Raw genomic sequence first — 144,179 nt, forward strand, 5'->3', positions numbered from 1 at the left:
TGTGTCCTTGCCCCCACCCTGTTCTACCTCTACATTAATGATATCGTCCCCTCTTTACTCAGACTGGAGGCTGATGCACCATTGCTAGGCACACAGAAAATTCCAGTCTTGCTCTTTGGAGACGACACAGCCCTGATATCCAAGACCCCAAGTGGATTACGTAAATTCCTTGTGTGTTTTGAGGAATTTTGCTCCAAACGGGGACTTGAAATCAATGCTTCTAAAATGAAATTGATGATGCTTAATACACACAGATCCTTTAGAGGAAAGTTCATTCTCGAGGGAACCCAACTTGAAAAGGTTGGCACTTTTAGTTACCTGGGCATAATGTTAACTGAAAAAATGTCTTGGAAATCACATATTGCAAAGCAAGCACTAAAATTAAAGCAAACAACGGGGGTCTTAATAAAGGACTTTAACCTCTCACATCCTAAACCAATACGCCCTGTAATCCAGATATATGAAACCAAGGCAGTGAGCTCAGCCCTTTACGGGGCTGAACTTTGGGGCTATGCCAAAGCCTAAGAAATAAAGATTTCTGAAAATAATTTCTTAAGAAATCTAGTGTCCCTCCCGCCAAGTACTCCACTGTTACCCCTTTTTAAAGACCTAGGCATGAAACACATTGACCACAAAGCCCGCCTACTTCCCCTCTTGTATTGGCGGGCGTTTGGACCACCCTGGAGCTTGCCTCCTTTACTATAACCCTGCAGGTCATCTTAGAAGCTGACCATTCTCATAGTATCCCTGGTTTAGACACATCAAGGGGCTACTTTACTCGCTTAGGCTTAGAGAACTCCGGGATTCTCCAACCACTACCTCCTTCGCTTCAAAAAGTGACCTCAAAAAATTGTACTGGCACATGATAGACTCTGAAGACATGAGGGCTGCTCTTCACTCTACACTATCATGTGACTTTGTCAACCTACAAGAGACGTGCAAATATGAGGCTTTCTGGGACATAGTCACGGTGCAATGAGAAAGGAAGTTGTACTTCCAGTTCCGTATTGGCACCCTGCCATTAAGACTATTTACTAGTCGCTGGTCACATGATTAAACAACCATCTGCCCAGCTAGTAAAGCACCTATTGAAAACCTCCCTCACATGCTATTTGTCTGCCCTGCATACACTGCCTCACAAAAGAAATGGCTGGCCTCGGCTTGTAGACTGCTGGGAGTTCGCAGGTCCGACTCAGCCCTCCAAATTCTCAGATCAGACACTCTCCGATGCTAGTGATTGCTATTGCCAAATTCCTTGGGGCAAGTTGGATTGTCAGAGGGAAACTTCTATCTGTATAATGGTTTTAGCAAGAATGTATTAACTAATTCTGGGAGTGCATTTAATTTAATTTAATTTCATTATTTTATCGAAACACATGTACTGTATATATTTTATTTAATCCTGTGTAATTATTTATTGTTGCTGTGCTTTTGTGGCTCTTGCACCCAAAATAAAGTTCTTTTGACTGACTGACTGACTAATGATAAATCAGTTCAGTGCAAGTTATGTTTTGCAGTGTGCTATTTAATATAAAATGCCGGTATCTGAAGGGTGCATGTAAATTACATAATATAAATTAAACTAATGCAACAGTCAACTATAATCAATAAAGTGTGTGCTTAGTCCAGTACTTAGAAATGTCATTGAATAGGCTACCCAGACAGTATATTAAATGATAATGGTATGATGGTGTTAGGTTGATTTTTCAGGGTTTACATTTTCTCCATTAATAATGACAATTAAGATGACTTTTCATATTTGATTCTACATATGTAGGTGGAATTAACATGATTACAGCTGAAACTAATTTTATATGATGCATTTTGTGGATATATTATTTTCAGTGAACTTTCTTCAGTTCCCTATGGTATGGACGATTATTAACATCTCTTCCACTGCCTTCCTTTGTGCATACTAGGCCATTAATTTATTGAAAGTTCTGTTGTTTAAATGTTTCATATTGGTTAGATCTCCAGATGATGTTACCATACAGGGTGCTGAGATAGGATGGTGCTTATGAGTTGTGGTAATGATGTGTAATTTTGCTTCTTCTGTGTAACTCTGCATCTGAGATCCTTTATGGTATCATTTCTGTATTGCTTATTTTTTAATTTTATAAAAAAATCCTTTAACATTTTATTGATCTTGAACTCACTTATTGAGTGGGCCCATTACATATTTGAACTGTTTACTTTTCCAATCGAAGGTTAAGGAGTGCCTTAACTCACATTTCAACCTGTGGGAGAACCGGTTGAGGCACAACTGTGGGCTGTACAAAATTCAGGGTGTCCAAATTTTGAGGTACCACTTTCCTCCCCCAAATTTTGGTAGCAGAGGATGGCTACAAGTTAGAACGTATCTCCTTATGCAAAAAGACCCCTACCAGGTTTTCTTTTGGTCCTTTGCCCCTGTCCTGGAAGACAGAGGTTTTTCCAGTGAATTTCACACTGCCGAGACTTTGCTGAAATGTCTGACCTGCAGTGCTGTTCCTGAATAATTTGGAGTGCAAATATAAGTTGGCCAGTATGTTTTTGTGAGGTGAGAGCTTTGTGAGTTGATTGATATGGGTTTCTGAAGTTTGAGCTTGTGAAATGGATTGTTATGGTGTATGAAAAGTATTTGGGTATGCAATTTTGATTCTAAGTTCAGATGGTGGTCTGATCACTGTTGTGCTGATGTATTATAGCTACTTGTAAATTTTGCCTATAAAGAATATGTTTATTGTCAGTTGGTTTGGTTATCAGACTTGCCAAAATCTAAGCTCATGATGTTGTGTAGCCATTTTATTTATAGCTCCATGCACGTTATTTTAACACACTAGGCTGCTGTGCACTTTAACCTAGATATATTTTATTCAATTTTGTTTTAATATTGTTACAATAACCATTTTTACGATCTTGTTTTATTTTCCGTTTATCTAACTCTTTTTGCCTAGACTAGCACTCTGTTCTCAAACAAGACATTCTTGATCACTCTGTGCTTCTTCCAAGGCTAACGGTACATTGACGGTGAACGTGGTAGAAGTTTAGTCTCCAACATTCATAGAAAATACACATCCTTACGTAGGGCCATTTTCTCAGAATATCAGCTGTGTTGTTATAAAAACACTTCCTTGTCCCTTACACGTTAGAGGGAGATTCCAGCCAGGGAACCACAACTGTATGTTGATTGCTGAATGCTTTGCTACAGATGTTAATGCAGACCGCAGGCCTTTGCTCAGGTATGGGGATTGATGTCTTCCCAGGGGAACCTGAAGGGCATAATTAGACCTTAACATGCTTTGCTCTATCCTAGCCTAGGTAGGAACTAGTCCACTGACTATAGTGACAATATGATAGCATTATTCTTATGCTTCACTCTTCTAGTCACAATTTTAATACTGTCATGTTGTGTCGTCCTGGTTATTGCAGCTCATGCTTTGCTATCTAAGATGCAGTTGTTTTATTAAACCTATTATTGAAACATATACTGCCTCTGTTTGTCATTTATAAATGAGAGTGAATTGTAAATGAGAGAAACGGACGAGACCTGAGTGACCACGACTTCCCTGAGAAGCCAAGTATGTTATGCGCTCAGCTGCCCAGTCATCCCTACCCTTGGGTGGAGATGAGGCGCTGCTAGTTAGCCAGAGCAAAACCCGGATTAGAGCGACAGGTTTCACCCGCAGTGGGTTCAACTTAGTCTCCCACACCGCGGGCGATTCTGCCGCTCAAAATCCAGTAGTCTCATTAGAATAATGAGAGCTTATGCGACATGGCGCTGCCAACGTTTGATTAGGCTCTAATTTTTGGGTCCTCCGGAGTATCTCTGTCTCATTATATACAATGACATCTCAATACCTTATACGGAGATGTCTGTGGTACTGAGGATTTTCACCCCAGCTACGTAGGCTATCCTATCTGAAGCTGGAGGTTGTTCAAGCTTGAACTTTAAAAGGAAAACCCTTTTTGGTGTGCCTTCTCTGAACTTATAGTTTGTCTATAAAGGCGAATCCACAGCAGATACAAATACCAGTTAATATGAGACAACCTCTGACTGCACACTTATTGGCAAATGGCCTAACGCCCCAGAGGGGTCCAGTCACATTCGTGGTGGATGCCAATGCAGCTTATAGAACAGAACTTTTTTTATTCTTGGGTCACATTTCCAGCAGTTGATGGGAACACAAATACATTTTATCATTATACTTGCAAATGCACCTGGACAATACAGAGCATACGCATGTTTAGAAATACCATTATCTTATCAAGAACACAATAATTGGCTTGATGGCGCCCTACCCCACACAATTTTACCAGTAAGGTTAGGTCCTCTAAGTAACGATGGTCCTTCCTGGCCTTTATTGGCCACCTATACACCACATCCTGCAATTGCAAATTTAGCAGTAGCTGAGGTTCATTGGTTATATATAGAATTAACAGCAATATATAGACAATTAGTACAATTCGTAATGCAAACATTAAATACAAACCAAGCACATGCTGCTCCAGCACATCCACATGCAGTAACACCAGGAATAAACCCTGCAACTGTACATTCGATTATGGGTAAAGTACCCACCAAACGGGAGGGAACTCTGTTTTGGTTAGCACAAAAAATTAATCCACTGGAAGCAGTATTTCCCCATACAGGACCACAGGATAAACATAGAATATTAACGATGTTCTTGTATTTTGGGATGGTCACTACAGTTGATAACTGTAATACCTGGGGCACTGTATTTGCCACGCTCTATACAACCGCACACGGTACACCGACACTTGCCAATTTACCGGAGGAGCTGAAGTAAATGCAAGATGAATACGGGGCTGCCCAGGCCCTAGATTTGGGAATGCAATTGGTGGGCAATTTTGCCACAGTATCCTCAATCATTTTAAGTAACCTGAAAGGGGAAGCGGTCGCACTTGCAGTGCGCATGCGGCTCCGTGACGTTCCGCAACAGTATCATGAACGCGAGCTCCCTAAGATAATTGCAGAGACCTATTCTAGTTTAGGGGACAGACCATCTACACCACAATTTCAGGGCAAATTGAATAAAGATTTGCCCAAGAAAGCACCTGAGGGTAATAAGAAATGCTGGGATAAAAAACAACAGACTCCTAAGAAAGAGAGGGGAGAATCTCCGCGTGCGGAGACCCTGCAGAACAGATATGATCTCAGAAATCAAGACAATATAAAAACGCCTGATAGATATCAATATACTGATACACGCCAATCTCGTTCCTTTCAGGACTCATCAGAAAAAAGAAATGAGAGAAGTGGGCGGTCAGAGTACGTGAAACCGAGACAGGAATCACAACTTTCTTCAGAGGTTTCTATTAAAAAGGAAGAGAAACCCGCCCAACAAAAACCCCAATTCAAAAAGAAAAAAGTAGCAGCAGTTGCAGTCTGACATGCCACTCAGGAAGAGGGTGCTGTTGAAGAACAAGAAGTGGGCTCTAGCACTGCTAGACAGCGCGGCAGAGGTCACAATGAAAGCAACTGATGACTTTCTACAAGTAGAAACTGCGGACGTGCGTGTCTCCTCGCCTGATAGGGTGTGTAAAGTAAAGCTACAGTTAGAAGGAAACATTGAGTGCATAATAGACGCAATCTTTTGGGATCACGTGGTAAACATATATGATGTTTTATTGGCCGAACAAGATTGGCCACCTGAATTTGTCCGTACCTGCCCACATGGAGAAGACGTTATTAAGCCTTCCTTCTCGCCTCTTGTTCCAGAGGAACTCGCTGAATCCTATGCCATTGATTGGGCTTTGGCACAGGGACCTGCGTTATACTGAAATCACATAGGATGGGATAAAGAATCCCCCTACCATGTAATTCCAATTAAAAATGAACCTCAACATCAATATCCAATAAAACATGAAGCAAAAGCACCTGTGAGAGAAATACTCACACAATTAGTGTACCAGGGTGTAACTGAACCCTGTGTCTCCCCACTGAATAATCCATTATTCCCAGTGGCTAAACGAGACCATTCATATAGAATAGTCTTAGACTACAGACACTTAAACAGTCAGACACATACTTATTCTATACAAAATTCACATAGCACAGCACTAATGAACAGCATAGTGCGAAAAAAATACAAAACAACACAAGATATTTCCAGTGGTTTCTTCTGCCAGAATATAGCGCCTGAGAGTAGAGACTTAACAAGTTTCAGTGCACTAGGCTCCCAGAAAAAATTATGTTGTTTATCTCAGGGGTATAAGAGCAGCCCAGGACAGTTCGCAGCTCGTGTGACAGCAATTTTACAAGAGATAGATCCTGAAGCATTGTCCTATGTAGATGATATCTATCTTACAGATGATGAACTGCTAAAACATCTAAGACGGGGAATTTGGCTACAAATTAAACTTCAAAAAACAAAAATTGCCTTCCTCAGTGTCCTGTTTCTGGGATATGAGCTGTCAAGTGAACGGAAGAGCCTAGCACCACAATTCTTGGAAAAATGCGCACAGTTACAACCACCGAATATGATTTAAAAACTCCAATCTCTATTGGGTTTCCTAAATTTTGGCAGAATTTACATTCCAGATTATGCTACACACATAAAACCTTTACATGATCTGATACATCCTGATTATTCAAGTAAATTCTGGACAATTGAACATACACGCATTCTTCAAGTTTTGCAAACAGACATGCTTGCAGCACAACACTTACACATGAGAGAGAACAAAACACAGTTGGTCATCAGAGTAATAGCTGATGCCATTGGTTTCACCTATGTGACATTTAATGAAGGTGAGACAGTTCTGATTGCATATAAATCACATATATACTCAGCGGCAGAACAGCGCTTTGCTCCCACTGAGAACATTCTTACTTCTGTAAAGATGGCTGTCATTAAAGAACGACCTCTTGCCCAAGGAAAACGCATTATTGTTGTTTCTCCAATCCCAGCCCTTGAGGCTTTTACAAAAGCCAGCATTCCAAAGGCAAAAGCATTACATCCACGTTGAATACAATCGGTTACGTCTTTGACAGCCACTGATGTAGACTACATTTTTTACCCAAAGTTACAAACTCAAGAATTTTTGCAGTATGAAATAGAATACTCAGTTCCAGCAAATGCATTGCCTATTGAACAATACCATAGAGTCATGTAGACCAATGGCTCAGCACAACCTGCAATTGGCACAAAACACCAATATTCTGCTGCTTGCGCTGTCATGAGCGGCTACATGGAGGGCGATAAATCTTGTCCCCTACGTACATTTACGCAAACTCTGGGGATTGCACAGCACAGTTGGCAGAGCTAAAGGCTCTGGTGATGGCACTGGAACACACGGATCCTGCACAGCCTAGACTGATTGTTTGTGATTCATATTATTGTGTCCAGTCCTTCAATGAATATCTGCATTACTGGCACTAGAATGGGTTCAGAGATTCTAAAGGCAACACCATTAAACACAGACTACCAAACGTCCATGTTGTACACACACTTGGACACCAGTGCGTTGGAATACACGTTGCTGGAAATACATTGTCTGATGAAGCCGCAAAGTCAGCAGTGGCTGTGGCCACCGTAGCTGCTGTAACACGTTCAAGTATGAAACCGGACGCAGACATATGGGCTGCCATGAGAGCTACGGCTGATGGTACGCCCTATCCTGAGTGACCACGACTTCCCTGAGAAGCCAAGTGTGTCATGCGCTCGGCTGCCCAGTCATCCCTACCCTTGGGTGGAGATGAGGCGCTACTAGTTAGGCGGAGGAAAACCAGGTGTCACCCGCAGTGGGTTCGGCTTAGTCTCCCACGCCGCAGGCGATTCTGCCGTTCAAAATCCAGTAGTCTCATTAGAATAATGAGAGCCTATGCGACAATGAGATAGTGTGTTTTACCTGTCTGTATAACGTGATGTGCAGTGTGATGCTCGGCAGGCACACGGATAGAGGTTTCTGAATTAACAAACTTTCCATTTTAGTGTTTTAAGTGTAACCTGGGTTGGTGTGTCTTGCTACTTAGTGCACACAAGTGAGTGCATTAGCCAGGGTGAATGACTACTATGAGAGGCTATCTCATGTGAACTTTGTTTAAATCTGTACAGGAATGTGTAAATGTCATTATTTCTGCCTCTATCTGACTGTGAGAATTGTACTATTTTAATATTCTGAATTTCTGTATTAAGGTTGGGCAGACAAGAGTTTATTTTGTGTAAAATGATTTAGAAAAGGTTTTGCAATTGTTTTACTTGTTCATTGAGATGTTGCGCTGTGATTGGATGGTCAGCCAGTGAGCCACGCTGGAATTAGCAAGACATCACCATAAAGCTGCAGTGCTGCAGTGTCAATGGTTAGTTAATGACAGAGCTGTGATGTGTTGACCTTCGACAGAGCCACACTGGGATTGTACATTGCTTGCTAGTTGTTTTACATGATTTGTTAGATTGATTTGAAAGAAAACAATGAATCCTTTATTAAAAAAACACCTAACGTTTCCGTTGTACCTTTTACTGAGAGTCAGGAATTACCTGCTGAGGGAAAACCTACATATGAAATGATGTCAGGTATTGAGTTCCATATATCTACCTGGATTTCTGAATGGCATGATTACACTGTTTCCTATACAAAGTTACAGTTTACTTTGGGGGGTACCTTTAGTATTAGAAAGCTAGATTTCCTGAAGTGGACAACGAAAGAGAGAAAGCTGTTGCCAGATCCAAACAACTTGGTGAGTTAGATAAATGGTATTGAATGGACTGAGAAGGAAAGAAAGAAAATTCCAAAGCTAGTGAAGGGTACATTTAGACAATGGTTCAAGAGCAAGTCGGGTAGACAGGAGAGCTAAGGCTAAGGAGAAAACTACGAAGGAAAAGGAGCCGAGTCAGGATACCAATGAAGAGGATACTTTATTAATGATCTTTTGAATTATAGACCTCCTCCTTATACTGACAGTGCACAAGGAACTAGTGTTAGTCCTAGCAGGGTACCTGATATGGGTGTAGAGGGAGAAAGCACAGCTGTAGAGGGACAAAAACAGTCATAGATGTGACAGGTATTTCAATAGCAAGTTCCCCACTGGAAATTGCAATGACAACATTTCTGAGTACTAGTGGAGATACACCTGCTGTTTCTCAAACTCTGAGCAATTCACCTATTCCTTCAATAGTGATAGAAGGGAACCAATATAAGTGGACTTTTAAAAATTGAAATCATAGAAATTTTACAAGGGGACTATTGATTTGAATAGATTTTTGCCATACCTTTAGTGATTCAGAATATTGATCAGGAATGATTTTAGAGTTTTCATTGAGAGAGGTGCATGGGGGAAATCTAGCACATGTAGTTTGGATGACAGGAGATCTCTATGCCTTTACCACAAACCTTTCAAAACTGAGAGAGTAGCCAGAAAGGTGGTAGAAGTGGTACAAGGAAGTTCATAGGTTGACAACAATTTCACAGAAGCTAGGGACTGATTATCATTTCTATTTGAGGTAGCAGTTCCTAGTGATTTATTTAGTGAATGAAAAGCTGCATTTGTACTCAAGAAACACTGTCTTGTAGAAATGTCTTCACAGTGACAACTACCCAAGGGCATGCAGCATAAAATGTCTTTATCTGTAGAAATATCACATTGACCCTTATTACGAGTCTGGTGGTCCTAAGACCACCAGACTTGCGGTGGCGACCACTGCCAAAGCAGTGATCGGACCGCTTTGGCGTCAGTCAGACCGCCACATTATGACCGTGGCAGTTTGGCCATGGTCAGACCGCCAGCACTGCCAGTTTCACTCTACTGGAGGGACTGGCTGTGCTGGCGGTCCTAATCCACAAGAGCAGCACTGCATGCAACATTGCCCTGGGGATTATGACCCACCCTCTCCGCCAGCTTTTACATGGCGGTAACACCACTATGTAAAAGCTGGCGGAGACATGCACTCGGCATGACAGTGAAGAGCGGAACAGGTGCTGGTGTACCCTAAGCACCGCAACATTTCCGCCGGCTTGTAATGTGGGCTGTTTCCCGCTAGCCCAGCGGGAAACACGTAATAGGGGCCACAGGAAGCTCACCGCCTTTTTCGCCTGCCAAACTCATAATGAGGGCCATAATGTAAGGGGATATCGGCAATATTCAGCTTGCCATTTTTTAATGTTTTTCTTTTGCACTCGGATTTCATGTAAAGGCAAGGCATGTTAAGGTCTTGCTACTTTAGGAGATGTATAAGTAATGAGTTTGTATTAAATCAGATGGGTGTTTGCACAGTTAAACATAAAAAAGGCTTCCTTGAACGCTCCACTGTTCAACGGAGTTTGAACGAATTTCTTTATAAAGAAAAGAACAGAAACGTGAATTGAAATGATTCAAAACATTTTTTGAGCGATGTCCTGTAAAATGACTTGCTTTTAGCGATTCAATGTTTTTACAGTGTTGGCACAGTCCCAAATCTGTTATTGGCCGTTTATTTTTAATTTTCAAATTTCGGAGCTGCGTAAAGCAAATCAATTTACTGCATCGACTTCCTGATGCATATTTTATTGGAAAGTTGATTGACGCTGCAGTGTGCATCACTTTGGGACACGCTTAGGCCTGTGCAAAAACGCATTGTAAATCTGGGTCCTCCTTGTTATGCAAAAATACTCATTTTGACAGGAAAGATACACTATTGTCAAGAAAGCATCAATCAAGAGGGATTTAGTGTTCTTCTGTTCTGTTTGCAGCCCAGAATGAATTACAAGTGGTTTATTTTACTGCATAATCTAATTCAAAGAAAGGGGAAAAGAAGTGTCAGGCTGGCAAGCAGTACGTTTTCCACAATGTTAATTAACACACAAAGTCTTCGCTGATTTTCTCTTTTTACCAAAATCGCTTATAAATTTGGCCTTCCAATATAGGGTTTAACCTTAAATATACCATGTCCAAGCACATAAATCTATAATAACGGTAGATTTTCATGCTAAGAGTCATTGAAAGGGTGAGTTTTGTTTATACAGTGATACACATCTTTAAAAGGTTCACGTATTTCTTTCACATTTTGAGTTTTCTTTTGTTCTATGTGTTATTTATGCGGTTATGTTTTGAATCTCGTTTTTAGCCCTTGGGTAATTGGCCTTTGCAGTTCATGTTCATCTGTTAAGAAGAAACAGAGGATAAATGCCTTGATTCAAAGGAATATTATGTGTATGATTATTTTTCTCTGGAAGCACATTGAAGTCTTTAGCAGAGAAAGAAGAAGCGCTGTGCAAGTTAAACTTCAAGGTATGTTTCATTATTTTTAATGCATTTTCTATCATGATTTACAATCCATGGTTTTAAATGTTAGTATTGTGCATTAAGTATACTTCATTAGCGGGTGCTGCTTTCACAGAAGGAAGAGTCTGTGGTGCTCTACAGCCTAATGAAGCCGAATGATTTTTTCAGATGTATGTAAGTTGATTTGCTTGAATGAATCCCGAATAAAATATTCACAATATGCTTCTCTCATTTGTGTTGTTGACATCTACAATTTCAAACCAACAGGTTTAAATCAAATTTACTTTACTGTCATGTTCTTATGGTTTTCGTTATGTTGCTCTTGATGGCATTTCTGGTCCAATTAGGCCTTGAAATGAGGACATTATCTGAAAAACTCTGTGTTGAGAAAAAAGGTGGGTAAAATCGCAGAAATTAGTGCTTTCAAGTTCAAGAGCAGAGTGAGGAGATAGCAGCAATGCTTGGATTGTAGGCAAGGTCGTGCAGGTGCGATCTGGGCCATGTGCACACATCACATGCAGGTCTGAGTCGAAGGCCCTCCTCACATGCCCTGCAGGACTCTGATTTCCTTTTCAGATGAGCAGCAGGGGCATCTGTAACAGACTATTTTTCGACGCCTGGGAGCTCAGGCAACAGAAAGCTTTATGCCTAATGCGTTTATTTAAACATTTTTTTATTTTTTAATACCTCAAAAAATACAACGAAAAACCCCTGTCAGCACTTTCTATCATGCAGGATATCACAAAAGTATATGTGGTTTTGTAGTACAATCAAATAAAATAAGCATTAATTTCCACTTTCTGTATATGTAATGATCACACTGTGTTTTTGCACTTTTAATGTATTTGTTTAGATTAATTTTAAAATTATTTGAACATGGGAGAGGAAATCCTCTTTTTCTGTGTTGTCTCACCTTAGTTTTCTGAGTTTTCTGAACCTTATCTTTGCAGGTATTACGACTCCGACAGGGTTATCCAGTACCGCAGTGCATATTCTGTGCACCTACAATAATACTGGAAAAATTGGTTTCACCCAGTTGGTGTGTTTTACCCTCCAGTAAGGTCATTGTAAGTTGGAGCAGCAGTGATGTGGCAGTAAAATGTCATATGTAAAAACTGCAGTGTATATCTACATCATCCTCATCTGTTTTCGTGTAAATCTGTTTATTAACATTTTGCATTTTTTACAGTCATCTTGCATGGCAGTGTCATGAAAGCATCATTGTATTATAAAACAGATTTTTGACATGTATGACATTTTAAAGCAATAAACAATGAGTTGGCAACTATATATCTGTGAATAATAAGCCACATGTAGCGCAGAGCAAATGCATGATGAAGGTAACGTATGTCAGCATCTTGTGGATCAGTCAGCAGCAGCCGTTGGCTGGCCGAGTCCACAATGCGTATTCAGGCATGTTAAAATACAAATGCCCTCATTACAACATTGGTGGTAAAAGCCGCTTACCGCTGTGCAGAAGACCGCCTCCACCGTCACGCCAACAGAAATACGCCCACGCTATCACGACCCACGAATCCATGCGGCGGTCTTTCAACCACGGTATTCCATTGGCGGTACACACCGCCGCGCTCAAAATACACACACAGATACAAAACACAGCCACATTGGACAAATCGAAATACACACACCTGATACACATACACACACCACTCCCACACACCCAATACAATATCAAACACACACCCACAAACCCCTACGACAAAAAATTCAGAAAGAAGGCCAGAGAGAGACAGCACCAGCAAGAACAACAGCATCCACAGGCACTCAACACCATCACCCACACAACTTCCACGCACAAAACACCACACACCACTACATATCACCACACTTATCACCACACACACTACCCCACATATCACCCACACCACCCCTTGGCACGGCAAAGACACCCCAGGTTCTCGGAGGAGGAGCTCAGGGTCATGGTGGAGGAAATCGTATGGGTAGAGCCACAGCTATTTGGAGCACAGGTGCAGCACACCTCAATAGCAAGGAAGATGGAGCTATGGCGAAGAATAGTCGACAGGGTCAACGCAGTGGGACAGCACCCAAGAAATCGGGACGACATCAGGAAGAGGTGGAACGACCTACGGGGGAAGGTGCGTTCCGTGGTCTCCAGACACCACCTGGCGGTACAGCGGACTGGCGGCGGACCCCCACCTCCTCCCCCACAACTAACAACATGGGAGGAGCAGGTCTTGATGATTCTGCATCCGGAGGGCCTCGCAGGAGTCAGTGGAGGAATGGACTCTGGTAAGTCAAACCTTTAACTACCATATCCCCCACCCTACCTGCATGCTATCACAGACCCCCACCCTCGCCCCCTCCCCTATCACTCCAACTCCTCACTAATGTACTAATAACACAAACCACACATCTTAACACCAAGCCCTGCATGCAACAACAAAGCATGGACACCCATCACTAAAGCATGCCCACTGCACATACCCATAACACCCCCCTCAACCATCATCACACAAGCCCCCATTCAGGAATGCTAGGATTGGGGTACCCGCTCACCCACCCATTGCACACCATGACAAACACAGATGCAATAATCATGCTTTTACACCCCTGCAGGACCACTACCCAACGGCACCAGACAGAAGGGTCCAGACATCTCCACCCCACCCACAGAAGAGGCCCACAGTGATGACAGCAGCTCTGTCCAACTGGATCCAGATGACCAGCCCGGACCATCGTGGGCCTCGGGACAGTCGGTTCCCCTCACACAGGCACAGCCCACCACAGAGCTTCCACCCTCTGGTAACACCAGCACAGCACCCACCCAGCGGGCCCATACCTCCATCCCCAGGACACGTCAATTAGCTGTGTGTCCACAACTACAGGGAACCCAGGATAACCCACCACCCCAACAACAACAGGGACCTGGGGGCAGTGGCAGTGGGCACACGGTCCAGGGGACGGAGGCCCAGGAACACAGGGGAACTGGGAGGGCTGCCGTGCAACAGGGGGCGGACAGGCCAAGGGAACCCACTCTCCACGAGGCCCTCTCCTCCATCATGGGAGCATACCACCACTCCCAGGAGACGATGGCAACGGTCCTGGCCAAGTTTCAAGAGAGCCAGCGCAAGCAGGAGGAACAGTAATTGGGGTTCAGGGAGGAACTCTGAACCATCAGCTCTGCCCTGGGCACCATCGTAGGGGTGCTGAAGAAAACACTTAACACCAGGAGGGACACTGTGGCACTCCAAGGGGCCCCTGACACTAGCATGGACGATGAACTGCCCACCACCTCCGCCGGCGCTATTGGACAGGACACCCCGCCACAGGACCACCACACCAGCACCCCACCCCCTGCAGACGGAGAACCACCCGCAAACGGTCCCTGAGATCCAGGAACAAGACAGAGCACGATGCCAAGACCCCGCCAAAAAATGAGACCACCCTGATTGTCAAACCACTGTCCCACTTTGTAACCCTGTCCATATTGGAACTGCCCCAGCTCCACTTCCTATGCCCATATGGGCAATGCACCTGTGAGACTAATAGACTGGACTCTGCCATGGACATACCTCCACCATCCCCCCTCACCATTTTACAACCCCCTCCAATAATGAGCACTTCAATAAACACCCTTGAACCACAAAACAATCTGGAGTCAGTCTGTGATTTCGAATTTGTGTATTAGCAATTACAGTGGCAAAATGCTCGTTCAATTGTACTGTCAACATACCTATGTCACACAGCTCTAGTCCATGAGGAAACAAAGCAGATGTCACACTGTGGGACACACATCTGTGAAATCGTAAGGGAAAGTGACAACTCAGTGACCATACACTGGGTGAAAACGACAGACAGTAGAGAGGTAGTAGTGTTAAAGGACATGTAGTAGGCAGGTTTGTATTCTTACCTGTGTCTCACTGGAAATATTGCAGGATCACCGAGTTCCTGTTGTCCATGTCCTCTTCTTCTGCTTCCTCGTCTTCACTGTCCACAGGCTCCACAGCTGCAACAACACCGCCATCTGGACCATCCTCCTGCAGAAAAGGCACCTGTCGTCGCAAAGCTAAGTTGTGAAGCATACAGCAGGCCATGATGATCTGGCACACCTTCTTTGGTGAGTAGAATAGGGATCCACCTGTCATATGGAGGCACCTGAACCTGGCCTTCAGGAGGCCGAAGGTCCGCTCTAATATCTGCCGAGTTCACCCATGGGCCTCATTGTAGCGTTCCTCTGCCCTTGTCCTGGGATTCCTCACTGGGGTCAGTAGCCATGACAGGTTGGGGTAACCAGAGTCACTTGCAAATGGCGAGGGACAACTTTTAGACACACACTAACCTGTAGGGATATCCCCAGACCCAGACAACCATTCCCACTGACTTGCTTCCAGGTGCTCACCTATTACCCACACACGGTGCCTCTGGAGTTGACCCATCACATAAGGGATGCTGCTATTCCACAGGATGTAGGCGTCATGCACAGAGCCAGGGAACTTGGCATTCACATGGGAGATGTACTGGTCTGCCAAACACACCATCTGCACATTCATGGAATGATAACTGTTCCAGTTTCTGTACACCTGTTCACTCCTGCAGTGGGTACCAAAGTCACATGGGTCCCATCAATGGCACCTATGATGTTGGGATGTGTCCCAGGGCATAGAAGTCTCCTTTCACTGTAGGCAAATCCTCCACCTGAGGGAAAACGATGTAGCTCCGCATGTGTTTCAGCAGGGCAGACAACACTCTGGACAACACGTTGGAAAACATAGGCTGGGACATCCCTGATGCTATGGCCACTGTTGTTTGAAATGACCCACTTGCAAGGAAATGGAGTACTGACAGCACCTGCACTTGAGGGGGGATTCCTGTGGGATGGCGGGTTAGCTGACATCAGGTCTGGCTCCAGCTGGGCACACAGTTCCTGGATTGTGGCACGGTCAAGCCTGTAGATGATGATCACATGTCTTTCATCCATTGTCGACAGGTCCACCAGCGGTCTGTACACCGGAGAATGCTGCCATCTCCTCACATGTCCCAGCGGACAGTGCCTATGAAGGACAACAGCGAGCACAGAGTCAAACAACTCAGAGGTACGTACCCACAGCTTACACAGAACACGAATCATAATCCAAAAATTGGCCTGTATGTGTGTTGAGGCTAGGCCTAAGTATGTGTGACGCAGTTAAAAATTAAGCCATATGGGCCCCTGAAATGGCGGCTGCCTGACCTGTAAAGTGGGACAATGGGATGTGAGGTAACTGCGCTGGCGTTGTACACCGTCGCGGCAGGCGGTTGAAGACCGCGGCTCAACGCTGCATTGGTTAACATTGGACCCTATGGGTCCCAGGAGCCAATGACGATGTATGCCGGCAGTGACGGTGCCCCGCCGCGGACATGACCGCCATTTTCTATCTGTTCAATCACTCGATACCTGATCTTCGACAGGAGAGGACATACACTGCAAATGCTGCTTTGACCTCAGTCTGGAAGAGACAATGGCTTGTGCGTCTGGGGAAAGGGCCCCTGCCTTCACATCGGAGGAGTTGGAGAAACTCGTGGATGGGGTCCTCCCCCAGTACACGCTACTCTACAGTCCTCCAGACAAACAGGTAAATACACTGGGAGCATGCTATATGGGCTATGCCTGTGTGGAGTGGGGTGGATGAAAGATGGGAGGGGGAGATTGAGGCGTCCATGAAACGACGGTGAGTGCATGTGCATCATGGCAAGGGTAGGGATGGGGGCCAATGACTGTGATGGTGCATTTGGTAATAACTTTTCTTTTCCCCCTGTACAATTCTTGTAGGTCAGCGCCCACCAGAAAAAAGATATTTGGCGTGCCATCGCCAAGGACGTCCGGACCCTGGGGGTCTACCACAGACGGAGCACCCACTGCCTTAAGAGATGGGAGGACATTCGCCGCTGGAGGAAGAAGACGGCGGAGGCCCAGCTGGGGATGGCCTCCCAACGTGGGAGGGGTGCCCGTCGCACAATGACCCCCTGATGTTTAGGATCCTGGCGGTGGCGTACCTGGAGTTGGATGGGTGCTTGAGGGCAGCACAGCTGCAACAAGGGGGTGAGTACACTCTCATTCAGCTGATTCAGCGCGCATTGGAGGTGTCTGGGTGGCGGAGGTGGGCTGTGGGTATCCCTAGGCCAGGGTGAGTTTAATAGGCAAGGTCCCCTTGTTCTGGCAGACCCTGTGGCACCCCACCCCACCTGTGTACAGTGCCAAGTACACCTAGTCTGGCTCCTGTGTCATCCATGTGTGCAGATGTCGTCCATAGCCTTGTAAGTCATGTCCCAGGGATTGAACAGTGGAGCCCAAGTGCGCGGTGCTAGTGCAGGGGGCTTCTGTGTCTGTCGTGTCCGCCAACGGTAGCGGTAATGCATGCACTCAACATGTCTTTCTTCTGTCGTCCCCCCCCTTTTCGTGGTCTCCCTGTTCTTGTGTGCATTAGCATCATCAGGCGGAGGAGCAGTGGCACCGGAGCAGGAGGGAGCTGCACCCCACATGGCCCTGGAGGGCGAGACAACGGACTCGGAGTTCACCAGTGGGAAGGAGGGCGAGGGGAGCTCCACGGAGGGGGCAGGAGCTGACACCAGTGACACGGACTCGTCCTTTGATGGGAACTCCCTTGTGGTGGCGGCAACATCTGTGCCCCCGCATCTACAGGTATAGCCGCCACCCCCCCTACCAGCACCGCCCTCCCATCAGCCCCTCAGCCTATGCCCCATGCCCGCTCACCCAGGAGGGTGGGCATCACCTTCGCCCCAGGCACCTCAGCCCCTGCCCCAGTCACCCCTGCTGCCCTCAGTGAGGAGGCCATTGACCTCCTCAGGTCCCTCACTGTTGGGCAGTCTACCATTTTGAATGCCATCCAGGGTGTAGAAAGGCAGTTGCAACAAACAAATGCATTCCTGGAGGGCATTCATTCTGGTCAGGCGGCCCTTCAGCGAGCTTTTCATACTCTGGCCTCAGCACTGATGGCAGCCATTGTCCCTGTGTCTAGCCTCCCCCTTCCAACTTCCTCTACCCAGACCCAATCCCCGCTACCTTACCCTATCCCAAGCACACCTTCAGACCAGCATGAACACACGTCAACACACAAGGGAAGCTCAGGCAAACATAAGCACCACACATCCCACAGGCACTCACGCAAGCATCACACACATGCAGACACACCAACATCCACTGCCTCCACAGTGTCCCCCTCCGCCTCGTCTCCCTCCTCCCTTCCAGTCTCGTCTACAATCACACCTGCATGCACTACATCTACAGCCACTACTACCATCACCAGCACACACACCACCACACCCCGCTCACGTGCAGTCACCACCCCCACTGCCATTCACACGTCCCCTGTGTCCTCTCCCAGTGTGTCTGTGACGCCACCTCCCAAGATACACAAATGCAGGCACACACCCACCCAACAGCCATCCACCTCACGACAGCCTCCAGCGCATGCACCTTCACCCAAATTCACCAAACGAACACCTCCTACAACCACAACCTCTCCCTCCACTCCCAAACCCACCTCCAGCTACCCATCCCAGTGTTTCCCAAAAACATTTCCTGTCCAACCTTGACCTCTTTCCCACGCCTACCCCACCCCGTCCGTCTCCTAGGGCCCGACTCTCCAGGTCCCAACCTAGCACCTCAGCCTCAACATCTCCGGGACCAGTGGTGCCTGTAGTCACCGGAATCTGGAGTGCACCGGCCACCAGGGCAGCCAGTGTGGCACAGAGCCACAGCACGGACAGTCCCCCTCCTGTGAAGCATCAAAAGTTGGCCAGTGCCCGGCGGGAGAGGGGGAAGACTCCAGCCACCAAATCCACTCCCAGGGGTACAGGTGGGAGTGTGGAGTCATCTGCGACACCTTCCAAGGTGGGGAAGGGCCACAAGAAAGTCAGCAGGTCTGGGAAGAGCAACACGGCGGAGAAGACCGTCATCATCCCCGCTGCCCAGGATGCCACCGCCATTATCCCCACTGCCCAATAGGCCACCGCCATCATCCCTGCTGCCCAGCAGGCCACCGCTGGCACCTGCCCTGCTGCCCAAGAGGCCACCGCCATCATCCCCGCTGCCCAGGAGGCCACCGCCAGCACCTGCCCTGCTGCCCAAGAGGCCGCCGCCACCAGCCCCACTGCCCAGGAGGCCCCCCCATCATCCCCGCAGCCCAGGAGGCAACCGCCATCATCACTGCTACCCAGGAGGCCACCGCCAGCACCTGCCCTGCTGCCCAAGAGGCCAGCGCCACCAGCCCCGCTGCCCAGGAGGCCACAGCCATCATCCCCGCGGCCCAGGAGGCCACCACTGCACCTGCCCTGCTGCCCAAGAGGCCACCGCCACAAGCCCTGCTGCCCAGGACAGGACCACCAGCCCCGCTGGCCCAGACAGGACCGCCAGCACCAGCCCTGCTGTGCAAGACAGGACCGCCAGCACCAGCCCCGCTGGGCCAGACAGGACCGCCAGCACCAGCCCCGCTGGGCCATGAAGGACCGCCAGCACCAGCCCCGCTGGGCCATGAAGGACAACCAGCTGCTGACTCACTGCAAAGGACCCCGCCGCAACAAGCACCGCTGAACAGGGCACCGCCGCCACAAGCACCGCTGAACAGGGCACTGCCGCCACAAGCACCGCTGAACAGGGCACCGCCGCAACAAGCACCGCTGAACAGGGCACCGCCGCCACAAGCACGGCTGAACAGGGCACCGCCGCCACAAGCACGGCTGAACAGGGCACCGCCGCAACAAGCACCGCTGAACAGGGCACCGCCGCCACAAGCACGGCTGAACAGGGCACCGCCGCCACAAGCACGGCTGAACAGGGCACCGCCGCCACAAGCACGGCTGAACAGGGCACCGCCGCCACAAGCACGGCTGAACAGGGCACCGCCGCCACAAGCACCGCTGAACAGGGCACCGGCGCCACAAGCACCGCTGAACAGGGCACCGGCGCCACAAGCACCGCTGAACAGGGCACCGCCACCACATGCACCGCTGGCCCATGAGCGCCAAGGACACTGACGCTACTGAGTCCGTCGCGAGCAGGATGAAGCACTCTGGGCACCAAGCCCCCTCCAGAACCAGTGGAGAGATACATCCAGTACATCAGTCCTTGGCAGGATGAAGCACTCTGGGCACAAGGCCCCCTCCAGAACCAGTGGAGAGATACATCCACTACCTCAGTCCTTGGCAGGATGAAGCACTCTGGGCACCAAGCCCCCTCCAGAACCAGTGGAGTATCACATCCACTTCCTCAGTCCTTATCAGGATGAAGCACTCTAGTCACAAAGCCCCCTCCAGAACCAGTGGAGAGATACATCCACTACATCAGTCCTTGGCAGGATGAAGCACTCTGGGCACAAGGCCCCCTCCAGAACCAGTGGAGAGATACATCCACTACCTCAGTCCTTGGCAGGATGAAGCACTCTGGGCACCAAGCCCCCTCCAGAACCAGTGGAGTATCACATCCACTTCCTCAGTCCTTATCAGGATGAAGCACTCTAGTCACAAAGCCCCCTCCAGAACCAGTGGAGAGATACATCCACTACCTCAGTCCTTGGCAGGATGAAGAACTCTGGGCACAAGACCCCCTCCAGAACCAGTGGAGAGATACATCCAGTACATCAGTCCTTGGCAGGATGAAGCACTCTGGGCACAAGGCCCCCTCCAGAACCAGTGGAGAGATACATCCACTACCTCAGTCCTTGGCAGGATGAAGCACTCTGGGCACCAAGCCCCCTCCAGAACCAGTGGAGTATCACATCCACTTCCTCAGTCCTTATCAGGATGAAGCACTCTAGTCACAAAGCCCCCTCCAGAACCAGTGGAGAGATACATCCACTACATCAGTCCTTGGCAGGATGAAGCACTCTGGGCACAAGGCCCCCTCCAGAACCAGTGGAGAGATACATCCACTACCTCAGTCCTTGGCAGGATGAAGCACTCTGGGCACCAAGCCCCCTCCAGAACCAGTGGAGTATCACATCCACTTCCTCAGTCCTTATCAGGATGAAGCACTCTAGTCACAAAGCCCCCTCCAGAACCAGTGGAGAGATACATCCACTACCTCAGTCCTTGGCAGGATGAAGAACTCTGGGCACAAGACCCCCTCCAGAACCAGTGGAGAGATACATCCACTACCTCAGTCCTTGGCAGGATGAAGCACTCTGGGCACCAAGCCCCCTCCAGAAACAGTGGCGTATCACATGCACTTCCTCAGTCCTTAGCAGGATGAAGCACTCTGGGCACAAAGCCACATCCAGAACCAGTGGAGAGATCCATCCACTACCTCAGTCCTTAGCTGGATGAAGCACTCTGGGCACCAAGCCCCCTCCAGAACCACTGGAGAGATCCATCCACTACCTCAGTCCTTGGCAGGATGAAGCACTCTGGGCACCAAGCCCCCTCCAGAACCAGTGGAGTATCACATCCACTTCCTCAGTCCTTAGCAGGATGAACCACTCTGGGCACCAAGCCCCCTCCAGAACAGTGGAGACTGTCATCCACTTGAGAGACTGCGGCTTTGCACTCCCCAGGATTGAACAGTGGGCAAACCACCCACTGTAGAGACTTGAGAGACTGTGGCTTTGCACTCCCCAGGATTGAAGCAGTGGGCAAACCACCCACTGTAGAGACTTGTGAGACTGTGGCTTTGCACTCCCCAGGATTGAACAGTGGGCAAACCACCCACTGTAGAGACTTGGGAGACTGTGGCTTTGCACACCCCAGGATTGAACAGTGGGCAACCCACCCACTGTAGAGACTTGAGAGACTGTGGCTTTGCACTCCCCAGGATAAAGCAGTGGGCAAACCACCCACTGTAGAGACTTGACAGACTGTGGCTTTGCACTCCCCAGGATTGAACAGTGGGCATGTGGCCCCCTCGTGGATTTGGCGTCTTGCACTCAACCGGTTGAGGTGCCCCCCCTTTCCCTCCCCCTGAGGTGCCTTTTTTATTGCTATCTGATGCCCCCGCAGTGTTCTCTCTGTCATGGTCAGGGATCTGGTATGGGCCTCGCCCATACCGTGTGGGCCCAGTGTTCCACGGACTTCAATAGAGCACTACCTGGACTGCTATTCTTGGTGTATATTTTGTTAATAGTGTATATATGTATATTGTTGCGTACTGCATTTTAATATATTACAATGGTTACACTCATTTTCTTTGGTCTTTGCATTCTTCCGGGGGGTGTAACTATAATGTATCATGATGTATTAGTGTGTGTGTTGTCGTGGGTGAGGGTGGGGTGGGGGTGTTGCATGTGTGTGTCCCTGTTTTTTCCCTCCCCCTCCCCTGTGTCATAGGTGCAGTACTCACCATGGTCTTTGCCGCCGGCGTTCGTGCTCCTGGTAGAGGAGCAAGAAGATAAGGGCTGGCAGGATCTGCAGCTCTGGTTCCATGGCATCCTGGTTCCTCGTAAGGTGTTTAGAGGTGAGTGTTTTCCCTTTGAGGTCCTGTTCCCGCCGTGTTTTTGTCCGCGGTGAATCCACCCCGGAAAAGGTGGCGGATTGGTAGGTTGTGATACTGTGGGAGGTACTTTGTCCTCCGCCTGTCTGTTGGCAGTGACCGCCAAGCTGTTTGTTTGTACCGCCGTGGCGGTCGGAGTATTAAAGTGGCTGTCTTTGTTGGCGGTTTCCGCCACAGTCGTAATTCCAATTGTTTTACCGCCAGCCTGTTGCCGATCTACCGCCGTTTTAACACCGTCCGCCATGGTTGTCATGACCACCTTTGTGTCTGCGGGGATACCATTAGACGCGTGCACTATATATAGGTCAATATCTATATGAAGCTTCACAATGGTAACTCCGAATATGGCCATGTACCGTGTCTAAGATCATTGAATTGTCCCCCCCATGCAAAATCTGGTATTGGGGTGCCAATTCCATGTATCCCTGGGGCTCCACTATGCTACTACTGCCAAACCAGCTCTTTGGGGTTTTCTCTGCAGCTACCGCTGCTGCCACCCCACAGACAAGGTTCCGCCCTCCTGGGTTCTGGGCAGCTCAGTCCCAGGAAGGCAGAACAAAGAATTTCCTCTGAGAGAGGGTGTTACACCCTCTCCCTTTGGAAATAGGTGTAAAGGGCTGGGGAGGAGTAGCCTCCCCAGCCTCTGGAAATGCTTTGAAGGGCACAGATGGTGCCCTCCTTGCATAAGCCAGTCTACACCGGTTCAGGAAACCCCCAGCCCCTGCTCTGGCACGAAATTGGACAATGGAAAGGGGAGTAACCACTCCCCTGTCCATCACCACCCCAGGGGTGGTGCCCCGTGCTCCTCCAGTGTGTCCCAGACCTCTGCCATTTTGAATCCAGAGGTGTGACGGCACTCTGGAGACCTTTGAGTGGCCAGTGCCAGCAGGTGATGCCAGAGATCCCTCCTGATAGGTGTTTACCTGGCTAGGTGGCCAATCCTTGTCTGAGGGCTATTTAGGGTCTCTCCAGTAGGCTTTTCCTCAGGTAACGACTTGCAAGAATTCACCAGAGTTCCTCTGCACCTCTCTCTTCGACTTCTGCCAAGGATCGACTGCTGACTGCTCCAGAACACCTGCAAAACTGCAACAAAGTAGCAAGAAGACTACCAGCGACATTGTAGTGTCTAATCCTGCCGGCTTTCTTGACTGTTTCCTGGTGGTGCATGCTTTGGGGACTGCCTGCCTTCATCCTGCACTGAAAGCAATGAAGAAATCTCCTGTGGGTTGACAGAATCTTCCCCCTGCTCCACCAGGCACCAAACTTCAGCGTCACCGGTACTCTGGGACCCCTCTCACCCTGGCGAGCGTGGGCCCTGGAACACAGGTGGTGGACCCAAGTGACCCAGACTGTCCAGTGGTCCAACTGTCCAAAGTTGGAGGAGGTAAGTCCTTGCCTCCCCTCTCCAGACATTAATCCTGTGCACCACGTGAACTGTAGCTGCTAGGGCTTCTGTGCACATTTCCAAGGAATCCTTCGTGCACAGCCAAGCCCAGGTCCCTAGCACTCCATCCTGCATTGCTCAACTCCCTGATTTGACCTCCGGCTTCGTGGGATCCTCTTTTGTAGTGTTGAGACGACCGCTGTGCTCAGTCTTCTTGAACCCGTGTTCAAGGACTTCTGTGGGTGCTACCTTCTTGTGCAATGGGCTCTCTACATGGCTGAGGGCCCCCTCTGTCTCCTTTCCCAAGTGGCGACATCCTGGTCCTTCCTGGGCCCAGGCAGCACCCTTTTTTTCAACTGTGATTCTTGCAGTGAGCAAGGCTTGATTGCGGTCTTTTGCCAAAGAAACAACTCTGCATCCTCCATCACTCTGTGGGACATCTTCTGCATGAAGGAGAAGTTCGTAGCACCTTTCGTTGTTGCCGAATCTTCAGCTTCTTCCATCCAGAGACAGACATTTTACACCTTCATTCGAGGTTTAGTGGGCTCCTGCCCCCCCGGACAATTTCACGACTCTTGGACTTGGTCCCCTTCCTTTGCAGGTCCTCAGGTCCAGGAATCCGTCTTCAGTGCTTTGCAGTCTGTTGTGGTCTTTGCAAAATCCTCTATCATGAGTTTAGTGTGTTTCTGGGGAAATAGTAGTACTTTACCCCTACTTTCCAGGGTCTTGGGGAGGGGTATCTTGGACACCCTTAGTGTTTTCTTACACTCCCAGTGACCCTCTAAACACTACACTAGCCTAGGGGTCCATTTGTGGTTCGCATTCCACTTTCTTAGTATATGGTTTGTGTTGCCCCTAGGCCTATTGCTTCCTATTGTATTCTCCAGTGTTTGCACTACTTTCTGACTGTTTTACTTACCTGACGTTTGGTTTGTGTGTATATTTTGTGTATTTTACTTACCTCCTAAGGGAGTATATCCTCTGAGATACTTTTGGCACATTGTCACTAAAATAAAGTACCTTTATTTTTGGTAACTCTGAATTTTGTGTTTCTTATGATATAGTACCTATCTGATATAAGTGGTACAGTAGGAGCTTTGCATGTCTCCTAGTTAAGCCTAAGCTGCTCTGCTATAGCTACCTCTATCAGCCTAAGCTTCTAGAACACTACTAATCTACTAATAAGGGATAGCTGGACCTGGCAAAAGGTGTAAGTACCATCAGGTACCCACTATAAGCCAGGTCACCTCCTACAGCCCATTTCTCACATTCCCGTTTTTGCCCCTTCACATGTGCATGTAGAATGCTGGCTTTCTATGTAGTTTACCAATGTAGGGAGACACTATGCATATAGTCTGGGGCAACTCTTATTAGCTGATAGGGGTTAAAATAATAACCCTAAAAGCTCTCTTTTTTGGTAGTGTGGGTGAGCAGATAGTTTTATTAGCGGACAAGTATTAAGCATTTATTGCACACACAAAGCCAGTAAGTGAGACCTACATTCAATAAAGAAATCCGCCACCAAGTTATAAAAATAACACTTATTTTTATATGAAATTATATACAAAGATCATCAGAATCAGGTAAGTACTTTTCGTTAAATTATTTTTTGTATGCTTCAAAAGTTGACATTGCATTTTCTGGAGCGGTAATTTTATCCTATGGGAAAAAGACATACACTGCAGTCAAAAAATTGTCAACGACTGGACTTAAGGTGAGTATTGGGCAAAGTCCAAGGCAGCACAAACAGGTCACCCTAGGTGGCACTGGAGCATCTGGGTGCAGAGGTGCTTTTCAGGTCAAGTGCCCTAATGTTATCCTATGAGAAAGAAAACATATACTACATACCAGTACTTGGCCACAACTTACAGGACCGTTCTTCTGGACTTGAGGTGAGTATGGATCAAGGTCCAAGGCCACACCAACAGGTCACCTCAGGGGGCTCTGGGTCGTCCAATGCAGAGGTGTGTTAATGCAATGGGTGTCTCATTCACTTCAATGGAGGTCAGTCCGGTTAGAAAGCTGCTGCAAGCAGGTACTAGGGGCCGGTCCAAGGTAATCCACAGGGAGGCTCAACCCTTGAGATGCTTGGGCACATAAGTACATTGGTCCTCATCTCCTTGGGCTGGGGGCTCGGGTACAGTGGTGTCTTTTGGCATCAGGTTTGCACAGTGGACTCACTCGTGGTTACAAGAGGGCATGCAGAAAGAGGCTGCAGGTGGCAACTATAAGTCCAGTCTGGTCAGACCCAAGGATCGGCTCAGCTCTTGTGGGTCTTTGGACCCCGTGGACACTGTCATCTCTCTCAGAGTTGGGCTGTGAGGCCTCGGTCAAAAGTTTACCTTAGGACTTTGTCGTTTTTCTGAAGATTTTTTTCAGTGGGTCGAACCTGCCAGTCCAATCCGACCTCCTGGAACTCTTCCTCAGATACGCGTCGCTGGAGCCCTCTGTGGAGATTTTTACCTTTGGACTTAGTCGTTTTTTCGAGGTGAAAATCATTAGACCGGGGCAAACCTGAATCTTGATCCGTCATCCTTGGAGCCCTCCTCGGATACACTGGCTGGGAGGTCCCGGTCAACTTCCTACGTTTGGACTTAGTTTCTGGTTTCGCAAGGCAAGCCAGCTAGAGTTGCCGCAGTGGGTTGGTCCCTCTATGGAGCTTTTTTCAAAAAGTTCTCCAAAGTGCTCCAAACTTCTCGATCTTCTTCCAGATGTTCTTTTAAGGTTCTTTTGAGGTCCACAGTTCACCCCAAGGTTCCAGAAGCTCTGAGATGCTCCTTGGGGGTGTGGACTACAACTCCCAGAATGCACCTGATGCAAACTCCTTTTTGGCCACTGGACAGTGGTCAGCTGGTTGGTTTCTTCAGGAGTTGGTGCAGGGGACTCTGGTTAGCAAGTTTTCACCTGTAGCAAACAGGGAGACCCTCCTTCAACCAGTTGAAGCCTGGCAAAGTCCTTCTTGTGGTGAAGCCCAAGTGTGTAGCTGGTGCAGTCCTACAGAGTGCAGGGTGCAGGTGCAGGCCAGGGGTGTAGCAGGGCAGTCCATCTTCTCCTGTAGTTCTTCCTTGTTGGTATCTGATGGGGATCTGAGGTGTTGGTGCAGGTCTGCCAGTTGTATCCCTGCTCCTGGGTGAAAAACAGGGGGGTCCTGGTTCTCCAATCAAGGGCGGGGCCCTTCCTCCTGTGATGACCACTTCCTGGGCAGTGTGGCAAAAATCAATACCAGGGAACAACATTCCTCAAAAATCCATCATGGCTAAAAGTGAATTTTGGAGGTTACATCTGGCTGAGCCCACCCACTGGTGGCTATAAATCCTAAATAATAACGTAATACACTGTTCCTAAGTAAAGCCAGGGGACTAGAGGATCCTATAAATCAGGAGCACGAGTCCTCACACACCCAATTAGGTGTCATGCTTCATCATCGGACAGGCTCCTCGTCAGACTGGCGCTGCAATGTCTGACGGGCACCACCCAATGGGGGGCTCTTTGCCGGAGATCTTTTCGATGATGCCGCTCTTGCCCTCAGGTAGATAAAGGGGGAAGACAACGCGGAGGGTTGGGAAAAGGATATAAAATTGACTCTGGACCCGATCTCGTATTGGCTTTATTCTATTAATGACGGGTAAAGGTCAAGATTAAAAAACTCAACAAAAGAGTGAAACAGAGATAATGCTCAACCACTCTCTCGCTATATAAGCCATAGTGGTGGGTCAAGAAACTACAGGACCCCATCTCTGTATTGGGTCGACATGTTTCGCATCTCAGTGGTCCATATGGATCCGGTGACGCTTCCTCAGGACCTAGTATAAATGAAAACTCCTCCAACTATAAGCTAAATTTAGCTAATGAAACAGGACTGACAGTCAAGGCAGTAGATAACGTCAGTCACTTACAGTCATACTTTGTGGCCTTAGGTTCAGTTCCTATTCGTCGCCCTGGAAAACATCAATATATTAATTGCAAAATAAATGAAAGCTGAATGTGTGACAAACTGAGTGGCAAACGGTGATGGTGTGGTGATAACAAATCCATGCCAAAAGGTAAAGAAAAGAAATGAGACTGTGTATACATGCTTACCCTCCCATTGAGAGTAAGGGCTTCCTGGGATCACGCAGACCTACAACCAGATGCGTAGACCAAACTATTCGTTGCATAGGAAGCAATAAAACATGGGGGTGAGTCACATTGATTGAAATAAAAGCAATGTACATACCCCTATAACAGTAAAAAGCAAGTCACAATATTAACTTTCATATGCGAAACTTAATGAATATCAAGTTACACACTGGGGACTAAAGAGTTGCTTCAAAATAGTATTATAGAAGGGAAAATGCATTGGAAAGTCCCATAATCAATCTTAATTAATAGTTACAAGATCTATCACAGCGTGTGAAAAGTGTTGAGTAAAAACTGGTTGGAGTTGTTACAATCTGTTAACAAATAAACGATTACCAGCCACACTAAGATAGATGGGCTAGTCACCTGTACAACAAGAGGCTCAGATGCCACCAAACTCTGGTAATAACGATCACATGCGTCTACAAGCAAGCTGTGGCTCGAGCGTCACTATACTAACACTCGAGTCGGGTTGTTTGTCAGAAAACTGCTACCACACAGATGCATAGCGGCGGGCAACATAGGCTTACTTGAGGTGTCCTGGTTGCGGGTGGGGGCACCTACCCACGTCGCGCTCCCGCAGCTAACTGGGAGACGCGACCGGGGCTATGTTTTAAGTCCGCGTTCGAAAAGAAACGAGGCACCGGTGTGTGCGTTGCCGGGAGACGCAGACGCGTCCCTGGCAGCGCGGCCGATCACCGCCATAGAAAAAGGACTAACCGCCCACTGACTGATATTCCCCAAACCACTGTTTGCTTTTAAAAGGACGACCAATCTGAAAGATATACTTATCCGTACGCGACCTAAACCACAGACATCATCCAAGAAACAAGGGACATTATGGGATTTACCTCCAGTGACCGGACATTATCCGTGTGGCAATTGCAACGTCTGTACACTAACTAAGCGATTAGACAATCTTGTTTTAGCACCAATAGGCAACTGGCGACTGCTCAAACATACTAACTGTAACACTACGTTTTGCGTTTATTTGATTACTTGTCCCTGCGGTCTACAATATATAGGGATGACCACTAGAGCAGTTAAGATTAGAATTAACGAACACCGCAGCAACATTCGCTGCGGAAGGACCTCGACGAAACTGAGTATCCATTTCATAGAGGCACAACACAGTCCAGACGATATGTGGTGGGTGGTATTACAAACATGCCCCAAAAAAAACACTGACTCCCTCTTTGAACTAGAACAGCGCTGGGTGTATAAATTGGGGACACATCGAAAGGGATTAAATGATGACATCCCATGGACGAGCTTCTCTCGTTAAATTCCCTTTCTTCATTAATTTCAAGGGTACATGAGATATGTGAGATCCCTTATGACTAGATGATAGGCATATGAACCATGAGCCTCGTCTTTTCCCATATAAGATTAGGACTAGCCCACTTCTAACCCTAGAATGTGTTAGTGCTACATACTAGAGTGATATGCAGCTTTTTTCACATCTTGGATTAATATACCGATTGGGTATTTCCCATAGACTATCGTTTTTAGACCACCACATACAACTTGTATTACTATTGAGATGAGCAGCATCTCTATAGTTTGTTAAATCAGTTGACGTGGTGACTGCTTATCACTTTATCAACCTATTATCAACATATGGGCTATTCTCTTTGTAATGGCCGCCACTTTCGAGTTATTATGTCAGTGGGCGGTTAGTCCTTTTTCTATGGCGGTGATCGGCCGCGCTGCCGGGGACGCGTCTGCGTCTCCCGGCAACGCACACACCAGTGCCTCGTTTCTTTTCGAACGCGGACTTAAAACATAGCCCCGGTCGCATCTCCCAGTTAGCTGCGGGAGCGCGACGTGGGTAGGTGCCCCCACCCGCAACCAGGACACCTCAAGTAAGCCTATGTTGCCCGCCGCTATGCATCTGTGTGGTAGCAGTTTTCTGACAAACAACCCGACTCGAGTGTTAGTATAGTGACGCTCGAGCCACAGCTTGCTTGTAGACGCATGTGATCGTTATTACCAGAGTTTGGTGGCATCTGAGCCTCTTGTTGTACAGGTGACTAGCCCATCTATCTTAGTGTGGCTGGTAATCGTTTATTTGTTAACAGATTGTAACAACTCCAACCAGTTTTTACTCAACACTTTTCACACGCTGTGATAGATCTTGTAACTATTAATTAAGATTGATTATGGGACTTTCCAATGCATTTTCCCTTCTATAATACTATTTTGAAGCAACTCTTTAGTCCCCAGTGTGTAACTTGATATTCATTAAGTTTCGCATATGAAAGTTAATATTGTGACTTGCTTTTTACTGTTATAGGGGTATGTACATTGCTTTTATTTCAATCAATGTGACTCACCCCCATGTTTTATTGCTTCCTATGCAACGAATAGTTTGGTCTACGCATCTGGTTGTAGGTCTGCGTGATCCCAGGAAGCCCTTACTCTCAATGGGAGGGTAAGCATGTATACACAGTCTCATTTCTTTTCTTTACCTTTTGGCATGGATTTGTTATCACCAAACCATCACCGTTTGCCACTCAGTTTGTCACACATTCAGCTTTCATTTATTTTGCAATTAATATATTGATGTTTTCCAGGGCGACGAATAGGAACTGAACCTAAGGCCACAAAGTATGACTGTAAGTGACTGACGTTATCTACTGCCTTGACTGTCAGTCCTGTTTCATTAGCTAAATTTAGCTTATAGTTGGAGGAGTTTTCATTTATACTAGGTCCTGAGGAAGCGTCACCGGATCCATATGGACCACTGAGACGCGAAACATGTCGACCCAATACAGAGATGGGGTCCTGTAGTTTCTTGACCCACCACTATGGCTTATATAGCGAGAGAGTGGTTGAGCATTATCTCTGTTTCACTCTTTTGTTGAGTTTTTTAATCTTGACCTTTACCCGTCATTAATAGAATAAAGCCAATACGAGATCGGGTCCAGAGTCAATTTTATATCCTTTTCCCAACCCTCCGCGTTGTCTTCCCCCTTTATCTACCTGAGGGCAAGAGCGGCATCATCGAAAAGATCTCCGGCAAAGAGCCCCCCATTGGGTGGTGCCCGTCAGACATTGCAGCGCCAGTCTGACGAGGAGCCTGTCCGATGATGAAGCATGACACCTAATTGGGTGTGTGAGGACTCGTGCTCCTGATTTATAGGATCCTCTAGTCCCCTGGCTTTACTTAGGAACAGTGTATTACGTTATTATTTAGCTTAACTTGGAGGATATACACTGGACCTTTATTCCTCCCTATCCCCCCTCTTTTTCTTGACGTATTTAGTACAGCAGTTGTGCTGTGGGATTATTTGTGAGTCTTGTGCAGACTCCCCTAATGATGGATAATTTCCAAGGGTTAAGCTTTGACGACGACATCGTCTCAGCAATTTTACAGACCCCTTCCATTTTAACAAATGAGGGTGCTGGACCTTCGGGTCCTACGAAAGCTGAGTGGGATAAACTGTCTTCACTGAAGCGAGACTTGATCAAAACAGTACTCCACGGGACCATCATGACTGAGTACCTGAGAGCTAACATAGCCCCCAATGGATTAATTGTAACCAATATGCCACGGATCTTCCTACAAGACTTGGTCTTTAGGAAGGATTGGGCACAAATAGCCTGGAAATGCACCCGCGATTGGTTGGTACTTATTATCAACACCTCCAGGCGACTAGCAGAATCTATGGCTATACAGATCTCCTTTATGGAGAACACACTCAAAACTACAGTATCTATCACAGCCTTTAAGAGCCGGCTTGCAGAAATCAATGCCGAGTTGAATGAGTCAAAAGAATTTCTTACCCAGCAGAAAATCACTAAATTACAGAAAGATATTGGCAAGTTTTGCCGGGAAAAGGTCTACCCCTACACTAAGGAAGACTACTTAGTTGACACCCAATCCATCTCGTCAGATGAGTCTACATCGTCCCTAAGAAGACCCCGTAAATTCAGCCAGAGCTCCTCATCCGACGGTTGGAGTACGGATGACGAGCGACCCCAACCATATTTCCAATATCCTCAATACCATCCTGGACCGCCAATGGCTTGGCAACAACCCTTCCCTTTCTATCAACCCCGCCATATGTTACCTTACATGCCTTTTTTAGGCCAAGGCAGGGGCAGGGGAAGAGGCAGAAGACGAGGAAGAGGAAGGAGAGTACATTGGGCTCAAGAGGAACCTCAGATGGTCACTCGCAGCCAGGGCAAAGTGCAACAACCCCGGACTTAGTTGTCAACTTATCTGATAGATCCCTTTCTTCTGAGGAAACCAAGGTGTTGAATAAGGGTTTGGGGTTTGTTCCAACCCCCAAAGAAGATTTTTTCCGCCTTCAATGCGAAATGGCACAATTCTTCAGGAAAATCAGGCTCCAGACTTTTTTCAAAGACCAGCCGACCGATGGTGCCCCTGTGGATTCGGGCCTAAGAAAACCATCTAAATTTATTCCCCCTACTTCTGCAATACCTTGCGAGATTTTGGCATTTGAGAAGGCGGTCGATATTGACCTGAACAGATTACGACCCAAGCATCACTACTGTAACTTACCCAAAGATGAGAACGATGCTCTGAAGAGCCTGGCAGCCGATAGTAGCATTACCATCAAACCAGCAGATAAAGGCGGAGCTATAGTCATATTGAATTCTGTTGACTATAGACAGGAATGTCTTCGACTTCTTAGTGACTCTACTTATTATGCACAGCTTACCAATGATCCAACCACTAGAATTCAAACAGAAATTCGAGGTATGATAAATGAGGCTGTCAGTAATGCATGGATCACGCAAAAGGAAGCTGATTTTCTAGACACACCATGTCCGAGAATTCCTTACTTCTACTGCCTCCCTAAAATCCACAAAGGGACAATGCCTCCTCCCGGTCGTCCTATAGTCTCAGGTATAGGCTCAATTCTTGAACCCCTTTCGACACTCTGCGATCATTTTTTGCAACCTCTTGTACAGCAATCTTCCACTTATCTGAAAGACACTAAAGATGTTCTCAAACTGATTGAATCTATTAATACCACAGATACTGTTCAAGCACTGATTACTTTAGATGTCGAAGCGTTGTATACTAACATTCCACAACAAGATACTCTGTCAGTAGTTGAAACAACTCTGTTCACCGCTACCTTACAGTCTGCGACTCCTGTACATTTTATCATGCATTGTGCCTCCCTAGCCATGACTGGGAACTTCTTCCAGTTTGAAGATCTTCTGTTTCATCAAATACGAGGGACCTCGATGGGCAGCACTTTCGCTCCAAGCTTAGCATGCCTGTATATGTATGACTTTGAGAAACGATTCATACTTCCTGAATCTAATCCCTTCTACGACAATATCAAGTTATGGCGCCGATACATTGACGACATTTTAGTCATCTGGCAGGGTCACATTGACGAAGTGACTACCTTTACTACCTGGATTAACAATTTGAATCCCTTTTTACGTTTTACCTCCTCGGTTTCAACCACTACGATCCCTTTTTTGGATCTGACAATCAGTTTGGATGGAGGCAAATTAAAGACAAATACTTATCACAAAACTACAGATCGTAATAGTCTACTACTATACGAGAGTTTCCACCCTAAAGCACTTAGGGATAATTTACCCTTTGGTCAGTTTCTGCGACTACGCCGCAACTGTTGCAGCATCCGGTCCTTTGACTCGCAAGCCACAGAACTGAAACACAAATTAGGAGACCGCCACTACCCCACCAATGTGGTCAATACCGCTTACAAACGAGCCAAACATAGTGACAGAGAATCACTACTCCATGCGGCCCCCAGGTGTTCAGTGAACAAATTAACTTGTGTCACCACCTTCACACCACTGTCCAACACTATTAAAAAAATCGTCAATAAAAGATGGAATATCCTATGCAGCGGTGGAGAGAATATCCCCAAACCACTGTTTGCTTTTAAAAGGACGACCAATCTGAAAGATATACTTATCCATACGCGACCTAAACCACAGACATCATCCAAGAAACAAGGGACATTATGGGATTTACCTCCAGTGACCGGACATTATCCGTGTGGCAATTGCAACGTCTGTACACTAACTAAGCGATTAGACAATCTTGTTTTAGCACCAATAGGCAACTGGCGACTGCTCAAACATACTAACTGTAACACTACGTTTTGCGTTTATTTGATTACTTGTCCCTGCGGTCTACAATATATAGGGATGACCACTAGAGCAGTTAAGATTAGAATTAACGAACACCGCAGCAACATTCGCTGCGGAAGGACCTCGACGAAACTGAGTATCCATTTCATAGAGGCACAACACAGTCCAGACGATATGTGGTGGGTGGTATTACAAACATGCCCCAAAAAAAACACTGACTCCCTCTTTGAACTAGAACAGCGCTGGGTGTATAAATTGGGGACACATCGAAAGGGATTAAATGATGACATCCCATGGACGAGCTTCTCTCGTTAAATTCCCTTTCTTCATTCATTTCAAGGGTACATGAGATATGTGAGATCCCTTATGACTAGATGATAGGCATATGAACCATGAGCCTCGTCTTTTCCCATATAAGATTAGGACTAGCCCACTTCTAACCCTAGAATGTGTTAGTGCTACATACTAGAGTGATATGCAGCTTTTTTCACATCTTGGATTAATATACCGATTGGGTATTTCCCATAGACTATCGTTTTTAGACCACCACATACAACTTGTATTACTATTGAGATGAGCAGCATCTCTATAGTTTGTTAAATCAGTTGACGTGGTGACTGCTTATCACTTTATCAACCTATTATCAACATATGGGCTATTCTCTTTGTAATGGCCGCCACTTTCGAGTTATTATGTCAGTGGGCGGTTAGTCCTTTTTCTATGGCGGTGATCGGCCGCGCTGCCGGGGACGCGTCTGCGTCTCCCGGCAACGCACACACCGGTGCCTCGTTTCTTTTCGAACGCGGACTTAAAACATAGCCCCGGTCGCATCTCCCAGTTAGCTGCGGGAGCGCGACGTGGGTAGGTGCCCCCACCCGCAACCAGGACACCTCAAGTAAGCCTATGTTGCCCGCCGCTATGCATCTGTGTGGTAGCAGTTTTCTGACAAACAACCCGACTCGAGTGTTAGTATAGTGACGCTCGAGCCACAGCTTGCTTGTAGACGCATGTGATCGTTATTACCAGAGTTTGGTGGCATCTGAGCCTCTTGTTGTACAGGTGACTAGCCCATCTATCTTAGTGTGGCTGGTAATCGTTTATTTGTTAACAGATTGTAACAACTCCAACCAGTTTTTACTCAACACTTTTCACACGCTGTGATAGATCTTGTAACTATTAATTAAGATTGATTATGGGACTTTCCAATGCATTTTCCCTTCTATAATACTATTTTGAAGCAACTCTTTAGTCCCCAGTGTGTAACTTGATATTCATTAAGTTTCGCATATGAAAGTTAATATTGTGACTTGCTTTTTACTGTTATAGGGGTATGTACATTGCTTTTATTTCAATCAATGTGACTCACCCCCATGTTTTATTGCTTCCTATGCAACGAATAGTTTGGTCTACGCATCTGGTTGTAGGTCTGCGTGATCCCAGGAAGCCCTTACTCTCAATGGGAGGGTAAGCATGTATACACAGTCTCATTTCTTTTCTTTACCTTTTGGCATGGATTTGTTATCACCACACCATCACCGTTTGCCACTCAGTTTGTCACACATTCAGCTTTCATTTATTTTGCAATTAATATATTGATGTTTTCCAGGGCGACGAATAGGAACTGAACCTAAGGCCACAAAGTATGACTGTAAGTGACTGACGTTATCTACTGCCTTGACTGTCAGTCCTGTTTCATTAGCTAAATTTAGCTTATAGTTGGAGGAGTTTTCATTTATACTAGGTCCTGAGGAAGCGTCACCGGATCCATATGGACCACTGAGACGCGAAACATGTCGACCCAATACAGAGATGGGGTCCTGTAGTTTCTTGACCCACCACTATGGCTTATATAGCGAGAGAGTGGTTGAGCATTATCTCTGTTTCACTCTTTTGTTGAGTTTTTTAATCTTGACCTTTACCCGTCATTAATAGAATAAAGCCAATACGAGATCGGGTCCAGAGTCAATTTTATATCCTTTTCCCAACCCTCCGCGTTGTCTTCCCCCTTTATCTACCTGAGGGCAAGAGCGGCATCATCGAAAAGATCTCCGGCAAAGAGCCCCCCATTGGGTGGTGCCCGTCAGACATTGCAGCGCCAGTCTGACGAGGAGCCTGTCCGATGATGAAGCATGACACCTAATTGGGTGTGTGAGGACTCGTGCTCCTGATTTATAGGATCCTCTAGTCCCCTGGCTTTACTTAGGAACAGTGTATTACGTTATTATTTAGCTTAACTTGGAGGATATACACTGGACCTTTATTCCTCCCTATCCCCCCTCTTTTTCTTGACGGCTATAAATCCTAAACACACCCTTCTCCTGCCCTCTCCTAATCTAATCAAGGGGGCACCTAATTGTCTGGGTTAGCAGGATCTGAGGGTGTTGCTGGGTTGCTCCAAACGTCCTCTGCCTTTGAAGACCAGTTTGTCAGCCCTTGTCCTTCCTGCTTCCCAATCTGCGGAAGGGAGCTCTCCTCCCCGAGGCACATCTCTTTGTGCTGAGCCAGGCCACTTCACACCTCATCAGGGCAGCCTGGCCAGGCTGCCAGAGGCTGACCAATCAGAGCACAGCAGCAAAAACACTGCAGGGCTGAAGTTGGCAACTTTTCAGGTAAAGTTTAAAACTATCCCACAACTGGAAGTTGTGGGATTTATTATAACAATTAATTTGACACCAGACTTCTGGTATCTGTTACTTAAGGAGACTTTTAAAATTAAAATAAAGTCTCCCCATTCTAGCATATGGAGGCCATTCACTACAATGAGGGAAAAACAAATTTGGCTGTTTTATCTCACCAGGGCTCATAAAACTATTTTGTATAAGGTCCCTGCTTATAGTTACATGGCACCCAGCCGTAGGGGCACATAGGGCACACCTTAGGGGTGACTTATATGTAAAAATAAGGTAGTTTAAGACTTCGGAACTACTTTAAATTCCAAAGTCGAATTTACAGGTTACTTTAATTTAAAAGCAGCCAGCAAGGCAGGCCTGCCTTTAAAATGACATTGGGCACCTCAGCAGTGCACCTATGGGGCACTACCTATGCTGGGTTCCCTAAACCTCCATACCCTACCATATACTAGGGACTTATAGGTAGGTTAACTTTGCCAATTATAATTAGCCTAATTTGCATATCCACTTTACACAGAGCACTGGTCCTGGGACTGGTAAGCATTATCCAGGGCACAGCCAAGAGTCAGTAACCACCAGTACCTGTCAAAAACGTTTGGGGGTGACAACGGGCAAAAAGGAGGACTTTCCTACACTGCCCCCGCCCCAGTTGAAAGGTGATGGGTACTAACCTACACCCTAGTAGTCCTCATCAGCTAAGTGGAAAAACCTGGAAAGGCCATCTGCATTGGCATGGGCAGTCCCAGGTCTGTGCTCCACTGTGATGTCCATCCCCTGTAGGGAAATGGACCATTGTAACAGTTTTGGGTTCTCCCCCCTCATTTGCATCAACCATCTGAGAGGTCTGTGGTAAGTTTGTACACCAAAGTGGGTGCCAAACAGGTATGGCCTCAACTTCCTCAGGGTCCAGACCACAGCAAAGGCCTCCCTCTCAATGGCACTCCATCTTTTCTCTCTGGGGAGTAGTCGCCTGCTGATGAAGGCAACTGGTTGATCTTGGCCCTCTTCATTAAGTTGTGCTAACACTGCCCCAATCCCTTCCTCTGAAGCATCTGTTTGCACTATAAACTCCTTGCAATAGTCATGGTTAGGGGGCAGTAACACTGCTGCTGAACACATAGCCTGACACTCAGGGGTCCAAATGACCTTCTTGGGCTGTTTCTTGGAGGTACGCTCAGTCAGAGGGGCCACTATGGTCCCATAATTCTGAACAAACCTCCTGCAGTACCCAGTCAGGCCAAGAAAGGCCCTGACCTGAGTCTGGGTTTTAGGAGTCTCCCAATCCAGAATAGTCTGGAACTTGGGCTGGAGAGGTTGGACATGGCTCCACCAACAAGGTGGCCCAGGTACAATACTGAGCTCTGCCCTATCTGGCACTTGCTTGCCTTGATAGTCAGGCTTGCTTGAAGCAGGGCCTGAAGCACTTCCTGCAGGTGGACCAGGTGGTCCTCCCAGGTGGAACTAAATACAACTAAATCATCCAGATAAGCTGCACTGAAAGATTCCAACCTAGACAGGCTCTATTCACCAACCGTTGGAAGGTGGCAGGAACATTTTTCAGGCCAAAGGGCATCACCTTGAACTGAAAGTGGCCCTCTGGTGTGGAAAATGCTGACTTCTCCTTAGCTCCTGGACTTAGGGCAATCTAACAGTATCCTGCCTACCATAATCTGTTGATACAGCTGGAAGAAGAAATACTGTGTTGCACCATAACACAGAGTTATCATTGATACAAAGCGAAATTGTTAGAAATGGGGTCTTTGGTTGGCAGTCAGGTTACCACCTGTCCAAGCAAGTACCCTCACTCTAGTCAGGGTAAGTCACACACAATCCAAATTATCCTGTGCCCACCATCTGGCAGCTTGGCACTGAGCAGTCAGGCTTAACTTATTATATAATATTTATCTGGATAAATGCAGGTCAAAATTATCAAAGATGCAATAAGTAAATGTGTAAATAGCACTAAAAAGTGATATAAAGTGTTTTAAGTATTTTAAAGTGAAACAAAGTCTCTTTCAAGCACAAAGTACCTGGTTTGTGTGAAAAATCTCTGCAAAGAATCGCAGAGGAGGAGATGCGTGGAAACAAAGGGGTGTGCGTCGATTTCTCTGGCCACACACAGCAATGTGTCATTCAGGTTTCATGCAGGGACGGCTGTGCATTGATTTCTGGTGCTCGGTTGTGGATCCTCCTTGGGTTGAGGGGTATTCAGACACCCTGGGGACAGTGTGTGTATTTCATGTGCTGGCAGGATGAAGTCACAGGAGCTGCGTCGATCCGGTGGGCATTGCGCTGAATTTTCTTCTACACAGCAGGCGCTGCGTCTATTCCTCTCTGGAAGTCGGGCTACGTCGTTCCGGCTCAGCTATTCGTTGATCAAGTGGGCCGTGCGTTGAATTTCCGGTCGCTACTCTGGCATTGCGTCAATCTTCCCAATGCGAAGTCGGGCTGCGTCATTCCGGTTCGACGTGCTGTGAAATTTTCACCGTGGTGCAGGCTGTGTGTCATTTCTGGGAGGCTGTGTGTCGAATTGTGGTGCACAAGGAGTCCTTCTTGAAGAGATGAAGTGTTTTTGGTCCTGAGACTTCAGGGAACAGGAGGCAAGCTCTGTCCAAGCAATTGGAGAGCACTTCTTCACCTCAGCCAGAGAGCATCAAGGCAGCAGGGCAACAGCAAGGCAGCAGTCCTTCACAGAAAGCAGTCAGGTGAGTCCTTTGGGCAGCCAGGCAGTTCTTCTTAGCAGGATGCAGGTTCTGGTTAAAAGTTTCTTCTCCAGGAAGTGTCTGAGTTGGTAGGGGCAGAGGCCCTGTTTCTATACCAAAATATGCCTTTGAAGTGGGGGAGACTTCAAAGAGTGGCTTAGAAGTGCACAAGGTCCCCTTTCAGTTCAATCCTGTCTGCCAGGATCCCAGTAGGGGGTGTGGTAGTCCTTTGTGTGAGAGCAGGCCTTCCCTCCTCCCACCCCGAAAAGACCCATTCAAAATGCAGATGTATGCAAGTGAGGCTGAGTATCCTGTGTTTGGGGTGTGTCTGAGTGAATGCACAAGGAGCTGTCAACTAAACCCACCCAGATGTGGATTGTAAGGCACAGAAAGATTTAAGTGCAGAGAAATGCTCCCTTTCTAAAAGTGGCATTTCTAAAATAGTGATATCAAATCCAACGTCACCAGTCAGCAGGATTTTATATCACCATTCTGGCCATACTAAATATGACCTTGCTGCTCCTTTCAGATCAGCAGCTACCAGTCAAACAATGTATGAGGGCAGCTCCAATGTTAGCCTATGAAGGGAGCAGGCCTCACAGCAGTGTAAAAATGAATTCAGGAGTTTTACCCTACCAGGACATGTAAACTACATAAGTACATGTCCTGCCTTTTGCCTACACAGCACCCTGCCCTATGGGTTACCTAGGGCACACCTTACGGGTGTCTTATATGTAAAAAAAGGGGAGTTTTAGGCTTGTCAAGCACTTTTAAATGCCAAGTCGAATTGGCAGTGAAACTGCACACACAGGCTTTGCAATGGCAGGCCTGAGACAAGGTTAAGAGGCTACTGAAGTGGGTGGCACAATCAGTACTGCAGGCCCACTAGTAGCATTTAATCTACAGGCCCTGGGCACATATAGTGCATTCTACTAGGGACGTATAAGTAAATTAAATAGTCTAATTGGGTATGATTAAATGTTACCATATTTAAAGGGAGAGAGCATATGCACTTTAGCACTGGTTGGCAGTGGTAAAGTGCGCAGAGTCTAAAAACAAGCAAAAACAGTGCCCAAAAAGTGGAGGGAGGCAGGCAAAAAGTTAGGGGTGAACACCCTAAGGTTGTCAGGTCTAACATGTGTCCCCGCAGCTGAACGTGGGAAGAGCTACCCAACCTCCTGGGAGCTCTCACCACTAAGGTGGCAGTATCTGGTGAGTCCATCAGCATTGGCGTGGTCAATCCCCGGGCGATGCTCCACCGTAAAGTCCATCCCCTGTAGGGAAATAGACCAGCTCAAGAGTTTAGGATTCTCACCCCTCATCAGCATGAGCCATCTGAGGGGCCTGTGGTCTGTCTGAACCCGGAAGTGAGTCCCAAACAGGTATGGTCTCAGCTTCTTCAGTGCCCAAACCACAGCACTCCACCTCTGTTCCCATGGAAATAGACTTCTGATAATAAAGGCTACTGGTTGGACTGAGCCTTCCTCATTTAGCTGTGCTAGAACAGCCCCTATGCCATGCTCTGAAGCATTCGTCTGCACAATAAATTCCTGTGAGCAGTCAGGGGCCTTGAGCATGGGGCCAGTGCACATGGCTTCCTTCAGAGAATCAAAGGCTTTCTGACAAGTCGCTGTCCAATTCATCAACCAGGTTGCTTTTTGGAAGTGAGTTCTCTCAAGGGTGACACAATGGTACCATAGCCGTTGACAAATCTACGGTAGTATCCAGTGAGGCCTAAAAAGGCTCTTATTTCGGTCTGTGTTCTAGGCGGTTGCCGGGCCTTGATAGTTTCAATCTTGGCCTGGAGTGGCTGCACCTTGCCACCACCTACTAGGTGTTCCAAGTACACCATGGAACCCTGCCCAATCTGACACTTACTAGCCTTGATGGTCAGGCCTGCCTGTTGCAGAGCCTGAATCACCTCCTTGAGGTGGAGCAGGTGTTCCTCCCAGCTGTAACTATAGATAGCTATGTCATCTAGGTCGGCTGCGCAGTAGGCATCCTTGCCAGCTAGGGCCCCGTTAACCAACCGTTGGGAGGTAGGGGGGGCATTTTTCAACCCAAAGGGCATCACCCAGAAATGGTAATGGCCATCAGGTGTGGAAAATGCAGGTCTCTCTTTAGCCCCCTCAGCCAGGGCAATCTGCCAGTACCCTGATGTAAGATCATACATACTCAGGAACTTGGCAGCGCCTATCCTGTCAACGTGTTCATCAGCTCGGGGATGGGGTGAGCGTCTGTCCGTATGACCCCAGTAGTACACACAGAACCGGAGTTCTGGTTTTTCACCGGGGCAGCAGCCTTAGGAACAAGCACCACAGGGCTGGCCCAGGGACTACTGGACTTCTCAATTACCCCTAAGGTCAACATTTTGGAGACCTCCTCCTTGATGCTGGCCTTTACCTTATCCGACAACCTGTAAATTGTGTTCTTCACAGGGGGACTGTCGCCTGTGTCAATGTCATGGACGCATTGATGGGTCAGTCCAGAAGTAAGGGAAAACAGGGAAGAGAACTACTCTAACAGTTCATAGCAGTCTCCTCTCTGGTTTAGAGTCAGGGAGTCAGAGAGAATGACACCCTCCACTGACCCATCACCTTCTTTGGCAGAGAAGAGGTCGGGGAGAAGTTCACTCTCCTCTTCAATGCCCTCATCTGTGACCAGGAGCATACTGACCTCAGACCTCTCAAAGTGAGGTTTGAGCCTGTTGTGATGAAGGACCCTTAGGGGGTGCCAAGGGATCTTGAGGTCCACTAGGTAAGTGGCCTCTCCCTTACGCTCCTTGATCTCAAATGGGCCAGTCTTGTGGTCCTGGAGAGTCCTGGGCTGCACTGGCTCCATCACCCAAACCTTGTCTCCAGGTGAGAACTCAACCAGAGTGGCCTTCCGGTCATACCACTCCTTCATCACCTCTTGACTGGCTTTGAGGTTACTCTTGGACTGCTTCCAGAAGTGTTGGGTTTGGTTGCAGAGGGCCAGCATGTAGTTGACCACATCCTGGGAGGTGTCATGGGAGCTTTCTCCCAGCCTTCTTTAACTATGCTCAGTGGTCCCCTGACAGGGTGACCATAGAGAAGCTCAAAGGGGCTGAAGCCCACCCCTTTCTGGGGCACCTCCCTATAGGCAAACAACAGGCATGGTAAGAGGACGGCCCATTTACACCTCATGGCTCCAGTCAGGCCATTAAGAATGCCTTTCAGGGTCTTGTTGAATCTCTCAACAAGCCCATTAGATTGAGGATGATAAGGGGTGGTAAACCGGTAGGTCACCCCACACTCATCCCACATGGACTTCATGTACGCAGACATGAAGTTTGTGCCCCTGTCAGACACAACTTCCTTAGGGAATCCCACATGGGTAAATATTCCCAACATGGCTCTGGTCACTACCGGTGCAGTCACTGTTCTCAGAAGGATTGTCTCTGGATCGCGGAAGGCATGGTCCACCAAAACCAGGATAAACCTGTTGCCCAAGCAGTTTTGGGGTCCAAGGGACCAACAATGTCGATGTCTACCCTTTCAAAGGGGGTGCCAATGATGGAGAGTGGGAGCAGGGGAGCTTTCGGTTTTTTCCCTGTCTTCCCACTAGCCTGCCTGGTGGGGCAAGCTCTGCAGAAATTATCTGAGGCTAACCTCATTCTGGGCCAATGGAAGTGGGTGACAAGCCTGTCAAAGGTCTTGCCTTGGCCCAGATGTCCTGCGAGTGGAATGTCATGAGCCAGACCTAGTAGGAAGGCTCGGTAACACTGGGGGACTACAGGCAAACATGCTGCCCTAGGGCGCGAAACCTTAGGTTCACTGTAAAGGAGATAATTCTCCCAGTAAATATGGTGAGTGCCAGAGGCGTCGCCTCCTGCTTGGGCTGTGGCCTTTTGCCTCAGACCCTCAAGGGTGGGGCATTCCTTCTGCGCCTTGCAGAATTCTGCCCTGGTTGGCCCACCCTCCACTTGCCAGCCAGCAAGCTCAGGCAGGTTACCCAGGTCAGCTATGTCCTCCCCAGTTGGCTCAGGGGCCTCCTCTTCCTCAGGGGCCCCATTCACCACTGTGGGAACATCTGAGGCAGGTTTCCCGTGCCTCTTGCCCTTCCTCTTTGTAGCTGTCTAGGCCATTGTTCCAGGCTCCAGATGCCCTTGACTCCCTTCCAGGGCAGCCATGGACCGTGTGGTCATGCAAACCCACTCAGGCAAACCTAACATCTCCAGGTGGGATCTGAGCTCTACCTCATCCCAGGCAGTATGCTCAAGATCATTGCCTAACAGACAATCTCCAGGCATGGCAGGACTCACAGCTACTTTTAGAGTACCAGAGACCCACCACAGTCAAATGGAACCAAAGCCACCGGTAGGTGACTCTCACGATTGTCAGCGACTATGACCTGGTGGAATGTATTAGGGACTATCTACTCTGATGACACCAGCTGACTCTTTCCGGTAGTCATACTGGCTCCTGTGTCACGCAGAGCCTCCACCCTTTGCCCATCAATAGTGACCCAGGGCCTATACTTTGAAGTATTTTCTGGCATGTAGTCTTTAGGCACCATTTCTCTTTCTCCCAGGGACACTAGGGAAACCTCTGCGTGCCCCCTAAAGCTAACTGGGACTGTCCCCCACCCAAGCTCTTCACTAGCTGAACCAGATGTCTGTCCAGTAGTGGACTGTGCTCTCTTGGAACACTGGGAGTCACCATTAGAGTGTCCATGCTGGTACCACTCTATGCATTTAGGGATGAATTTCCCTAATGTTCTATCAAAGTACCCTGGCTTCTTCCCAAATCTAGAAGAGGAATGGTTACCACCCCTCCACCCCACCTTGGGAATTCTTTTGGGGGCCTTTTAAGAACTCCTCATCTTTAAGTTTTTCTCCCCCCTCCTTCTTCTGTTGGTAACCCTGACCTCCTTTGTAGGTGTCCCCCCCAGGTGCCTTCTTGGACACTCTGGTGCTAACCCAGAGGTCCGCCTCCTCAGCAAGCTTCCTGAGATCAGTCAGCTTGCTATCTACTAAGTGTTGGTGCAACTCTGTAAAAGAAATACTGAGCATATGCTCTCTCAGAATCAAGTCATATAACCCTTTGTAATCATCTACTTTGCTGCCCGCACCCATCCATCTAGTGCCTTGTTGGAGAAATCATAGCAATCCACCCAAGTTTGTGTTGAATGTTTGGTGTTGTCCCTGAACCTGTGACAGTATTTCTCAGAGGTCAGCCCAAACTTGGCCAGTAGAGCGGCTTTCATATGTAGGTAGTCATTTCTATTCTGTGGAGCAAGTGTAAGAAGTGTGTCCCTCCTCAGTGCTGGTACATACAAACCACATGGCCACCCCCCCAGTGCCCCTCGTGGGCCTTTAGTGCAACTTCATAGGCAGCCAGCCACTTGTCAATGTCATCTCCCACCACAAATCCTGACACCACATTCTTGGGTATACAAACCTTTTTCTCTCCAACAGGTCCTGCATGTATGCTGCCACCATCACTGCTCGACTCAGACTGTCTTGCCTTGATCTCCAGCTCCTTGAGAATCAGTTCATGAGCCAACAGTTTTTTCTAAGCCAAATCTCTCTCAGCTGCAGCTCCAGCTCTCTCAACTTCAATCTGTTAGGCTTCTCTTTCATCCTCAGTTTGCTTGGCTTCTCTCTCTGCTCTCCTTTCCTCCTGTTGAGCCTCAATTATTAGGCTTGCCATTTGCAACTGAAACTCTCTCTTCTCTCTCCTTTCTTCTGCGGTCAGGCTTTGATCAGAGACACTACTCCCTGGTTTGGCAGGGGGCACAGTTGCAGTGGTAACATCATCCACTGATCCTCTGGGGAGCCATCTTCTGGCTCCTACTCCTCAGCATCCTCCTCTGTGTGGGCATCTGCCCAGGCCCTCAGCGCCATTTGAAATTCCTCCTTTCTGGAGGCACCTTGGGTGGGTACTCCCATACCCCTGCAGAACCCTTTCAGCTGTTTGACAATATGCCCCTCATTACAACCCTGGCGGTCGGTGGTAAAGCAGCGGTAGTACTGCCATCAGACTGGCGGTAATAAAAATTTAATCATGACCATGGCGGAATCCGGCAACAGATACAGCCACTTTAACACTCCGACCGCCACGGCGGTAGCAACAAACACCACAGCGGTAACTGCCAACAGCCAGGCGGTAGACCATGTACCGCCCACCCCATTACAACCTGGCCATCTGCCAGCTTTTCAGGGGCGGTACGAACGCCATCAAAAGCACGGCGGAAACAGTACTTTGAAGGGAAACCACTCACCTCTCGACACTCAAGGAAGAACCAGGACCCATGGAGCCCGAGCTGCATGTCTTCCCCATGCTGGTGTTTCTGCTCATATACTAGGAGTACCAACAGCGGCGGCGACGAGCACGGTGAGTACTGCACCTAGCACATAGGGGAGAGGGGGAAGGAAAAAGAGAGTGACACACACACGCAACACGCAAGCCCCCCACCCGAAACCCCCAACACCATACAAACAAACACATGCAACAACATTACGCAAGGACAAAAGTAATTGAGTCAAATGAGTGTTATATTAGAAATAGTTAGAAATATGTTAATAATTCAAAAACAGTATTTACAAAATATACAATATGTACCAAAGGCAGGACAATGACCACTCAAAATGTCCGTGGCCCACTGGGCCAAAACACATAGGCCAAGCCCACACTTGACTCCTGCCTCAATACGGAGAGAACACTACAGGCACCTCAGGGGGACGGGGAGGGGGCACCTCAGCCGTAAAATGGTGCAATGCTCCTGGTTTGGTCCTGGGGAGTGCAAAAACGCAGGCCCTCATTACAACCCTGGCTATAAATCCTGCTTTCCGCCGTGCTGAGGGCCGCCACAGCGGCAGAATTCCGCTGCAGGTATTACGACCCACATCTCGGAATCCGCCACAATACAGGCACCCACACAAGTCCGCCACACGAAAGGTCAGTGATAAACTGGCGATACCAAAACCTACACGTCACGCCAACAAGAATACGCCTACACTATCACGACCCACGAATCAACGCAGCGGTATTTGAGCCGCAGTAATCCATTGGCGGTACATACCACTGCGCTCAAAATACATACACATTTACAAAACACAACCACAATGGACAATTTGAAATACACACACCTGATACACATACACACACCACACACTCACAGCACCATAACACACACACACACATTACCCACAAACCCTTACAACGACATGTGTTTGAAAAAGCTGAGAGAGAGAGAATAGGAAACACAACACCAGCATCCACAGGCACACAACACCATCACTCATACAACATCCATGCACCTCAAAGAACACACACCAACACAACACATCACACAGCACAATACACAGCACCTCACACATCACCCACACAACATCATGGCACCTCAAAGACACCCCAGGTTTTCTGAGGAGGAGCGCAGGGTCATGGTGGAGGAAATCATCCGGGTAGAGCCACAGCTTTTCGGATCACAGGTGCAGCACACCTCCATTGCTAGGAAGATGAAGCTATGGCGGAGAATCGTCGACAGGGTCAACGCAGTGGGACAGCATCCAAGAACACGGGATGACATCAGGAAGAGGTGGAACGACCTACGGGGGAAGGCGCGTTCGGTGGTATCCAGACACCAGATTGCTGTACAGAGGACTGGCGGTGGACCCCCACACCTCCCCCACAACTAACAACATGGGAGGAACAAGTCTTGGCAATACTGCATCCTGAGGGCCTGGAAGGAGTATCAGGAAGACTGGACTCTGGTAAGTCATATCTTATTTACCATATCCCCACCACACCTGGAAGCCATCATATACCCCCACCCTCCCCCTCACCCCCATCACTCCAACACCTCACATATGCCCCACTATCACAAACCACACATCCCAATACCAAGGCCCTGCATGAAACACCTATGCATGGACCCCCATCACCAAAGCATGTCCAGTACAGATACCCACACAGACCCCAAAACAACTAGCACAAAAGGGCAAACATAATAATGCAAGCACAGGAGTAGAGGGTTCCTCACCCAATGCTCAACATGGCACACACAGATACTAAAATTATGCATTTACACCCCAACAAGGCCAATACCCAACGTCACCGGACAGGGGGTGCCAGATACATCCAGTCCCCCCACAGAAGAGGCCCACAGTGATGACAGCAGCTCTGCACGCCTGGATCAAGATGACCAGCCCGGCCCATCAGGGACCTCTGAACAGTCGGTTCCCCTGCCACTGTCACAAGCCACCACAGACCCTCCCCCTCAGGAAACACCACCACAACACCCACTCAGTGGGCCCATCCCTCTGTCCCCAGGACACGTCAATCAGCAGTGTGCCCACCACTACAGGGATCCCAGGCAAACCCACCAACCCAAGACAATCAGGGACCTGGGGTCAGTGGCAGTGGGCTCACGGTTCAGGGGACAGAGGCACAGGATAACAGGGAAGCTGAGAGGACTGCTGTGCGACAAGGGGAGGACAGGCCCAGGGAACCGCCCCTCCACGAGACACTCTCCAACATCATGGGAGCATACCACCATTCCCAGGAGACCATGGGCATGGTACTGCCCAAGTTTCAAGAGACCCAGCGGCTGCAGAAGGAACACTACCTTGGGATCAGGGAGGACTTGAAGTCCATTAACACCACCCTGGTCACCATTGCAGGGGTGCTGGCAGACCTTGTCAACACAGTGAGGGACACAGTGGCACACAAAGGGGCCCCTGACACTAGCCTGGAGGATGAACAGCTCTCCACCTCCGCCAGCGCTAGTGGACAGGAGGCACCGCCACATGAACAACAGGCCACCAGCATCCCACCCCCCTGCAGAAGGAGAACCACCCCGCAAACGGTCCCTGAGATCCAGGAACAAGACAGAGAACATTGCCAAGACCCCCACCAGGAAATAAGACCCTCCTGAATGTCACCCTTCTGTCCCACTTTGTCACCCTGTCACCCTTCTGTCCCACTTTGTCACCCTGTCCACCTTACACTGCCATTGCTCCCCTTCCTATGCCCTATTGGAGAATGCACCTGTGAGACCAAGAGACTGGAGTCAACCCTGGACATTCCTCCACCATCACCCCAGCCCATTGCACACCCCCCTCCACTTATTAGCACAGAAATAAACACCCTTGAATCACAAATCAATATGGAGTCAGTCTGCTTTCACAAATGTGTAATTGCAACCTCTCTGAAATATACTAATGTCAATGTACTTGTTCATATACCAATGTTACACAGTTGTTGGCCAGCAGTAAACATAGCAGAGGGCACAAAGTGGGACCCAGATCTGTGAAATGAAAAGCCAAAGTGACAAGTCAGGGTCCATACACAGAGGTAAAAAGGCACATTTATGCTAGGTCCTACAATAGTATGAGATGTGGGAAGCAGTGCCATCCTCTTACCTGTGTCTCACTGGAAGTATTGCATGATGATGTTGTTACGGTTGTCTACATCTTCTTCTTCTGCCTCCTCTTCTTCACTGTCCAAAGGCTCCACAGCTGCCACAAGACCACCATCAGGCCCATCCTCCTGCAGAAAAGGCACCTGGCATCGCAAAGCTAGGTTGTGCAACATACAGCAGGCCACGATGATCTGGCACACCTTCTTTGGTGAGCAGTGCAGGGATCCACCTGTCAGATGGAGGCACCAGAATCTGGCCTTCAGGAGGCCGAAGGTGCACTCTATTATCCTCCTAGTTCACCCATGTGCCTCATTGTAGCATTCCTCAGCCCTTGACCTAGGATTCCTCACTGGGGTCAGTAGCCATGACAGGTTGGAGTAACCAGAGTCACCTGCAAATATCAAGCGACAACTGTTAGACATCCTCCAAACATTAGGGAATCTCCCATACCCAGACACCAAATTAAACTGTGTGGGGACCTTGGGCTCACCTATTAGCCACACACTGTGCCTCTGGAGTTGCCCAATCACATAAGGGATGCTGCTATTCCTCAAAATGTAAGCATCATGCACAGAGCCTGGATACTTGGCATTCACATGGGAGATGTACTGGTCTGTCCAACACACCATCTGCAAATTCATTGAATGGTAACTTTTCCGATTTCTGTACACCTGTTCATTCCTGCGGGGGGGACAAATGCCACATGTGTACCATCAATGGCACCAATGATGTTGGGGATATGTCCCAGGGCATAAAAGTCATCTTTCACACTGGGCAGATCCTCCACCTGGGGGAAAACGATGTAGCTGAGCATGTGTTTCAGCAGGGCAGATAACACTCTGGACATCACGTTAGAGAACATTGGCTGTGACATCCCTGATGCCATGGCTGCTGTTGTTTGAAAAGACCCACTTGCCAGGAAATGGAGTACTGACAGGACCTGCACTAGAGGGGGATTCCTGTGGGATGGCGGATAGCTGACATCAGATCTGGCTCCAACTGGGCACACAGTTCCTGGATTGTTGCACAATCAAGTCTGAAAGTGATAATGATGTGTCTGTCTTCCCTTGTCGACAGGTCCACCAGGGGTCTGTACACCGGAGGATGCTGCCATCTCATCACCTGCCCCAGCGGACGTGCCCTATGAAGGAGAACGGTGTGTAGAGGGTCAGACACCACATTGGTTTCACAAGGCTGTTTAGCACAATCGTTAATTTTTCTATATGTGCCTTTGTCTGTCCGTATTCCTGGCCTAAATAGGTGTGATGCAGTTAGTTGGTCTGCCATGTGGCCCCCTGAAATGGCAGCTGCCTGACCTGTAAGGTGGGACAAGAGGAAATGAGGTAACTGCACTGGCGTTGTGCAGCGTTGCGGTAGGCGGTTGAACACCGCTGCGCAATTCAGCATTGGTTATCATTGGGCCCCATGGGTTCCAGGAGCCAATGATGATGTACGCCGGCGGTGACGGTACGCACCGCCGTGGATGTGACCGCCATTTTCTATCTGTTCCCTCACTTGATACCTGACCTTTAACAGGAGAGGACCTACACTGCAAGTGCTGCTGTGACCTGCGTCTGGAAGCGACAATGGCTACAGTGTCTGGGGAAGGGGCCCCTGCCTTCACTGCGGAGGAGTTGGAGAAACTGGTGGATGGGGTCCTCCCCCAGGACACGCAACTCTACAGTCCTCCAGACAAACAGGTGAGTAAACTGTGTGCATGGTGGCTGTCACATGATTGTATGGAGTGTCGTAGATGGAAGAGACGGGGGGGGGACAGGCCAGCATGTGAGGACGGTGTGTGTATGTTTTTCTGGGCCAGGGTGGGAGGTTTGTGGGCAATGTGTGAGAAGAACTGTACGGGGGAGTAACATCCATTTTTACTTCACTATTCCTCTAGATCAGTGCCCACCAGAAGAAGAGTATTTGGGGTGCCATCGCCAAGGAAGTGCGGACCCTGGGGGTCTACCATAGACGGAGCACCCACTGCCGGAAAAGATGGGAGGACCTGAGCCGCTGGAGCAAGAAGATGGCAGAGGCCCAGCTGGGGATGGCCTCCCAACGTGGAAGGGGTGCCCGTCACACCATGACCCCCCTGATTAACCAGATCCTGGCGGTGGCATATCCTGAGTTTGATGGCGCTTGAGGGCATCACAGCAGCCACAAGGGGGTGAGTACACTCTCATTCAGCTGACTCTGCGCGCTTGACAAGCTGTCTGGGTCGGGGAGGTGGGCTGTGGGTTCCCCTAGGCCAGGGCAGACGCGCAAAGGTAGATCCATTGATTTGCAGGCCCTGCCCCACTCCAACCCCAAAGGTGGTATTTGCCCTCTACACCTAGTCAGGCTCCTATGGGTTCCAGCTGTGCATGAAATGGGTCTAGAAAGAGTCCCCCATGGGCATGTGCTTTTCCCCTGCCCTGTTAGTGCATGGCTTAGTGCATAGGGCTGCTCCCTGTGTGTTGTGTCCCCCAACGGTAGTGGTGTTGCAGGCATTGACCATGTGTCTCCTCTGTCATTCCCCCCCTTTTTGTTTTGTCACCCTGTCCTTGTGTGCATTAGCATCATCTGGTGGAGGAGCAGTGGCACCGGAGCAGGAGGGAGCTGCATCCCACATGGCCCTGGAGGGTGAAGTAATGGAGTCCGAAGGCACCTGTGGGATGGAGGGCGAGGGGAGCTCCACGATGGGGAGAGGAGGAGACACCAGTGACAGCAACTCCTCCTCTGATGGGAGCTCCCTTGCGGTGGCGGGCACCTCTGTGCCAATTGCATCAACAGGTACAGCCGCCACCCCCCCCTACCAGCACCACCCTCCCAGCAGCCCCTCATTGAGTTTCCTGTGCCCGCTCACCCAGGAAGGTGGGCATCTCCTTCGCCCCAGGCACCTCAGGTGCTGTCCCAGTCAGCCCTGCTGCCCTCAGTGAGGAGGCTATTGACCTCCTGAGATCCCTCACTGTTGGGAAGTCAACCATTTTGAATGCCATCCAGGGTGTCGAGAGGCATTTGCAACAAACAAATGCATACCTGGAGGGCATTCACTCTGGCATGGCAGCCCAATAGAGAGCATTTCAGGCTCTGGCCTCAGCACTGATGGCAGCCATTGTCCCTGTGTCCAGCCTCCCCCCTCCAATTTCCTCTACCCAGACCCAATCCCCTGTATCTCAGCCTATCCTAAGCACACCATCAGACCAGCATGCACACTCCTCAACACACAAGAGTGGACATGGCAAACATAAGCACCACACATCCCACAGGCACTCACACAAGCACCATCCCCATGCAGACAAACCAACATCCCCTGCCTCCACTGTGTCCCCCTCCTCCACGTCCTCCTTCTCCCTCCCTGTCTCGTCTACACTCACACCTGCATGCACTAGATCTTCATCCACTACCTCCATCACCAGCACGCCCATCACCACACACCGCTCATGTGCAATCACCACCCCCACTACCATGCACACATCCCCTATGTCCTCTCCCAGTGTGTCTGTGAGCCCTCCTCCCAAAGTACACAAACGCAGGCACACACCCACCCAACAGCCATACACCTCACAACAGCCTCCGGCCCATGCACCTTCACCCAAATTCAGCAGACGTACACCTCCTACAACCATCACCTCTTCCTCCACTCCCAAACCACCTCCATCTTTCCATCCCAGTGTGTCTAAGAAACTCTTCCAGGCTAACATTGACCTCTTCCCTACACCTCCCCCCCATCCTTCCCCTAGGGCCAGGCAGTCCAGGTCCAGCCAGCACCTCAGCCACCAAATCATCCAGCATAGTGGTCTGAGCAAGTCCGGTCAAATCGCGGGTGGCACCCATCAGGGCTGCCAGTGTGCCACCTAGCGAGGCCAAGGAGTAGGCCATTCTGCCACCTTCCAAGGTGAAGAAGGTGCCCACATGCCGGAGGGAGAAGCCGCACCAACCACCAAGCAAGGGCTCCTCCAAGCCAAAAGGGGACAGTGCCAAGGGACCAGCAGTGACAATAAAGGTGGGGAAGTGGACACAAGGCGAATAGCAAGTCAGGACAGGGCACGGAGGCTCCGGCTGAGGGACCAGAGTCACCCCTTCTGTCAACCAGAACATCAACCTGTACGGCGGTGGACACCGCCACCTGCACCGCCACCTGTACCGCCACCTGCACGTCTGCTGCCTCAGGAACAGTCCCCAGCATCATCCTCAGTGGGCAGCCATCCAAGGCTGCAGGAGACGTCCTGCTGTGTCCCTCCACAGGTGCTGACACATGCACCACCGCCAGCACCTCTGCGACGTGCTCAGACAGTGCCACCACAGCTGACATGGCTATCATCCCCAGTGGGCAGCTGTCCGAGGCTGCGGGAGACGTCCTGGAACCTGCACAGCGTACATGAGGCACAGCACCCAGCACTGTTTGTACTTGCAGGTGGCAGGTGAAGTCGCAGCAGGGTGGAGTGTGCTCTGCTTCCATGAAGTATCATGCTACCTGTTCCCAGGCAATCTCGTGGCACACACACCCAGGTGAGGGAATGGGACCTGTCACACTGCATGTGAAGCACTCTGGGGACAATGCCCCCTCCAGAACTAGTGGAGAATCACATCCACTCACCTAATCCTTGGCAGGATGAAGCACTCTTGGCACAATGCCCCCTCCGGAACCAGTGGAGAATCACATCCACTACCTCTGTTCTTGGCAGGAGGAAGCACTCTGGGCACAATGTCCCCTCCAGAGCCAGTGGAGAATTACATCCACTTGAGAGACTGTGGCTTTGCACTCCCCAAGATAAAGCAGTGGGAAACCCATCCACTGGAGAGACTTGAGAGACTGTGGCTTTGCACTCCCCAGGATAAAGAGGTGGGCAAACCACCCACTGGAGAGACTTGAGAGACTGTGGCTTTGCACTCCCTAGGATAAAGCAGTAGGCTAACCACCCACTCGAGAGACTTGGGAGACTGTGGCTTTGCACTCCCCAGGATAAAGCAGTGGGCAAACCACCCACTGAAGAGACTTGAGAGACTGTGGCGTTGCACTCCCCAGGGTAAAGCAGTGGGCCAACCACCCATTGGAGAGACTTGCAAGACTGTGGCTTTGCACTCCCCAGGACCAAACTGTGGGCATGGAGCCCCCTTGTGGAGCAGTGGCAATGTCCGTTCATCCGGCTGAGGTGTCCCCCCCTCCCCCGAGGTGCCTGTTTATTTGCCATCTGATGCCCCTGCAGTGTTCTCTCCGTTTTGAGTCAGGTATCTTGTGTGGGCTTCGCCCATGTATTTTGGGACACAGATCCACGGGCAATGATGTCATTCATATCTGGACTTATGTAGTTGGTTTACATATTTGTATATACTGATATTTTAATTTGGCCTATCTGATTTTTCAATGATTACACTCGTTACAATCATTTCCTTTTGTCCTTGCGTTCTTCCAGGGGGTGACGGGGTGTATATGTAATGTTGCTGCATGTATTTGTGTGTATGGTGTTGGCCTCTTGTAATACAGTGGGCGTAACCTTGTCTTCCACCTGTTTGTTGGCGGTTACCACTGCGGTGTTTGTTTCTACCACCGTGGCGATCGGAGTGTTAAAGTGGCTGTCTATGTTGGCGGTTTCCACCATGGTTGTGATCTCATTTTTTTTACCCCCGACCAGTTGGGGGTATTACCGCCGCTTTAACACGGACTGCCAGGGTTGTAATGAGGGCCACAGTCTCTCAAGTGGGTGGTTTGCCCACTGCTTGGTCGTGGGGAGTGCAAAAACACAGTCTCTCAAGTGGGTGGTTTGCCTACTGCTTGGTCCTGGGAGTGCAAAGCCGCAGTCTCTCAAGTGGGCTGTTTGCCCACTGCTTGGTCCTGGGGAGTGCAAGGCCACAGTCTCTCAAGTGGGTGGCTTACCAACTGCTTGGTCCTGGGGAGTGCAAAGCCACAGTCTCTCAAGTGGGTGGTTTGCCCACTGCTTGGTCCTGGGGAGTGCAAGGCCACAGTCTCTCTAGTGGGTGCCGGTTTTCCACTGGTTCTGGAGGGGGCTTGGTGCCCAGTGTGCTTCATCCTGCCAAGGATGGGGTGAGTGGATGCCTTCTTCCACTGGTTCTGGAGGGGGCTTGGTGCCCAGTGTGCTTCATCCTGCCCAGAATAAGGTGAGTGGATACCTTCTTCCACTGGTTCTGGAGGGGGCTTGGTGTCCAGTGATGCAGCACATGGGGTGTGCAAGGTCACAGTCACTCACCTGTGTGTCAGATCCACACAATTTTCTGTGGGCAGGAAGCATGACACACCATGGATGCATGACTACAGTACATCCGCCGCCGGGGATGGCTGTACAGTGGTTGCAGTGCCGGTGCAGGCCAGTGGTGGGGGGAGGCTCCAGCCCTTCCCCTGCAGCCTTGGATGGCTGCCCACTGGGGCTTCTGCTGCTGGTGCGGCTTGCGGCGGTCCTCACGATGGTTCAGATGGCGGTGCTGGCTGCGGTGCAGCTGGCGGTGTTGGCCGCAGTGCTGGTGGAGGTGCTGCCAGTGGAGGGGGAGGCTCCAGCCCTTCCCCTGCAGCCTCGGACGGCTGCCCACTGGGGCTGCTGCTGCTGTCTGCGGTGCAGGTGGCGGCGCTGGCCGCAGGGCAGCTGGCAGTGGTGGCCGCTGTGCTGGCCTCGGTGCGGGTGGCGGTGCTGCCAGTGGAGGGGGGAGCTCCAGCCCTTCCCCTGCAGCCTCGGACAGCTGAAGTGCCCTGGCTGGTGTTCTGTGCCCCTTCCTGCCCTTGGCAGATGGTGGTGCCTCCTTGCTTCTGCCAGCTGGAGTCTTTGCCTTGGCCTTGCTGGCTGGTTGTGCCTCATTCTCCTTGCTGGATGCTCTCCCCTTTTTGCCCTTTCCTGGTGGCGGAATCTTCTTGTCCTTGGCAGGTGTTGGTGGCACACTGGCTGGGCTGACGGGTGCCTCCTTAGAGCCTCTCAGTGCTCCAGAAACCACAGCAGACGTGGACTTGGTGGCTGAGGTGCTGGGCTGGGTTCTGGCCGCCCTAGCCAGAGGTGAAGGATGTGGGGGGGGGGTAGGGAATAGGTCAAGTGTGGCGAGGAAAAGCTTCTTAGGGACACTGGGCCGGGAAGAGGGTGAAGGTTTGGGAGTGGAGGAAGAGGGAGTCGTTTGTAGGAGGTGTCAGTCTGCTGTGTTTGGGTGCAGGTGCATGAGCTGGATGCTGTTGTGAGGCGGATGGCTGTTGGGTGGGTGGGTGTGTGTTTGCATTTGTGTACTTTGGGAGGAGGGGTCGCAGACACAGTGGGATAGGACACAGGGGATGTGTGCATGGATGTGGGGGTGGTGACTGTCAGTGAGGGGCGTGTAGTGATAGGCATGCTGGTGATGGAGGTAGTGGATGAGGATGTAGTGCATGCAGGTGTGAGTGGAGACGCTACTGGGAGGGAGCTGGACGAGGAGGAGGAGGGGGACGCAGTAGAGGCAGTGGATGTTGGAGTGCCTGCTTCTGGATGGTGCTTGTGTGAGTGCCTGTGGGATGATGTGTGGTGCTTGCTTTTGCCTGAGCCACTTCTGTGTGTAGATTTTGGTGAATGCTGGCCTGAAGGTGTGCTTGGGATAGGTTGGGATTGAGGGGATTGGGACTGGGTAGAGGAAGTTGGAGGGGGGAGGCTGGGGACAGGGACAATGGCTGCCACCAGTGCTGAGGACAGTCTGAAATACTCTCTGTTGGGCTGCCATGCCAGAGTGAATGCCCTCCAGGTATGCATTTGTTTGTTGCAAATGCCTCTCGACACCCTGGATGGCATTCAGAATGGTTGACTGCCCAACAGTGAAGGATCTCAGGAGGTCAATAGCCTCCTCACTGAGGGCATCAGGGCTGACTGGAGCAGGGCCTGAGGTGCCTGGGGCCAAGGGGATGCCCACCCTCCTGAGTGAGTGGGCACGGGAAACACGCTGAGCGGCTGCTGGGAGGGCAGTGCTGGTAGGGGGGGCGGCTGTACCTGTTGTTGGGGTAGGCACAGAGGTGTCCCCCACTGCTAGGGAGCTTCCATCGGAGAAGGAGTCGCTGTCTGTAGTGTTCCCTCCTGTCTCCGTCGTGGTGCTCCCCTTGCTCTCCGTGCCACTGGTGCCCTCACCGTCGGTGGATTCGGCCTCCAGGCCCATGTGGGATGCAGCTCCCTCCATCGTCAGTGCCTCTGCTCCTTCCGCCAGATAATGCTAATGCACACAAGGACAGTGTGACAAAACAAAAAGGGGGGGAGAGACAGAGGATACACTTGGTCAATGCCAACAACATCACTACCGTTGGCGTACACAACACACAGGGACCTGCCCTATGCACTAGGCCATGCGACTACCAGTTACACAGTTAGTCACCAGCCCATGGGGTACAATGCCTAACGCCATGAGCTGCACACCTGAAACCCACAGGACCCCGCCCAGTAGTAGATGCCCACTAACACTATTGGGGTTGGAGTGCTTGAGAGCCTGCCCAACAAGGGACCTACCCTGACAGTTCACTCTGGCCTAGGAACACCCACAGCCCACATCCCCCACCCAGGTAAAACCTTAACGTGCGCAAAGTCATGATTCTGAATCTGTACTCATCCCCTTGTGGCTGCTGTGATGCCTTCAAGTGTCCATCCAACTCCGGATGTGCATACACAAACAGAGATCACAGCACACAGTATGCAAAGTAAAACAAAAAGGAATCAGAGTATTTAGTCATTGTAAGGTGAAAAATGAATGAAGAAATCAAGCACAACGATGTTCAAATCTTTTCTCCAGAGAAGAGTTCATTTATTCTGAACAAAGTGATATTCCATAGAACAGAGAGCATTTTTCCAAAGCAAACAGCCAACACGTGTTTCGTCACACCAGTGACTTTTTCAAGGCTGTAAGTAAACATATACATGTGTATCCGATTTAAGCAAAAGAGATCAACACATTACATGATTGTATGTGACAAACAAATGATATTGTGTAGAAGAATCTGTACATAAGGGGTGACAAGATCAAGGAAGCTCAGAAAAGCAAACACATGTACCTAAGGACATGGCTGAGAGATTTAAAAGGAAACATAAACAACCGTGTATACCAAGGTGCCCAAGACTAAAAACGTGCTAAGGAAACAGTGGAAACAGTGGAAACTGTCCCATTAACCCTAAATAGGATGGTGTGTGAGAGAAAGATGCCCAAATAGTGGTGACACAGAGGGGGTTGCCACAAAGATAGAGAGTTAAAAGTCAAGACCAGTGTGAAGAAAGATCAGGTCTCTAATCTTACCCGAAAATGACGAAAAAGTTCCAGGCAAGTTAAGTCAGATACATCTCAGAAATGATAAATAGTCCAAACAGTACTTAGTAATCTAAAGAAAGGGAGGTAAGGGTAAATGTATACCTAGGTGAGTCATGTTGAGTAAAACAAAGAGTTCCAAATTTACAGAAAAGGAATATGACGTACCCAAGAAAAAATTGAGCGTTAAAGTACCTCTTCAATATCATCGTCAGTCTGTGACATAAATAATCCAAAAGGCATGCGAAGCTGTCAATCAAAGAGAACCCCGGTAGGTCCAAATGTATGTCTCTATGGGAATAGTAGAATAAGCCATAAAAAGGGAATGCATAAATCTTACTGTCTATTTCAATTGTCCCAGTTAAGTACCAGTTTTATTAAGCCAGGGATAGTACATTGATATTTGGTTAGTTGAACCGGTTAAGGTGCAAGTGTACGAGTACCCCAAAAAAAAAGAATATAATTGTGACCATAAGGGGTAGCTGTATGGCTGCCAGATAAATGCTAATGAGGTAACCTAAAAAAGTACGGTAAACAAAGAGGAAAAGAAAGTTTAATAAAAACGTAAATATGAAATGAAACCGGAGTTTGGCCTCCCTAGGAGGCAATAAAAACAACAAACTAACCGTAATGGGGCATCTACGCCCCTACTTCTAGACGGAGCAGTCTTTAAACGTTATCGGTATTGTTAAATGTAATGGAATTAACAACGCGCCTGGCACCAAAGAAAAAAGCGCCCGTGTGTTTGGAAAACTGTGAGTCGTTGCCGATTTATGTTTAAGCGGCGTTCTCACACTACAAAAAGATACCTCGGTATAATAGCAGATTAAAAGGCCAATACGAGCGCAATGTCGACAAAGTAGGTCACACAACAAATGTCAATCAAGCGCCGTAACCGATACGCAAAGTCTGGAGTTCCAACTCACCGTGAGTAAGTATGCTGCAGTCCGCCCGTGTATCGGCGTCTTCTACTCTGTAGCTAGAGGTAGCATTGTCAGTCTGTTTAAGTCATGTGCCGCTATGAAGCACGTGACTAAAAACGGGTACGAAAATAAAGAAAGGACCAAGGTCGTCACATCAGACAGAGGGATAAGCAAGGGAACGGTAAACTGGAGGAGCCATATTTTGTGTGGATACTAAGTCAGACAAGAGCAAGTCAAATAACTGATTAGGTAAGAATAATTGATGCACGTCAATGGAGTCATACGCGTTAATGAAAAGTGAAAAAAGGACACGGTCCCAAACGGGCCGCTGTTCTAAGTATTTATCGAATGTTTGAGCTGGAAAAAGTGCAAGAAACAAGCAAAAGGGGAGAGAGGAAAGGGATAGAAAGAGGGGGAAGAACAGTAGCAAAAGTAAAAATACAAATAAATATTACACATATGTGAAGAAAGGACACGGTCCCAGACGGGCCGCTGTCCTAAATATTTATCGAGTGTTTGAGCTGAAAAGAAGTGCAAAAGACAAACAAAAGGGGAGAGACGAAAGAGATAGACAGAGTGTGAAGATCAGTAGTAAATAAAGTAAAAATACAAATACATATATGGAACATATACAAGGTAATCCGTAATATGCATTTGAGCAAAATTAACAATCAAGTAAGAATCCATCTTAGTAGTAACAATTGTTATAAAATTGGAACATATACAAGGTAATCCGTAATATGCATTTGAGCAGAGTTAACAATCAAGTAAGAATCCATCTTAGTAGTAACAATTGTTATAAAAGGGATTTGACAAGATTAGGGTAAACAACAGAGTATTATTAACAGGTATTCAAGTCAACATGATATGAAAAGAAATGGACAGAAAAAGGGGGAGAGGCACAATAATGCATATGAATGACAAATTGTATGTCATCGTGACTGTGTTAGTTGAGAAAAACATATAATTCCTTGTCCACATTAAGGCCCATCTTTACCGCTCTCAGTTTCAGTATCCATCTGGCCTCACATTTACGTAGGTCCAGAGTCCTATTACCAAACCTTGGTGCAGTAGTGACATGTGAGATGCCAAAAAATCTTATGTTGCGAATATCACCCTCTCCATGTTCTCGATTGAAATGTGTAGCAAGAGGGTAATGTTGATTCTGGTTTCTGATGGCCCTGATGTGTTCCTGTATACGTTCTTTCAAGGGACGGATTGTACTGCCCACATATATTAAACCACAGACACAGATTATACAGTACACCGTGTATTTGGTGTTGCAGTTAATAAATTGTCTAATGGGATGAATGACCCCAGTGTTGTGCGAGAAAGTCAAGGTTTTGTTGAGGGCCATTGCACATGAAATGCAGCAACCACATTTGTAAAAGCCTATAGGTGCGTTGGGGAACCAGGTATGTTGAGCAGTTCTGATAGGCGGGGCCAGAAAACTAGGGCATAAGCGATTTCTCAAAGTTTTCCCCCGACTATGTACAATAGATGGAGTCTTATGAATTACAGTGGCTAGGTTGTCGTCCAAACGTAAAAGATGCCAGTGTTTTTTCAGGATCCGATAAATTGACATACTGGCAGGGCTGAATTTAGTGATAAAGGGGATAGCCTTCCTTTTGGTCACGTTAGTCTTCCTGTTATGACCTCTGATAAGCAATTGTTGACGTTGTTTGGCAGTAATTCGTTTATTAGCCTTAGAAATCAATTCTTGAGAGTAGCCTCTGGCAATAAATCATTGTGTAAGGTCCTCAAGTTCTTGTGTGAAGATAGTGTCATCGCTACAGTTACGACGTAAACGCACCATCTCCCCATATGGTATGGCTTGGATTTGGGATCTGGGGTGGGCACTATGTGCATGAAGAATTGAATTACAGGCTGTAGGTTTTCTGTGTAGTCGGGATGATATTTTGTTTCCAGTGACAGAAAGTAACAGATCAAGGAATTCGATCTGAAGTTTGTCACTCTTGTGGGTGAACTCTAGGTTGAAGTCATTGGTATTGAGGTGGTCTAGAAGTAGTTTAAGTTTATCAATGTCGCCTGTCCAAATTGCCAAATGTCATCAATGTACCTGCCCCAGAAAAGGATATGTGAGGTAATGTGCACGGGGCAGTGAGACCAGAGGTGTCGTTTTTCGAATTGCCCCATGTACAGGTTGGCAAATGAAGGCGAAAATTTAGCTCCCATGGCCACCCCCTGACATTGCTGGTACCATTGACCATTGTGTAAAAAAACTTTGTTGTCAAGAACCAGACGAGTGAAGTCCACGAGCATTTGGGTATGTTCAAACAAGGTAGCATCTCGGTCCGAGAGTGCCAACGAAAGCATTTCCAAGCCTTTTTCTAGAGGGATGGATGTATATAGAGAACTAACATCCAGTGTCACAAACATACACTCATCTGTCCAGTCTATATCCTCTAGTAAACACAGTAGATGCCTGGAATCCTGAATGTAAGAAGGTAAGTTGTGTACAAGTGGTTGTAGGTAAGAATCAATGTATTTCGAGATCTGCTCTGTAGGAGAACCTATGCCAGAGATGATGGGCCGACCCGCAGGGAAGGACCCCGGTTTATGAACTTTCGGCAGGATGTAGATGCAAGGGGCCCGGGGTGTGTTGTTGAACATAAATCTGAATTCTTGTTCTGAAATAAGACCCAAGTTTCTCCAATGTGTCAATTTATCTCGAGTCAAGCTTACGATTTTGTTAAGGGGATTGTCAGGTAATAGTTTGTATGCATTTATGTCACTCAGTTGTCTATCTATTTCGGACATATAGTCCACTCTGTCCATGACCACTACATTACCCCCTTTGTCTGCTTCTTTGATGACAATTTCCTCACATGTCGAGAGACGTCGTAGTGCCAAGAATTCTCTATGGCTGAGGTTGTATTTAGGTCTATGATTGTGTATTCTAAATTTGTCCTCTAGTTCGAATAAGTCCAAGCTGACCGCCTTGTAAAAGACATCAATGTTATTGTCAGGCGGTAACGTAGGTACAAAAGTGGACTTAGGTTTAAAACCACTATCCAGATCTAAGTTTGGTTGAATGTTCAAGTGGATAAGTAGGTCCTCCATATTGACACCGGCAGGTGTGATAGAGTCTAGGGACAAGATGGTCTGAATGTCTCGTATGTCGTTTATGGACCTATTACAAGTGTGTGGGGGCTGTTGGTGTGTTATGTCCTGATTGGTTTTGTTAAGAAATAATTTCTTTAGTTTGAGGCGACGTACGTACTTGAACAAGTCTATCTGGATTTCAGAAAAGATTTCAGAAAAGTCAGGTTTAGATACGGGACAAAAGCCAAAGCCTTTCTCCAGAACTTTGGTTTCTTCATTAGTCAAAATTAGTTTGGACAGGTTAATGACTTGTACTGTATGGAAAGGTACAGAGTTTAAGTTTTCTTGGTCTTGGCAGTAGAACGTGTGGTCACTCCCTCTCTTATGTCTCCCACCGTGTTTCTTCCCCCCCCTGCGGGTGGGTTTGCATTTTGGTATCAGATATGCTGCTGCTGGGAATGGAAACATCTGAAAGGTTGGTGTTACTGCCTATGTCAGTGCGGTCTTTGTTGACCTGATCGAAACGGCGAGCAAAGGTGTAGATGCAGCGTTGGCATAGTCATTTTCGTCTCTAATCATTTTCTTAAGCTTTTTGTCTTTAATGTAAAGTTGATAGTCATTAAGTATATCTCTCAGAATGTTGTAGTTCTTGGCCGTAGCCTCTGGGAGGTCAAGGCTCTTAATCTGATCCTCCAAGGAGGAGATTTCCAAAAGTAGTTTCTCCCTCTTTCTCTCTGCGTGTTTAATAAGGATGTTCATCATGCCAAAAGATGTGGAGGAGATAAGGTGTTCCCATTCCCCCAAAAGGTCTGGATCGAGGTCATCAAATGATGGAAAAATGATGACTCGCAGTCCCCTAGGTACCTGCTTGAGTTCTATATATCGTGTCAATGTGGTGGCATCCCACCATCTCGCTAGCTCTTGTTTTTTGAGCCTTTCTAATTTAATGAATTTTTGTCTCAGGCCCTCCTTCCTATTAATAGTAATGGAAGTGGAGGACGAAGTAGGTGTTCTTGCGAATAGTTCAGCAGCTAGAGTATCACGGTTGTCCTCAAAGGAAGCCATGTCCAAACTTAAGCAGAAAAGTAAAAATTCTAGTCAATAAGTAAGTCCGGATGTGCCACCGCCAGGTTGCCGAACATCAGAGGGTCAGGGTACGACAGGCACCCCTTCCTCATTGGGAGGCCAGCCCCAGCTGGACCTCTGCCGTCTTCCTTGCCCAGCGGCGCAGGTCCTCCCACCGTTTGCAGCAGTGGGTGCTCCGCCTGTCAAAGACCCCCAGGGTCCGCACCTCCTTGGCGATGGCACGCCAAGTACCCTTATTCTGATGGGCGCTTACCTTCAGGGAAATATGCATAGAAAAAAGGGATTAGTAATACCGTCCGGACTGTTACACTCAAATCCCACAATATCCCTCCCATCCCCTTGCGCACCGACATTGACATGCAGCACTCTACCCAGTACCCCTCAGCCCCCCCTACACAAGCCATACACACACAGCACTCCATACATTCATGTCTCACGCATCATGCTCACAGTGTACTCACCTGTTTGTCTGGAGGACCATACAGTGAAGTATACTGAGGTAGGACCCCATCCACCAGTCTCTCCAACTCCTCCGAAGTGAAGGCAGGGGCCCTTTCCCCAGACACTCTATCCATTGTGACTTCCAGACAAAGGTCACAGCAGCACTTGCAGTATAGGTCCTCTCCTGTTGACGGTCAGGTAGCAAGTGAGCAAGTGATTGAACAGTTAGAAAATGGCAGTCATGTCCGCGGCGGTTAGTACCGTCACCGCTGGTGTACATCGCCATTGACTCCTGGAACCCATAGGGCTCAATGATAGCCAATGCGAAGTTGTGCGGCGGTCATCAATCGCTGACCGCAATGGCGCACAACGCCAGCAGAATTACCTCATTTCCACTTGTCTCTCCTCAGAGGTCAGGCAGCCGCCATTTTAGGGGGCACAGGCCATGGCACCTATCTGCTTCATGGCAGACATTGGCACATCAACTGAATTTCTAATTCAGCTACTGTTTCTGTAAAGGAAGAAATGCATTTTTATTGCAACATATGTGTGAATATGACCCTCTGCTCACTGTTTTCCACCCTAGAGTTCAACCACTGGGTATGAATAGGAGATGGAGACACCCCTGTGTACAGACCCCTTGTGCACATGGCGACTATGGAGGACAGGCACATAATTCTTACCTACAGACTTGATCGGGCCACAATCCAAGAACTGTTTGCCCAATTGGAGCCAGACCTAATTTCAGCTATCCGCCACCCCACAGGTATCCCCCCTCTAGTGCAGGTTCTGTCATTGCTCCATTTCCTGGCAAGTGGTTCCTTCCAAACAACAGTGGCCATGGCATCAGGGATGTCTTAGCCAATGTTCTCCAACGTGTTGACCAGAGTGTTGTCTGCCCTGCTGAAACACATGTGCAGCTACATCGTATTTCCCCAGTTGGAGGATTTGGCCACAGTGAAAGCTGACTTTTATGCCCTGGGACACATCCACAACATCATTGGTGCTATTGATGGTACACATGTAGCATTTGTCCCCCCCAACGGAGAAATGAACAAGTGTTCAGGAATAGAAAAAGCTATCATTCTCTGAATGTGCAGGTGGTGTGTTTGGCAGACCAGTACACCTCCGATGTGAATGGCAAGTATCCTGACTCTGTGCATGATGCCTTTATCTTGAGGAATAGCAGCATCCCATATGTGATGGCTCAACTCCAGAGGCACCGGGTGTGGCTAATAGGTGAGCCCATGGTCCCCACCCAGTACATGTTGGTGTATGGGTATGGGGTTGTCCCTAAGGGTGAGTGTGTGGCTAACAGTTATCCCTCGATATTTGCAGGTGACTCTGGTTACCCCAAACTCTCATGGCTACTGACCACAGTGAGGAATGTCAGGACAAGGGCAGAGGAACGTTACAATGAAGCACATGGGCACACAAGGAGGATAATTGAGAGAACCTTCGGCCTCCTGAAGGCGAGGTTCAGGTGTCTCCAACTGACAGGTGGATCCCTGTACTACTCACCCAAGAAGGTGTGCCAGATTATTGTTGCATGTTGCATGTTGCACAACCTGGCCTTGAGACGCCAGGTGCCTTTTCTGCAGGAGGATGAGCCTGGAGATGGTCTTGTGGCAGCGGTGGAGCCTGCGGACAGTGAGGAAGAGGAGGCAGAGGATGAAGATGTGGACAACAGAAGTTCTCTCATACAGCAGTAATTCCAGTGACAAACAGGTAAAACACTGTACCTTCACTTTACATTGCAGTTTTTTGTTGGACATTGGACATGGCAGCATGATTTCTCTATGTATGGCCACTTACTGTACCCTTTGACATCCCTATTTTCTGATCTCGGTGCCCCACTCTGGCTCCTGGTGTGTTTACTGCTGCCCACTACAGGTCATACCAATGTATATGTAACTGTACATATGAATTGCAATGTTTATAAATTGTTGAACTAATACATATTTCAATCAATTGACAGACTCCAGACTTGTATTTGTTCCAAGGGTGTTTATTTAAGTGCAATGTGCTGGGGTGATGGTGGAGGAATGTCCAGTTAGAGTCCAGTCCCTTTGTATCACAGGTGCATTGTCCAATGGGGCATAGGAAGGGGAGCAATGGCAGTTCAAGGTGGACAGGGTAACAGAGTAGGACACAAGGGTGACAACCAGGAGAGTCTTATTTCCTGGCTGGGGTCTTGGCAATGTTCTCTGGCTTCTGCCTGGATCGCAGGGACCGTTTGTGGGGTGGTTCTCCTTCTGCAGGGGGTGGGGTGCTGGTGGCCTGTTGTTCCAGTGGCAGGGCCTCCTGTTCACGAGCGCCGGCGGAGGTGGAGGGCTGTTATTTGTGTGGCTAGTGTCAGGGGCCCATTGGTGTGCCACTGCCTTCCTCATGGAGTTGGCCATGTCAGCCAGCACCCCTCCTGGGAATGGTGGTATGCTCCCAGGAGCCCTGCAAGTGCCTCATGGAGAGTGGGTTCCCTGGGCCTGTCCTCCTCCTGTCACACAGCAGTCCTCCCAGCTTCTCTGTTGTCCTGCGCCTCTGTCCCCTGAACCGTGTGCCCACTGCCACTGACCCCAGGTAACTGATTGTCTTGGGTTTGTGGCGTTGCCGGAGGTCCCTGTAGTGGTGGACAAACTGCTGATTGACGTGTCCTGGGACAATGGTATGGGCCCCCTGGGTGGGTGCTGTACTGGTGTTTCCTGAGGGGGGAGGGTCTGTGGTGGTATGTGACTGTGGCAGAGTAACAGACTGTCCAGAGGTCCCTGATAGGCCTGGTTGCTGATCGTGACCCAGGCGTGCAGAGCTTCTGTCATCACTGTGGGCCTCTTCTGCGGGGGGGCTGGATGTTGGTGGCACCTCTTCTCCAGTGATGTTGAGTGGGGGTCCTGTGGGGATATAAATGCAGTGTTATTGTATCTGCTTGTGCCATGTTGTGCATGGGTGTGTTTCACTGTATAGTTGTGATTGCCCTGTCAGCTTTGCCGTGTGTGTGTGGTGATTTTGTGGGCTAGGTGATTCTCTCTAATGGGCATGCTTTAGTGGTGGATGTCCATGCAGGTCTGTGATGGGTGTCCAGGCATTGTTGTTGCATGGAGGGCTTGGTATTGGGATGGGTGGGTTGTGATAGTGGGGTATATGTGAGGTGGTGGAGTGATGGGGTTGAGGGAAGGGGTAGGAATTTCAGATGGCATGCAGGTAGGGTGGGGGATATAGTAGTAAAGATTTGACTTACCAGAGTCCAGTCCTCCTGCTACTCCTGCAACGCCCTGAGGATGCATGATCGCCAAGACTTGTTCCTCCCATGTTGTTAGTTGTGGGGGAGGAGGTGGGGTTCCACCGCCAGTCCTCTGTATGACTACCAGGTGTCCTGCAACCACGGAACGAACCTTCCCCCGTAAGTCGTTCCACCTCTTTTTGATGTCATCCCTTGTTCTGGGGTGCTGTCCCATGGCATCTCTGCCTTAGCTCCTTCTTCCTTGCAATGGACGTCTGCTGCACCTGTGATTTGAATAGCTGTGGCTCTACCCAGATGATTTCCTCCACCATGACCTTTAGCTCCTCCTCTGAAAACCTGGGGTGTCTTTGGGGTGCCATGGATGTGGTGGGAATGGTATGTGTGAGGGTGTGTGCGGTGATGTGTTGTGGTGTGTGCTGTGAGGTGCGTGGATGGTGTATGGGGGATGGTGTTCTGTGGCTCAGATCGAGTGGGTGCTCTTGGCTTGTCTCCCCCTGTATAACAATCTTTGTTTTCATTGAAAAGGGTTGTGGGTAATGTGGATGTGTGTTTTATAGTGGTGTGGGTGTGTGGTTGTGGTGTGTGTATGTGTGTCAGTTGTGTGTAGTTTGAATTGTCCAATGTGGTGTAGTTTAATCAGTGTGTGTGTATTTTGAGCACGGCGGTGTGTACTGCCAATGGTTTACGGTGGTTGAAAGACCGCTGCGGTGATTCGTGGGTCCTGATACTGTGGGCGTACTTCTGTTGGCGTAATGGTGTGGGTTTTGGTGCCTTCAGTTTATCACTGACCTTTGGTCTGGCGGACTTGTGTGGGTATCTGTAACGTGACGGATTTCTCTGCGTGGGTCATAATACCCGTAGCGGTATACTGCTGCGGTCATGGCGTGTTGCCAGCTGTCAGCACGGCGGTAGGCAGCATTTACCACCAATGTTGTAATGAGTGCCTATATGTCTCCAACAGGGCCAGGTCAAAATCTCCTGCTTGAGACCCAGCCTGAGACATGTTGAGTGAGGATTTTGGTCAAAAAATTGACAGGAAAAATGAAATTGCAAAAAAGAGATAAAAATCAAGTTGACCTTCAACTGTGGGAAGGTAGTGAAATACTTAGCTACTGTATGTCACTGCACAAATACAAGTCATATCCTCAGTGTTGATCACCAATGTTAGAAATGGGGTCTTTGGTTGGCAGTCAGGTTACCCGCTGTCCAAGCAAGGACCCTCACTCTAGTCAAGGTAAGTCACACACAATCCCAACTGTCCTGTGCCCACACTCTGGTAGCTTGGCACTGAGCAGTCAGGCTTAACTTAGAAGGCAATGTGTAAAGTATTTGTGCAATAAATCATACAATACCACCATATAGCACCACAAAAATACACCACACAATGTTTAGAAAAATATATAATATTTAATTGGATAAATGCAGGTCAAAACGATCAAAGGTGCAACACGTAAATGTAGAAATATCACTAAAATGTGATATAAAGTGTCTTTTAAAAGCAAACAAAGTCTCTTTCAAGCACAAAGTACCTGGTTTGCGTGAAAAATCTCTGCAAAGAACAGCAGAGGAGGAGATGCGTGGAAACAAAGGGGTGTGTGTCAATTTCTCGGGCCTCACACTGCGATGCGTCATTCAGTTTTCACGCGGCGATGGCTCAGCGTCGATTTCCGGCACTAGGTCGTGGATCCTCTTCAGATTGAGGGCTTTTGAGATGCCCTGGGGACAGTGCGTGGATTTCCTGCACTGGCAGGACCAAGTCACAGGAGCTGAGTTGATCCGGTGGGTGTTGCGTCAAATTTTCTACTGCACGGCAGCCGCTGCTTCGCTTCTTCTCCGGAAGTCGGGCTGCATCGTTCCGGCTCAGCTATGCGTTGATCCAGTGGGCCGTGCGTTGAATTTCCAGTCGCTACGCTGACACTGCATCGATCTTCTCATTGCGAAGTCTGGCTGCATCGTTCTGGTTCAGTGTGTGGTGAAATTTTCACCCCGGTGCAGGCTGTGCGTCATTTCTGGCAGGTTGTGTGTTGAATTTCGCCGCACAAGGAGTCCTTCTTGAAGAAATGAAGTCTTTTTGATCCTGAGACTTCAGGGAACAGAAGGCAAGCTCTATCCAAGCCCTTGGAGAGCACTTCTTCACCACAGCCAGAAAGCAGCAAGGCAGCAGAGCAATATCAAGGCAGCAGTCCTTCACAGAAAGCAGTCAGATGAGTCCTTTGGGCAGCCAGGTAGTTCTTCTTGGTAGGATGCAGGTTCTGGTTACAAGTTTCTTCTCCAGGAAGTGTCTGAGTTGGTAGGGGCAGAGGCCCTGTTTATATACCCAAATGTGCCTTTGAAGTGAGGGAGACTTCAAAGAGTGGCTTAGAAGTGTGCCAGGCCCCCTTTCAGTTCAATCCTGTCTGCCAGGGTCCCAGTAGGGTGTGTGTCAGTCCTTTGTGTGAGAGCAGGCCCTTCCCCCTCCCAGGCCAGGAAGACCCATTCAAAATGCAGATGTATGCAAGTGAGGCTGAGTATCCTATGTTTGGTGTGTGTCTGAGTGAATGCTTAAGGAGCTGTCAACTAAACCCTGCCAGATGTGGATTGTAAGGCACAGAAAGATTTAAGTGCAGAGAAATGCTCCCTTTCTAAAAGTGGAATTTCTAAAATAGTAATATTAAATCCAACTTCACCAGTCAGCAGGATTTTATATCATCATTCTAGCCATACTAAATAAGACCTTTCTACTCCTTTAAGATCAGCAGCTACCTTTCAAGCAATGTATGAGGGCAGCCACAATGTTTGCCTATGAAGGGAGCAGGCCTCACAGTTGTGTAGGGAGCAGGCCTCACAGTTGTGTAAAAACTAATTTAGGAGTTTTACACTACCAGGACATGTAAACTACAAAGTTAAATGTCTGGACTTTTGCCTACACAGCACCCTGCCCTATGGGTTACCTAGGGCATCCCTTAGGGGTGTCTTATATGTAGAAAAAGGGTAGTTTTAGGCTTGGCAAGCACTTTTAAATGCTAAGTCGAATTGGCAGTGAAACTGTACACACAGGCCTTGCAATGGCAGGCCTAAGACACGGTTCAGGGGCTACTGAAGTGGGTGGCACAATCAGTGCTGCAGGCCCACTAGCAGCATTTAATCTACAGGCTCTGGGCACATATAGTGCACTCTACTAGGGACTTATAAGTAAATTAAATAGTCAAATTGAGTATGATACGATGTTACCATGTTTAAATGGAGAGAGCATATGCACTTTAGAACTGGTTAGCAGTGGTAAAGTGTGCAGAGTCTAAAAACCGACAAAAACAGTGTCCAAAAAGTGGAGGGAGGCAGGCAACAAGTTAGGGGTGTCCACCCTAAAGCTGTCAGGTCTAACATCCACAACGTACAGTTTGATCACATCTATTAATAAGTGCTTGGAGGCCCAGTTCATCAAAACCCCGAGATCAAAGAACCAACCCCTATACATACAAGGATGTGACTGGTTGAGATGCATATTAGGTGAGAGTGGTCCGTGATATCTCATGGCAGGTACCCGAGGTCACAACAACAACTCAGGCATCCCACCAGAACCAATAAATAATCAAGTCTGGAAAGGAATTCTATCTTATTGGTCGAGTATGAGTACTGCTGCTCCTGTGGGTGGGTGGATCTCCTCGAGTCAACTAACCCCATAGCATCCATAAATGGCCCCAACCACGCTTCAGCCCAAGGGTGCACCTCCCCCCTCACTACGATATCCCATTCCACTGTGTAGAGTGTTGAAGCCAACCCAAAGACCACTATTTCTAGGAGAAATCTTTCCACAAAAATAGTTGGCACTGGGGCCCTCAATCGTTTTGGGGACTGCGCACACTGTTGCACTCTGAGCGCCCCTTTGCATCATCTAGGCGCTCTGTGAGTGACTTGCCCTGCAATTGAAGCTTGCACAACTGAGCTGCATTGTCTTTGGCCATGGGCATGGTCTGGCCTAGTACTTGTCCAGTCAGATTCTTATGATTGGTGAGAGGTAGCCCCAGGTCCAAAGCCATGGTTTCAATTTTGTGTTCCAGAGCGGTTTTGGTGTCCCTGATTACCACCAAAATCCATTCAGTGTGTGTCTCTAGCTGTTGCCTTATGGCAATATGTTGCCTGAATCCGCCTGCTGTCCCATTTGATTTTGATTATGCCTCACCATGCCTCCAGTAACCCTGGGGGCCCGGTCTCTGTACACTGGGCCGCCCCCACCACTCCAGCCCCCAGACCCAGTGAACCTTAGCTGCAATGACGTCTCTCGACCTGCCGAGAGGGGAAGAGCATGTATCAAGGGGACCGAGGGCACCTCCAGCTGTCTCCTCCATTAAGTACTCTATGTGTACTCCAGGTTTTACTGGACAGGGACCTCCAGAGCATGTAATTCTTGCTATCCCCTGGGGCTTACCTCCAGTGTGTCCCACTCCCCCACCAGAAGCTAATGCCACCATTCTCGTCATGCTTCTCCACTGGGGGAGGTAATGCTGGTCTCTATAGTGCATCAGGGTTTCGGTCCATTTTCCGTGGTTCCCTGCTGCTTCTCTGCCATTAGCGTAGACAGGCCGCGCCTGTTCCAGTTGGCTTTCCTGTCTCCAGCTCAGGCTTTGATCTGGCTCTAAGCAGGCCTAACTATCTCTTGGTGGGGAGCAGGGTCAAAGGGTCTAGGGCTCACCCCACCTTCAAACCACTTAACTGGCAGTCTTCAGTGGCCATGTAGGTCCCCTAAGTGGTGGCCATGCCTGCTCTGCTTTGTGGCCCCAGCCTTTGTTCAATCCTATGCAGGAAGGGCTCCTAATTAGTCATAGCGATCTCACAGAGCCAATCTGATGACATCCACTAGCAGAGCAACACTGCCTCCTAAAGCCTCATCCCACAGCTTGTCAGCCATGCTGGCTCCTCTTTGCTGCCCGGCCTGGAAGCCACAGGCCATCAACAATGTCAGGTCGTAGCAGGCCCAAAGGGGAAAATAAGGCCCCCAGAATGAGCTTCCCCTGACACTCAGCACAAAACAACCTCCCATTCGATGTAGCCACATTCGGTGTCAGGATTAGGAGCCCTGCGGAGGTAGTGGTGTCTGCCTCCATTGCTGCTTCAGTCAAGGCCTCCCTCTGGTTTATTTTCACAAATTTTCACAAAGACAGATACAGCAGGAGGGTGAACTAGAGTTTGATTCTGACAAAAGGGCAGATACCTCATAAGGGAGTGATGAAGATCCAGAGCCTTTCGACATGCAGAATGGCTTAGCCAATTAAGATGTATACTTCTAGGGTGTTTTTATTTTGTGGTGTATTTTTTTAAAAATTAATTTCACCATATTACACAGTTTACAGAAAGTATTCTATACCATTCCTATTTCCAATTGTATCTTCTCTTAGCGTGAGCAACAGTTACAAGTATAAATTCTGTGGTTCAGTATTAATATACATGTCTGTTTTTTTAAACAGTGCGTGCGGGTATTTACATTGCTAAATCTCAATTATCTTCATCAGTATTATTTGCCAAAGCAGTGATAATTCTCGTATAACAATACAAATACAAACAGGAACTCGTTTAGCGTTTCATTATAACAATCTTGTAAAAGAAAAAAAGACAAGAACCCATTCTCTCCATGATGTTCTCATTATATAGTCCCATTATAGTAGCAGGCGGACTCAATACTAGTCAGATGACCTAATAGTCTTCTCCTCGAGTCTCTCAAAGGTGTACTGCTAGTCGTTGAGGAATATAAGTCGCAATGTTTTGTAATAAAAATGGGAAATGGTCAAGGGTGGGGAGAGAACAGTATGAATTCACTGAGAAATATAGGGAAGGGTCAGGGTTAGGATGGGGTATAAGAATAAAAATAGAAAGAGGGGGTGGAGGGGGAAAAATATAAATCAGGAAAGGGATGGGAGAGGGAGAAAGAAAAAAAGAAAAAAGGGAGGAAAAAAGAAAAAGAAAAAACATACATATGGGTTATGTTAGTATCCATGACAGCAGATAAATAAAAAGAACAATAATATAATAACAACAATAGCAACAATAACAATAGTGACAGGGGGGGAATCATATATATTCAAAAAGAAAATTATTGTAGTGACAGTGTCAGCATGAGGAAGATAGAGCAAAGTTACAGAGCATTGTGGGGCATGGGGGCAGGGGCATAGGACGGCGAGATGGGCGATGGCAATATGTCGCTAAGGATCGGAATGGAGATAGAGATATGAGTTATAGCGAGAGGCCAGTGGATAATGGGTTTACCATGAGTTAGGTGGTAGCTTCCTACCGGGGAGCTTGCCTGAGTTCTGGAAGAAAGGCGTGATAAGTATGGGAGGGGGTTGCTGCGTAAGGCATGGTATCGGGGATGACACATTCCCGCTGTGTGGTGTGGTGTAGAATTCTTTGAGGGGGATCTAGTCCTGGGGACCCGAGAGCAAGGGTGACCAGGTCTGTAGAAACACCGCTGTTCTGTCCTGTAAACTATAAATAAGTCATTCATGTGTGGCTGCTTGGTACATTGCTACCAGCCATTCGTCATGGGAGGGAACGGTCGCTGCACGCCAATGTCTAAGGACGCATAGTTTGGCCGTTGCTAGCGCGGTGTGTAGCAGTCTGCTTTGTGAAACCTTGTAGAGTTCTCCAATATCGTGTAGCAATAGAAGAGATGGGGTAAGAAGTGGTGGAAGAGGTAGAGCTTCCTGGAGGGTATTTCCCACTGACCGCCAGAAAGGTTGTATGGCCGGGCAATCGTGTAGAATGTGAAGTAAGTTGCAGTGCAAGTGCGGGCATCTCCAGCAGTTTGCATGGGGGAGAAGTCTTGCCGTGTGTAGTTTCTGTGGAGTCCAGTGCCAGTCATGTGGGGTCTTAAAGAGACAGAATTTTAGGCGGGCCTCATGTGTTCTGCGATCTCTGGCTTCGATCAAATCAGCCCAGTCCTCTAGGTCATAGTCGGTCCGTAGACGCGTCTGCCATTTATTCTTAAGGGAGGTCAGGAGTGGGAGTGAGAAAAGGTGTCGATTCAACAATGCCTGAAGTCCCGATACCGCTCCCTTCAGTTGCCCCCAAGTTTCCAGGTAATTTAATACAGGAGAGAGTGGGAGTTGTTGAGGATGGGAACCTAATCTTTGTATCAGACAATGTCGGAGTTGGAGGTAGCACCATGAGTAACATTCCGGGAGATTGAATTCCACCTGGAGATCCCTGAATGTTTTCCAGGTATCCCTGATTTGAGTTGATCAACTCGCATGATGCCTTGATGGTACCAGTCCTTCCAGATAATGGTTTTCCCCCCAATCTGGAACCCTTTGTTGCCCCATAGTGGGGCTCCGTCATGTAGATGAGGATCTATTTTGAGGGATCGGTGTACCCGTTGCCAGGTTTTCCTCATGGCTCATATCCTGGGGTTAGTGGTTCGGGGGTGCATCTGGCTCGTATCGTAGAGCATCTGGAGGCCATAGGGGGCTCCTGTAAGTGCTCGTTCTACGTTCACCCACAGCGGCGGATCTCTTGCATTCGGGAGTAGGAGGACCATTTGTGAGAGGTGTAGTGCGTAAGCATAATGTTCGACCGAGGGGAGATTTAGTCCGCTGCACTCACGTGGGGCTAATAGGTTGGTTCTGGGTAGTCGCGGGCGCATGGATCCCCAGGCAAAGGCGCGGATACAGCGGTCTATCTCTCGTAGCACAGGTATGGGTACCTGTAGGGGGATCATACCTAGGACATATAGAAACCTTGGTAAGGTCATCATCCGCACCTTTTGTACCCTGCCCCACATGGAGAGGCCTAGTTGGCTCCACTTCTCGAAGTCCTGTTTCATAGTACTGGGCAGTGGATCTAGATTATCTGTTACTACGTTAACCAACCCTGTATTTATATCAATACCTAGGTATCGAAGTCAGGATTGTTTCCACTTGACCGGTAGTCCTTGTATGGATGAGCTAACTGTGACTGGGGAAAATGGTAGAGCTCCCTTTTATCCCAATTGATCCGGTATCCTGATATGTGTTCAAATTCCGTTAGTATCTCTCTCAAAGCTGTAATGGAGGTGGGTAAATTGGTGAGGGTAAGTAGGTTGTCATCTGCATATAGGTATATGGCAGAGTTTCCGCCTGGTAGCAGAATTCCTGATATAAGGTTGGAACTACGGATGACCGCTGCTAAGGGTTCCACCGCAAGCAGAAATAGGAGAGGGGACAACAGGCATCCCTGGCGTGTCCCTCTACGAATCAGGAAAGTGTCCGAAAGAAACCCTCCACAGTTTACCTGGGCCGTCGGGGAGTCATATAATAGGCGCACTTTATTAATGAAACCGTCTCCTAGCCTGAAACTTTTTACAATTTCAGAGAGGTACCACCATTCTATTCGGTCGAATGCTTTCTTGGCATCTAACGAAAGGGCCAAGGCTTCCTCTCGTGTATCACATGCTGCCCAGATAGCATGAAAGAGTGTGCGGAGATGATTCCTGGAGGAGAGGCCCGGCACAAAGCCTACTTGGGTGTGGTGGATTAGAGAGGGGATAACTTTTTTGAGACGAGTAGCCAATATTCCCTCCAGTATTTTAATATCTCCATTCAAGAGGGAGATAGGATGGTAGCTTCCACTGAGAAGTGGGTCTTTTCCAGGTTTTGGCAAGACTGTGATGGTGGCTTTATTAGATATAGGGTGTAGGGAACCCTCCTTCTCTGCCCCTTGGAACGCCTCATATAAGGCATCCACTGTGTCGGTTCCCGTCCATTTATAGAATTCAGATGTGAACCCATCTTCTCCTGGTGCTTTGTGATATGGTAGGTTGGCTATTGCCTGTTTTATCTCTACCTTACTGATGCCTCCTTCTAAAAGTGCTCTGCCCTCATCTGAGAGGTGGGGTATTTGTGTCCTCTGTAGGAAGGCGTCTAGTCGGGTAGTATTTTCAGATGTTTCTGAGGTGTACAGGGCTTGGTAGTACCGACCGAATTCCTCCGCGATCGCCTGGGGGTGCGTGATGAGCGAGTGATCTTGGGTGCATAGGGCCGGTATGGCCAGCGCCGTTTCTCGCTGACGAAGTTGGGCAGCTAATAAGCGGCCTGCTTTCTCTCCGTGTTCGTAGTATCGTCCCTTCAACCTTTGTAAGGCATATTCTGCCTGTGATGTATAAAGAGAGTTAAGCTCCATTTTGGCCTGTTCCAGGTAATGGTGGTTGGGGGGGTAGGGTGCCTTGTGTATTTCTTTGTGGCCTGGGTTATTTTATCTTCTAGCGTGCGCTGCTGAGCCCTTCTATGTGCGTTGGAGATGGCTGCATCTCTCATTAGCTGCCCTCTAATAGTTGCTTTTGCCGCGACCCAGAGAAGTTGCGGTGAGGTTACTGAGCCCCTATTATCGTTCAGGTATGTGGCAATATGAGTCTTGAGTTGTTCCTTCCCTTTTGGGGATCGGTATCTGGGGTTAGAGAGGCGCCAGGGCTTGCGGCCGGGCGTAATCATCCCGAGTCCAAGGGTTATTAATACCGGGGAATGATCGATAGTGCGGCCACCAGTATTTCTGCTGACCTAATTGATTGTATCATTCTGTGGGTAAGTAGGAAATAGTCTAGCCGTGATTGAGTCCCGTGGACCGAGGAGACAAAGGTATATTCCTTATTGGAAGGGTGGGAGAGGCGCCAGCAGCCTTTTAAACCATGGTCTGAGAGGATGTCTTTTAGCAAGGCTCTATCTGCGTTGTTGCTCGTATCAAGACCGCTTGATCGGTCTAAGATAGCATCTTAGACTATGTTCCAAGCCCCCCCAAGAATATATTGTGAGGTGCCTATCTGTGTCAGTAAGCGATTAAGAGAGAGGAAGAAGGAGCGCTTGGAGCCGGTGGGGGCGTATATTGAGCCTACACAAATTGTGGAGGTTCCTATCACTAGCTTGGCTAGGACGTAGCGTCCCTCCGGTTCATGCCATGTCTTAATTAATCGAAATTGCAGTGAGCGACGAAAAAGTATTGCCACTCCACATCTCCTTCCCGTTCCCTGTGTACCTTCCAGTGTAGGTGGTGTTCCGCTGTATAATGCCTTTCCTACCCAGTCCCTGCGCAGCTTCTCTGATTCCGCCGGGGAAAGATGTGTTTCCTGTAATAGGGCGATGTTGCAATGTTTGGAGCGGGGATAAGACAGTATCTTTTGTCGCTTAATATAGTTGGTCATACCGTGCACATTCCAGGCCAGGACTGTGAGTGGGGTCGTCGATCCAATGGATGCAGGATATGTCATGGTTTACGGTGTATTGGATGTGTTAAGGTCTGTGAGATAGGTCTAGGGAGTGGGTGAGGGCAAGCCTGAGATGCGAACAATGAGGGTTTCTGTTTAAATATGTAGTGGGAGGAGGATGGAGGAGGGGGGTAATGTAGAAATAATACTGAAAAGGACCCCCTCGGTCACTGAAAGAGGGAGATTAAAGAGAAAGAGGGAGAAGGTAAGGGGAGGTAGAGAAACATGCTCAGGAAAACGAACAGTGATTACTACGTGGATGTGGACGGGGGTAGGGGTAGGAATAAATCGGGTCTGGAAACCGCAATAAAACCAAGGGAGTAAATAATAATAGTAATAAATGAATAAAAAAGATAAGAGAGGGGTATTGGTCAAGGTGAGTAAACACTCACTTCTTAAATCCTTCTAACCTGCGGGTCTGGACCTGTAAGGCCCGCGCGCCGGGGGGCTATTATATCATTGGTACGGAATGAGGGAGCACATGCTTTGTTCATAGTTTCGCGAGACCTCCTAGGGGGCCTCCTAGTCGTGTGGGCATGTAGGAGGTTGTATAGAGAATTGAGGGGTCCGAATACGGGTACAGGGTAAGCGTTGGGGCCTGAAGGGGGAGCCGGGGGCGGCGAGTCACGGGATGTATTGTAATACGTATTCCGTGTTTGCTAATTGTTAAATTGTTGTAGAGTGTAAAAACTTGCAGTATATTATGATATATGGTGCTGCGTTCCGTGTGATTGTCCGTGAGTACGTTCGGCGGGGCAGTCCCGGAGCCGCCGCAAACGGGGGCGCACGGGTGCGGGCCTGTGAGGCTGTGCCAATCTTATTACTTCCTTCAAGATGATTAGTATGGGAGGGGGGATTTGCTGTGGTGTTCAATGGGCGTGCCCTCAGTGGTTCGCCCTCAGTAGAGTTAGGGGCGTGGTGCTATCTGTTAGAGTCGCCTGCAGGTTCTCCTAGGGGGGTGGTGGGGTTCGCCAAGGAGGTGATATTAGTACTGATGAGCGTGGGATGCTTGGGCAGAGGGTACTGAATGTTCTGCCAGTCCGCTCTTGGTATGGGGAGAGGGGGGGGAGACAGTAGCTGGCAGTAGAATGACTTCCCCTGTGGATTGTATGAATGATATATAGTATTCGGTACGATGCGGTGCGGGGGAGCGCAATGTGTGTGTTCATGTTTATGTGTGCCTGCCTTAGAGGGACACACAGATGGTTTAGATGTGGCTATGTTGGGAACCCCCTGCCATGGAGGTTGGGAATCATGTTGTGCGTTACCCACTGAACAGAAACGTTGTTCTTAGTATGTTTTTTCACTCCCTATTTCTATCCTTTCCTTGTTTTTTTATTTTTTTTATTTTTTAAAAACCCCTCTTTTCTCCCCCATCCTCCCCTTCCCCTCCCAGCCCTGCATCAGGACCCGGGTTGACCTGACTACTGTGGTGGAGCTGGCAGCCAATGTATGTGGTTTTTCCTATACGTTACATTACATTAAGCGACATTTAGTGGGCGTGTTTCTAGCAGTTCCCCTCCCTCCTCTAAACAATCAACAGGTAGAGTAGGTGAGCTCGTCACTTAGCTGTCCGAAGGTAAAGGATAACTTGTCTAGGAGCAGGTTCGGGTCCCCGATTCGTCTGTTCCACTGTGGTATTAGTGTTCCACATGGTGATCATCTGGTGAGGGTTTCAGGGGGGAACGGGATTTGTCTCTACTGACATCTTGTGTGTGATCAATTATTGCTTGGAGGATGTGTTCACGAGCGTCTTGTGACTTTGGGGGTCGGTCATACATTCGGCCTCTTTTTTTTGAAGAGGGACGCTGAGACTGAGGCCTTGGAGACGGTGGTCTGAGAGCAGTCTCTGTATGTGGCAGTGTGGATTCCAAATGTCCGGGGGTGGTGTCCATAGATTGTGAGGTCAGGTTGTTCAGGAAAGCGCTGAGGTCCTCGGGGTCAGTAAAGTCTCTGGATGTGCCGTGATATGTGATCCACATACGTGCCGGCTAAAAAAGGCCATACTTGATGTCCCTGGATCTTAGTTGTGGGCGAAGAGCAAGAAATGCTCTTCTCCTGTCATTCTTTATCCTCGAGAAGTCTGCTGCCACTCTAATTTCATGTCCATCCAGTGATACCGGTCTTTGCGTTTTGGCTGTAGAGATAACCTGGCGGGCTTGTTCATGGCTTAGGAAACATGCAATAATAGGACGTGGTTTATTTGCAGATGCTTTATGCGGGGGGCCAATTCTGTGCACCCTCTGAAATTCTGGAGGCGGTGAGAACTCTATGCCGAAGTGGTCAGTCAGAAGCGAGCTGAGGAAGGCTTTGATATCGGCTCCTTCTTTTTGTTCCGGGATACCGAAAAAGCGTACATTGTCTCTACGACTTAGGTCCTCCAAGTCAGTGAGTTTCGCTCTGAGTGACCCTAGTTCCTCTTCCTGATCTGTGATTGCCGCTACATGGTCTTCCACTGTCGATAGACGTTGGTCCAGGTTGGTTACTGTCTCTCTGAAGCCAGCTATGTCAGCGCGGATTGAGGAAGAGGCCAAAGTGAGGTCTGTTATTTTTAGGTCCATTACCTCCTGACGCCGTCCAACCGAGGCAATCTCTTGCAATATGCGATCTGTGGCTTCTAGCGGGGGTGAGTCTACTAGGGGTGATATATGCCCCTGTGGCGCCGTTTGTGCCGCCATGGTTTTGGGTTGTGCAATGGCTTCCAAGAACAGCAATTGGTGGGAATGTTTGCCTGCGGTCTTATCGTTGGGCATTGCTCTCATCGAGTAGAAGTTAGATAGGAGACACTTTTAAGAAGCACACGTAAGATGGTTCCAGGGCACATTGCTTGTATGAGTCTGTTCAGACACACGGGTGGTTTCCTCGTCTGCCGAAGGTGGGTTGATCGTTGGGTTGTAGGGTCCATGGATAATGTTCCCACTCGGTTCTCTAGACTGTTGGAACCCTTGTTAGTCTCAGAGCATGTTCTGTCGAAAACAGCCTATAGCATGATCAGCTTCCGAGAACCCGCCAGTGGCTGATGAAAACTGGTGAAGCGGGGGGGAGAAATATGGTCACTGACAAAGGGCCAGAGGGAGGGAGAAGTGTCTGCGGGTTCGGGTAAGTTGCGGCGTTTACCAGTGGGGAATTTCTCATCTATGCGTTGCCTTAGAAGGGTCCCCTGTTTCATTGCCCAGTACGGTGGTCTCTTTGGGGGCAATTGAAGTAGGAGCCAGGTTAGTTAATGGAGAGAATTCCATTTGGGGTCCTGCTCTCCTCTTTTCTTGTTCTGTCCTCCTCCCTCCTTCTTATTCGGACTTTCCTCTCCTCACTTTTCTCCTTTCTCCCTTGTTGCTTCTCATGGGTTTGTCCCTTGTTTCTCCTTTTCTCCTTCCATTTCTCTCTGTTGTCATCTTGCTGCCCCCCTTTCTTCCCTTCCCTTCTCCCTCGCTCTCCCTCCGGGTGCCGATGGTGTGTTGGGGGTCTTTTTCTTTTCTCCTTCCTTCGTTTGGTAGGTCAAGGAATCTGGGGTCCTGGAGGATGTTCGTTGATAGGGGTGTTCTCTGGGCCAATACCATTGTAGGCCCCGATCCCTCAGTCTTCCGCATCATAGAAGAGCCAAGCTGTAACTTGAGGCTGGGTATGTGATCTTTTTAGCAAGTAGATCTGGGGAGTCGTTTAGGGGAGCAAGGGGGGTGGAGGCTATGCCCCTTATTTTTCACTTGAGGGCTTTCTAGCTGGGTATTAATTATGATGGGAGATCTCACCCATGTAGCTCACCGCTTCTGTACGCCGTTACCGGACCCCTGTAGATGTGACTTAGTCCCCCACCGCAGGTCGTATCCTTGCTGAGTCTCAGCAGCGTCGCAGGAGCTGCTCCTAGCATTGGCGCCTCGCCGCTCCTCAGGTTTGTTTTTCACCCGTGGGTCCAGAGGGGAGGGTTCTGCAGTTCCTGTGGTATGGCTCAGTTCTCCGCCGTATGGCGCCTCCTTGCCGATGCGCCGGTTCTCTGCCGCGCCACTGGGGTCGTTCCGGGCATCGGCGTCTCAACGCTCCCGAGGCCCGCCTCCCCTCTGTGTCTGAGAGGGTAGCACAACAGGGTCTCAGTGACCGGAGAGCCGAGGAGGGAGATGGTTGGCTTGGGGCACGGCGGCCCCTCTGCTCTCCTGGCGCACTCCTGTCCCTGGGCCGGCGCCGCACTTTAGTCCGCGGCTCCGCTGGGATCGAAAGGCCGCACCCACTCCGGCGCCCCCGGTCACGGCCGCTGCCGGTCCTGCCCCGCAAACTCACCACTCTGTAGGCCCATCCCCTCCACCATCCGGGGAGGCCGCACAGGAGGTCTGGGATGCAGGGGGATACCCTCTGTTTTCCAACGTGGCCTGCCCGGGGCGCGGAGCTCTCCTCTCAGGTAGCCATTTCCTCCGGCGGCCAGACCACGCCCCCCACTTCTAGGATGTTTTGCTGGACATGCTGCACATCAGTAGGACATAGATAGGATTGGGAATAGGAAATTTCTGGCTGGTACACAAAATGACCTCACCAGCACTTCCTCAGAATACCTCTGGGCTTTGGAAGATGATACCTACTGAGAAAAGACACCGATAGATTCCTGATTCTAGCTAAAGCTTTCCTGCAAGAGTCAGGTGCTTGACCATCTGATTGCTTGCTCCAACGACACAAAAATGAGGAGGACCTCTGACTTTGAAGGCTCAGATGACCACAGAGGTTTCAACCCTGGGAGGAAATTTCCCAGCAGTGGGAGAAAATTTAGACTTAGATATTATTCATTTCCAGAGAACAGGGACAAGCTGCTGAGGCTGCCCAAGTAGGTTGCACCCTGTCTAATAAATAAGCTGGTGTGTCCCATTCTGAGCTTTTTGCAGCACTCAAAACGGTCTCAGAGGGAGTCTGTGATAAGATATGTAGCCTTGTGGTGCTACGCCCTGCTACAGCTTCCAGCCTTATCCTACTAGGTAAGTTTGAGTACCAAAATAGTGACTAAGAAACTGATTTAGAGTTTGCCGGATGGGTTACTCTGTCCCAAACCTGTTGGATATCCTGCCCCTCGCATTACAATCTCCATACGCTATTATGGGATCATAATACGTGGATGGGATATTTGTCAATTTGGGATGGAGTAACCCCCTCTGCCCTAAGTATCAAGGTAAAACTTTGTGCCAGGATGGGGAGGCAAATCAATCCAAACAGTGAAGTGACCTTACTAGCTATGAAATCCAGCTTTATCTTGGTCAGAGCTTTTGGTGACATAACTAACATCTTCAGCTGAAGCTCACTGATGACATATCTGTTTTCAAGGGACCCTCGGTGGCTTCACCCTTGGACCTTGGCCTACTGGAAGTCTTTGGTCACCATAAAACTCCCAAGAACTAAACATTGATCAAGATGATCCGGTTAGTGTAGCACACCTCCGTTCTACAGCAGTCAGACATACGTCAGGCCCCATGGTCAACTATGAACTGATATTTTATATTTGCGCATTACGTTTTCTAGGTGCAACGTTTTTCACCTTAAAAAATGAGAAGTTCAAATGCCCAGATTTCCTTGCCTGTTTTACTATTTTATGTTTCTGTTTGCTTATTCATTTTTAATATTAATTATACATTTATTGGTACTGCTTTAATGTAACACAAATTCTGACGGAATTGCTTGCTGCTTTTGCCACAGCTACCAGGTGATGAATAGGGATCGGCATAATTTGCGTAATTTCGTGTAGAATAGTTACGTGAAATTAAGGCACAATTACACAAATTATGCATTTATTAAGTGAAATGAATCCAAAGCCGTGTAACAAAAATCACGATTTCTGGCAAGTTTTCTCTTGCTGTTCTTTATTTTGGTTTTACTGGAGCGAAACAAAGAATTTAAAGGAGAACAAAGGTACATGAAAGGGGTCCCTTCGGCTGATTACTAATCCGCTTTCACGAAAGAGACCAGTAAGATTTAGTTAATGAATCCACACTTAAATGTTCATTTATTAAAAGAAGAATGTCCCATTACAATGTATAATCTCCATTTGTGCTTTTGCCATCAAATGGGTGTGCAGCCAGGCTTATTTTCCTGTTCTGTTTTCTCATTACAGTACACAATAGACATGGACCCTTCATGTTAGTAAAAATAGATTTTCCCAAGAGTGCTTTCCAGTATACTTTTGAATGTGCTGAAATGCAAGATCAGGGTCAGTCTCTTCCACGCGGGGACAAGGTGCTGGGCAAATGGTACAAGTTACAATCTAAAACCTTGTTGAGAGAGCCAGGTACTCGGACTGTGGGAGGGAAAGGCAGGAGCAGCCATCAAGCTAAGCAATTAGCAGGGATTAGCCCAAAACACATAAAGAAACCCTTGAGTAAATTGCCTTTGAGGTCTGACCCTGCCGTCACAGAAAGAACCAGTGACATATGTACAAGACGACCTATAGTGACACCTTCATTGAGGCCCTATTTTGATGCCATGAGCAGCACAATGATCTTAGAAGGGGATTGTAAGATGTTGAGTCTGGACAAAGACACGGAGGGCAAAACCTAGGAGGAGACAATGGAGGAAAAAGATGTAGAAACCCGGGGAATACAGTCAGCCATAACTATTGCAAACAAATTTATGCTCCTGGCTGAAGTGACCCTGGTGCAAGCATGTGGGAATAGAGGGGTAATAAAAGGCAAAGAGAGGCCAGAAAAAGATTTGCCCTCGTTCACACAATTGTCACCGCAGGTTCAGATAGGTGCCAGTAGTGGTAGTGAATCTACGGGTTGGGGAGCAGTGCAGGAGATGTTTAATCAGCTATCACAAGAAATTAAACAATGTTTCTCAACCTTTGAAGCAAACCAAAAAGAGATACAGGCAATGTGTCTGAGTTTGGAGGAGAAAATGTTGAGTTTGGCCAAGTGCATGAACGTGTTAGAGAGCAAGGTTCAGGAATTAAGCCTAGCAGTAAGTGGGAACACACAAGAGGTGGCTTAATTAAGGTCTAGAGAAAAGAAGATGGAGGGAAAACTAGAAAGATTGGAAAATAGTTCACAAAGGAATAATATTAGACTACTGAATGTTAAGGAAGGAGTGGAGGGAGTTGATGTAAAATTGTTCGTGATAGATTTGCTGATCAACGCTTTACCTCATGTGAACTCAATCAAAGAGTATATTGGGCCCTTTTAAATTTAATCTAGGATGTAAGAGGCCTAGGAAGATATTGGTTAATTTTTAGTCATATGCGATCAAAGAGAACATTTGGGGCGCAGCTTTGAAGGAAAAGTCTTTGCAAGTCCAAGAGATCTCATTTGAAATAAGGTCACATATTTCTCTGGATAAGGAAGACAAGCAGTGAGAGTTGAGTGAACATATGGGAGACATCAGAGGAATTGGACTAGCGGTTCAGTTGAGGATCCCAGCAATTTTGAAAGTGATGTGGGCTAATAAAATGCACAACGTTTTATCTCCAGAAGATGTGGACAACTTGATAGCCCAGAATGGGACAGGAAGTAAGCAAGGGGTGCACTGTAAAGCTAGATTCTTATTCAGTGGAAACATGTAATGCTTTAAAGTAGTCCCCATGGGTGCAAGCTCAAATTGGAATACAATGCCAGGAGGAAGGAGTGTGAGGGTTCTCAGGGTGGTAGCACACGAGGTTGGGAGAGTGGGGAGACAAATAAAAAAAAGTCCTCATTTAGTTTAGGCAAGGTTATAATCATTGGGGGAGATTTGGTCAAGCTGAATTTTGGAAAGTATGGAGGGAAGGGACGGCCGGCCAGAGGGCCAACCACTTTCAATTCTGCGTTGGAATATGAATGGGTTAATAGCACAGGAAGGCAGCATCTGCTTCTTCAGTATCTGCTAGATAGTTCAGTCCAAGTAATCTTGCTGCAGGAAACTCATTTATTAAGGTCGGAGTGCAGGAATCTTTTTGCAAAACAAAAGTGGATTGAAGGTATCATAGCCACAGATCTGCAACCTGTAGCCTTGACTGAAGCACAGGGTGAGCAAGAATGCATTGTTTGAGAACACAGTGCTGAACTAAGCTAAACAGTGTGATAGAAATAAATAAAAACAAGACCGTAAAACTGGTTATTGTAAAATAACAGTGCGAGGCTGAATAAAATGTATCTAGGGCAAAGTGCACAGAGGCCTAATATGTTAACCTAACGTGCATGAAGCTATATTAAAAATGGCTACACTACACCCTCCCCTTGTCGGTAGAAAGTGGTTTTCAAGTTGAGAGGACACACAAGCATAGTATTTTAAAAAATGAGCATGCGGCCAAATGCCGAATTCAAAGGATAATGTCAATTTAGAATAAGTCCAAATCAAGCAGTGGTCATGGAAAGCAGGAGATACTCCACTTCGGCAGATGAAAAAAACAGAAAATCCACGCCAAAGACTATCAAGGAGCAGGTGTGTTCCAAAGCCCCAGTGTCAACCAAGGCGGCATCCCATGCAGTGCCTATGAACAAGTTAATATCAACTTCCTCCAGGAAGGGTATCTCGTAATCAGCTTCTCAAAGCAAACGCAGCCGCAGCCGCAGCACGCATGTCTGGTAATGAGCCCTCATCGGGAACATCAACACATCAGCATCAACCACTGGGGGGCATTGCTGTGAGAGACAAACGTCCAGTGCATGTTCAAAAGAGCACCAACAGCACCGAAACACGGGCTGCACACAATCCAAAACCAGTCTGAATGACAGAGACCAGTTACATTCCAAATGTTCCAGGAGTGTTGCTCCAAAGTGCTGCATCATGCGTTCACGACACAGCTGCGCTGATGGGAGCGCCCACATTCGTCCTTGTTGCAGCAGGACAGCCATTGCGGAAAAACAACAGCAACAGCAAAATGCCGGCTAATAAAGCCAAAGTTATCGGTAATCCCCAAAAATGCTTCCGAAAATTGAATGAATAGCCGAAGGTATTAAACTGAATATGGAAGAGAAGGTGTGATCGAAACCAACACCAACGGCTTGGAAAAAATGTGCCAATCCAGCCGTGCTGGAATCATTAAATATACATCCCACGAGTTCACGAAAGTGGCTTGGAAAGTTTGTATTTAACAGGGACTGTATTTCCGCCGATGACCTTGCCACCTGAAGTGCGTAGGTCTTGCTTGCAGATGTAAGGGCCACATGCTTCTGAAACAATAAAGCCTTCAGTCTGCTTAACTTGTCAAAATTCACCTTGGTAGTAGCAATGTGAGGCCAAATATCTGCTACCTCCCTAATTTTAGTGGGGGGAAACAACACGTTCCCGCAGCAAGTAACGACCTTAGTGATCGAAACAATGTAAACTATTCTGGCCCGCATGCCACAACAGTCTTCATTATTGAGGAGGACATAGCTGTTGTTTGAAAGCACCTGGAACGTGCGTTTAATCAAGGGGACTGGAACTCCCTTCAGATAGCAAGCCAAGTTTGCAACCGAGGCATTACACGCCCCATGCAAGGACAGCTGCTTACAAATCATCGAATGGCTGACTGAAGTCTCACATTCACTGCCGCTAAGAAAAACGTCTTTCATGCCATTGAGGCATTTGTACAAGAAGGGAAGCTCCCACACCTCATGGATGTAACTATCTCCCAACTTTTCATATCTGCCTACCGGAACATGTTTCAAACAAGAAGTGAATTGTAATGTAGAAACAGGCAGATTAACAACCCCATGTCTCAACCACTCAGCTGAGGGAAACTCGGCCACGGTAAAAGGCAATCTTTCTAACTTTTCAATGTTGAGCATGACATAAGTCACCTCTTTCTTAGCCATTAGTTGTTGTTGTCGCATCAAATTAAAGGAAAAAAATATTTCCCTGGCACTGATGTGCTGCCACGGAATGCGACCCGCCTTCAATGTCTGAAGCGTCCAACCCAACTGCATAATGGACCTGGTCTGACTCTGTCCATGATATAAAGAAGACATATCAGATCGTATAGGGGGTCATTCTAACTTCGGCGGGCGGCGGAGGCTGCCCGCCAAAGTTCCCCCGCCAGAATACCGCTGCGCGGTCAAATGACCGCCGCAGTAATTCTGACTTTCCCGCTGGGCGGGCGGGCGACCGCCAAAAGGCCGCCCGCCCGCCCAGCGGGAAAGCACCAGCAACGAGGATGCCGGCTCCGAATGGAGCCGGCGGAGTTGCTGGTGTGCGACGGGTGCAGTTGCACCCGTCGCGATTTTCAGTGTCTGCCAAGCAGACACTGAAAATCAATGTGGGGCCCTGTTAGGGGGCCCCTGCAGTGCCCATGCCAGGGGCATGGTCACTGCAGGGGCCCCCAGGGGCCCCACGACACCCGTTCCCACCAGCCAGGTTCTGGCGGTGAAAACCGCCAGAACCAGGCTGGCGGGAAGGGGGTCGGAATCCCCATGGCGGCGCTGCTTGCAGCGCCGCCGTGGAGGATTCCCTGGGGCAGCGGGAAGCCGGCGGGAAACCGCCGGCTTCCCTTTTCTGACTGCGGCTTTACCGCTGCAGTCAGAATAGCCCCTGAAGCACCGCCAGCCTGTTGGCAGTGCTTCCTCCGGCCCCTACCCTGGCGGTCTCGGACCACCAGTGTAGGAATGACCCCCATAATGTCTATAGCAGAAGAAACAATGTTATTAATTGTATATATCCGGTCAGACAAGGTGTGAATTCCATTATCCACAACAGCTAATGCTTTTTTCAGATTTTCCTGATCTATCTGCCTTAACTGGCTGCAGCCTCTTTTTGGGAAAGTTTCCATATTTCATTGTATACTTCATACAAGAAACACTTCCTACGTGGTGTCTTTGGGCCTGACAAAAAGTCTTGTAAGTCAGTGTTATTAGACAGGAGAGTGAGATGTGTCTTAACTGCATCTAGCGAGGATGATTTTAGCCATTGCTGGCACAATGTTCCTACACTATATGTTGTGATTATTTCAGCATGGTCTGGTCATTTATAGCGAGGGTCTGACCTACTTGTTCGGAAACCCCCCAAGGAGGTGACAAAACGTTGATGACACCCGTTGGTATCTATTGGCCACAATAACCACCCGCCTGGACGTGTCAGTGAAGTGTTAAATGTACCATTCTGGACCCATTCACTAAGCTCACTAAAGTTTGCATTTGTTTACTTTTGACAGTTATTAAATTTTGCAGGGGCAGGTATACTGGGCATGTTTAATTCTCTGATCATAGCTAAGCCTAAGCAACTGGTCTGTTGTAATGTTTCATTTAAAAAAAGCATTTGAACGGGAATGAGAAATGCTCTAAACAATGTTTCTCTACCCCTTGTTTGCCAGTTTTTTGTTCCCCAAACACTTTTCAAATCAACATTTTGTGACCAGTATTCATAACCTTCAATTGATAACCGGGAAACAAAGGAGTCCGAATATATAAATTTCGTGTTGGTCAACAACATTTGTTTATCCCTAGTCGGAGTTATCTTAAAGTAATATGACTCAGCATTCTTTTGATGGTGCCCAGAAAAATACGTAAATTTATCAAAATAAGTTTTGGAGTCAACTGTCTTCACATCCCAATCATCAGATACAATGCCTGGTATGACTATATCATTCATAGATAACTTTAGCACATACGTTATTTGAATTATTTCAGTGGGACAAACATTACTTTATCCCACACAATCCCATCTGGAACTGGCACTGCAGAAATGTTCACAAAGGACAAGTCTCTTAGAACCTTATGAGATGAAAAATGTGGTTTCAACACCTCCTCCACCTGTTCAACCGCTGATCTCTCGGGAAGAAAATTACCATGTATCAACAGAAAAAAGGTAATGACAAACCCAATCCAAAGAAAAAATGCTAGCATAGTCAACAACAGCCACAGATAGTTCAATGGAAAAACAAAATACGTATCTTTGAGCCAACGCATCAGCTTACGTGGACCTGACAGGTCAGCAGTCGAAGAGGCGAACAAGTCCGATAGACCATCGTTGTTGTCGGCAAGGTCCCAGAGCCAGTTCATGCAAAAGGCGTTGCCATAGTCAATGGAGGAGTTGGTGTTTCCCGCGGTGGTATACTGTAGACAGCACCATCCGTCACATTTGTAGTCATGGTGACTTGATCAAATGTTTCTAAGTTGGTCGTCGTTAGTGGAACTAATGCAAGATTATCATCCACCCTCCCCAAGCTCGGAGAGTCAACAGTGTTTATATAGACAACTTGAAGCGGAACTTCTTCTCCAGTAGTGAGAGATGGATTCGGGAACTACTGGACGTTCCTCTTGGTCGGCTGTGTAGAATTGGCCACATGTTGTAACTTGACATTGTCAATAGAAACAAAGCGATTTTCTTTGGCACCTGACAACAGGGGTAGAATAACAGTTCTGGTTCCGTGTATCCCCAACACAGGTACTGGTGCCCGATAAGAAGGGCCAAATTCTTTTTTCACTGCAACCTTTTCACGCACAAGGTCCCCAACCCTGGGAATACAGCCGGTAGGTGTTACTGGCACATCCTTAATTCCTGTGGAGGCAGCACTTTTAGAAGAGTTATCTTCACAGAACTGCTGTAATTCCTGTAAAACAGTGACACGATCATTTATGTCAAAAGGTGTTTCCGCCACCTCCACACCAGGACCATCAAGATCCGGAACAAACATTTGTGTTCCGAACAGGCACTCATATGAAGTACGACCCCCAGGGACCTTCTAGGCAGGTTATTTAATGCTCTCTGAACTCCCTACAGGTGGGTTAGCCAACTACGACCCGTACCTAAGACTCTGGCCGTTAAGGATTGCTTTAAATCGCGGTTTAATCATCCACAACAGAATTTCCCTTGGGATGAAATGGAGACGAGTACTGGAGCTGGACTCCCAACGAAGCCATGGTGTCCCTAAATGCCCTTGAGGCAAAAGCAGGGCCCTTGTCCGAATGGAATGCCGCAACTGCATATGTACCAGCAAAGACTCGCAAATCTTTAATAACAGTCTGAGCGCCAGCCGAGTGTTCTGGCCACACCCACACAAATCTGGAGCACGAATGAACAGCGACTAGTATATATTTGTATGCACTATCCGGTGTTAACGTGTTAATGGACCACAATGATCCAGGTATACACATTGTAGTGGTCTGTTTGAGATTAAGAGGGGTTTCTGCAGCGGGCGCTTAGCTGTTGAAACTTTAATTTGTTGACAGATGTCACAACAATTGACATACTGCTTGGTCTCTTTATAGAGACCAGGCCACCAATAATGGGCCTGTAATAGCGAAATTGCAGCTGCCACGCAAGCATGTGCAGATGCCACTCCCTCATGTGCTTCTTTAATCAATTGTGGTCTTACATCTTTATTGGGATGTCGCGTACGCCTACGCCTGGAATTTTAACTTCAGCGTTCAGCATACTTCCCATCAAGTATTGGTATTTATTAGGAAATCCTTTAGGATAAGGCATGCCATCAACCGTAGCTTTTATAGCAGCCATAATATCTGTGTCTGGTTTGGAACTCAAATGAGTCACTGCAGCTACAGTGGCAACTGCCACTGCCGACTTTGCGGCTTCATCAGCCAAAGTATTTCCAGCAACGTGTATTCCAATGCACTGGTGTCCAAGTGTATGCACAACATGGACCTTGGGTAGCATCTCTTTTAGGTCTGCTACCTTCCCCCACAGTAATCTGTGTTTTATGGTGTTGCCTTTCGAGGTATTCATTAAAAGACTGGACGCAATAATAAGAATCCCAAACAATCAATGTGAACCGTGTCGGATCTGTATGTTCTAGGGCCATTAGTAGAGCTTTTAGCTCATCCAATTGTGCTGTACAATCCCCTAAGGCCTGTGAATAGGTATGTTGGGGGGAGAATTTCTCCCCCTCCATATAGCCGCTCACAACCGCACATGCTGCAGAATATTGATGTTTTGTTCCAACCGCTGGTTGCGCAGAGCAATCGGTGTACATGACTACCTGATATTGATCATTGGGCAATGTGTCAGCGGGAACTGGATATTCAACTTCATATTGTAGAAATTCCTGAGTTTGTAACTTTGTGTCAAAAATGGAGTCTACATCAGTGGCTGTCAAGGACATGGCCCATTGTATACATCTTGGATGGAGTGCTTTTGCGTTCGGGACGCTAGCTTTTGTAACAGCCTCAAGGGCCGGAATAGGAGAAACATCAATAATGCATTTTCCCTGGCCAGAGGTCTCTCTTTAATAACAGCCATCTGTACAGCAGTGATAATTTTCTCTGTGGGTGCAAATCGTTGTTCAGCAGCGGAATACAAGTGTGACTTGTATGCAATCGGGACTGTCTCACCTTCATTAAATGTGACATAAGTAAACCCAATGGCCCCAGCTATCACCCTGATGACCAAATGTGTCTTATTGTCCCGTGTGTGTAGGTGTTTCGCTGCTAGCATATCTGCTTGTAACTCTCGAAGAGTATGTGTATGTTCAATTGTCCAGAATTTGCTTGAAAAATCAGGATGTATTAATTCATATAATGTTTTTATGCGTGTAGCATCATCCGGAATGTATGTTCTGCCAAAATTTAGAAAGCCCAACAATGACTGGAGTTTCTTAATCGTATTTGGTGGTTACAATTGTGCACACTTTTTTAGAATTGTGGCGCTAGGCTCTTTCCTTCATTCGACAGCTCATATCCCAGGAACAGGAGGCTGAGGAAGGCAATTTTAGATTTTCTGAAATTGAATTTGTAGCCGATTTCGGCAAACCCTGCAACAATGCGGGCTACCTGTCTTAAATGATGTAGCAACTCGTCATCCATGAGATATATATAATCCACATATGACAATGCTTCAGGGTCTAACTCGTGTAAAATAGCAGTCACATGAGCTGCAAACAGTCCTGTGCTGTTCTCATACCCCTGAGGCAAATGACATAATTGTTTCTGGGAGCCTAGTGCGCTTAAGCTTGTTAAATCTCTGCTTTCAGGTGCTACATTCTCGAAGAAGAATCCATTCACGATATCCAAAGTCGTTTAATATTTTTTCTGCAGTATGTTACTCATTAGTGCAGTGCTATGCGAATTTTGTATAGCATAAGTACTTGTTTGTCTGTTCAAATGTCTGTAATCTAAGACTATTCCATATGAATGGTCCGGTTTAGCTACAGGGAATAAGGTATTATTCATCGTCGAGCCACAGGGTTCGATCACCCCCTGGTATTCTAATTATTTAAGTATTTCTCCAGCCGGTGCCCTTGCTTCATGTTTTATGGGATACTGCGGTTGTGGCTGAGGTTCACCTTTAATGGGAATTACTTGGTATGGAGAATCCCTGTCCCACCCTACGTGATTTCTATATAACGCAGGTGCCTGTGTGAGAGCCCATTCTATAGAATAGGACTCAGCGAGTTCCTCCCGAACAAGGGGCGAGAAGGAAGGTTTAATAACCTCCTCCCCAGCTGGGCAGGTGCAGACCAAATCAGGCGGCCAATCTTGTTCGGCCAGCAAAATGTCATATAACTTAACTACACAATCCCAAAAGATTGTGTGTATAGTGCGTTCAATGTCTCCTTCCAATTGTAAAGTTACTCCATACACCCTATCGGGTTCCGAGATACGCATGTCTGCTGTTTCCACTTGTATGAAGTCATCAGTTGCTTTCACCTCCAGATGCTCTGTAAGAGTCCTGCGAACTATTGAGACCTCTGCCGCACTGTTTAGCAGTGCTAGAGCCCATTTCTTGTTCTTCAAGAACACCCTCTTCCTGAGTGGCATGTCTAACTGAGACTGCTGCCACTTTTTTCTTTTTAAACTGTTGTTTTTGTTGTACCGGTTTCTCTTCCTTCTTGATGGAAAACTCAGAAGAGCGTTGTGATTCCTGTCTTGGTTTCACGTACTCTGTTCTCCGCTCTGACCGCCCACCTCTCTCATTTCTCTTTTCCGAAGAGTCCTGAAAGAAAAGAGATTGGCGTGTATCAGTATATTGATATCTATCAGGCGTTTTTATATTATCTCTATTTCTGAGATTATACCTATTCTGTGGGGTCTCCGTACGTGGAGATTCTCCCCTTTCTTTTTTATATGTGTGTTTATTTTTTCTCCCAGCGCTTCTTATTACCCTCAGGTTGCTGTTTAGTATTATCTTTATTATTTTTTCCCTGAAATTGAGGTTTTTGCAGTATAGCCCTCAGGCTATCTCGACCGATACTGAAATATGTTTCCGCTATTATTTTAGGCAGTTCCCGCTCCTGATCTTGTTGCGGAACGTCACGAAGACGCATGCGCACTGCAAGTGCAACTGCTTCCCCTTTAAGATTGCTTAGGATTATCGAAGAAACCGTGGCAAAGTTGCCCATCAGTTGCATTCCTAAGCTAAGGCCGGGGCAGCCCCGTATTCATCTTGAATTTGTTTAAGCACTTCCAGTAGGTTGGCTAGTGTTGGTGTACCGTGTGCCGTTGTATAGAGCGCGGCAAACACCGTGCCCCATGTATTACAATGTTCCACTGTGGGAACCATCCCGAAGGGTAAACACATAGTTAGTATTCTATGTTTGTCCTGAGGTCCCGTATAGGGAAATACCGCCTCCATCGTATTCATTTTTTGTTCAGCCAAAATGGAGTCTCCTCCCGTTTTGCTGGGACTTTACCCATAATAGAGTGTACAATCACCGGATTTATACCTGGTGTTACTGCATGTGGTTGTGCTGGAGCAGCACGCGCTGGGTTTGTATTTAGTGTCTGCATCACAAATTGTACTAATCATCTATATATTGCTGTTAAGTCAGTATATAAGCGCCGAACCTCAGCTACCGCCATATTTGCAGCCGCAGGATGAGGTGTATATGTGGCCAATAAAGGCCAGGTAGGACCATCATTACTTAGTGGACCTAACCTTACTGGTAAAATTGTATGGGGTAGGGCGCCATCAAGCCAATTATTATGTTCTTGATAAGATAGAGGTATCTCTAAATATGCGTACGCCCTGTATTGTCCAGGTGCGTTCGCTACTGTATATGTATGGAATGTATTTGTGTTCCCATCAACTGCTGGAAATGTGACCCAAGAATAGAACAGCACTGTTCTATAAGCTGTGTGAGCGTCCACCACAAATGTGACTGGACCTCCCTGTGCTGTAAGTCCATGTGCTAATAAATGTGTTGTAAGTGGTTGTCTCATATTAAGAGCTATTTGTACAACCTGGGGATTCGCCATTACAAAAGCACCAAGAATTCAGAGAAGGCACACCAAGATGTTTGTTTTTTTTCCTTTTAAGGTTCAAGCTTGAACAACCACCTGCGGTAAAATAGGGTTACCTATACGGTGGTGGTGGAAATCCTCAGTACCCCGGACGTCTCCATATACTGAGGGATCATTATATTACATGAGACCAAGATAAACCGGTGGACCCGAAAATTAGAGCCTGACCAAACGTTGGCGGCGCCATGTCGCGTAGGCTCTCATTATCCTAATGAGACTACTGGATTTTGAGCGGCAAGACCGTTCACAGTGTGGGGGACTAAGTCTGACCCACGGTGAAGGACCCTTGTCACTCTAAATCCGGGTTTTGCTCCGGCTAACGAGCAGTGCCTCATCTCTCCCAACGGGAAGAGACAATTGGGCAGCCGAGCGCATGACATCTTAGTACTTCCAAGGGAAGTCATGGTCACTCAGGTCACAACCAGTTCTCTCATATACAGTATGGTCTCATATATAAATGACAAAGGCAGTTTAAGTTCTAAAGATTGGTTTAATAAAACGACTGCATTTTAGATAGCAAAGCGTGAGCTGCAATATCCAGAACTACACAACATAGTAGGATTAAAATAGTAACGATGAGAGTGAAGCACAAGAATGAGGCTATCATAGTGCAAATAGATTAGGTTCTCTCTAAGTTATATTCTGAGCACAGCATGTAAAGCTCTAAGCCTGCCTTTCAGGTTTCCCCGGGAGGACATCAACCCTCAGACCTGAGCAAAGGCCTGTACTCTGCATCAGGATCTGCAACGGGGCAGTCAGCGTCTAGTTGTGGGTTCCTGGTCGGAATCTCCCTCTTCCTTGTACTAGGACTAGAAAGTGTTTTTATAACTAACACGCAGATGTTCTAAGAAAATGTCCCTACGTAAGGATGCGTATTTTCTACGAACACTAGAGACTAAACTTCTACCACGTTTACCGGCAATGTACCAGACAGTAGCCTGGACTGAAGCACAGGGTGAGCAAGAATGCATTGTTTGAGAACACAGTGCTGAACTAAGCTAAACAGTGTGATAGAAATAAATAAAAACAAGACCGTAAAACTGTTTTGTAAAATAACAGTGCGAAGCTGAATAAAATGTATCTAGGGCAAAGTGCACAGAGGCCTAATATGTTAACCTAACGTGCATGAAGCTATATTAAAAATGGCTACACTACAGTAGATGACACTCTAAAGAGATGGCATAATTTGCCTTTACCCTGCATGACTGGGTAAAGCTGGTTAATATGTCAATATAACCTAAGTATACATATTTATTTGATAATATCCCACTAGGCTTTGATAAGACAGCTATTGGGAGGATACAAGAGAGAGTTACATCTTTTATATGGGCTATTAAGTGGGTTAGGCTGTCCTGGAAGAAGTTAAGGAGGAAGGTAAAAAAGGGCAGATTAGGACTTTCAGATTTTCAGCTTTACTGTTGGGAGTATCAACTGAAGAATAATAGGATGCTCCTTCTTCACCACGATAGATCATCGGCACGCCTTATGTACAGTGCCATGTTGAATAATCTGCCTGAAGATTGCTTCTTGTATACCTTTGGGGCCCGTCATTTATTTTAAAAGGTGCATTTGAAGTGCTTGAAGGCTGCGGCTAAAATGTGTTATGGGGTTAGATCATTCCTGGGGAATACAAGATTATAGTAAATGGTCGCCAGTGTGGGATTCACTGGGGACCCAGAAGTGTTTGCAAGACACCTTGGCAAAACCTCTGAGAGATTCTGGAATCTTGTACTTGGGGCAGATAGTGGAAGGAGGAAAGGGCCTATCCTGGGATGATTGGAATGAGCTGAGTAATGGGGCACTTTCCAGGTTTAAGTTTTATCAGATACATGCTTGGTTTAGAACTCGGAGGTGAACTGACATTGAGTTAGCTCCATGGAAAAGGATCTCCAGGATCCCAAAGCAATGAAGAAGGAGGTGTCATATTGGTATGGGTACCTTCTGGCAGTTGCAGAAGAAAGTATGAGACTCCTTTACCTGGTCTGGGAAGGATACTTGCCAAGCTTGGAGTTGGAAGAGTTATGGCAAGTATCTATGAGCATGCTCTGTCTTGTAATTAAATAAGCTGCATCAAGGAGAAATCATTTCTGTACTTTACACAGAGCCTACTGGACCCCCGCTGTCCAAGATCAGAAGAGCCAGGGAAACTAAATGTAAGCGCTTTGGAGATAGAGAGGTGAATGAGGTTCATATGTTCACCAGCTGTCCTGTCCTGGAAAGGTTTTGGCTCAATGTGGGTATGGCAATCTCAGGAATCTTGGGTCAGGATGTGGGGGTAAGACCTACTTTGATGATATTCAGGGTGGAGTAGCAAAGGCATGGATTAAGGGGCCTCTCGAGACAACAAAGCATGCTAATATTTTACTTGGTCCTTTTGACAAGGAGGCAGATCAGTAAAGTGTGGTGTCAACCTACGCCCCCAACCTTGCGGGAATGGTGGAATTCAGTGAGATATTTCAGGGGCTTGGACAATAAGCTTAACCAGAGTAAGAGCAAGGCAGAAGGTGGGGCATTTTGGAACGTTTTGGAAACTGATTGAAGATTATAGCGTCCAATGATTATACCTTATGATCAGTTTGGTTATGTGGTGCTGGTCTTGGTCCCTAGTGTCATGTACCTGACTGAAATTCGATCCTGATATAAGCATGCGGGGTTGATGGGATCAAGAGGGTGCTTATTTGAGGTGATATGAGGACAAAAATAACAGACACAGAGTATGTACCAAATGATGTCTTTCTGGCATACCAATGGAACTTAGGAGACTGACAAATGTTATTGGGACCATAGCGGTGTGGAAAAATGTATACCTTACATAGAACGGTAATGGAATTATGCCAAAGTAATGCACACACTGTTCAAAATTTAGATGACAATCAACTTAAAAAGGTTGCCAATAGAGGAGATGATGTGGATCCCACAACTTCATCTTACACTGATCATGTGGCTATTCTACCACTCACAGCAATTCCATTTAGTCTGTGAAACATTCAAGCAAGAACTGACAGCAGTGATGCTTTTCTTAAACAAAGTATGCATTTTTACTCTTAGGGGGTCATTCTGACCCCGGCGGTCTAAGACCGCCGGGGCCAGGGTCGGCCGGAGCACCGCCGACAGGCCGGCGGTGCCCCGCAGGGCATTCTGACCGCGGCGGTTCGGCCGCGGTCAGAAGAGGCAAACCGGCGGTCTCCCGCCGGTTTACCGCTGCCCTTAGAATCCCCCATGGCGGCGCAGCTTGCTGCGCCGCCATGGGGGATTCTGACACCCCCTACCGCCATCCTGTTCCTGGCGGTTCGCCCGCCAGGAACAGGATGGCAGTAGGGGGTGCCGCGGGGCCCCTGGGGGCCCCTGCCGTGCCCATGCCAATGGCATGGGCACGGCAGGGGCCCCCGTAAGAGGGCCCCGAAAAGTATTTCAATGTCTGCTAAGCAGACACTGAAATACGTGACGGGTGCAACTGCACCCGTCGCACCCCTGCAACTACGCCGGCTCAATTCTGAGCCGGCGTCCTCGTTGCAGGGGCATTTCCTCTGGGCCGGCGGGCGCTCTTTTGGAGAGCGCCCGCCGGCCCAGAGGAAATGTCTGAATGGCCGCCGCGGTCTTTTGACCGCGGTGCGGTCATTCAGCGGCGGTACCCTGGCGGACGGCCTCCGCCGTCCGCCAGGGTCAGAATGAGGCCCTTAGTGTTTTACTAGAGTTTGATTCCCATGGCAAATATTGTATTTCGTGCTAATCTGTCACACCTAACCCTTGAAAGGACACTACCTATTTAACTATATTCTTTGAACTGTTTTGCCTAATGTTCTGATCTTATTAAAAGAAATGGCAAACAATACAGACCACATAGTCCAATACAGATTGGTGCGCTTCTTTTTTTCTGTAGTGAACACAGTTAACCATAGCCAAGTACATTGACGGTTGTAATCTGTCATTTACAAAATATATGCTCTTGGATAAGACTGAATGATGTTAAAAGTGCATAATTTTTTTTTCATTCACAAACCAATGCATACATTGTCCATGACTATCCAAGTTTGTTGACAGACATTACCCTTGGCTATGTGCATATATGTCTTGAGGGTTCTGTTACATAAGCCCTCATTATGACAGTGGTGGTAAAAACCGCCTACTGCTGCGGCAACAGCTGCCAAAAGACCGTGGCCGCGGCTACCAGCCAGCCGCAGTATTATGACCACAGCCGGATTTCCACCAGAAGGATGGCGGAAATCCGGCTATGGCAATGCCAGCAGATGGTGGTAAGGTGGCGCTGCTGCCAGCAGCAGCTCCACGCCAGGAGACCACCACTGGCAGTATTATGACCAATAATACGGCCTGGCGGTGTTCTGCTGGCGGACACTGCTGCTGGCAACAGCCCCCCGTTCCGTCTCCTGCCGGACGACCCCCCCTAAACACAGGTAAGTGGGTACTCCAGCAGGGGAGGTGGGGGGTGTTGTGTGTGTGTGTGGGTGTGTGTTTGTATGTTTGTGTGTGCGTGTATGCGGGTGTGTGTTGCGTGTTGAATGTGTGTACATGTATGGAGGTATGAGCGCGTGTATGTTGTTTTCTGTGAATGTGTTTCTGCTTGTATGTATGAAAATGTGTGTGGAAGTGTGTTTGAATCGATGTATGCATGCGTGGATGAATATGGGATTGGGTGTGTGTATGCATGTGTGCCTGTGTGAGGGGGCGTGAATGTAGGGAGGTTTGGAGAGGAAGGGGGGAGGGGGGACTCTGTGGAGGGGGATGATGGTGGGGAAGACTTCTATCAGTGACAGGGAAGGGATTCTCTGTCACTGATAGTGCCTACTGCCATGGTTTTGTGGCGGTAAGGGAGCCACGAAAACCATGGCGGTAGGCGGGGTCATAATCCCACAGGTGGTACAGTGACGGCCGCCAGGCTGGAGATTGATATCGTCAGCCCGGCGGCCATTACCGCCTTGGTGATCGGTGTGGTACATTAGCGGTTTGGCTTCAGCCAAACAGCCAGTCTCATAATATGGTGGAAAGTACCGCCAGCCTTTTTGGCAGTACCTTTCCACCATATTACTGCCGACCGCCAGGGTCGTAATGAGGACCATAATTCAGTACAGAGCTAATTCATAGGGCACAATCACAAACAGCAAGCCAAAAACGAATCTGCTATAGAATCACTATGAACAAAGGGTTAGCTAACTCTGCTGCTATCTGTATAGGGATTGTAACAGTCTGTAGTGAATGCTACTACAGAAGGAGGCCTGGCCACTGAAATACGGCATAAAGAAACCTGTGAGAAGTTTCTAATAAGGTGATATTACCTCCTCAATCACATCATTAAAACTGAGAGAATATCATTGCAGCTCTTCCTTGGAGGGAACCTGTAGGAGAAAAAAGTGGGACTGCTAGCAATTTCACAAATGGCGCCATGGCCATGCAGGTGATGTTGCTGAACTCTAGCTTAGGTTTAAATTACTCCAGTATATCCAGAATTGCATTTTTATCCATTTGGTATGTTGCGAAACTCTGTTCAGAAGTCATGTCGAGCAGATTAACATGCCTTGTACATCATACCTTTCTTCTTATTGTTGAAGTATGCCCACCTCCCTCTTTGAAAAGGTCTGTTTCTCCTTCCTATGGAAGTGCAAAAGTAATTGCTGCAAAGATTTAGAAGGAGTGACTAACCAAGTAGTATCTTTCAATTTCAACACAATTTACGACTCAAAGCTGTTGTAAACACAAATCTAAATACTACTGCGAAACACATTTACAAATTGAAATTCTACTAAGTTATAAATTGCCGACAGGGTGTCACGTATGTGTGTGCCCGTAATCTTTTCTCCTCCCCCCTCCCCTGTGTCATAGGTGCAGTACTCACCGTTGTCTCCTGCGGCGTAACAGGAAATACCGGCAAACAAATGCGAGCGCGTGCAGCATCTAAGAATTAAACAGTTTTATAGTTGCATGTATACAACTAAAGTGCAAACCTAAGCAGAAAGATGAAGTACCAATGAGTGATGCTAATTCTAAAAATGAAAACGCAGTCATGAATGGCATTTGCCTCTGAATTTAAACGTGGGTCTCAATGTCAACACCCATTTGCACAATGTCACACTGGTTTGGGACAGGGTGACAGTAACGATAGACAGCACATTGCTGCAATGGCTCTCCTGTGGAGGTAAAGGAATATGTACAGTAGATTACAACAAAGAGTAAAATAAAGAAATTACAGACTTTGCACGAAGGTAATAAGCAAGACAACTCACAGTTGTGGGAACACATACTTGAAGCCTGCTGAAAAAGCAGGATGGATGTCATGAAGGACGTAATACATGTGATATGAACACACTATAGAGATCACAAAGGATTGCGCTTTGGGGTAATACTGAGAGAAGAAAGTTCACACATTCGCTGGAAATCTACATTTGAAGATTTACGAGAAAAATGGCAAGGGGTATTGGATTTGCACATCATGAATGAACATTAGGTGCATATTGACTAATGCCATGACAAGTATCTACTATTACAAAAAAATAATGCATAAGTGGAACAGTACAACACAAGAACTTGTCAGTCATCTAACAGTAGGTGAGGGCAGAAGAGAAAAAATAGAAATTATTACATGACCTCACGTGCCTTAGCAGAACAGAGTTTGCTAGCCTTTGAGAAAACTCTGTGCAAACTACTGGATCAGCTAAATATCCTCCTTTAAGATTGACTATCAATACTAGATAAGGTAGAAAACTGGAAGTGAAAAGAAAGATGGATCCAGGGGGCGTGGAAGACCACTGATTGCTCCTAAAACACCTCCAATAAGTAGACCAAGACATATTTAAAAAAGACTGGCAACTTTGAAATATTCAATGTGGAACCCATGGTGAGGGATCCCACATATATACTAGGGCTACCTTCTTCTCAACTGCTATTGGCACCCTGTGAGTAGACACCAGAAGTGGAACAATACAGAAACTTAGAGAAGGCTCAAGTACCTTCAGTTCTCCCACCCACACTCCTGAAGCCACTCTCTCCTACGCATGTTGAGTTATCACCCTCATAAGATGATATGGACATTATTATTGGAGTCTCCCACAACCTTAACATAAAAATATGTCCCTTTATTGTGCTAGGTGCTAATGTTGCATTCTAAAATGCTTGATGTAAAATGACAGCATCTTTACAGTTAGGCATTACAGTAATGACATTTTGTAGAAAGATGCCCGAAATTAAGGTTCACTGCTCTTCTAGTATCATGAACATTGATGATGATGTGAATAGTAGACACAAGCCGGTGTATAAAACAGTCAGACAGAATAACAGTGATTCTGAAATAAGGCTTTACATTTCACTAACTAGATAATAAATACACATGAGCTAGCCTCGTAAGTCGTTTGCCTGCACAGTTTAGTGACACAATTTAGTCAAATATGTCAATGCTAGAAAGTGAAGGTATCCAGCTAGAGAGAATATAGGCTGACCCTAGAGCAGCGTTTGATTACATTTAAGAGCAGCATTTATTCAGACATCGGATGTATAGGTCATTGTACTGAATCACTGGGTGACTTGGTGATAGGTAGCATATCAAAGATGCATGAACATCTGGTATAGAGAGTCCAAATTAAGGAACGGTTTTGCTAACAAAGCCATGAGAGCTGGCTAAGGCTGCTGAGAGGTTGCTAGTGTGAGAGTGAACACAAGTGCCCCTTAGGAACAAGGACTGTGTGATCATCAACAGACTGAAACAATATTGAAATATTAAAAGAGCACTTGGACAGTCCCTAAGGTTGAAGAACTTAACTGCCTCTCTAAATGTTCACTTTTTTTTGGACAGTTTAAATTACCAAACAGAAATGTGCAAACTACCTGAGGATTTCCTATCTGATACTGAGCCCTTACTTTGATTCCCAATTCAACTTCTCTAGTTTGACCTCAAGCACTTTCCTGCATGGAATTGAATCAACATGCTGTCAAGGTTCTCACCTCTCTGTTACTGCATTAGCGTCAGTATTTTTTTAATCCCAAGGATCACATTCACCCTGGGTTGGGGCATCTTAGGGATTTCTCATGTTGTTTGCACTTCCTTGAATAATTATCAATTAGCTTGCAACCTTTTTAAAACTTCAACTGCATGATTCTTCAATTAATGTTTCATCATAATATTGAATCCTTCACGCATCAAGCCAGGTTAGCCTTTCATCCTCTTTTTAGAATCCATAACATATTACTCAAAATTCTCGCCCTCAATGTCTTAAGGCACTCTGCTGTTCCTTCTTGGGTAGTTTACACACTGCGGTTTTGCACATCATTAACAGTTTTGCTGTCCCAGATATTTAAAATATTTCTAAAATATTATTGTAAATCTTATCAGAAAACGACGACCAACATTTCCAAAAATCATGTCATAGATCTCACTAGAAATGATAATTCAAAGGTTTTCCCTATTCTCAGTGAGTGCCACCAGGAATCTGCATAGCGCAATACTTGTAGTTAAAGTTTTAAAATGGCAACCGAGATTGCCCGAGTCTTTGTGAGACCCACAAAATCCATTGGTAGCCAGACTTGCTCTAAAAGTGCTCCTCTTCTTTTCCCTGGGCTTCACAGTGACTGATTCCAAATCTTGGACACTAACTAATGTGTTCAATTGTAATATTTCAAGTATTTTACCCTACAAACGTGATTGTGAGAACTTTATCACATTCACAAGCCTGTCTCCAGTTTATTCTTCTTAACATGAGGACATCACCACAGTAGGGGCCCAGCGGGACCTAGACTTTGGTCTACTACTGATATCCCTTTGGCAGATGATATAAATGGAATAATGATTCTTGTTTGAGATTTCCTGTCACTTCTGCCTGTTAAAACATCGGCTGGCTGATCAGGTAGCCCAGCCAGGACTCTCGTCTCTGCAAAGATGTCACCTTGTCCTTTGCTCCAACATAGGGCAAGGGGAATAATGACTGATCCATCTTTGCCTTTGTCTTCCCCTCATTTAGTTGCCCCTGCAAATTCAGAAGTGGTGTCTGATCATTCTGAATTCCAGTGCGCTTGGGAGTGCAATGGAATCAGAGCCTGGAGGTACTGTATGATGACGAGGTTTGTCTAAGGGGTCGAAACATTTACATTCAGGTGTCGCACACATGCCCCACATCGCATTTATGGGGTTCCCTCTTGTAGGTCACTTTGCAAGAAAGGGCCTTCTCACTTCACATACCAGCCCACTATATACCTCTTCCATGGTATCTCTCCCTCTCCGTGTAGGACGATAATGGCACAAGCTTGGTGTCTTTGTGTATGAGAGGACTATGGGCCTGATTTAGATATTGGAGAATGAGTTACTCCATCACAACAGTGATGGATAACCTGTCCGCTGACATCTAAATACCATTATATCCTCAGCGGACGGGATACCCGTCACCATTGTGACTGAGTAACGCATCTGCTAATATCTAAATCAGGTGCTATGTTTGGCAGGATCCTGTTATTTTCTCTCCCTATGCCTTTGGTGGAGGTCGCCCCAATCCCACTATCACCACCTGAGACATACCGCTATTGTTTTTTGGGGGTTTGTAGCTATTGCAATCACCTTAGGTCCCTGCTTTCAAAGCGCTACCCTTTGGTTTCTGCTGCTTACTTGCAGTGCACAGGGATCAGATGAGTGCTGTCACCTATCCTGCCATCACATGCTCAGTTCAGTTACCCACTTCATTTACCTGTGCTCGGGTGAGCACTTCTGTGCCTCTTTATAGTATCCTGATGAGGGCTGGCTTGTCCCTGTCAACCTCTCTCCACTTCCCAGCAGATTCAGGCCACCATATAGTTTAGACTCTAAGCCCTCTCACTGTTCCTCTGAATTGGACATGTCTCCTCTACTCCATTCTTTGGGCCTTGGAGCTATGCCTCTCCCCTCATGTGGCTGGGACACAGCAGTACCTCAGTGGAGTCTGGGTTCCTAAAGCCCACGCAGCCAGTGATTGATCTCTTTCTGGCCTGAAAATCACTCCTCCAGTTTCTGTGGTGGCTGATGTCTGTGCAAAACCTGGTCGACAGTAAGGATAGCTTTTAAGCAGTTTTCAATATTGCGTTACCTGCAGGAATGACCTTAGCCCTTAGCCAGCTTTGGCCACTCTCCACTTTCCAGTAGAATCAGTGCATTATTTTACTCATGTGCCTCGCCATCTCACTACACTACCTAGCTGGGCTTGCATGATCTGCTTTCTTCCCCTGCAACTATGGCACAGCACACACCCCCACCCGCTCCCCAAGGAGGTCAGAGGCCCAAGGCCCCTTGCCCAGGAATCCTGCGATGTTACTTTGGTCTAGATCCGACATCTTGTCCTCAGTGTTTGAGGAGGGAAGAGAGTTGCCTTCCAGGCCGCGGTCTCTTGGTGGCCTGATAATTCCTATTTCTGATTCCTGTGGTAGCTTTTGTCCATTCAAGATTGTTCCACCAGACTGGGTATCTCTTCAGAAGCTTCAGAGGGTCTGCTGCCTCTAGGAGTGAAACAGAATTGTACAAGCTGGGCAGAAGCTGAGAATCAACCTGCCATCTTGGTTGCCCATCCGGCTATGCCTTTTCTTATAAAAGCACCACCTTTTTAATTGAAAATCGTGTATTGCTTACAATTGTAGTAAATGAAAATATGGTTAAACATTTATAATGGATTTTTGTTATGAAACTATTGATTATTGACATTTGTTCTACTTGTGAAACAAACCTATTTTAGCCTACTTTTGACCAGTATGAAAAGCATATTTTTTCAGAGTAGTTTGCCTAAGCAGCTACCATTGTGTAATAGGCAAACAGATGCCATTGCCTTGACTCGGATGCGGACAGAAAGGCCATGCGCTGCAAAGAGATGGAATTTGAATGCAGTGCAAGCTTAAGAGAGAAAATGAAACGAATTTATTCTTAGCAGTGAAAACGTTTTTCAAATAATTTATATTATCTACAAAACATCTGAAGTATGACTTCACAGGAGATTAAACTACAAATCACTGACACAAAAAAACAGAGAACACTTTGGTACACATGAAATTAGAACTGTCTGTGTTAAAGAAAATAAATGTAAGGGCAGGCAGAGGTTCTTGGTTAAACATGCATGGACTTTGATGTTAACTACACTCCATATGTAAAGCCTCCATAGCTACCATATTTCTGCCATCCACTGACTGACCAACCCAAGCTTTTGTCCATTTCTCTTTTTCCTCTCCATCACAGAACACCTCAACTTCCAAAAATTGTTTACCTAATATCTGTACACGATCAATTATTTAAATCTATTTTAAAAATACTCATGAGCACTATGCACACTCGCAATTGCAAAACAAATCTTGACTTTTTTTTCAACTTGTTTGCACTATGAATGAATATTACTCATTACGTTAGATGGGTGTGTGAGTATGCATGTTTTTATATATGTTTCTTTCAGTCCTACCATTTGTAACAATAAAAACACATCTTAGCACTGTTGCACTATGAAGCTGTAGAAAATATGAAGCTTGGCTTGCAGAGTCAAGTAATCAAACATCTAAGATCAAACCAGACCCTAAAACGAAAAATATTATATTGCATTGTATTGCAGCATTTATCTAACATTTACTACCTTATGTGGGGCGCAGAGGCACTTGCCTACATAGGAAGCATACTACATCATGTAGTGTGTGTGGAAGGATGTTGTCTTTGTTTTGATTCTATTGTCCAAATTTAAGAAGGAACTAGCGCCACCTAGCACCACATGAGTGACATTTTTGTGAAGCTACTGTGGCGTCAGGTTGGGCAAAACACAGTGCAAAATTTGCAAAGTGGTGCAATGCACACTTTGCACCACTTTGTAAACCCTTGTGCAACATTATGCCTGTGCCAGGTATAATGTATGCATGGGGGGAGTTCCTCCGTTATGAGGCCCCGAGAAATGGCACAGTGGAATCTCTGAGATTGCACTGCACCATTTCTAGCATAATTTCTAAAGCCTGCTCAGAGCAGGCATTAAATTGAGGCACACCATTGTTTATAATGGGCCTCTATGTACTTAGCAGGACTAGCACCAAAATATTTGCCACTAATCCTGCAAAGTACAACAATAGCGTCAGAAATTATGACACTATTGATCCTAACGTGCACCATGGTGCACCTTATCATTAATCCGGTGCACACATGGGACGCCATTAGGGGACGCCATTGGGCGCAAGAAAAGTGGCGCTTCATGTAATGAAGCACCACTTTTATTAAATCTGGGCCCATGTGTGAAGTGTTCCCATGTTATGCATGATGACCACTAAGGTACGGTTATCATGTTATGGGACACCACAGGTAGCAGTGTATTGGATGATGACATGTAAAAGAAAGACATGCAGTTTATTGTTTTCAGTATGCTGGTAGCTTTGAAAAGCTCTTCAGGTCCTTTTATGGCATTTCTCATAATATTGTCTGCTTAGCTGTTTAATAGATTGAATTGCCCAGTCAGAGATTTAGAGGCACTAGGACAGTTTTGCACCAAAAGGTTTAGCACTGGCTTGCGACATTCCTGAGCACCAGCCGAGTGCCATATTTATGGAATGGCACAAGCGGGTGCAAAGGGTGGGCTAGCGTAAAATAAATTACGTTAGCCGGGTGAGGCTGGCAGTATGGGAGAAGGGGGTTTTGCACACAAAAACTTACGTTAGGCTGGTTAGAGTGCAAAAAGATGACTCTAACCAGCCTAGCGTCATTTTCTGGCGCAAAACCATCCATACCACAAGACTCCTGTTTTAGAAAAGACAGGAGTCATGCCCACCACCCCAGTGGCCAGCACAGGGGACCGGTGTCCCCTGGGAATGGCCATTGCACCCTGTGCCATGCAGGGGCCCCCAAGTTGTGCCCCTAATGGCACCTTAATTTAAAAACAATTACTCACCTATACTTACCTGGCATAGGGTCCCCCATCGTCTGGTATCTCTCTGGTGTGGGTGTTCCTGGGGCTTGAGGAGGGCACCTATGGACCCATTCCATGGTTTAACCATGGAAATGGGTCCACAGGTCCGTTAACGCCTGGTCTGACCCAGGCGTTAAATAATGGTGCAAAGCAAGCTTTGCACCATTATTTCACCCCTCCTCCCACCGTGTGTCATTGTAGCACAGGGCGATAAATATGGTTAGCACCATTTTTCAGATGGGAACGCCTACCTTGCATCTCATTAACGCAAGATAAGTTCAAGCATCTAAAAAATGGTGCAGACTCCCATATTTTGGCGGTAGACGGGTTTAACAACAAAATATAAATATGGAGTTAGTTTTGTGTCAAATTTGAGCAAAAAAAATAAGCACATTTGGCGCAAATGGGGTATAAATATGCCCCTTAGTGTATAGTTGTGGTCTTGAACTGGCATAGTTGGAGGGAGAGAGAAGTGGAGAGATATGTTGAGATGGGCATTTTTATTATCATCCCACAGCTGAGTTTCTTTGTGAGATGTAAAGAACAATGAGATTGCATAAATATTTGGGACCTGCAGTGATGTAACACATTAAAGCCTTCCAAATGTTCCAGCAATGTGTGACAGAGCTCTTCAGTTATTCCATGGCTGTTCATTTGCTGCTGATTACTGCCTATTATGGTCTTAGTATTACTGTGTGTCATAACTGTTATATATGCAAGTAGATACATATATAATACCATGGTAACCATATCAAAATGTATCTGCTGGTTAAACTGTTTCCAATTCTTGGGTTGTAAGCTGAGGATTGCTCTTGAGATGTAGATGTTTTCTGGGCTCTGCTGCCGGGGTATGGGTGGTGCACTAATCCAGGGACTAGCCATATTTTCAATTGTCTTTGAAAGTGTTTATATGCACTGAGATAATGCAGTGTTTGTAGTAGAGAGTGGTAAGGGACAGTGTCAAATGCAGCTGATAAATCCAGAAGCAACTTGGCAGCTACTCCATTCTTGTCCACTGTGAATTTTACATCTTCCCAAAAAGATATAATGCCTGGCTCTCTGCCTCTGACTGATCTGAAGCTGAACCTTTGGTCTGACTTTAGGCCATAATGTTCTGTAAAGTTAGAGTTGAGTAAACACTGCTCTCTCAAGAAATATTCCTGAGAATGGTTCATTTGATACAGCCTGTATTTTGCTGGGTCAGATGGGATGAGTTTTTTTTTAGGAAAGTCCTAATGTGGAGAAGGGGTTTAGTTCTGGTGGGAATGTACCTTGTTCTAGTGACTTGTTGAGCAGGAATCTGGTTACCGCCCCTTCACAGGTTATGTGAAGTATATCATTACCGCCCATCCACAGGTTGTGTGAAGGATACGCTTAAGAATAATTGGAGGTGCTAAGTCTGAAGGTGATCTAGATTGTCTGACTACAATGATTATCCTGAGGAAAAGGTTTTATGACAGGGTATTGAAAGCATGCACTGATAGACGATTATTGTTATCTTTTTCTGTGCTGGTTAGCTCATGTACTGTAACCGTTGTGGTGTTGTCCACAATCTACTTAAGGTTATTTTCAATCTTATTAACTTTTATGACCTATTTATTGGTGATTTTGTCTCAGAAGTCTTGTGATTGTGGTATTTCTGTGTTTTGCCACTCTGGAAAGTGGAATTCTGTTAGAATTTTAGGGGGTACTTTAGATGGATAGTCGACTTCAGCTATTAGTGTGGAATAGTGGTATTTTTTGATTTTCTGATGACTCTTCTGTAAGCTCTGTTATAGTGGTAGAACATGCTTTTGTCTATGTTCTCCATTAGCATTGTGGTATGTTGAATTGTGTTTTCATTCTTTTTATGTTGTTATTAACCCATGTTGTGATCTTTTTTAGTCAAACCTGGATGTGTTTTTTCCAGTGCAGGGGATATCTAGTTGTAGAAAGTATGTATGTCTTTTTGCCGCTTGTTTATTGGGGTTCTTTCAAGGTGGCTGTTGAGTTGATTGATGCATAGATTTTTCCATTGTCTTATGAGTGTTTGTTTTTTGACCTTGCTGTTTTCAAAGTAATGTTATTGATAGTTGTGTTGGTCTTGAAAGTGAGGATTTTTGGTCACTCCAGCTAATGGGAGAGTTGTCTGTAACTGTGGCTTGTCCTAAAGTTGCAAATATGACATCTAGAGTGTTTCTCATGCAATGAGTTGGGCCAGAAAGGATTTGTTGGTTGGAGGTTGAAGGCTTTGAGGTTTGTGTCATAGCTATGGCTGAGGTTAGGTCCTTCTTACCAAACCACATGTTCTGACCTCCTAGAACATATAGGTCTGAGGTGTCCAAATTGATGTCAATTACTGTATCAAATAAGACATCTTTAAAGTTTTGCAATTATGCATGGTGGTTGACCTATTAAGATGAAGAAATATGTTATAGTTGGAAATGAGTGACATCTTATCATGAAGGATTCACATCCTTCCATGCTGAGTTTTTCAATTTTTGTTATTTGTAGTGTTTTATGGATGACAGACAAGCTTCCTAATTTGCAAATGCTATTTTTGTTAATGATGAGAAAATCAAGTGGGGTGGGTTCATGGCATGTGGATGCAGAATCTTCGCTGAGCCATGTTTCTGTAAAAGGGCAAGGTCTGATGTTATTTGTGACAGTAGATGGAAGATGTTAAAGCAATGTTGTTCATGAATCTTGTGTTGAAAGTACACATTTTAGTTGAGTTTCTTCCTTCATTTTCTGGTGCTTTAAATGGTATGTATGTTGTAGCATGAGTGGAAGTGGAGAGGCATAGGGTAATTTTTTGATGTGGCTGGCTTTGGAGTGTTCTGTGGTTGTGGCTTTTGGTGGAGGTGGAAGTGAGGTTTTTTGGTAGAATAAATGAGAGTTTTGAAATATGTTTGTGTGCGAAGGGATTTGTTTGGTAGATAGCAGTGTTTCTGGTGATTTGAATAGACTATAGGGAGTAGCAGTGGAAAGGTAAGATAAGGGAACTTTGTCATCATACATGTGTATATTTCCTCGATTTTTAGTTTCCTTCTGGCAGGTGACATTGGGTTCGTAACTTGTTAACTTGTGGTTATTAATTTGTTGTTATCGTTTTTTGTAAGTTGTGTGGTTTTTGTGTTGTGGTTGTTTTTGAAATGTTAGATGGTTACCAGCATTTCTTCAAGTGCAACACATACCAGCTTGTGTGCGGAGTGCAAGGTGATTATTTAAGCCATTATTTCTTTGTTGTTGTTATACTATTGTCAATGCTATTGTCACAAATTGTGCAAAGCAGATTACCTGTGATTCGTTCACCTTGATAGTTATACTTTTGATTCGCACTCACGCCTGGACATTAGTTGTTGCCAATGTCCAGCAGGTTATCCTTGTCTGGTGATTCGCACACCCTAACTGTGGGGATTACAGCAAAACCTGACAGTGGGGAGTATATTCAATTCAATTTATAATTCTATATGGGGTGATTCACACACCTTACAACATGAGTCACTAACAATAATTATTTGAGAAGGTCTGAGGAATCTTTCATGCAAAACCTAACTGCACATTACCTTGTGTTTAGCATATTTATATTATAGCTGATACGTGTAATTATGAAGATTGTAACAAATACGCAACAGTCAGTTATGCCACCTGTACTGTGTTTGGCATTACCTGGTTTTCCTCCAGTGGATTGTGAACAATGGAGAGAAGGCTTTGCAGAATATATAGATGCCATTTAAGGTGACATGTTTACGCAGAGGAAGAAATTTGCTTTATTAAGGAACTCATTACGTATGGAGTGTAGGAAAGTATTCAAACATTCACCACCCTCACCTGTTTTGGGGGAGGATGACAAAGTGGATAAGTATGCTTCAGTAATTAATGCACTGGAATTACATTTCAAGAAGAAAATACATGTTATTAATGATTGACATGAATTTTACAGCAGTCAGCAGTTACCAGGAGAATTTGTAGAAAATGTTGACCTTAGAATATTGGCATCCACATGTGATTTTAAAATGTTTGAGGATGAGGTAATTCGAGATGAAGTTGTGGAAAAACTAGTGGTACAAAAGTAGAAAAAAGTTGTTATCTATTCACTACTAATCTCACTTTAGGCAAAGCTATAGAAATTGCAGGTGGTATTGAAGCAACTACTACATTTATGGAGCAAATGAGAGTAAGAAATGATGTGCATGTGTTGCAGTTTCAAAAGAAAAGAAAAGAAAAGAAAAAGAATCATATTTTGAGGATAAGAGAAAAACACTTGAATGCTATTAGGGTGGTAGTAAAAAAACATTAATTCTCCTATGTGTCCAGCTGTGGGTAAGTGGTGCAGCAAATTTATAAAAAGGGACACTTTACAAAGGTGTGTAAAGCAAAGTGGATCAAAGAAGCAAAAAGTTCTAAAATGGTTACTACCATGGGAAACAGTCCTGATCAGAAAGGTTAAAGTGATTCCGATGAGGAATGTGTAATATTTGTGGTGGACTGATTCTCATTAGAGAGGAAAGAAGTATTATCATTGGCCAAACATACCAGTAGGAAAGCACATTATGTGATTGAGGTCAACGTGATTAACGTTAACATGATGGCAGCCTCTGGTTCTTTGTTTACATTGATAAATGTGAATGAATGAAAGTATTTACACAATGTAGCATATGATGGCAAACCCATTGATGTGGTGGGTGAGTTTGATGCTAGGTTGAGTTTTAAAGGGAAGAAGGTGAAAGGTACAGTGTATGTAGCAGCAGGAGTTTCAAAGTTATTGGTTTGGTTGGATCAGTGGAATCTGGGTATCATGCTAGATCCCAATAGTCATAAACAAGTGATATTACTCAAAGATGTAGTGGGACTAATATCTGAAAAAACATGTGCTTGGACAGAAGCCTTTCCAGAAGTATTTAATAGTGAATTGAGTAAAATTAAAGGCTTCTCCCATAACATTCAATTGAAATCAGAAGTGGAACTCATAGTTCAGAAACCCAGGCATGTTCCCATTGCCTCGAAAAGTTGTGTAATAAGGATATAATAGAACTCATAGAGAGTTCGGAGTGGCTTTCTCCTGGGTTTTGGCCAGGAAGCCTCATGGAATCTTGAGGATGTGTATTGACCTGAGAGACCTTAATCAAAGTATAGATAGACATACTCTACCCAACATCCCTGAAATGTCGACCATGCTTAACATTTTCATATACTTGATTTAGCATCCATCAACATCATAACATAACATAACATCAAATTGTGTTGCACGAATACTCATGTCATTTGACATCCTTTGTCACACACAATGGGGCATTCAGGTTCAAAACGCATGTCTTTTGGGTTAGCTTCGGCCTCATCTGTGTGATTGAAGCCAAGTACAGGGGTGTTTATAGAGTAACAGAGTAAAATGCTTCCAAGATGCAATACTGGTTTTTGGGGCAAATCAAATGGGACATGACACGTCTTTGGCTTTAGCTTTGGCTATATTGAAGAAAAGGGGGTCAAGTTGTAAGAAAGCAAGTGCCATTTTGGTGTGACCAGTATGGATTACCTAATTCACAATTTATTGAAAAAGGAGTGGAACGAAAAGAATGTTTGGTAAGGGCCATTAATGATTTTCTGTCACCCTAGAATAAGGATCAGTTGCAATCATTTTTTGGAAACCAGAATTTTGCACACGGTTCAAACCGAAGTGTGCAGAGTGAGCAAAAGGTATGAGAGCATTGTTAAAAAAAATGTCATATTCGAATGGAAGAAAGAGATAGAGAAAAGAATTTGTGTGATGAAAGGTGAGGTGGCAGATGCCATCCCACTTAAACCATTTGACACACATGATCCAAACATAATGGTGACGGATGCTAGTCACTACGGTTTGGCGTCTGTTTTGATGCAGTTGAGAAATGGCAAGAATGAAGTGGTCATTTGCATCACATGCGTTTCAAGGAGCTGAAGCAAAGTACTCGGTCATCGAGCATGAAGCCTAGCATGTTTGCAGGGAATACATTATTTCAGAAAGTATCTTTGGTGTGCGGAGTTCACACTATGGATGAACCACAAACCAATGGTCAGTTTGTTCTCTATGCGGGGAGCTTGTAAGGTCACAACAAAAATTGTCAAGTGACATTATAGGCTGCAAGAATTTCAATTTAAGTTAGAGTACATACCAGGGGTTAAAATAATTTTTGCTAACTGTCACATTTGGCTATGGTAGTAGGTATGTACAAGGACATTTTTGAGGAATTGAGCATATCAGGAGGTATTTTGAGACGGGCTATTTTTCTAGCGGTGCTTCCAGGTATAAAAAAAAAAAGATACTAAGGTTAGCTCATGAAGGGCATGTAGGCAAGGATGCTGTGAAAAGGAGAATGAGGGACACCTTTTGGTGGCCTGGAGTAGACAGGAAAGTGGAACGTTGGGTAAGAGAAAGTGTACCATGTGTTCTGAGTGATAATTCATATCTGACAGTGCATAGTACAGTTGAAGCAGTACCGGTATCGGTCAAACTGAGCATGGACATCATTGGACTAATGAATATGCTGAAAGAGAACTACAGGTATGGTAATGTGTTGGTAGATTAGTATTCACACTGGCCAGAGGTAAGGTTTGTCAGGACAGTTAACACATGGGATGTGATAACATGTTAAGTGTTATTAATGTGGGAAGGTGCCCTGTCTGAAATAGTAACTGACAATGGTGTACAGTTCATATAGGTAGAATTTGGTAAGTTCGTGAACAACTGGGGAATGAAACATGTGTCTACCTCATTTTACCATCCAGGGAATAATGGATTGATAGAAAAGTGCAATGGTGTACTTAAAGATAATGTACAGTTGTCATTAGTGAATGGGTTAGAGTGGAAAAAAGAATTGGAAGATTTACTGTGGGCGTTACATACAACTCTCAGTGTGGTCCAAGGGATGTCACCTTTTGCATTACTCAAGGGAAGAGAGGCAGGGAATAAATTGATACGGCCATGGATAAATAGTTTATATGTAATCACCAAAGGAAATTCAAAATGTTCAAATCCCAAGAAAGTAGTGTGTGTGAAGGAGCGTGTGGTCAGATTGGAAGATGGTAAGTGGTGCAAAAAAGAAAAGCTGTCTATACAAAGATGACCAGTGGTCATACCTGGTATGGAAAATTTAGATACTAAGAAGAAGAAACATGGTTCTGATGACTGGAATCGAGTGTGCACAAGAACACTGAGGGAAAGGAAAAGATCAGTATTGTTGCAGGACTATGGTGGTCATTACAACCCTGGCAGTCGGTGTTAAAGCGGCGGTAAGACCGCCAAAATGCCGGCGGTAAAAAAAATGGAATTACGACCGTGGCGGAAACCGCCAACATAGACAGCCACTTTAACACTCCGACCGCCACGGCGGTACAAACAAACAACATGGTGGTCACTGCCAACAGACAGGCGGAGGACAATGTAATGCCCACAGAATTACAACCTACCAATCCGCCACCTTATCCAAAAAAAACACAGCGGAAACAGGACTTCGAAGGGAAAACGCTCACCTCTGCACACCCCACGAGGAACCAGGACGCCATGGACCCAGAGCTCCACATTTTTCCAGCCCTCATCTTCTTGCTCCTCTACCAGGAGCATGAACGCCGGTGGCGAAGACCACGGTGAGTACTGCACCTACGACACAGGGGAGGGGGAGGGAAAAAACAGTGACACACACATGCAGCACGCAACACCCCCACCCCCACCCTCACCCATGACAACACCATACACACAAATACAGAAGGATACATTACAGTTACACCCCCCACCCCCCTGGAAGAATGCAAAGACAAAAGGAAATGATTTGAACGATTGTAATATAACCAAATTCAGTATTAAAAAAATATACATATACTATTTACAAATATATACACCAATAATATTAGTCCAAGGTATTCCACCATTAAAGTCTGTGGACCACTGGGCCCCAAATGCATGGGCGAGGCCCACACAAGATACCCAAACAAGATGGAGAGAACACTGCAGGGGCATCAGATTAGAAGTAAAACAGGCACCTCAGGGGGAAGGGAAAGGGGGTTCACCTCAGCCGGTTTAAGTGGACAATACCAAATAAACGAGGGGGCCCCATGCCCACTGTTCAATCCTGGGGAGTGCAAAGTCACAGTCTCTCAAGTCTTTCCAGTGGGTGGGTTGCCCACTGTTCAATCCTGGGGAGTGCAAAGCCACAGTCTCTCAAGTCCCTACAGTGGGTGGGTTGTCTTACTCCACGGGTTCTGGAGGGGGCCTTGTGCCCAGAGTGCTTCATCCTGCCAAGGACTGAGGTAGTGGATGTAAATCTCCACTGGTTCTGGAGGGGGCCTTGTGCCCAGGTTGCTTCATCCTGCCAAGGACTGAGGTAGTGGATGTCTTTCTCCACGGGTTCTGGAGGAGGCCTTGTGCCCAGAGTGCTTCATCCAGCCAAGGGCTGAGGTAGTGGATGTAAATCTCCACTGGTTCTGGAGGGGGCCTTGTGCCCAGAGTGCTTCATCCTGCTCGTGGCGGCCTCTTTAGAGTCAGAGCTTTTGGCGCTCATGGGCCTGCAGTGCTTGTTGCGGTGGTGTCCTTTGCAGCGGTGCTTGTTGCGGCGGTATCCTTGGCAGAGGTGCTTGTGGTGGCGGTGTCTTTGCCAGCGGTGCTTGTGGTGGTGGTGTCCTTGGCAGCGGTGCTTGTAGCGGCGGTGTCTTTGGCAGCGGTTCAGCAGCTGGCGGTCCTGTCTGGGGCAGCGGGGCTGCTGCTTGCTGGCTCCTTGGCAGCGGGGCTGCTGCTGGAGGTCCTGTCTGGGCCAGTGGGGCTGATGGTGGTCGGCTCCTTGGCAGCGGGGCTGCTGCTGGCGGTCCTGTCTGGGGCAGCGGGCTGCTGCTGTCCGGCTCCTTGGCAGCGGGGCTGCTGCTGGCGGTCTTGTCTGGGCCAGTGGGGCTGATGGCGGTCGGCTCCTTGGCAGCGGGGCTGCAGCTGGTGGTCCTGTCTGGGCCAGTGGGGCTGATGGCGGTCAGCTCCTTGGCAGCGGCGCTGCTGCTGGCGGTCCTGTCTGGGTCAGCGGGGCTGCTGATGGCGGTCGGCTCCTTGGCAGCGGGGCTGCTGCTGGCGGTCCTATCTGGGGCAGCGGGGCTGCTTCTGGACGGCTCCTTGGCAGCGGGGCTGCTGCTAGCGGTCCTGTCTTGGGCAGTGGGGCTGCTGGAGGTCGACTCCTAGGCAGCGGGGCTGATCATCCCAGACTTGCCGGTTTTCTTGTGCCTCTTCCCCACCTTGGAAGGTGTTGCAGCTGACTCCACACTCCCACCTGTGCCCCTGGGAGCGGCTTTGGTGGCTGGTGTCGTCCCCCTCTCCCGCCAAGCACTGGCCAACTTTTGATGCTTGACAGGTGGGGGAATCTCTGTGCTGTGGTTCCTTGCCACACTGCCTGCACTCCATAATCCGGTGACTACTGGCATCACTGGTCCCGCCGATGTTGTGTCTGAGGTGCTAGGTTGGGACCTTGAGAGTCGGGCCCTAGGAGACTGACGGGGTGGGGGAGGTGAGGGAAAGAGGTCAAAGGTGGACAGGAAAAGTTTCTTAGGAACACTGGGACGGGTAGATGGAGGGGGTTTGGGAGTGGAGGAAGAGGTAGTGGTCATAGGAGGTGTACGTTTGGTGACTTTGGGTGAAGGTGAATGGGCTGGAGGCTGTTGTGAGGTGGATGGCTGTTGGGTGTGTGTGTGGCTGCGTTTGTGTACCTTGGGAGGTGGGCTCACAGACACACTGGGAGAGGACACAGGGGATGTGTGAATGGTAGTGGGGGTGGTGACTGCACGTGAGCGGGTTGTGGTGGTGGGTGTGCTGGTGATAGACGTAGTGGCTGAAGATGTAGTGAATGCAGGTGTGAGTGCTGACGAGACTGGGAGGGATGAGGGAGACGAGGAGGAGAGGGACACAGTAGAGGCAGTGGATGTTGGTATGTCTGCATGTGTGTGATACTTGCAAGAGTGCCTGTGGGATGTGTGGTGCTTATGTTTGCCTGAGCTTCTTTTGTGTGTTGAGGTGTGTGCATGCTGGTCTGATGGTGTGCTTGGGATAGGCTGAGGTAAAGGGGTGTGGGTCTGGGTGGAGGAAGTTGGAGGGGGGAGGCTAGAGACAGGGACAATGGCTGCCATCAGTGCTGAGGCCAGAGTCTGAAAAGCTCGCTGAAGGGCTGCCTGACCAGAATGAATGCCCTCCACAAATGCATTGGTTTGTTGCAACTGCCTCTCTACACCCTGGATGGCATTCAAAATGGTAGACTGCCCAACAGTGAGGGACCTGAGGAGGTCAATGGCCTCCTCACTGAGGGAAGCAGGGGTGACTGGGGCAGGGCCTGAGGTGCCTGGGGCGAAGGTGATGCCCACCCTCCTGGGTGAGCGGGCACGGGGCAAAGGCTGAGGGGCTGCTGGGAGGGCGGTGCTGGAGGGGGTGGTGGCGGCTGTACCTGTTGATGCGGGGGGCACAGATGGGCCCGCCACCGCAGGGGAGCTCCCATCGGAGGACGAGTCTGTATCACTGGTGTCAGCTCCTGTCCCTGCCGTGGAGCTCCCCTCGCCCTCTGTCCCACTGGTGAAATCAGAGTCCGTAGTCTCGCCCTCCAGGGCCTGTGGGATGCAGCTCCCTCCTGCTCCGGTGCCACTGCTACTCCGCCTGATTATGCTAATGCACAAAAGTACAGGGAGACCACAAAAAGGGGGGGGAGACAGAAGAAAGACATGTTGAGTGCATGCATTACCGCTACAGTTGGCGGACACGACAGACACAGAAGCCCCCTGCACTACGCCGCGCACTTGTGGTCCACTATTCAATCCCTGGGACATGGCCTACAAGGCTATGGGCGATATCTGCACACATGGATGCCACAGGAGCCTGACTAGGTGTAGTTGGCACTGTACCCAGGTGGGGTGGGGGTGCCGCAGGGTCTGCATGAAAAAGGGGACTTAACTAGCACAATTGCCCTGGCCTAGGAGAACCCACAGGCCACCTCCCCCACCCAGACACCTCCACTGCACGCTGAATCAGCAGAATGAGAGTGTACTCACCCCCTTGTTGCTGCTGTGATGTCCTCAAGCGCCCATCCAACTCCGGATACGCCACCGCCAGGATCCTGAACATCAGGGGGGTCATGGTGTAACGGGCACCCCTCCCATGTTGGGAGGCCATCCCCAGCTGGGCCTCCGCCGTCTTCTTGCTCCAGCGGCGAATGTCCTCCCATCTTTTCCGGCAGTGGGTGCTCCGTCTGTGGTAGATCCCCAGGGTCCGGATGTCCTTGGCGATGGCACGCCAAACATTTTTCTTCTGGTGGGCGCTGACCTACAGGAATTGTACATGGGAAAAAGAAAAGTTATTACCAACTGCACCATCACAATCATTGGCCTGCATCCCTACCCTTGCCATGTGGCACATGCACTCACCGTCGTTTCATGCACGCCTCATTCTCCCCCCCGTCTTTCATCCTCCCCACTCCACACAGGCATTGCCCATACAGCATGCTCCCAGTGTACTTACCTGTTTGTCTGGAGGACCGTAGAGTAGCGTGTACTGGGGGAGGACCCCATCCACGAGTTTCTCCAACTCCTCCGTGCTGAAGGCAGGGGCTCTTTCCCCAGACGCACAAGCCATTGTCTCTTCCAGACTGAGGTCACAGCAGCACTTGCAGTGTAGGTCCTCTCCTGTCGAAGATCAGGTATCAAGTGATTGAACAGATAGAAAATGGCGGTAACGTCGGCAGTGGTGCGTACCATGACCGCCGGCGTACATCATCAGTGGCTCCTGAGACCCATAAGGTCCAATGTTAACCAATGCAGAATTGCCCTGCGGTCTTCGACTGCCTACTGCGACGGTGTACAACGCCAGCGCAGTGACCCCATTGTCCCACTTTACAGGTCAGGCAGCCGCCATTTCAGGGGCCCACATGGCTTTATGTTTAACTGCGTCACACATACCTCAGCCTTGGCGCAACACTCATACAAGCAAATTTCGGGTTATGAATAGGTTTCTGAGTAAGCTGTGTTTACGTACCTCTGAATTGGTTGACTCTGTGCTCGCTGTTGTCCTCCATAGGCACCGTCTGCTGGGACATGTGAGGAGATGGCGGCATCCTCCAGTGTACAGACCGCTGGTGGACCTGTGGACAATGGAGGAAAGACATGTAATCATCACCTACAGGCTTGATCGTGCCACAATCCTGGAACTGTGTACCCAGTTGGAGCCAGACCTGATGTCAGCTATCCGCCATCCCACAGGGATCCCCCCTCAAGTGCAGGTGCTGTCAGTACTCCATTTCCTTGCAAGTGGGTCATTTCAAACTACAGTGGCCATAGCATCAGGGATGTCCCAGCCTATGTTTTCCAACGTGTTGTCCAGAGTGTTGTCTGCCCTGCTGAAACACATGCGGAGATACATCGTTTTCCCTCAGGTGGAGGATTTGCCAACAGTGAAAGGTGACTTCTATGCCCTGGGACATATCCCCAACATCATAGGTGCCATTGATGGGACACATGTGGCCTTGGTCCCCCCCCACAGGAGTGAACAGGTGTACAGAAACAGGAAGAGTTACCATTCGATGAATGTGCAGATGTTGTGTTTGGCAGACCAGTACATCTCCCATGTTAATGCCAAATTCCCTGGCTCAGTGCATGAAGCTTACATCCTGTGCAATAGCAGCATCCCTTATGTGATGGGCCAACTCCAGAGGCACCGTGTGTGGCTACTAGGTGAGCACCTGGAACCAATTCAGTGGGAATAGTTGTCTGGGTCTGGGGATATCGGTCAGTGTGTGTCTAACAGTTGTCACTTTGCCATTTGCAGGTGACTCTAGTTACCCCAACCTGTCATGGCTACTGACCCCAGTGAGGAATCCCAGGACCAGGGCAGAGGAACGCTACAATGAGGCCCATGGGCAAACTAGGAAGATTATAGAGCGGACCTTCGGCCTCCTGAAGGCCAGGTTCCGGTGCCTCCATATGACAAGTGGTTCCCTATTCTACTTACCAAAGAAGGTGAGCCAGATCATCGTGGCCTGCTGTATGCTTCAAAACTTGGCTTTGCGACGACAGGTGCCTTTTCTGCAGGAGGATGGTCCAGATGGAGGTGTTGTGGCAGCTGTGGAGCCTGTGGACAGTGAAGACGAGGAAGCAGAAGAAAAGGACATCAACAACAGGAACTCTGTGATCCTGCAATACTTCCAGTGAGAGACAGGTAAGAAGATAAACCTGCCTACTACATGTACTTTAACACTACTACCTCTCTACTGTCTGTACTTTTCACCCAGTGTATGGTCACTGAGTTGTCACTTTCTCTTACGATTTCACAGATGGGGGTCCCACTGTGTGACATCTACTTTGTTTCCTCATGGACTAGAGCTGTGTGACATAGGTATGTTGACATTACCATTGAAAGAACATGTTGTCACTGTAATTGCTAATACACTAATTCGAAATCACAGTTAGACTCCAGATTGTTTTGTGCTTTAAGGGTTTTTAAGTGCTCAATATTGGAGGGGGTTGTTAAATGGTGAGGGGTGATGGTGGAGGAATGTCCATGGCAGAGTCCAAGCTATTAGTCTCACAGGTGCATTGTCCAAAGGGGCATAGGAAGTGGAGCTCGGGCAGTTTAAGTACGGACAGGGTGACAAAGTGGGACAGAAGGATGACAATCAGGGTGGTCTCATTTCTTGGCGGGGGTATTGGCATCGTTCTCTGTCTTTGTCTTGGATCTCAGGGACCATTTGCGGGGTGGTTCTCCATCTGTAGGGGGTGGGATGCTGGTGTGGTGGTCCTGTGGCGGTGCCTCCTGTCCACTAGCACCGGCGGAGGTGGTGGGCAGTTCATCATCCAGGCTAGTGTCAGGGGCCCCTTGTTGTGCCACAGTGTCCCTCCTGGTGTTGAGGACTTCCTTCAGCACCCATATAATGGTGCCCAGGGTGGAATTGATGGATCTGAGTTCCTCCCTGAAGCCCAAATACTGTTCCTCATGCAGCCGCTGGGTCTCCTGAAACTTGGCCAGTACTGTTGCCATCGTCTCCTGGGAATGGTGGTAGGCTCCCATAATGTTGGAGAGGGCCTCGTGGAGAGTGGGTTCCCTGGGCCTGTCCTCCCCCTGTCGCACAGCAGCCCTCCCAGTTCCCCTGTTTCCCTGGGCCTCTGTCCCCTAAACGGTGTGCCCACTGCCACTGCCCCCAGGTTCCTGTTGTTGTTGGGGTGTTGGGTTATCCTGGGTTCACTGTAGTGGTGGACACACTGCTGATTGACGTGTCCTGGGGACAGAGATATGGGCCCGCTGGGTGGGTGCTGTGCTGGTGTTTCCAGAGGGGGGAAGCTCTGTAGTGGCCTGTGACTGTGTGAGGGGAACCGACTGTCCCGAGGTCCCAGATGGGCCGGGCTGATCGTGTAGATCCAGTTGGACAGAGCTGCTTTCATCACTGTGGGCCTCTTCTGTTGGTGGAGTGGACATGTCTGGACCCTCCTGTCCGGTGATGTTGGGTAGGGATCCTGCAGGGGTGTAAAAGCATGATTATTGCATCTGTGTGTGCCATGGTGTGCAATGGGTGGGTGACCGTGTACCCCAGTGCTTGCATTCCTGTGTAGGACCTTGTGTGATAATGGTTTAGGGGGTGTATGGGTAAATGCAGTGGCCATGCATTGGTGATGGGTGTCCATGCTTTGGTGTTGCATGCAGGGCTTGGTGCTGGGATGGGTGGTTTGTGATATTGGGACATTTGTGGGGAGTTGGAGTGATGGGGGTGAGGGTGAGGGTGGGGGTATGTTATTCCATGCAGGTAAGGTGGGGGATGTAATAGTTAAGATTTGACTTACCAGAATCCATTCCTCCAGCTACTCCTGCGATGCCCTCAGGATGCAGAATAGCCAAGACTTGCTCCTCCCATGTTGTTAGTTGTGGTGGAGGAGGTGGGGGTCCGCCGCCAGTCCTCTGAACCACAAGGTGGTGTCTTTAGACCATGGAACGCACCTTCCTCCATAGGTCGTTCCACCTCTTCCTGATGAAATCTCTATTTCTTGGGTGTTGTCCCACTGCGTTGACCCTGTCCACTATTCTTTACCATAGCTCCATCTTCCTAGCTATGGAGGTGTGCTGCACCTGTGATCTGAATAGCTGTGGCTCTACCCGGATTATTTCCTCCACCATGACCCTGAGCTCCTCCTCAGAGAACCTGGGGTGTCTTTGCCGTGCCATGGGGTGGTGTGGGTGATGTGTGGGGTGGTGTGTGTTGTGATGTGTGGGGTGATATTTAGTGGTGTGTTGTGTGAGGTGCGTGGATGTTGTGTGAGTGATGGTGGTGTGTGCCTGTGGATGCTTGTTTGTAGATGGTGGTGTCTCTCTCTGGCCTTCAGTCGCAATTGTGGTCGTAAGGGTTTGTGGGTGATGTGGGTGTGTGTTTTATATTGTTTTTGGTGTGTGGGAGTGGTGTGTGTATGTGTATCAGGTGTGTGTATTTCGAATTGTCCAATGTGGTTGTGTTTTGTAAATGTGTGTGTATTTTGAGCGCGGCGGTGTGTATCACCAATGGAATACCGTGGTTGAAAGACCTCCACGTGGATTCGTAGGTCGTTATAGTGTGGGCGTATTCCTGTTGGTGTGACGGTGTTGGTTTTGTTTTCACCAGTTTATCACTGACCTTTGGTGTGGCGGACTTGTGTGGGTGTCTCACTAAAAGCGGATTCTGAGCAGTGGGTCATAATGATCGTGGCGGAATTCCGCTGCTGCCGCGGTGTGTTGGCAGTCTTCTGCACGGCGGTAAGCGGATTTTACCACCAATGTTGTAATGACCCCCCATGTGATACGAAGAATTATTGTGCAAGAAAATTTGAATGATGTTAATGCACAGCTTAATGTTTTTTCCCTCTTACGTAGTATGTTATTTGTTTTGTTATTAGTGTTCGTATATGGGAGGAAGATGTGTTGAGTTTGGCTGATGCTTGTGAGTGGAACACTGAAGGTAGGCAGCTCGTGGATGGAACAATGAGGGTTGGACAGAATGTGGAATGTAGGGGAGAATGTGTATGTGTGAATATAAGACCGTTGTTTCCTCGGCTGTTTATATTTTACGAAGCTTGAAGTAAAACTTACCTTGTGGATCTCCTTTGTTACTCTGATCACTGGGACCACTTCACTTCACCTAGGCTTACTAAAACCCCTAGCCTTAGTAGCCAATCAGAACCGTATTTCAAGCAACTAATCATTAGCCAAGCGCTAAGCCTCAGGCCCACAAAGAACCATAGCCCTACCAACCAATAGAACCACTATCTCTAGCAAAAAATCAGTAGGAAAACCATTAGTCCACTAAGCACCCTTGCTCTATCAACTAATCAGCACCCTATCTCTACCAACCAATCAATACCCAAACCCGAAGTCTTTTCTCCACTAAGAACCCTAGTGAGGTGGGCTCGTCCGCTAAGATCCTTCGCTTCCTCTAATATAAACCTGTCACTCTGTATTACCCCCTAAATAATGTTGGATGCAACATATATATGTGTATTATGGCTCCTTCCTTTATTATTCTTGTGATTACATTATTCTCCTTCCCATACTCGTAGACAAACCAAACAAAAATAATAATTCTCAGAAGCCTTCTTTGTATCTCTGCTTTTCCAGTCTCTTCTGTTCTTCCCTGTTCTTTTCTCTATAGAGGTTCTCCCGTTCCTTCTCGTAAGTGATACTGTCTCTCTTTTACCTTATTTCTTTTCCTGTTGTTAATAGTCTTTATTTGCTTTTTGGTTTTCCTTTCAGGCACTCCTTGGGGTCTCTTGGATGGCTCTCCGGTGAGCAAGAAGGAAACACAAGATATAGAAAGAGAAGTTACGTTTGGGGTTTTCTCTCTTTCTTTGCAATAGGGTTCAGGGTTGTGAGGGAATTTGTGAAAACGGCTGTGCACACCCTTTAATTGTCTATTTCTTTTATAGGTGACCCGCGCAGTGAGCTCGTGTGGGTGGAAGGGAGAAAGGGAACAACAACAAAAACAGAAACACCAGAATGGCTGTTATGTGCACAGTTGGATCCTAGGTACTTGTTTATAGGACTGTTCCTTGCCCTTCACCTAATATAAACCCCTCTTTGCCTTCCTCTACTGTTCTCCTTGCCTCTCTTGTCTGTGCCCAAATGGTGTTCCAAGCCTGTATACGGGCACGTACCTGCTCCGGCCATGTCCCTACAGGGATGTGGCAGGCTGTTGAGACTTCTCTTTCTGCTCGTTCGTTGTTCTCTTCCAGCTGCTCCTGTTCCTCACCGTCCATCTCTGCACTGCTCTCCTGCAGTTCTTTTCCCTCGCCGGCTGTGTCTTCTCCTGCGTTGTCCCCTGCTGTGACGGTGTTCTCGCTGGTCGCGTCTTCCTCTGTGGCGGTTTCCTCAATGACGGCGCAGCACACGTCAGCTTCTGTTTCCTGTTTTTTGCATCTTAGAAACATGACACTTTTAGAAGTGCTCCTGGTCGGCCCGATTGTGTGGAGGTCGGAAGGGGTTTCGGAACCCCGTTACACCTAGCTCTAGCAACTAATCAGTAGACAAACCTTAAACCCTATGACTAGTGAAAAGCCTACCCAAAGGGGTAAGTCAGAAACCAGGTACAGAAAACAATAAAAACTCTGGCCTACATATCATGTGACCTTAACCCATAAAGATCTGTGCAGGGTTGGAGGGAGGCCTGATCATGTGACTCTGCACCCAGTAGCTAGCCCGACAGAGGGGATAGGCGCTACTGCTTCAGTTCACAATCTCCTTGATTACAGTATCCTTATACAAACTTTCCAGTTCCTCATCAAAATCTGCAGGTAAGGCCCCCTTTAAACCACTAATCATTGTTTTCATGCACTTACACATGCTGCTTTTGCAGCCCAAAAATGAGTTGCAAAACCCACTGCCAAACAGAAGTTTACCCACAAAAAAATAATTAAAAAGCTGTATATACACTCAAGCTAGGGTTTGTGTTAAATTAATTTGTCAGTTTTGCTTACTTTAGAGAGTGGGAGGGTTGAATATGCACTTTACCAACCTTAATAGAGTGTGTAAAAAAGAGAAAGCAAGTCTTACCCTCACAAAAACAGCTGATTTAAAGGGACATTGCACAACATGAGCTGTGTGCTCTTATCACATTTCACTCTGGTTTCTTTCTGGAATGTGCAGGGCTTGCAGAAGTGTGGTGGGCAGGATTGAAATGGAGATGGATTCTTTAGGGTTCCTTCCTTTTCTAAATTTAAGGGGCTGTGCACTGTGGAGGAGTAAAGCCTGCTTGTGTTACTTTGCACCCAGGCACCATCACTAGTCTTGAATCTGGTGTGGAGAGGAAGAAGAGGGTATTGCTTCAGCTCACAATCTTCTTGGTTACAGGCTGGCCCAATACATTACTTTCTAGTTCTTCTTCCCAATCTGCAGGTAAGGCCCACTTTAAACAAACAAACTATTCTTTCATGCACTTCCCAAACCAACTCTTTGTCTTCAAAAACAAGTTGCTAAACCCACAGCCACAGACAGCAGATTAAAACACTTTCTACACACTCAAGCTGGGGGCTGTATTCAGCTAATTCTCCTATTCGCTTACTCTGGAGGGTGGGGAGGGAGTTGAACATGTCCTTTAGTAATCTGAATACATTGTGTGGACAAAGGAATGCAAGTTAAACATTGGCAAGCTCACAAACAGAGCTGATGTTAAAGCACACTGCAAAGCAGAAGCTGTGTGCTCTTTTCACCTTTTACTCCGATTTCTCTGTGGGCTGCAGAGGGCTTGTAGTAGCTGGGAAGGCTCCAAAAAGTATGTTAACAATCCAATACATCCAAAGAAGAGTAAATTGGATAAAAAGTAGCTAATGGATGATAATTCCGAAAACCTGGAAGAAATCAGCTTAATACAAAATAAATGAACAGGCTGATCTCCAAATAAGGGTTGCTATTAAAAAAAGCGCTAACCATTTACAAGAAGATTCAATAAAAACATTAGATTTACCACAGAAATGTTTTGATAAATGTATTCACTTAAGGAGCCAAGATTGTTCATATAGGCCTATGTGGCAGACTCAGACGTATTAGTAGATAAATGTAAGTTCTCTTTTGTGATGTTCTTTTACTCCATGGAATAGTGGAACTCAACACTAATAATAGAAAGTCATGCACATTGGTTTTAATAGTTCTTTTGAGCATGGGTAACTTTGATGCTGCCATGATGGGTGAAGGCAATAAGAATCCAGAATTCAAGGTTGGATGGTTATCGGTCAGCTGGCGGATATTATAGATTGAGAGCAGGTGGGTCTGGCAGCCTAAGTAACCATAGCCATTCCCATGACAGGATTTTCCTGATGCATGCGTCTTCTGGTTCTTCCAGACTTTTTCATAATGCTGTACAAATGGAAATGACCAGTGTACACTACACCTTCAAAAAGTTGAAGTATGAAATCAGGTTATTGGTTGACAGAGGAGGAAGGCCTATTCAGGCAACAACCACAATTCTTGTCATGACGAACCACAAAAGTCAGAGAATTAACCTGTGCTTAGCCTTCTGATAGCTTGGCACAAAAGCTGTCAGGCTTAACCTAGAGAAAGTGTGTGAAGTATTTATCCACCACACAAACAGTATCAAAGTGAAAATACAACACAAGAAAAATTCCAAACCAATTTACAAAAAAGATTAAATTGAATAAATAACATGATACTAAAATGAAAAAATTCAATCCATAAAACAAGAGATACTGTATTTCAAAGCTTTAGGTAACTCTAGTGCCTAAAAGCCACTCACCAACATTGGGTCATGGTAGACCATGAAAAGCTAAAAGTTTAGGCTGACTATGATGGAGTATAGGCCAGATACAGGAACAAGGTTAGTCCAGCTGAAAAAGTTACCTTCTCAAAGTCCAGCATAAAGAGTCCAGTTCAGGAAGAGCTGGCCCGGTGCTGTCGCGTAGGCTCTCATTATCCTAATGAGTCTACTGGATTTTTGGGCAACAAGATCGATCACAGTGTGGGGGACTAAGTCTGACCCACGGTGAAGGACCCTTGTCACTCTAAATCCGGGTTATGCTCCGGCTAACTAGCAGTGCCTCATCTCTCCCGAAGGGAAGAGACAATTGGGCAGCCGAGCGCATGACATCTTAGTACTTCCCAGGGAAGTCGTGGTCACTCAGGTCACAACCAGTTCTTTCATACAAAGTGAGGTCTCATATATAAATGACAAAGGCAGTTTGAGTTTTAGAGATTAGTTTGATAAAACAACTGCATTTTAGATAACAAGGCGTGAGCCGCAATAACCAGAACCATACAACACAGTAAGATGGAAATAGTAACGAGGAGAGTGAAACATAAAAATAAGGCTATCATATTGTAACTAAATTATGTTCTCTCTATGTTATATTTCGAGCACAGCATGTGAAGCTCTAAGCCTGCCTTTCTGGTTTCCTCGGGAGGACATAAACCCTCATACCTGAGCAAAGGCCTGTGATCTGGATCAGCATCTGCAACAGGGCAGTCAGCATCTAGTTGTGGGTTCCTGGTCGGAATCTCCTTCTTACGTGTACTGGGACTAGAAAGTGTTTTTATACTATTGATGTGAACTAACACCCCGATGTTCCTGCGTAAGAATGGGTACCATCTACGAACCATAAAGACTAAACTTCTACCACGTCTATCGACAATGTACCAGACTGTATCCTTGACTGAAGCACAGAGTGAGCAAGAATGTATTGTTTGCGAACACAGTGCTGAAGTAAGCTAAACAGTGTGATAGAAGGAAATAAAACAAGACCGTGAAACTGGTTATTGTAAAATAACAGTGCAAGGCTAAATAAAATGCATCTAGGGCAAAGTGCACAGAGGCCTAACACGCTAAACAAACGTGCATAAAGCTACATTAAAAATGGCTACACTACACCCTCCCCTTGTCGGTAGAAAGTGGTTTAATTCAAAGCTAAAAAATGCCCTAAGCTAAAACACAAGTAAAAACCTACAGAATTTCAACAAGTCAAGAGGACAACAAAGCACACTAATCCTCAATTTAAAAATAAGCATGTGGCTGAATGCCGAATTCATATAACAGTGTCAATTTAAACATATTCAAATCAAACATTGGTCATGGAAAGCAGAAGGTTCTCCACTTCAGCAGATAACAAAACCGGAAAAACAACGCCAAAGACTATCAAGGAGCAGGTGTGTTCCAAAGCCCCAATGTCAACCAGGGCGGCATCCCGTACAAGGCCTGTGAACAGGTTAACATCAACTTCCTCCAGGAAGGGTATCTCGTAAGCAGCCTCACGAAGCAAACGCAGCCGCAGTGTGCATGTCTGGTAATGAGCCCTCATCGGGAACATCAACAGATCAGCATCAACCACTGGGGGGCGTTGCTGTGAGAGACAGACTGTTAGTGTATGTTCCAAATCGCACCAACGGCACCGAAACACGGGCTGCACACAATCCAAAACCAGTCTGAATGACAGAGACCAGTCACACTCCAAATGTCCTAGGAGTGCTGCTCCAAAGTGCTGCATCATGCGTTCATGAAGCGGAAAATCTTCCCCAGTAGTGAGAGGGATTCTGGAACTACTGGACATTCCTCCTGGTCTGCTGTGTAGAATTGGCCACATGGTGTAACTTGACATTGTTAATGGAAACAAAACGATTTTCTTTGGCACCATGCAACGGTGGTAGAATAACAGTTCTCAATCTGTGTATCCCCAAAACAGGGACTGGTGCTCGATAAGAAGGGCCAAATTCATTCTTCACTGCGACCTTTTCACGTACAAGATCCCCAACCCTGGGAATCCAGCTGATAGGTGTTATGGGCACATCCTTAATTCCTGTGGAGGCAGCACTTTTAGAAGAATTATCTTCACGGAACTGTTGTAATTCCTGCAAAACAGTGACATGATCATTTATGTCAAAAGGTGTTTCCGCCGCCTCCACACCAGGACCATCAAGATCCAGAACAAACATTTGTGTTCCGAACAGGCACTCATATGAAGTACGACCCCCCAGGGACCTTCTAGGCAGGTTATTTAGTGCTCTCTGAACTCCATACAGGTGGGTTAGCCAACTACGACCCGTACCCATAAATCGCGGTTTAATCGCTCCACAACAGAATTTCCCTCGGGATGAAATGGAGACGAGTACTGAAGCTGGACCCCTAACAAAGCCATGGTGTCCCTGAACGCCCTGGAGGCGAATGCAGGGTCCTGGTCCAAATGGAACGCCGCAACTGCATATATACTGACAAAGACACGCAAATCTTTAATAACAGTCCGCGCATCAGCCGAGCGCTGAGGCCACACCCACACAAATCTGGAGCAAGAATCAACAGCGACTAGTATATATCTATATGCACTATCCGATGTTAGTGGACCACAATGATCCAAGTACACACATTGTAATGGTCTATTAGATATTAAGAGGGGTGTCTGCGGTGGGCGCTTAGCTGTTGAAACTTTAATTTGTTGACAGATGTCACAACAAAGGACATACTGTTTAGTCTCTTTATAGAGACCAGGCCACCAGTAACGGGCCTGTAATAGCGAAATTGTAGCAGCCACACCCGCATGCGCAGATGCCACACCCTCATGCGCTGCTTTATTCAATTGTTATCTAACAGCTTTATTTGGGATGTCGCATACGCCTACGCCAGGAATTTTAACTTCAGCGTTCAGCATACTCCCCATGAAATATTGGTATTTGTTAGAAAATCCTTTAGGATAAGGCGTGCCATCAACCGTAGCTTTTATGGCAGCCATAATTTCTGTCTCTGGTCTGGAACTCAAACGAGTTACTGCAGCTACAGTGGCAACTGCCACTGCCGACTTGGCGGCTTCATCAGCCAAGGTATTCCCAGCAACGTGTATTCCAACGCGCTGGTGTCCAAGTGAATGCACAACATGGACTCTGGGTAGCATCTCTTTCAAGTCTGCTACTTTCCCCCACAGGAGTCTTTGTTTTATGGTGTTGCCTTTCAAATCTCTGAACCCATTCAAGCGCCAGTAATGTAGATATTCATTAAAAGACTGGATTCAATAATACGAATCACAAACAATCAGTGTGTACTGCGCCGGATCCGTATGTTCTAATGCCAATAGAAGAGCTTTTAGCTCAGCTAATTGTGCTGTACAATCCCCTAAGGTCAGTGTATAAGTATGGTGTGGGCAGAACTTGTCACCCTCCATATAGCCGCTCACTAATGCACACGCATCCGAATATTAGTGTTTCGTCCCAATCGCCGGTTGCGCAGAGCCATCGGTGTACATGACTACTCAATATTGATCAATAGGCAATGTGTCAGCGGGGACTGGATATTCAATTTCATATTGCAGAAATTCCTGAGTTTGTAACTTCGGGTCAAAGATGTAGTCTACATCAGTGGCTGTCAAAGACGTAGCCCATTGTATCCATCTTGGATGTAGTGCTTTCGCGTTCGGAACGCTAGCTTTTGTAACAGCCTCTAGGGCCGGAATAGGAGAAACAAGAATAATGCGTTTTCCATGGGCAAGATGTCTTTCTTTAATAACAGCCATCTGTACAGCAGTTAGTATTTTCTCCGTGGGAGCAAACGTTGTTCAGCAGCAGAATACAAGTGTGACTTGTATCCAATATGGACTGTCTCACCTTCATTAAATGTAACATATATAAACCCAATGGCCCCAGCTATCACCCTGATGACCAAATGCGCTTTATTGTCCCGTGTATGTAGATGTTTCGCTGCCAGCATATCTGCTTGCAACTCTCGAAGAGTATGTGTATGTTCAATTGTCCAGAATTTGCTCAAAAAATCAGGACGTATTAATTCATATAAAGGTTTTATGCGCACAGCATATTCAGGAATGTATATTCTGCCAAAATTGAGAAAGCCCAACAACGATTGAAGTTTATTAATCGTATTTGGAGGTTGCAGCTGGGCACATTTTTCTAGAAAATGTGGAGCTAGGCTCTTACCTTCATTCGACAGCTCATATCTCAGGAATATGACGCTGAGAAAGGCAATTTTCGATTTTTTAAAGTTAAATTTGTAGCCGACTTCGGCAAACCCTACAACAATGCGGGCTACCTGCCTTAAATGTTGCAGTAACTCATCATCCGTGAGATATATATCATCCACATATGACAACGCTTCAGGGTCCAACTCATGTAAAATTTCAGTCACATGAGCCGCAAACAGTCCCGGGCTGTTCTTATACCTCTGAGGCAAACGACAGAATTTTTCTGGGAGCCTAACGCGCTAAAGCTTGTTAAGTCCCTGCTTTCAGGTGCAATATTTTGGCAGAAGAATCCATTCGAGATATCCAACGTAGTTTTATATTTTTTCCGCACTATGTTATTCATCAGTGCAGCACTATGTGAATTGTGTGTAGCATATGTACGTGTATGGCATTTTAAATGTCTGTAGTCTAAGACTATTCTATATGAATGGTCCGGCTTAGCTACAGGGAACAAGGGATTATTCATCGGCGAGATACAGGGTTCAACTACTCCCTGGTATTCTAATTGTGTAAGTATTTCTCTCACCGGTGCCCTCGCTTCATGTTTTATGGGATACTGCGGTTGTGGCTGAGGTTCACTCTTTATCGGAATTACATGATATGGAGAATCCCTGTCCCACCCTACGTGATTTCTATATAAGGCATTAGCTTTTGCCAGAGCCCATTTTATGCAATAGGACTCCGTGAGTTCCCCCGGAACAAGGGGCGAGAAGGAAGGTCCAATAACCTCTTCCCCCACTGGGCAGGTGCGGACAAAATCAGGCAGCCAATCCTGTTCAGCCAGCAAAATGTCATATATCTTAACTACACGATCCCAAAAGATGGCGTGTATATTGCGTTCAATGTCTCCTTCCAATTGTAAAGTCACTGTATACACCCTATCGGGTTCGGAGACACGCATGTCTGCTGTTTCTACTTGTATGAAGTCATCAGTTGCTTTCACGTCCAGACGCTCTAGAAGATTCCGGCAGACTATTGTGACCTCTGCCGCGCTGTCTAGCAGTGCCAGTGCCCATGTCTTGTTCTTCAAGAGAGCTCTCTTCTTGAGTGGCATGTCGAACTGAGACTGCCGCCACCTTTTTCTTTTTAAACTGTTGTTTTTGTTGTACCGGTTTCTCTTCCCTCTTGACAGAAACCTCAGAAGAGCGTTGTGAGTCCTGTCTTGGTTTCACGTACTCTGACCGCCCACCTCTCTCATTTCTCTTTTCTGTTGAGTCCTGAAAGGAACGAGATTGGCGTGTATCAGTATATTGATATCTATCAGGCGTTTTAATATTATCTCTATTTCTGAGATTATATCTATTTTGCGGGGTCTCCGTACGTGGAGATTCTCCCCTTTCTTTTTTAGGTGTTTGTTGTTTTTTCTCCCAGCGCTTCTTATTACCCTCAGGCTGCTGTTTAGTATTTTCTTCAAAATTGTTCCCCTGAAATTGAGGTTTTTGTGGTCTAGCTCCTAGGCTATCTCGACCAATACTGGAATACGTTTCTGCTATTATTTTAGGCAGTTCACGCTCCTGATCTTGTTGCGGGACGTCACCAAGACGCATGCGCACCGCAAGTGCAACTGCTTCTCCTTTAAGATTACTTAGGATGATAGAAGAGACTGTGGCAAAGCTGCCCACCAGTTACATCCCCAAATCTAAAGCTGGGGCTGCCCCGTATTCATCCTGTATTTGTTTAAGCACCTCCAGTAGGTTAGCCAATGTCGGTGTACCGTGTGCCGTGGTATAGAGCACAGCAAATACCGTGCCCCATGTATTACAATGTTCCACCGTGGGAACCATCCCAAAGGGTAAACACATAGTCAATATTCTATGTTTGTCCTGAGGTCCCGTATGGGGAAACACCGCCTCCAGCGTATTAATTCTCTGCGCCAGTCAAAATGGAGTCTCCTCCCGTTTCGCTGGTACTTTACCCATAATTGAATGTACAGTCACCGGGTTTATACCTGGTACTACTGCATGTGGTTGTGCTGGAGCAGCACGCGCTGGGTTTGTATTCAGAGTTTGCATCACAAATTGTACTAGACGTCTATATGTAGCCGTTAGGTCTGTTTACAAGTATCTAACCTCAGCCACCGCCATATTTGTTACCGCAGGATGTGGTGTATATGTGGCCAGCAAAGGCCATGTAGGACCATCATTGCTAAGTGGACCCAACCTTACTAATAATATGGTGTGTGGTAGGGCACCATCAAGCCAATTATTATGTTCTTGATAAGATAGAGGAATATCCAGCTATGTGTACGCCCTGTACTGTGCAGGTGTGTTCTCCACTGTATATGTGTGGAATGTATTTTAGTTTCCATCAGCTGCTGGAAATGTGACCCAAGAGTAAAAGAGTTCTGTTCTATATGCTGCGTGAGCGGCCACCACAAACGTGACTTGACCACCCTGGATCGAAAGGCCATTTACTAGCAAATGTGCTGTGAGCGGCTGTCTCATATTAATAGCTATTTGTATTACCTGGGGATTTGCCATCTTTATAACAGTGATAATTCAGAGAAGGCACACCAAGACGCGGTCTTTCCTTTTAAAGTTCAAGCTTGAACAACCATCCGCTGTAAATAGGATTACCTATACCGTGGAGGTGGAAATCCTCAGTGCCACGGACGTCTCCGCTAAAGGAACTGAGGGATCATTATATGATATGAGACCAAGAGAAACTGGTGGACCCAAAAATTAGAGCCAGACCAAATGTTGGCGGCGCCATGTCGCGTAGGCTCTCATTATCCTAATGAGACTACTAGATTTTTGGGCAACAAGATCGTTCACAGTGTGGGGGACTAAGTCTGACCCAGAGTGAAGGACCCTTGTCACTCTAAATCCGGGTTATGCTCCGGCTAACTAGCAGTGCCTCATCTCTTCCGAAGGGAAGAGACAATTAGGCAGCTGAGTGCATGACATCTTAGTACTTCCCAGGGAAGTAGTGGTCACTCAGGTCACAACCAGTTCTCTCATACAAAGTGAGGTCTCATATATAAATGACAAAGGCAGTTTGAGTTTTAAAGATTAGTTTAATAAAACGACTGCATTTTAGATAACAAAGAGTGAGCCGCAATAACCAGAACCACACAACACAGTTAGATGGAAATAGTAACGAGGAGAGTGAAACATAAAAATAAGGCTATCATATTGTAACTAAATTATGTTCTCTCTATGTTATATTTCGAGCACAGCATGTGAAGCTCTAAGCCTGCCTTTCTGGTTTCCCCGGGAGGACATCAACCCTCATACCTGAGCAAAGGCCTGTGATCTGGATCAGCATCTGCAACAGGGCATCTAGTTGTGGGTTCCGGTTCGGAAGCTCCCTCTTACGTGTACTGGGACTAGAAAGTGTTTTTATACTATTGATGTGAACTAACACCTTGATGTTCCTGCGTAAGAATTTGTACCGTCTACGAACCATAAAGACTAAACTTCTACCACGTCTATCGGCAATGTACCAGACTGTATCCTTGACTGAAGCACAGAGTGAGCAAGAATGTATTATTTGCGAACACAGTGCTGAAGTAAGCTAAACAGTGTGAAAGAAGGAAATAAAACAAGACCGTGAAACTGGTTATCGTAAAATAACAGTGCAAGGCAAAAAAAAATGCATCTAGGGCAAAGTGCACAGAGGCCTAACACGCTAAACAAACGCGCATAAAGCTACATTAAAAATGGCTACACTACAATGCCACGGATGGTCGCTGCTGTAGTGTGAAGATCCATCTGGCATTGTGGATGGTGGTTACTAAAGCCCTGTGTGTTGGTGGTCGCTGTGGACTGTCATTGCTATAACACAAAGTGCAGAGCTCCTATTGCTGGTTGTCGCTTAGTACAAAGAGTTGGGTTCACCGGAGCTTCGCTCAGGTGGTCATCGCTGGCAGCAGAGTCTCAGTATAAATAGGCTCATTCACAGTCGCAAAGGGCCTTAAAATTCAGGATGTCTCATTTTTCTGATGCCACCTGGGGAAGTACCTCTTGAGGATTAAAGGCTCACTCTAACAGAGACCAGGTGAGCTCAGGCAGGTCCAGTTGCAAGTCCAGGAAGGTCCAGTTGCAGCAGGTCAGCTAGGCAGTTGGAGGGAGGCCTCTGCAGCTTGTTATGCCCCTACAAGTCAGAACAGGAGTTCAGCCAACTAACCTTTGGAGACACTCAGGATAGCATTTGATAAAGTGAGCAGGCAAAGTCTTCCCTCTTTGACAGCAAAGTAGTTGCGATGACACCAGTTTCAAGCTAGTCTGGCTGATGAGGAGTGATACCCCACAACCAGTCCCAGGATGCATGTTTGTGGTCCATGGAGGACCTGGCAGCTTGAGCTGGACTGTTAACATGGAGAGCACAGTCAAAACTGGTTTGCATATGGCTGGGTCCAAACTGGAATGGCGTGGCAAGCAAACAAATGATGAATTTATGCCCAGATCTGTGACTGGAGATGAATGTTTGATTTGTTCAGCTTTCCGTCCATCATCTGTTCTTTTTGCATGTGTTGCCCTTAGTTGGAAGGATATGCCCATACCTTAGTCCAGTGATCACTATGCTACCCAAGTCAATCTAGCCTGGCTGATGAGAGCTGATACTCAAAAACTGGTTTCAGAATGCTTGTTTCTGGTCCAGGAGGACCTAGCCTCACAGTTCGAGCTGGGCTGTTCCCATGGAACCAGGGTCAAGATTGCTTTGCATATGACTGAGTCCAAACTGGAATTGCGTGGTAAGCAAAAAAGTGATGAATTTATGCCCAGAGCTGTGTCTGGGGTGAGTGTTTGATTTGTTCAACATTCTGTCCATCATCTGTTCTTTTTGCATTTGTTGCCCTGAGTGGGAAGGGTATGCCCGGATGTGTGTCCCGTGCATGCTATGCCACTGGATTCAAGCTAGCCTGACCCATGAGGGATGATACCCTGAAACTGGTCCCATGTTGCTTGCTTCTGGTCCAGGGAGGACCTCGCTTGGCAGTTCAGGCTGGACTGTTCCCATTGGGAGCAGTGTCAAGACTGATTTGCATATGGCAGGTTCAAAACTGGAATGGCGTGGTGAGCAAAAAAACAATGGATTTATGCCCAGATCTGTTACTGTGAGTAAATGTTTGATTTGTTCATCATTCCGTCTATCATCTGTTCATTTTGCAACTTTCTAAAAGTGCCATTTTCAGAACTTTGACTTAAAATTTGACTTTGCCAATAAGGAGGATTTTAAATTACAATGTGTTTGAGTCTAAACAGCCTATTGCTACCTGATCCCAATCCAAAGTTAGCAACAATTAAATATAATAATGTGACCCAGTCTTTTAGACTAGTGAAAAATGAATTTAGGAGATTTTCACTACCAGGACATATAGAATTTACACCCATATGTCCTGCTTTTTCAATACCATACACCAGGTCCTATGGGCCCCTAGGGCTTACCTGGGGGTTGACATAAGTATTAAAAATGAAGGTTTAGGCCTGGCAAAGCTTATTTTACCATTTTGAAATGGCAGTTTTAGACTGCACAACAGTCTGCAATGGCAGGTCTAAAACCTGTTTTAAACTGTTACTTTGGAGGGTGGCATACTACTGCCCACTAGTAGCATTAATTTATAGACCCTTGGTACATGCAATACCATATATTAGGTACTTACAAGTAAATGAAATGTGCCAATCAGGAGTAGGCCAATTTACCATACTTTTAGGGAGAGAGCACAAGCATTGTAACACTGGTTAACATTGATAAAGTGCAGAGTGTCCTAATGACAACAAAAACTAATTCAGCAAAGTAGGAGAAGTGAAGGCAAAAAGTTTGGGGGTGACCGTGTTGAGAGGGTCGGATCCAACACAAACCATTGACACATCGGGTACTGATTGAGTATTTCAAAGGGACACCAATGACATGCCCTTTCCAAAGACTAAGGGCTTGATTTAGTTGTTGGCTGACAGGTTACTCCGTCACAATGGTGATTGTATTTACTGTCTACCGAATTATAAATCCAATTATTGCCCATAGGATTTATATTTCAGCGGACGGGAAATCCATCAGTGGTTTGATAGAGTAACCTGTCTGCCAAGAACTAAATAAGGCCCTAAATCAGTATACAATTGCAATCACATTTTTGGAGTCAGTCTATTTTTTACCAACCCTTAAAGAGCTGGTACTTGGACAAACACATATTTTAGCGTGAAAATATGTTAGACTAACCCTGAATTCCGAGCACTGCTTATGAAAGCCTTACTATCATACCTCATTCATTTTTTTCCTGTCCTGTCTTACATTTTTCCCCCACTCGACTTAGGATTCATGGCACACTACTTCTGCAGAAATATATAGTAGAATGAAAGCACTATCTGTTACATATCTCTTTCACCGGTTCTTCATGCTGGAGACAGATGTACTCTTACGAGTGGCTCTGATGAGGTGTTTGCCTTTTTCCTTAAGGGAGTACTGCTTATCAGTGAGTCAGACTGAACAGGAAGGGGTCCCCAATAGGAAAACGGAAACAGATCGCCGTGATAACAAGGGATCCTAAATTAAACAAGAGAAAAATCAGTGAAACGTCCTTGTGATACAATGGCTCCCATTAAAATAATTCTTCTGCCACACCCACTGCCGGACTTCCCAAGTGAACTACCCTCTAGTAATGCACTGCTGCTATTACATTGAATCCCCACAGCACCTTTAGAGAAATTGTGTTATATACCTTGGAAAATGGTGCTGATACAAGTACAACTGAGTGAAATCAGTAGGACAGGTTCACATGACCAGAAGTAGAAGAGTTAAATTAGGAGGGAACAGGAGAGAGGAACAAGATCCAAGGAAACTCTCCTATTGGAGAAAGGGGAGTAAGGCAGGAACTGAAACAAGGTCAGTTCCAAATATAACTACCTCAGGAAATACCTCAGCAGGCTGTACCCAAGCCTTCTGTAATACTATAGCTGATTCTTTTCAGGTTAAAGTTAAGGACGTTTACAATACTTTTCAATCAAATAATCACTTACCTTTGTCAACTTTGACAGATAATGAACTGCAATCTCCAACATCTACCCTGGATAATTTTGCTACACTCAGTACTGAACAGATTCTTACAATGATAGCAACTACAAGATCAGAATTTTCTTTAGAACCTTGCCTTCCAAAGATTATACACCTTGTGCCAAATAGTACAATTTGCTGGATAGCAGTCAATACGGTTTCAGGAAATACCATAGCATGGAAACAGTGCTAAATGCTGCATCAAAGGAACTGAGAGCTACACTGGATGTTAGCGGCAGGGCCGCATTGATTTTACTGGACCTTTCAGTGGCGTTTGACACTGAGTGCATCATGTTGCCATGGAGAGCTTTGTTTCTGATCACTTCTCTCTATCCTGTGGCATGCCCCAGGTATCCTCACTGAGTCCCTCCCTGTTCAATCTCTTCATCTCCCCTCTGGCTAAAATTATTAAATCCTTTGGCTTCTCGGTGATCTTGTAGCTGATGATATACAAATAGCGGTTTTAATCTCTACAAATCCAGCTGTTACTGCTGCTAATTTCAGTTCCTGTATGATACAAATAAAGAGCTGAATGAACAGGAACTGTCCCAAATTGAATTTGAGTAAAACAGCGGTCAGACTGCTAGGGAATGCTAGGGAATGATACATCATTCTCGTTTCCCAAGTGGTGGCCACAGGAAATGGGAGCAGCCCCTTAAGTCATGGAGAAAGTGAAGAACTTGGGTTTGATCTTTGATAAACAGCTTAACTTTGAACATCAGATCAATACTTTAGGTTTGTTTTATTCCATCAGTTCTATTAAAGGCGGTGATTACTACCCTTGTTCTATCTAAATTGGATTATGGCAATGCACTGTTCCTGGGCATAAAGAAAAGTCTCCTTCTCAGACTTCAGATGCTCCAGAATACAGCTGCCTGGCTTTTGATGAACATTCCAAAATATCAATAGGTCACCCATGCCATTAAAAAGCTCCACTGGCTCCCCCATAGCTAGGAGAAGAGAATTCAAAGCTCTAAGTATAGCCTTTAAGGCGGTACTTCCAACTATAATAAATCTAATGTTTTTTGCTGTTTATGATATTATTGTAATCAATCATTGGAACGTTATTGCCACTGTTATGTGCAGGTTATTCATAAGATACTTTCCATTATTTCTTCTTTCTCTCTGTGCCTTTTCTCTTCTTTCTTCTCTTTAAATGCTCTTTTAGATGCCCTTCCAGCACTTGAATCTTCAAAAGTCCACGTATGTTCATATTATTATGATGTTTACTCAGTATGTCTATCCAAACAATATATTTTTGTGTATTGGCATGATTATTGCATGTACACTTGTATTCTCAAATAAACATGAAACTTAAAAAAAGAAATGTTATCAACAGTTTAATAAATGCTTATTTTGTTGTTTATTTCATGAAGTCAGTTGTGCCAAATCACCAGATAGTGCCTTTTCCTTCCTTCTGAGGATAAGATAATTTAATGGTGTAAAATGTCCACATGTGATAATGTAGAAGTCCCTTGTCTTGTTATCTTAGTCTAATTCAAGTTTTTTTATTTCATTTTCAACACCTTTGTCCTTCCTTCAGCATATATTTCTGACTGTTTCTGAAGACAGGGACAGAGGCTCAGAATTTCCATATTCTGATCGGTCAGTTAGGAGGATGCATTACTTCCCAAATAATTTTCAATAATGCTCATTAATCCATCCAGTTTGGATGATATACAAAACAAAATAGGACCCTTCCGCTATCTTACCTTTATTTACTATTGAAAAAACACTTTTTTTATGGAAATGAAAACAAAGTTGTATTTAATTTGTACAAGGATGAAATTGCAGTAATGTATATTGCACAATACTAAAACTTTTAAAATAATTCCAGTGATTTTTACTTTTCTGTCTTAGAAAAAAACAAGAACATCCTTCTTGATTTTAATGCTACCACAGAGGCTCTATAACTAGCTTAAATTGAGTCAGCCCGTTGGGTGCAGACTTCGTCTGCTGTTAGACCTGTCATCCAAACCTTTTGCCTTTTCTCTCCTTTTTTTGCGGAATTTGTTTGTGTTTTTGAATCATAATTTGGGTTTGCAACTCTTAGACCCGTTAGATTTAGCAGTGTGCACTTTACCACTGGTGTCCAGAGCTAGGGAGGTTGTAGCATATTTGCGATTCGGTAATAGCGACTTCTTATAAATCGCAAATGCTATTACTGAATCGCTAATTGCGATACAGACCCCATTCGCACCTATGGGCCTGTAGGCCCATATTTGCGATTTTTTTGCATTTCCCAAATTGCGAATTCTTAACTGGAATTTGCAATTTAGGAAATGCAAAACCCCAGGGTACTGGGGGCCTAACGCCCCCTCTGCTGCACCCCAAAAAATGTTTCAGGACATGTAAGGCGCACACATGCCATAGGGCATGTGTGCGTTACATGTCAATTTTAAAAATGCATTTTTAATGCATTGTTAAAATTTTCACATGGTTACCACCAAGTTTTACTTGGTGGTAATTGCGATTCCTTAATGCCCAATTCGCATTAAGGAAAAGCTTGATACATGTGCTTAAGAAATCGCAAATAAGGATTCCTTATTTACGATCTCTTATTCAGAGAATCGCAATTTGCGATTCTCTAAACGGGCTCGCAATATTAAGGAATCGCTATTTTAGCGATTCCTTAAAATTGCATAGCGAATGCCTTTCATACATAATGAAAGGCATTTTTGCATTCGCAAATGGCCATTTGCACCATTTGCGAAAGCAAAAACGCTTGATACATTTGGCCCTTGGTGCCTACAGCCTGTCCCTCAGTCACATGACCAGGTGTAGCTGGCAGCTAGTCCTTGTGTATTGCTTCCATACAGTGAGACAAAGGGAAGGTAGGTGCCTGCAGGGTGGGCCACTCTGCCTTAACGAGGGTGGCACTGGTGTCACCTACCACAATTGCACATCACAGAGGCCCTGCTTGAACACACTTACAAAGGGTATGTCACTAGTCATTTCTGTCCCCAAGCAAGCAGGGGCCAGATCAGGGTGGAAGAGGATGCCTGACACATGAGGGGGTGGAAACCTGCAGAACATTCTCCTAGTTCAAAATGGGCAAAAGGTATAAATGATGGACCATCAGACGCAATTCTTCAGTACACATCTGAGCCAGCGGAGGACTCAGAAGAAGGACTGTCATGCTGCTTTGCTGCAAGAAGGACTGGCACTTTGCTGCACTGCTGTGCTGCCCTGCTGACCTCCTGTATGAGTGAGGAGGACTGGAACTACATCTTGGACCCAGGACCACCGGAGTCACTCCAATGGGCTAGTTGGCTCACCACTGATCAAAGCCCCAGGGACAGAAAAAGTTCCAACCACCTTATACTCAGCACTTGCACTCTGCTAGGTATGACTCCTGCCCTCCCAAGCAGTGGCACCCTAGTTCTGGACCCTTGGAATGGGTCTGAAGGTGGTTTGCAAGCCCAGCTGTGGCCCAGCAGAACGGACACAGTGCAACAGTGGTGATGCATCCCTGATACAGGACTTCGCATCACAGCCCTGCAGTTCATCAGAACAACTGCTTTGCAACACATCTTCACTCAAGGGTCTTCAGTCACCCACTGCAGCTCCCTGGAACCACTGTGCATGATGCACATTCTTGCAAGACCTCACATTGCCTATTGAAGCTTCCCAGAACCAGCTCTGCAAGATGCATTGCCATGCAAGGACCTCACATTTTCTCTGCTGCACCAAACATCATCAATGCGGGGCTCTGCATAGCTCCCGTGCGATATGGTACTTGGTTCAGCTAATTGGGTCACTGTACCCGGCCCGTCATCCACCGCGGTCAGTGTGATTTTTTTACATTGCCCCGGTCTAGCGTGACCAAATCACCAAAGTTGGCATTTTGGTCTATTTGGTACTATTTTCACTTTAATCTTTATAATTGTATATCTACGGTTTTAGTGATTGGATTTTTGTTGTTTTGAAATTAAATTATTGATTAATTTTTACCTTTTATCTCTGAATTGGTGTAGGATTTTTCTTGTGTTCTGTTTCACTTTATTACTGTTTGAATTGCACCATACATTCTTTACTCCTTGCCTCTCAGTTAAGCCTGACTGCTTTGCACTTAGCTACTAGATGGGTGAGCACAGGTTAATTTAGGGTTTGCTTGTGATTTCACCCTGACAAGGATTGTGGTTGCTTCTGGAGTAGGGTTTCACCCCCTCAACCCATAACCTAATTTATTACAACTACATTTGCAATCATTTATTTAATAAATAACACTGGATCCTCTACCATTGTTTGGTAGAAATCTACTGAAAATTCTAGTCGTAGTCTTATGGAATGTACTCTACAACATGCTCAGAAACAATAGAAATTGGGAGCTAGTGGGCTTATTTCTTCACTAGTCTGTAGTAGAAAATGAATTTGGCTTTGTAGTAGCTCCTTCGTAGAGGAACTGAACATTGCCATGGCCTCCAGGACAAATATATTATAACCACGAAGGAAAGTTTGCATTTTCTTCAATTAAAATGATTAGTATTGATTCCAGGTTGTTGAGGTTTAAACATAATGGTCTACTTGCTGCTGGGTTGCATTGCAGTTTTGTAGTCCACGTTTTTTAAACCTGTAAGCTATTGTAGTACTTCAGTACTCCTTTCCCTCTTGCCCTTACATTTACCTGAGCTGTGGGTATTTCTGTTCTACCATTATGCTTGACTAATGCTCACTGGTCAAAAGTTCAATCCCATACCCCCGGTTCGCCAGCACATAGCAAAAACTGTGCAAACAGCCCTACTTGCGGCAACTTCAACTTCACCCTTCTGGTGCTTAACTGCATAGCGGTTAAAGTTTTTTGCTCCCATGGCACAAAATCAAGCTCTTCAGTCTGCTCAGTAAGCATAACAATGACACCCTCTTCCTTTCCAACATGTAGCACAAGTACTATTCTAGGCCTCACTTTGCTAAGGCTTTCTCTTCCCTTTGTTACATTGCTTTTCAAAAACTTCCCTTCTCATCCGTGTTGGTGGAGAGATTGCTATGATTTCTTGCATTGTACTCTCTGCTGAGATTATCGAATTGTGCACTTTTGAACTATCTAAGATCATGCTGTTCAGATTCAATGTGAACCTCCCCACATCTTTTTCTTGGGCACTGAACCTCTGGGCCCCTGTAGTATCCTAGGGTGGAGACTGGGGTGGAATTTATGTATAGTTCCAGCATGTGTTGATGAAATAGGGGTGAATGGGATATGTGTCCAGATGATACAGAGAGACTGTTGCAGGTGGAAGCTATGGCTGGAGTCTTTTGAGAATGAACGTATTACTTGTAGGAGTCAACATAACTTATGGATTCTCATTCCGCGGACAAGTGAACTTCTACATTTTGTCGATGCTGAACATTTAGAGGCGGTGACTCTTCAGTGCATCAACATGGCACCATGACATATTAGTGGTTTATTATATTTTTTACTTTGGATTTCACCATCTTTTGAATAACAATGCTAATGAACTTATAATTACTTTTTTTTGAACAACAAAAAAGCCATTGTACATTGTAGCAGACGGCAATAAAAGTCCCATCGTCAAGCTGTTACATAGGTAATCATAGCTGTAATCATAGCGATTATCTAGAGTCCAGGGTCAGACATGTCAGTTGGGCAACCCCCGTCAAGAATACAGGTACATCACAATCTCAAATCCCCGGTTTGCCAGCACATAGCCCACCACTAGTCACCCTGTCGCCTGTAGGCCCCCAAACCTCCCCATATTTTCTCCCACTTCTTGGGGCAGCCCCTGCTCTCGAAGAGTACTTTTTCTGCACTGCAGCACCAGTCCAGATCCGTCTCCCATCCCGGAATAGTTGGTGGAGATTCAGCACCCCACGCCCGATCTATGTTACGTTTGGCGACATTGCAGCAATAGCCAGCCATTGGGCTTGATGTTTCGGCCAATGTTCCTCCCCTGCCACATTTAGCAGAAACAGCTTGGGGTTCAATGGGACCTCCCTCCCCAGCACCCGGGTCAAAACCCCAGCGATCACTGTCCAATATGTCTGTATGACTGGGCAGGTCCAGAGTATATGATAGAAGGTATCCTTTAGCCCGCATCGCCGCAGGCACTGCAAGGTCTGCGCTCTGCCCATCTTATGCA

Source organism: Pleurodeles waltl, chromosome 1_1 (genome assembly GCF_031143425.1).
Source record: "Pleurodeles waltl isolate 20211129_DDA chromosome 1_1, aPleWal1.hap1.20221129, whole genome shotgun sequence".
NCBI lineage: Eukaryota > Metazoa > Chordata > Amphibia > Caudata > Salamandridae > Pleurodeles > Pleurodeles waltl.